The sequence below is a fragment of the Scyliorhinus canicula genome, chromosome 1 (genome assembly GCF_902713615.1).
Source record: "Scyliorhinus canicula chromosome 1, sScyCan1.1, whole genome shotgun sequence".
Lineage (NCBI taxonomy): Eukaryota > Metazoa > Chordata > Chondrichthyes > Carcharhiniformes > Scyliorhinidae > Scyliorhinus > Scyliorhinus canicula.
Genome location: NC_052146.1, coordinates 250,266,755 through 250,409,737, shown reverse-complemented (window position 1 = coordinate 250,409,737; position 142,983 = coordinate 250,266,755). Strand labels below are relative to the sequence as shown.

Sequence of the window (142,983 nt, the reverse complement as noted above, 5' to 3'; positions counted from 1 at the left end):
TCCAGAACAACTTCTCAATGGTGGACATCAACCTGATGCACACAGCACTGCTAGGCGAAGGTCTGCTCATTAGCAACAATACCACTGCAATCTGGTGCCCCACCTCAGTCAACTCTGACTCCACGGTTAAACAAGGATTCCCTACAATTTAACTCACCTACTCCAATCAGGATCAGCCAGGGACATAGTGCATGACATTTATCCCAAACAGAAAACAAATATGAAATATGCACTAGGATAAAATAAAGGATTACATGATGAGCAGAGCCAGAGCTTGTGAGAATGCATCTGCTCCTGCACTCACATCACATGACCCCCAGTTGATTTGTATTTTAACTCAATTATTCTACTATTCTTGGTTCCAAATCCCATACTTATGCGTAACAAACAATCTTCTGGAGAATTGCAGATTTCCACTACCCTTTTACTGAAGAAGTGCACTTGACATTACCACTGACTGGACTAGCTTTAATTTTAAGGTTACGACCTTGTTTGACTCCTTTGTTATGGGCCAGGGTTGAATGAAATGAAAATCGCTTATTGTCACAAGTAGGCTTCAAATGAAGTTACTGTGAAAAGCCCCTAGTCGCCACATTCCGGCGCCTGTTCGTGGAGGCTGGTACGGAAATTGAACCCGCTCTGTTGGCCTGCCTTGGTCTGCTTTAAAAGCCAGCTCTTTAGCCCTGTGCTAAACAAACCCCAAGAAAACTAGGGTTTAGAAAAAAAGGGTTTAGAAAACTCCAAAGTATATCATGGAGTTACCTGACATACAACTGTTTATCGATTTTGGTTCTGATGAGTACAAGAGTACAAGTTATTTAACAGCGGCCTTAAGCACTTTTAATCAAAAACAAGCTTTATTCTATGAATTTAATGAACATTTTTATAAACATATGCAGTAAGCATTTTTATCAACTACAAACATAAATAGCCCACACAGTTACAGTAATCTATGTATAACCCTTAATAAATTCCCCCTTTAACTATTCCAATTCAATAACAAAATCCCAAAAACCAGTACCCCCTTTTCACAGTAATTTCATTTGAAGCCTATTCGTGACAATAAGCGATTTTCATTTCATTTCATTTCATTTTTTCATATGAGTCCAGAATTTCTCAAGGGCAAAGTTGGCTAAAAATTACATCAAAAGCATACTGCCCAATCGGTGCGGGGGAAAATATTTACTTTATCCTCATCTCCTATCACCTTTCAGCCAAATGTGAAACCTTTCATTGTACTTGTACCTCTCCTCTTTTAGGGAATATGCTTTCACTGGTATTTTTCCAATTACCCACCATGCAGATTCACTGGGTGGAAGCGTCACATTTTGAGACTAAGTGCAGTAGTGGGAGACTCCACAGATGTCTGTCCCGCTGACTAGAATAGCAGGATCCCGCACCAGATGAATTTCTTGGAGGCTCATTAATTATGCACAAGCGAGTTCCCCTCTGATTCTGATTCAGCCAGCATCTGATTCATCAGCTTGCCCTAAGCTGACAGGGTCAAAAGTCCCAGTGCCATATTTAAATACCAGTCCAGCAGACTCATATAATTCTCCCCAGCCTACGGGTCTTCACCAGGCCATAGAGGATGGCAGCAACCCTGAGGAAAAAGGCTAGCACCCACAACAAACCTGTTATTTGATTCAACCAGGCTCCCACTGAGCCCACCGCCTGTGAGGCACCCATACCCCATTTGCACCTCAACCCGCCGTATCTGGAGTCTTCATCCATCCGCTGTGTGACGCCATGAACATGTACTGATCCGAGTACCCAATTATCATTTTCCAATTGAGGGACAATTTAGTGTGGCCAATCCACCTCACCTGCACATCTTTGGGTTGTGGGGGTGAAACCCACACGGATACATGGAGAATATGCAACCTCCACACATGAAAATCGCTTATTGTCACAAGTAGGCTTCAACGAAGTTACTGTGAAAAGCCCCTAGTCGCCACATTCCACCGCCTGTTCGGGGAGGCTGGTATGGGAATTGAACCATGCTGCTGGCCTGCCTTGGTCTGCTTTCAAAGCCAGCGATTTAGCCCTGTGCTAAACGGACAGTGAACTGGGGCCGGGATCGAATCCGGGTCTTCGGCGCCGTAGGCAGCAGTGCTAACCACTGCTCCACCGTGCTGACCACCAGCGTAATTTCACACTGGCATGACTCAAAGTTGAAAGGCCTGACGAGACATTAGTGGGCAACTGTGAGCATTCATTTTTTTTTAATAAACAATTTTATTGAGGCATTTTTGGTATATAAAACAATGACATTGTACAGTGCCGTACAAAAGGAAAAGCAAATAACACATAGTGCAAACCACCCCCTACTCTACACTACCCCCCCCCACGTCGTGGTCGTGTTTACTCTGCCCAGAGCTTCTGCCCAAATACCGTCCTCCATCTCCCCCCCGAGCTCCTCTTCCCACTTATGCTTCAGGTCATCAGTCTGTGTATCCTCTGCTCCCATTAGTTCTTTGTAAATATCTGAGACTCTACCCTCAACCACCTGTCCCCCAGAAACTACCCTCTCCTGCCTCCCCTTTGGCGGGAGACGTGGGAAGGACGGCACCAGTCTGCGCACGAAATCCCGCACCTGTAAGTATCTAACGTCATTCCCTCCCACCAGCCCAAACTTCTCCTTCAGTGCCCTCATATTCGGAAAGCTCCTTTCCAGGAACAGATCACCCACCCTCACGCCACAATCCCCGCCCTCCGCCACAGTCGATAGCCACCGTCCATGTTTCTCGGGGCAAATCGGTGATTGCCGCAGATTGGGGTCCACACCGATGCTCTCACTTCCCCTATATGCCTCCTCCACTGCCCCCAGATCCGCAAAGCCACCACCACTATAGGGCTGGTGGCAGTGGCGTGCAGAGGTCTGGTGATGCCCGGGGCAAATCTTGATTGTATGCCCCAAAGACTCAAGTATAAGGCTTAATATACTGAGAAATATTATGAGAAAGGAAAACATTTTGAATATATAAACACAGATGAAACATGAAATAAACGCTTTATTCGATTTTAATATAAATCAATCAAATTTATTAAGTTATTTTCCCCAAATGATACCTCCTGTCACAAAACACCTGAACTACTTCACTTTTTACATCAGCTGTGAGAAATTCTTTTTCAATGCTTATTAAAGCCAGGTTGGTCAGTCACTCCTGTGACATAGAAGACCTCAGGTATGTTTTTATTAATTTCAGTTTTGAAAATGACCTTTCACAGCTTGTGACTGAAAATGCGATTGTAAGCAGTAATCTGTATGAAGTACACAGCGTCGGAAAGACATCCCTCCCATACTGCAGTAAAGACTCCAGAGCATCTTTAGGATCAGGGGGAACTCTATTCCCTCCAGCTCGAAGGAGCATCACAAAATCAATAATTTTGTCATATAACTGAATTGCAACCACATCATTGTCATAATAATTTGCAAAGTCTGAACATTCCTTTTTTAATTTCTCTCTTTCTTGTTCATCTTCAATCTTCAATCACTACTGAATTTAAGTTCAGAAGAAAAGAAAATCGGTCACTGAGTCTTTGAAGACGGACACTGCGGTCTTCAATTTCAGTTTTTAATCTGTTCACAATCTCTACCTTTACTCTATTCATTTCTTCTTGTGCTGTCAGTCCACTATCTCTTGCTGACTCTCCAGGCATTATTCTTCTTCTCCTTGTTCGTGCAATTGGTATTCCCCAATTTTCACAATATTCATTGTCTAAATCTATTGCATTGTGGATAATTTCATCATTCTTCAAATTCAAGATATGAATAAGTCCTCACAGATCACAAGAAGCTTCATGGAACCCCATTTTCGGATCCTGCAAACGTTTTGAGACTTTCTCCACTGATGATAAAACTGAGTACCAAAAATTGAATAAAGCTATAAACGGGAACTGTTGAATAGAGTTCAGTAGCGATCCTGCATCAGATTTAGTTTCCTTTGAAAATTCTCCTTCCAGCAGGTGTTGAAGGCTTGCAATAACGTTGTCACACTCTTCATGGATTACTTGCACAGCATCATGGCTGGAACTCCATCTTGTGTCACACTGTCTTTTCACAGTCCGAGTGACAAATGATTTTAACACTTCCCAACGAGAAGTAGATGAAGAAAAAAAGTAAAGAGTTTTTCTAGAATGCCAAAAAATGTAACAACAACAGGTTGCACCTCACTTGCATGGACACAGGCCAAATTGAGGCTGTGGTTCTCGCAGTTCACAAACACAGCTTTTGGGTTAACTTCAAGAATTTTTTGTTGAACACCAGCAGCCATAACTGCTGCGTTATCATATGCTTGACCACGACAGTCATTCATGGAAATTTTGTCTTCTTCCAATTTTTCCTGAATTATATTTACCAGGCTGACTGCATCTTTCTTGTTGACTTGAAAAAATCCCAGAAATGTCTCCTTTATTTCTACTTTTCTGTTTTCATCAATATGAACGTAACGCAGAATTTCAGAAACCTGATCTTCATGGGCAATATCTGGAGTTGAATCCAGCATTATGCTAAAATATTTTGCGTCCTTAATTTCGGAAATTATATTTTTCTTGACAGTTTCACCAAGAAGATTGATTATTTCGTTTTGAATTCTGTTGGACAAGTAGGTGACACTTTTTGGTTTCTCTTTCCCTCTCTGCAAGTGTTTTGCTAAGGTGTCATCATATTTGGCCAAAAGTCTGATTGTTGCTAGAAAGTTTCCTGTATTTTCACTGACTGTCTCCCCTGGCTCTGATAACCCAGATATTCCTTCTCCTCGATGTCCACGATAGGCCAGATTCTGTTTTGCCAGAAAGGATATAACCTCGACAATCCGTTCAGTTATAGCTTTCCATCTTTTCTTTTCAGCAGACATTTGCTGTTGAAGTTCAGCATCTATCGTAGTTGAATGATGGAGTCGAACTACGAGGTTCAGGTATTCCCTCATGTGAGCTCTATGAGAAGGGCTTTTCTCATGGTCAAGTATTGTTGGATTTAATTTTCTCCAAGTGGAGAAACCGTCTTCCTTTCCAAAGTTTGACACAGACGACAAATGCTCCTTTGAAAACAAAAAGCAAACAAAACAGTAGCATGCTTTCCGATATGGAGAGTATAACAACCATTTTCTCTCCACAATTTCTCCGTTTGTGGAAACTTTATCAAACCACTGTTTGGAAAATGACCTCCCATCCTTCTCAGCAAATGGACCACTTTTATTCTGATATCTTTCAGGGCCATGTTGTAATATTGTCATCCTCAAATGATCTGGAATCGGTTTCTTCAAACAGCCAAAATCGCTTCTTTGCAAAAATATGCTAAAATCTTCTTTATTTTCTTCACGTGGATCATCATCCTGACAACGAGACTGAGGAGAGAGAGTATTATGTTCTGACCGAGCTGAATACGTATCAGAAAAATCCTTCTCTGCACCAACATCATCTTTTACTTCTCCAGGTTCTCCTACTTCTTCTTTACTTCTTTTTATCCATGCATCTAATGCCCCTCTTTGATGGGACTCTTCTTCGACTCTGGCCCTCTTTTTTTTCCTGTTCTGTGCTCCACTCGGTTGTACACGAAATACTCGTAACATTTCATTTTCTATCTCAAAAACCGTAAGACGCATGAGAAAATGGGAAGAAAATGGTAAACAATCGGTCAGTTGCAGACGGATAAACCATATTTCATTTCTTTGTTCCTTCGTATCAAATTATTTCACACTGATTCTCCACTGATAATTTTGTGCAATTTATATCATAGACTTGCAAATTAGTGGTATCTGTATTCGAATATTAGCATGTTAAGGAATAAATGTCTCCTATTCCGAGATTAAATGCCATAGCAGTCCTCTGATCATCCAGGCTTCACTCTTACTACATCCCACGTAAATATTTCATTAAATATCACCAAAAAACCTATTAAAAACGTAGTTGCACCTGTTCTAGAGCTATTCACTGCCCTGAGTAGGTAAAAGAACTAATCTAGATGCACAAAAAGCTGAAGAAAAGACGAGTTATGACTCGAGGAAACGCAGGAACGAACAGCCACGGAAGGGCCTGTTCTGTGCTGTACTATTCTATGTTCTATGTACTATGTCTGCTTGTTGCTTTTGATGGTTGCACCACGTACATCATGCGCATGCGTGTGGGGGGATGGAGAGAAGCACCATTTTCTCTAGACAGAAAGGGTACACCATGTTAAAGGAATAAAGGGCTAACAACTGCCTCTGCAGTGTGGTGAGCCTCCAAAAATTGATTTATCACCGCTGAAATTTAAAAATTACTATCTTATTTCCTTCTCTGGGGCAGAACGGTGGCCTAGTGATTAGCACAACCGCTTCACGGAACTGAGGTCCCAGGTTCGATCCCGGCTCTGGATCACTGTCCGTGTTTAGTTTGCACATTCTCCCCGTGTCTGCGTGGGTTTCGCCCCCACAACCCAAAAAATGTGCAGAGTAGGTGGATTAGCCACGCTAAATTGCCCCTTAATTGAAAAAAATAATTGGGTAATCTAAATTTAAAAAAAAAAATAATAATTTTTTTCCTTCTCTGATTGGATGCCCCCATCCAATGGATGCCCGGGGCCAATGCACCGTCGGCCCCCCCCTCTGCACGCCACTGGCTTCGGCATACTCGACCAGTTAATGGCCCCTGGACAAACCTCCAGATCGACTTTATAGGACCATTGCCCCCTTGTAGGAATGGCTATAAATACGTGCTGGTTGTAATTGATACCTTTACCAAATGGGTAGAGGCATTCCCCTCAAGAACGAATACAGCTAAGACAGCTGCAAAGATCCTGACCCACCACATCTTCACGAGATGGGGTTTACCCAGAAGTATAGATTCGGACCAGGGATCTCACTTCACAGGACGTGTCATGAGGAACGTCCTGACCATATTCGGCATCAAACAAAATTTTCACATTGCGTATCACCCACAGTCCAGCGGGATTGTAGAGCGCATGAATCGGACCCTAAAATCAACGCTTAGAAAAATGGTTCAAGAAAACAATTCTACATGGGATTCAGTACTCCCATTTGCACTAATGTTTATCCGAAACACGGTTTCAACATCAACAGGATTCACCCCACACACACTCATGACCGGACGCCCTATGTAAGGTACAGAATTCCTTTTAGGACTGGACATGACTAGCCCCGAAGTGACGGCCCTCACCCATGAGAAAGCTGTTAAAGACCTAGTTGAGACTGTGAGGTCTGCACAGATCGCAGCCGCAGTTCAACTAGGAAAACGACGCAGACAAAGCACAGCCTGCTTTAATAAGAACGTACACCCCACAGAATTCCAGGTTGGGCAACAGGTAATGCTATCTGTGTATAACCCCAGCAGTTTTTTGGCACCAAACTTTTCAGGCCCGTATTCAATTTCGGACAAAATTAGCCCCTCAGTTTACAGGATAAAATACCCCAATGGAAAGACAGCGTGGTTCCATATTAACCAACTGAAGGCATATGGAACACAGTCTAACCACGCACACCATGTCCTGCTAGAGGCAGCAGAACACCTCGCCCCGCCCACTAGAGACACGTTTCCACCATCCCCCTCACAGACCAGTTCATCATCGGACTCGCCCACAACTCCGCCCACTGACCACAACAGACCACGCCCCGAAACGCCCACAATCTGCCACAGCAGAGACAGCGATACTGACACTGACTTTGAGGACAGCCACAGCACACAACCCTACAGCCCACACTGTAGCAACTACGACCCCGACTCCAGTGACCCCATGGAAGTCACCTATATCAAATATGCAGACCCACCACCCGACCCCAACTACCCCGACAATGCCCATTTAAGTTTGGACCCAACACTTTGGCACAGGGACAATTCATACAGACATTTCCGCAACGATGAAAGTGACCCCCGGTCACATAACTCCAAAATTGCATGCCTGATCCACACAAGGGTGTGGGATCCGGAAGAGCAGGACGACACGGTGTCTGAATCCCGATACGGCAACCCCTTTGTGACCCTGTTCACAGAGGCAGAGAAAAAGTGAAGTGTCCAGATGATGTAAAATAGGAACCGCTTGAGGGAAGCGCTATCCTTTCTGATGGAACCTGCACGTATGTTTTGTTTGTTAGCTTATGTTTGTTTGCTTGTTGATATGTTAAGGGTTTGATTGCAGATCTTTTCAGCTGAAAAGATTGTGACCACCTTACATGCACACTAGTTTCTCCGCAGAAACCTTTGAGAACTTCAGTTGTATCCTCTGGTGAACCGACACGGTTCACGACTTGTTCCCTGTTTTTAGATGTTGGAGCATCTTGGCTCCTCCCTTGTTTTTTAGGTGCCCCTCTATTCGGCAGTGGAGAAACGGCACTGAGGACCCGCCCTGTCTGAGAACCCACTTTGGTCAGCCAAGCTCGGGTACGGCACAGCACGCCTTACCCGGGGATCCCATCCAAATCTTACCAGTAGCGGCTCATACGCAACCCATTCCACCTTTTTGTTTCAAAATTTGTTTCATTTTTCGTTAGGTAGCCCTTAGGCCGCCATCCCACATGCTATTTACATCCAGGAACATTCGGATGGTAAATTGGCAAAGCCTGCGAGACGGCTCGCAGGAGGAACGTTGTTATGTGTATTCTGCTCCTAAATTCGCTTTTGAAAAAAAAAAATGAGGGGAGTCACAGGGTGTGGCTTGGCCAGTCATTTAATGGGTCAATTGGAATGAGAGGACAGATACACTAACAAGTACGGATATTAAACTGTGTATTGACAGATACTGTGCTTGATCCCATAGCTTTTGAAGGACGAAAGAGGGTTCACGGCAAGGATCGGCCATACAGAGGACAAAGAGAATGAAGAGAAGACCATGATGGAAGCCTACCTATTACTGTTAAATGTTGTATTTGTATATGTGGAAGCAAGTCACGTTTCTCCCACAACCCCCACCGTCAATGTTTCCCTCACACCAACTTCCCCGTGCTCAGCTCTGATCAGCGAAGTTCAGACCTGGTGCACAAAATTTATGACATGGTATTCAATGTCGTACGTGATTGAATCACTGTTGGTGATTGCAATCCTCTGCATAATTGTACAGACCCTCAGGTTGAGGAAATGGAAAAGGAGAGCCTCCCGTTCCTGCCCCTCAACCGTGTACGGAGTTCGATCCCCTATTTTTCGGTTTCATCAATCCCCCTTGCCCCTTGATGAATAAAGCAATATGTTAATAAAGACACTAATGTATTATATTGTTCTGAACTCGACTGCCGAGTCAGAAAGTGATATGTAATGTGGTGTGAATGGATAAGGTTTTTAGACTGTAATAAAATGTTTAAAGTAAGATAAGGATAGTACTTGTGATAGGTAGAGGCTCCCGGTTATTGGTAATGCATGTCCCCTTTGACATAGCGCCAAGTAGAAATGCCAGATAAACTTTTTGCCATAGTTAAAGACAGCGTAGACGCCCAGGAACTTGCTAAGGTCAGGGAACACAAAGAGGGCACCCAAAGGCACTCGAAGAAACATGCATAGGTGATCCTTCACAATTTCTTGTGAGGATCACAAGGAGGGAATGTAGCCACCTAAGATGGACACTGGGCTACAAAATGGAGAACTGCTAAGGCTGCAGGGAAAAACAGTCTTAGCAAGCAGTTTGCAGGAGACTAATTAGCATTCTGCACGTACAGAAACCAGTTTTTGGCCAGGTGCAGAGTTTCAGCCAAAGGTGTAAATGGCAACAAGATCTACATAGTAATGAGGTGATCCAGATCCAGACCCCGCACAATGGAAACATTTAAGTATCAATAGATACTTTTGAGTAGACGCCCAGACAGAACGGCACCACTGTATCCAACACAAAGAACCATAGGGACAGCCCACCCATCGAGAAACGACCCTCAGATTGGGGGGTTTGGAAGATATCGATTGGGAAAGGCCCAATCGATACATGGCAGGTAAAAGGACCGCCCCGAGGGGGCACGGACTTCTAGGAACTATAAGAATAGACCCCGCACATGGTTCTGTCTGCTTTGGCTCCGGCTCTGACTGCTACTTTTGCTCCGGCTCTGCTTTGCTGCTACATCGCATCCTGACTCCAGTTCCATCACCAGCCGTTGAGCCATCAGCCATCGAACTGTAAGTGCCAATACAATGATCGCTACGTGATCCAGACCTTGCTAGATCCTGACAACTTTAAGTACCTGAGAGTTGCAGACCAAGAACGGGACAAAGGCCTTGTCCCCTGACCTTGCCTGTTCCTGTCTAGATAAGTATTTTAGTTGTTTAGTATTAGAAGTAAGTTAGTCTCTTTAGCGTATGCATGTGTATTTATTATATTTGTCATAATAAATATCAATCGTTTGGACTTACTAATCGGTGTACAGATTTATTACTTTGAACCTGACCTTGATATACTTGTGAGGTGTCTAAATACGGCACCTGGCGACTCCTGAGCATAATTACATACACAGAGCCATAGTAGTGTTAAGCACACGGCCTTTAAACGGAGGCGTGTTAATACACTCCAGTAAAACGAGCAACAGGGTTCTACAGTGGGCCAAGAACACAAGGAGCTGCTCATGGAACAACAGTGTCCTGCGCATCGACCAGGATCTGAGCCAGGAGGTGGCCAGAAGGAGGGCAGCCTACAGACAAATTAAAGAGATTCTGTTTAAAAAGGTCAAGTTTGGGCTACTTTTCCCGGCACAGCTTTGGGTCACATACCGGGAACAGCAACATTATTTTGACGGACCCGGAGGAAGCGATGGACTTTGCTAAGGGGCATGGACTGGTGCCGAACTGAGGACCCATGGACTCAAGTTAGAGTGTATTAAGGGATGTCTGCAGTTATTCACAGATTGCCCTTCGTATTAGTGATATCGTTCGGCATGCTCTTTTATTTAAAATTGGGGGTGTTCTTGTGTTTGTGTTTGCCTGTTTGAAAGTTTTAAAGTTAAAGCCAAAGTGATAGTTAAAGTTTAAGTTGCTGGGTGCTGGGGGGCTGTTCGGGTTTTCTTTGCTTTTTTTCTCTTCTGGGAATGTTGCTTTGTTCTTTGTTTGTTTTCTCTCTGTCTCGGTCCCAGAGCGATTGCTCGAACAGGGCTGTTCTAGGGAGGTGGTGTTGATCGGGGGGGGGGGGGTGACAATTGCATCACGCTGGAGTTGGCGAAAATGGTGGAGGATAATGCTTTGCATACGGAGGCTGGTGGGATGAAATGTGAGAACGAGGGGGACTCTATCCTTGTTCTGAAGTCCTGAAGAAGTGATGAGGGTAAGTTGGTCAGGGAGGTTAGGAGGGTTGGGTGGTCAGGGGGCTTGGGTACTGTCGAAGGTCCAGTTGTAGAGGGGACTCAGGTGGTGAGGGGTATGGGGTGGGTCAGGAGTCCAGTACCATAGTTACTCAGGAGTTAGAAGTGGTTTTAATTATTTTAACCTTTCCTGGGCAATTATTCTGCTGAGGGATTTTGAACCATCTGAGGTCTCTGATTTAAATCGGAATTTCAAATGATTCTCGTTGCAGGGCAATTGCCCATCAGAAGCTTAAACTTCCTGGGCAATTCCTGTGGCGCCCTTGCAAAGGGACTTCTTCAGGTCCCCCCAGTGTAACTTCTGGGATATCTGTGTGGCATAACCCTCCAGAGATCAAACGTTCTGGGCCAATATGTCTGATTCAATGTTCTAGTAAACTGCTGTTTTTCAAGCAGGTTACAGATCTGTTGAAAAACATGGGATATTTTTATATCCCAATTTCCCCTGAAGGTGACAGTTCCTTTCCAATTACCAACAATTTAGTCAATCTAAAAATCTCAATTCACACCATTTTCATTAATGTTAAAATGGTGATCTCTTGATTTCCTTGAGAAATTATCCAATCAGCAAAAGGAAATGTTTGTTTTCAAGAAACAATTAGGATGAAGGGGATCAAAGGAGATGGGGGAAAGTGGGATTCGGCGATTGAGTTGGATGATCAGCCATGATCATAATGAATGGTGGAGCGGGCTTGAAGGGCCGAATGGCCCTCCCCCGCCCTATTTTCGATGTTTCTATGACTTTAGAACATAGAACATAGAACAGTACAGCACAGAACAGGCCCTTCGGCCCTCAATGTTGTGCCGAGCCATGATCACCCTACTCAACCCCCCCCCCCTTAACCTTACTTTAATTAGGACACTACTGGCAATTTAGCATGGCCAATCCACCTAACCCGCACATCTTTGGACTGTGGGAGGAAACCGGAGCACCCGGAGGAAACCCACGCACACAGGGGGAGGACGTGCAGACTCCACACAGACAGTGACCCAGCCAGGAATCGAACCTGGGACCCTGGAGCATTTATGCTAACCACCATGCTACCCTGCTGCCCCTTTCTTGGGATTATCAACTGAATTTACAAATTATGTAAATCTGGTTACTGAGTTGCATTAGTATTTTATTGTTTCAGTTTCCGTACCTCACCCACAAATTTGACAAAATAAATTAGCTGTATACATTGGTCTAGCAGCGTACTTTGAGACACGGCAGGGGGAACACTTAAGTCCCGATATCGGCAATGTATGTGGCGGGGGGGAGGGGGCACTTTACTGTCACTTTCAGATTGGGCCGTCCTTTCTCCTTTCTCTGTGAAATCAGGCCAGCTGGCACGTTTAGACCCCGTACCTCAGTGCCGGTGCAAAACTTGCTTCCCTCCAAAAGATTTTTGAAGTGTGGGTGGATTGCGATCTGAACTGTGCCCAACCACCCAGCAAGAATTTAGAATTTTTTTGTTACACCTTTTATCGAGTGAATGCAATGCACTGGTTAGACCAGGAGCCTTGAACCTGTACAAGGTGGAGAATAAAGATGTAGGACTGGATTCTCCGCTCCAGATTTCTGTTTCACCCCACCGGCGAGATGCTCCATTACGCCGGACAGTCAATGGGGGCTGCCCCACGCCGTTGGGAAACAAAACGGAGCATCTCGCCGGCGGAGAATCCGGCCCATAGGCTTTAGCTGAGAGTGGAATGAAACAGAACACACTGAAAATACTCAGTTTGGCAGTATCTGTGGAGAGAGGAGGAGTTCATGTTTCAGGTCGATCACCACTAGTCAGGTCATAACCAAAAGGTCATCAATCTGAAACATCAAGGGCGGGATTCACCATCCGGCGACACCTGAATTGAAAAACGCGATTGGACGGAGAACCGCGCGCAAGTCAAAAATAGTGGCCAGCACAGAGTTCCCGACGGACTGCTATGCTCCAGTGCTTCAACAGCGACGTCAATGCATTCTACTCCGCACGTACAGTAAATGCTGCTGGAAAATATCATTAAAGGGTTGTGGTGGTATGAATGTGAGCACTGCCATTGGTGCAGAGCATTGGTTTCCCATTGGCTCTGGCTGGTCATGTGCCTCTCATCCGATTGGCTGGGACTAGTCATGTGACTGCTCACCAATTGGTCGAGAGGCAAGTGGACCCCACCTCCAAGGCGGGGTATAAGTACCTAGAGTTCCCGGCGGTCGGCCTTTCTCTGTAGTCGACCACCGGGCTAACAACTAGCTGATTAAAGCCACAGTTTGGATCTTCATCGTGTCTCGAGTCCAATTGATGGTACATCAATTTAATCTGCTAGAATTTTGGAATGGAGCTACGCATCACGCCTGACTGCCTCCGCACCAGTCCGCATGCCTCAAATGCGTCTGCAATCTTTAAACACTGGCAGGCGTGTTTTAATAGCTACCTGACACCTGCAGCCAGCAAGCCCTCCAAGGAGCAGAAACTCCACATCCTCCACTCGTGCGTGGGCACGGAGGTATATTCAATGATTGAGGACGAAAGTGATTATGATGCCGCCATGGAGATTCTCAAAGGACATTTTCTCCGGCCGGTCAACGAAGTATACGCACGGCATCTCCTGACGACTAGACAACAGTTCCCTGGTGAGTCACTCGACGTGTTTTACCAGGCCCTCACAGCTCTAGGGAGAATGTGCGCCTGTCTCCAGGTTTCGGCGACTGAGCACATGGAACTTTTAATCAGAGACGCTTATGTTGCCGGCATGCAATCCTCCTCTATCCGCCAACGATTGCTGGAGATTCCCTCAGCCTAGCTGAGGCACGGACCCTTGCAACCTCCCTGGAGGTTGCTGACCTGAACGCCCGCGCATACGCCCCCGGCCGTGCAGCAACCCCCTGGACTTCATGGCACGCGCCACCCCCGTCCTCCGTGGACCCCGACCCCCCCCAGGCCTGCGCTGCGGGTCGCTCCGACAAACTAGCGGGGCCCCGCTGCTATTTTTGTGGCCTCTCCAAGCACCCCCGCCCGCGCTGCCTGGCCCGCTCCGCTCTGTGTAAGAGCTGCGGGAAGAAGAGCCACTACGCGGTGGTCTGCTAGACCAAGTCGGTCGCTGCTGTTCCGCGCAGCGACCGCGGATCATCCCCCCGGGCCCCCCTAGGGCCCAGTGCCGCTCACCGACCTCTCCGGCCCGCCTCCCAGCCCCTGCAACGGCCCCAGGGATCTCCCGACCCTCGCTTCTGGCTGCCCCGACTGGCCTGCAGACGCCGCTGACACTGCCCCCAGCTGCCACGAGGTTCCCAAGGGCGCCGCCATCTTGGGCCCCAGACGCCATGTGCGGGCCATGGGCGCCACCACCTTGGGGCCTGGGCGTCGCCATCTTGGGACCCCGATTCCAGGTGCGGGTCCTGGGCGCCGCCATCTTGGACCAACACGGAAGGCCCTGCCAGCGATTACTCTGCCACCGAGGATGATCTGGAACTCTCGTCACGACTTGCTTCCATCACACTCGACCAGTCGCGACCACGCTCGCTCGCCAAGACTACGACAACGATCCAGCTCAACGGACACAAAACGAGATGCCTGCTGGACTCCGGAGAAAGTTTCGTCCACCCCGACACAGTAAGACGCTGCGCGCTCCCCATCCATCCAGTTAAGCATAAGATTAAATTGGCCTCGGGTTCGCACTCCGTCCAAATCACCAGGTGCTGCACAGCGGACCTCACGGTCCAGGGAAGGATTTTCAAAAACTTCAAACTCCTCATTCTCCCCCGTCTATGCGCTCCGGCACTCTTGGGCCTGGATTTCCAGTACAACCTGCAGAGCTCGACCTTCCAATTCGGCAGCCCTATTCCCCCCCCCCCTTACTGTTTGCAGCTTTGCTTCCCTCAAAGTGGAACCCCCTTCCTTGTTTGCTAATCTCACCCCAGATTGTAAACCTGTAGTCACTAGGAGCAGACGATACAGTGCCCAGGACCGGACCTTCATCGGGTCCGAGGTCCAGAGGCTCCTTAAGGAAGGAGTTATCGAGACCAGCAACAGTCCCTGGCGAGCCCAAGTGCTGGTAATTCGGACTGTGGAGAAAAACCGGATGGTCATTGATTACAGTCAGATCATCAACAGGTTTACGCAGCTGGACGTGTATCCTCTCCCCCGTATTTCCGACCTGGTTAACAGGATCGCAAAATACAAAGTCTTTTCCACGGTGGACCTTAAGTCCGCCTACCACCAGCTCCCCATCCGCGCGAGTGACTAAAAGTACACCGCGTTTGAGGCAGATGGGCGCCTCTACCACTTCCTCAGGGTTCCATTCGGTGTCACAAATGGAGTCTCGGTCTTCCAATGGGAGATGGACCAAATGGTCGACAAGCACGGTTTACGGGCCACCTTCCCGTATCTCGATAACGTCACCATCTGCGGCCATGACCAGCAGGACCACGACATCAACCTCCAAAAATTCCTCCGAACCGCAAAACTCCTTAATTTAACTTACAATAAGGATAAGTGCGTGTTTAGCACCGACCGTCTAGCCATCCTTGGCTACGGAATGCGTAACGGAGTGATAGGCCCCGATCCCGAATGCATGCACCCCCTGATGGAACTCCCTCTCCCCAACTCCCTCAAATCCCTCAAACGCTGCCTGGACTTCTTCTCATATTACGCCCAGTGGGTCCCCAACTACGCCGACAAAGCCCGCCCCCTCATCCTGTCCACCTCCTTTCCCCTGTCGATGGAGGCCCGCCAGGCCTTTAGCCGCATCAAAGCGGATATCGCAAAGGCCACGATGAATGCTATCGACGAGTCCCTCCCATTCCAGGTCGAGAGCGACGCGTCTGACGTAGCTCTGGCGGCCACCCTGAACCAAGCGGGCAGACCCGTGGCCTTCTTCTCACGAACCCTCCACGCTTCCGAAATCCGACATTCCTCGGTGGAAAAGGAGGCACAGGCCATAGTCGAAGCTGTGCGATACCGGAGGCACTATCTGGCCGGCAGGAGATTTACCCTCCTCACAGACCAATGGTCAGTAGCTTTCATGTTCGATAATGCACAGAGGGGCAAGATCAAGAACGACAAGACCTTGCGGTGGCGGATCGAGTTGTCCACGTACAACTACGATATCTTGTATCATCCTGGGAAGCTCAACGAGCCTCCTGATGCCCTATCCCGCGGTACCTGCGCCAGCGTGCAGATTGACCGCCTCCGCTCCCTCCACACGGTCCTCTGCCATCCAGGGGTCACCCGTTTTTACCATTTTATTAAGACCCGCAACCTGCCCTACTCTGTTGAGGAAGTCAGGACTGTCACCAGGGAATGCCACGTCTGCGCCGAGTGCAAACCGCACTTCTACCGCCCCGAACGAGCGCATTTGATCAAGGCATCCCGCCCCTTTGAACGTCTCAGTATAGACTACAAGGGTCCCCTCCCCTCCAACAACCGTAACACATATTTCTTGAGTGTTATCAACGAATACTCTCGCTTCCCTTTTGCCATTCCCTGTCCCGACATGACCACAACAACCGTCATAAAGGCCCTCCTATCCACCTTCTCCCTGTTCGGTTACCCCGCGTACATCCACAGCGACCGGGGGTCCTCCTTTATGAGTGACGAACTGCGTCAGTTCCTGCTCAGCAGGGGCATAGCCTCTAGCAGGACGATCAGTTATAACCCCCGGGGTAACGGTCAGGTCGAGCGGGAGAATGGCACCATTTGGAAGACCATCCTGCTGGCCCTACGGTCCAGAGATCTCCCTGTTCCCCGTTGGCAAGAGGTCATCCCCGATGCCCTGCATTCAATCCGGTCTCTCCTCTGTACTACCACTAATCAAACACTCCATGAACGTCTTCTCGTTTTCCCCAGGAAGTCGTCCTCAGGATCCCCTCTCCCGACCTGGCTGGCCACCCCCGGGCCCATCTTGCTCCGGAAGCATGTGCGGGTGCACAAGTCCAACCCGTTGGTTGAGCGAGTCCAGTTACTCAACGCCAACCCGCAGTATACGTACGTGGAGTATCCCGACGGTCGGCAGGATACGGTCTCCCTCCGGGACCTGGCACCCGCTGGCATGCGTCCTTCTCCCTCTACATCAACACCTCCCCCCCCAACCCCAATTCCCCCCAGCGCCCCCCGTGCCCCCACAACCCAGCGCACATGCCCCCTCTCCCCCGATTACAGCGTCTCCACCAACGGCCCGGGGTACGGAGGTACATCTACGACCGACGCTCCCGGAGGCAAGGACGACCATCGGCCCGACGTCACCGGCTCCACTGCAACGGTCCACCAGAACACCACGGGCACCCGACAGGCTGATCGTGTCCATCTGGTGCGACCATGGGACTTTTTTTTTGGACTTTGTTGTTATCCTGTTGCACCTTAAGTTAGGAGTAGTAGTATTGTTTTTTGCCACGCGCCAGTGGGCAGCCCACCTTTCTCGATTTTCGCTGCTCATACCACCAGTCCTCGGACCCCCCTTCCCCCCCCTCTTCCACTTACACACTCCCCCCCCACCTTCTTTCTCCACAAGGGGTGAATGTGGTGATATGAATGTGAGCACTGCCATTGGTGATGAGCATTGGTTTCCTATTGGCTCTGGCTGGTCATGTTTCTCTCGTCTGATTGGCTGGGACTAGTCATGTGACTGCTCACCAATTGGTCGAGAGGCAAGTAGACCCCACCTCCAAGGCGGGGTATAAGTACCCAGAGTTCCCGGCGGTCGGCCTTTCTCTGTAGTCGACCACCGGGCTAACAACTAGCTGATTAAAGCCACAGTTTGGATCTTCATCGTGTCTCGAGTCCAATTGATGGTACATCAAGGGTTAAAGGGCCCGACTCCACCTCCACTAGTTGGAATTACCAACAGCGAGTTTCACTTGTCGTTTTAAAAATCGGAAAACAGGCGCAGTGGGTGCTGAGGGAAACAGGATGTAGGACACATTTCCAGAGGCGCGACCATAGGCTGCTGGTCCTGCCGCTGGCATGGCTGGCTCGGGGGGGGTGCGTCTTACAAGGGTCGGGGGTTTGTAGCAGGGGTGGATAGGGGTGACCATGGGGATGGGCCATGGCGTCAGAGTGACCCTGGAAACCAGGGGGGTGTTCAGAACTGGGCCGCCATTGTAGCGGCCTACAAGGTAGTCATTAATGCCCCCCTTGGTGTTTGCCCGGGGTCAGGAGAGGGTGCGACCCGGGGTGGGCCGGCGCTGTTGGTTGGCTCACCTGTGGGAGAATGGACATGTGGTCAGTGGGAAAGATGGGTCAGTCAGTAAGGCGAGCAGTAGGTCATCTGGTTGGAGCCTGGTGGTTCCTCACCTCTGCGACATCCACCAGCCTCTGTATGGGTGACCGCCGTGTCCTCGGCCACATCGAACACCTCTAGGGCCCACTCCTCGAAGCAGCTGAGGATTCTCAAGTCTGGCACCCCGCCGCCAGTCTGGGCCCTCGCCCACTGTTTATGGGAGAACTTGACCTGAGGAGACATAGAGGGCATTGCTAGCCACACACATGGTACACATTTGTGGGTGGAGGGAGGGTTGAAGTGGTGGGTAGAGCATGGAGGGAGTTTCGGGGGCTCGCTGGGGGAGAGTATGCTCCTTTGGGGGTTGGGACATGTTGTCTACCCAATCGTGCTGGTCGTTGACCTTCTTCCGACACTGGAGGCCAGTCCTCCTGGTTACACTTCCCATGTTGACAGCTGCTGTCAACTCACCAAGGCAGCACTGGCTGCCTTGTGCCTAACCCTCCTGGATCCCCGGGGGAACAGGACATCCCTCCTGGCCATCACTGCATCCAGGAGCCTCCCCAGGTCAGCATCCCCGAATCTTGGGGCTGGTCTCTTCGGCACCATTGTTGCGAGCTGGCTGGGGTTTGCTGAGCAAGTGCAGCCTGATGCACTATCAATTACGACAAGACGAGAGTAGAGAGTAAATTAGGCTTTATTACGCAGAGATGAGAAGCCTCCCGCAGCTGCTGCTGAAATGGCTGCAGCTCGGAGAGCCCACACATTTATACTCCACCTACTGGGCGGAGCCAGCATGCAGGGATCTATCCCCGTACCTGTAGTACAGGAGCCTTACCGTAATACCCTTGTATGCGGTATATAATACAACAGTGGTGACTACCATATTCACCCCCTGTTAAAAAGAGTCCAGCGGGGTGGTGGAAACTATTTACATACAGGTTGTGAAAAAGTTTTTTGAAAGAGTACAAATTTAGACGGTCGGGTGCATTGATTCGCCGTTGCGAGCGCCACAGGTGTGTTGCTGATGCCGCCGTTGGTTCGGTCGTCGGTGACTCCGGGAGCGTGTCGACCTCATCTCAATCCACCGGTGGGACCAAGGGGAGGGTGGAACATCCTGGAGCAGGGGCTGTGGCAGGGTGCGCCGGGGGAAGGGAGGGTGGTGCCGGGGCAGGGACGGGGACGGGGGCGGGGCGGGGGGGGGGGGGGGGGGGGGGGGGGGGGGTTTGCGGGGACCCAGCTGGTGCCAGGTCCCGAAGCGAGACTGTGTCTTGGTGGCCGTCGGGGTATGCTACATAAGCGTACTGCAGTTCGCGTGGAGTAGCTGTACCCTCTCAACCAACAGGTCCACCTTGTGTAGCCGCACGTGCTAACGGAGGAGAACGGGTCCTGGAGCTGCCAGCCATGTTGGAAGCAAAACCCCGGAGGTGGACTTCCCAGGGAAGGCAAAGAGATGTTCTTGGGGGGGTTTCATTCATCGCGGTACACAGGAGCCGCCGAATGGAGTGAAGGGCGTCGGGGAGGACCTCCTGCCAGCAGGAGGCTGGGAGATATCTGGACCATAGGGCCAGCTGGATGGCCTTCCAGACCGTCCCATTCTCCCACTCCACCTGCCCGTTTCCCCGGGGTTGTAGCTGGTCGTCCTGCTCGAGGCAATGCCCTTGCTGAGCAGGAACTGACGCAGCTCATCGCTCATAAACAAGGATCCCCAGTCACTGTGGATGTAGGCGGGGAAACCGAACAGTGCGAAGATGGTGTTGTGGGCTTTGATGACAGTGGCAGACGTCATGTCGGGGCATAGCATGGCAAAGGGGAATCTTGAGTACTCGTCGAACACATTGAGGAAGTACGTGTTGCGGTCAGTGGAGGGGAGGGGCCGTTTGAAGTCCACGCTGAGGCGTTCAAAGGGGTGGGAGGCCTTCACCAGGCCCGCACGGTCCGGCCGGTAGAATTGCGGTTTACACTCCGCGCAGCCTGGCAGTCTTTGGTGACTGTCCATACTTCCTCGATGGAGTAGGGCAGATTGCGGGCCTTTTGAAGTGATAAAAGCTGGTGACCCCTGGGTGGCAGAGATCGTTGTGCAGGGTGTGGAGTCGATCCACTTGTGCGCTGGCACATGTATCGCGGGACAGGGCATCGGGGGGGCTTGTTGAGCTTACCGGGGTGATACAAAATCTCGTAATTGTAGGTGGAGAGCTCGATCCTCCACCTCAAGATTTTATCATTTTTGATCTTGCCCCGCTGTGTGTTCATCGATCATAGATCATAGAATTTACAGTGCAGAAGGAGGCCATTCGGCCCATCGAGTCTGCACCGGCTCCTGGAAAGAGCACCCTACCCAAGTTCAACACCTCCACCCTATCCCAATAACCCAGTCACCCTACCCAACACTAAAGGCAATTTTGGACACTAAGGGCAATTTATCATGGCCAATCCACCTAACCTGCACATCTTTGGACTTTGGGAGGAAACCGGAGCACCCGGAGGAAACCCACGCACACACGGGGAGGATGTGCAGACTCCGCACAGACAGTGACCCAAGCCGGAATCGAACCTGGGACCCTGGAGCTGTGAAGCCATTGTGCTATCCACAATGCTACCGTGTTGTTTTTTTTTTTAAATAATTTTTATTGGAATTTTTTACAGAAAATATAAAACATAACGACAAACAATGAAATGCAACAAAATAACCCATAATAACTGTAACACCCCCAGACCGTATCAACGCATGTATCACATTCCCCCCACCCCCCCCAACCCCAATGAACAACAAAAGAACTTAAAAATAAATTAAAATTAAATAAACAAACATAGTCATCGTCCCCCCCGATTTTCCCTCCCCCTTCCCCCCTTTTCCCTCCCCTTCCCCCTTTTCCCTCCCCTTCCCCCCTTTCCCTCCCCCTTCTCCCCTTTCCCCTCCCCCTCCCCCCATTTTCCCTCCCCCTTCCCCCCCTTCCCCTCCCCCTTCCCTCCCCCCTTTTCCCTCCCCTTCCCTCCCCCCTTTTCCCTCCCCCTCCCCCTTCCCTTCCCCCCCTTTTCCCTCCCCGTTCCCTTCCCCCCCTTTTCCCTCCCCCTTCCCTTCCCCCCTTTTCCCTCCCCTCCCCCTTCCCTCCCCCCCCTTTTCCCTCCCCCTTCCCTTCCCCCCCTTTTCCCTCCCCTTCCCTTCCCCCCTTTTCCCTCCCCTTCCCCCCCTTTTCCCTTCCCCCTTTTCCCTCCCCCTTCCCTTCCCCCCCTTTTCCCTCCCCTTCCCTTCCCCCCTTTCCCCTCCCCCTTCCCCCCCTTTTCCCTCCCCCTTCCCCCCCTTTTCCCTCCCCCTCTTTTCCCTCCCCCTTCCCCCCCTTTTCCCTCCCCCTCCCCCCCTTTTCCCTCCCCCTTCCCCCCCTTTTCCCTCCTCCCCTTTTCCCTCCCCCTTCCCCCCCTTTTCCCTCCCCCTTCCCCCCCCCCTTTTCCCTCCCCCTTCCCCCTTCCCCCCCCCTTTTCCCTCCCCCCCTTTTCCCTCCCCCCGTTTTCCTCCCTCTTCCCCCCCTCCCCCCCGGGTTGCTGCTGCTACTGTCCCAGTACCCTATCGTTGAGCCAGAAAGTCGAGTAAAGGTTGCCACCGCCTAAAGAACCCTTGTACCGACCCTCTCAGGGCGAATTTGACCTTCTCTAGCTTAATAAAACCCGCCATGTCATTGATCCAGGTCTCCGCGCTTGGGGGCCTCGCATCCTTCCATTGTAGCAAGATCCTTCGCCGGGCTACTAGGGACGCAAAGGCCAGCACACCGGCCTCTTTCGCCTCCTGCACTCCCGGCTCCACCCCAACCCCAAAAATCGCGAGTCCCCATCCTGGCTTGACCCTGGATCCCACCACCATCGACACCGTCCTCGCCACCCCCTTCCAGAACTCCTCCAGTGCCGGGCATGTCCAGAACATATGGGCATGGTTCGCTGGACTCCCCGAGCACCTGACACACCTGTCTTCACCCCCAAAGAACCTACTCATCCTCGTCCCAGTCATGTGGGCCTGGTGCAGCACCTTGAATTGGATGAGGCTAAGCCGCGCACACGAGGAGGAAGAATTAACCCTCTCCAGGGCATCACCCATGTCCCGTCTTCGATCTGTTCCCCCAGTTCCCCCTCCCACTTAGCTTTCAGCTCCTCTACTGACGCCTCCTCCGCCTCCTGCATAACCTTGTAGATATCAGATATCTTCCCCTCTCTGACCCAGACCCCCGAAAGCACCCTGTCACTCACCCCCCTTGCGGGAAGCGAAGGGAATCCCTCCACCTGCCGTCTAGCAAATCCCTTTACCTGCAGATACCTGAACATGTCCCGGGGGGAGCCCAAATTTCTCCTCCATCTCCCCCAGGCTCGCAAACCTCCCATCAATAAACAGGTCCCTCAGCTGTCTGATGCCCGCTCTGTGCCAACCCTGAAATCCCCCATCAATGTTCCCCAGGACGAACCTATGGTTCCCCCTTAACGGAGCCTCCATCGAGCCCCCCACTTCTCCCCTATGTCGCCTCCACTGCCCCCAAATCTTGAGGGTAGCCGCCACCACCGGACTCGTGGTATACCTCGTAGGAGGGAGCAGCCACGGCGCCGTTACCAGGGCCCCCAGACTTGTATCTCCACAGGACGCCTCTCCATCCGTTTCCATGCTGCCCCCTCCCCCTCCATTACCCACTTGCGCACCATCGACACATTGGCCGCCCAATAATACCCCGAGAGATTGGGTAACGCCAGCCCCCCCATCTCTACCCCACTCCAAGAAGACCCTCTTCACCCTCGGGGTCCCATGCGCCCTAACAAAGCTCATGATGCTGCTAGTCACCCTTCTAAAAAAGGCCCTAGGGATAAAGATGGGCAAACACTGAAAAAGGAACAAGAACCTCGGGAGAACCGTCATTTTGACGGACTGCACTCTACCCGCCAACGATAGCGGCACCATGTCCCACCTTTTAAATTCCTCCTCCATCTGCTCCACCAGCCTGGTAAAATTAAGCTTATGGAGAGTCCCCCAACTCCTCGCCACCTGCACCCCCAGGTATCTGAAACTCTTCACTGCCCTCTTAAATGGGAGTCTCCCAATTCCCTCCTGATCACCCGGATGTACTACAAATACCTCGCTCTTGCCTAAATTTAACTTATAGCCCGAGAAGCCCCCAAATTCCGCCAACAGCTCCATCACCCCCGGCATTCCCCCTTCTGGATCCGCCACATACAACAGCAGGTCGTCCACATACAGCGATACACGATGGTCCTCCCCACCCCGCACCAGACCCCTCCATCTCCCTGACTCCCTCAATGCCATAGCCAAAGGTTCAATCGCCAGTGCAAAGAGCAAGGGGGATAGGGGGCACCCCTGCCTGGTCCCACGGTAGAGCCTAAAGTACTCCGATCTCCTTCCATTGGTAACTACACTTGCCATCGGAGCCGCGTAGAGCAGCCTCACCCATTTGATGAATCCCTCCCCGAATCCGAACCGCTCCAGCACCTCCCACAGGTACCCCCACTCAACTCTATCAAACCCTTTATCCGCATCCAGTGCCACCACTATCTCCGCCTCCCCCTCCACTGCCGGCATCATGATAACATTTAGCAGTCTCCGCACATTCGTGTTGAGCTGCCGTCCCTTGACAAATCCTGTCTGATCCTCGTGTATCACCCCTGGCACACAGTCCTCTATCCTGGTGGCTAGGATCTTCGCCAGCAACTTAGCGTCAACATTGAGGAGCGAGATAGGCCTGTATGATCCACACTGCAAGGGGTCCTTATCCCGCTTCAGGATCAGAGAGATCAGTGCCCGCGACATCGTCGGGGGCAAAGCCCCCCCCCTCCCATGCCTCATTGAAGGCTCGCACCAACAGGGGGCCCACCAGATCCGCATACTTTTTATAAAATTCCACCGGGAACCCGTCCGGCCCCGGCGCCTTACCTGACTGCATTTGTCCAATCCCCCTGACTAGCTCCTCCAACTCTATCGGCGCCCCCAGCCCCTCTACCAGCTCCTCTTGAACCCTTGGGAAACATAGCCTGTTCCTTTCCCTCCTTTCCCTATGGGCCCGGATGGAGATCAGCTCCCCCCGGATCACTGCTTTCAGAGCCTCCCAGACCATCCCCACCCAGACCTCCCCCGTGTCGTTGGTATCAAGGTACCCCTCAATACTTCCCCGGACCCTCCTACACACCTCCTCATCAGCCAGCATCCCCACATCCAGGCGCCAGAGTGGGCGCTGGTCCCGCGCCTCCCCCATCTCCAGATCAACCCAGTGCGGAGCATGGTCTGAAATCGCTATGGCCGAATACTTGGCATCCTGCACATTCGGGATCAATCCCCTGCTCAGGACGAAAAAATCTATTCGGGAATAGACCCTATGGACATGTGAGAAAAAGGCATACTCCCGCGCTCTCGGCCTCCCAAACCTCCAGGGATCCACCCCTCCCATCTGGTCCATAAACCCCCTCAGCACTTTAGCCGCCGCCGGTCTCCTACCCGTCCTTGAACTGGACCGGTCCAGTGGGGGATCCAGCACTGTGTTAAAGTCTCCCCCCATGATCAGGCCCCCTGCCTCCAGGTCCAGAATGCGGCCCAACAAGCGCCTCATGAAGCCGGCATCATCCCAATTCGGGGCATATACATTAACCAGCACCACCTTCTCTCCCTGCAGCCTACCCTTCACCATAATATATCTGCCCTCCTTGTCCGACACCACCTCAGCCGCCTCGAACGCCACCCTCTTCCCCACCAGAATCACCACCCCCGGTTCTTCGCGTCCAATCCTGAGTGAAAAACCTGCCCCACCCACCCCTTCCTCAGACGAACCTGGTCCGCCACCTTCAAGTGGGTCTCCTGGAGCATAGCCACGTCCGCCTTCAGCCCCTTCAGATGAGAAAATACCCTAGTTCTCTTAACCGGCCCATTCAGCCCCCTCACGTTCCAGGTAATCAGCCGGATCAGAGGGCAACCCGCCCCTCTCCCCCGCCGGCTAGCCATAGCTTATCGACTGCTCGCCCCAGGCCAGCTCGCCCCGCCTGACCCGTTCCCCATGGCGATAACGCCTCTCCTCTACCCCCCCGGCCCCCCGGCCCACACCAGCTCCTTCCTGGCCATTCCAGCAGCAACCCGGTTCCCGCCACCCCCCCCCCCCCCCCACCCCCGCCTCTAAGCTGGCCCTTCCCCCGCCTGCATGCTTGCAGAGGCTTTTGTCTGCTGCTGCTTCAGCCCAATCTTGCACTGTTTCTGAGGGTCTGATAACCAAGAAACATACTATTCCTGGGGGAAAGTACTCCTCGAACATTCACCTACGCCTTTTCATCGAAATTCCAACCCATGCCGCTCAAAAAAGAGCTCTTTTCTGTAACCTTGGGCAGGAGCTGCCTCTGTGTGATCACTCACTCCATGGTGCACACCAGAAGTCCGCTGCTACCGTGTTGTTAAACATGAAGGCAACCGACCATTGGTCAGTGAGGAGAGTGCTAGTTTCTTGGTCGCCGCGAGGTCGAGGGTATCCCCTTCTCAGAGTCGCTGGCGGATGTAGGCCGACTCTATGCCTGTAACGAACGCGTCTCTAATTAGCAAGTCCGAATGTTCAGAGGCCGAAATGGCCTGGCAATCACAGTCTCTCACTAGGAGTTGCAGGGCACGCCAGAAATTCTCCAGACTCACCGGGGAGCCAGTCCTAGCGAATCACCTGGTGAGCTGTTATTTGGGGCGAGAAGCCCGTGAGGCTTCGTTAAGTGGACCAATTAACGTTGAATAGCATTGTCGTCCCCGCTGGGCCGAGCACCTGGATACTCGCGGCAATCCCCACTGGCTACAACACTTAGAAATCCGGAGAATTGTGACCTTGGTCTCTGAAACGGAGAATCCGCTCCCAAATCTTTGTCTTCCCATAGGTGCTGCCACACCGGAGTTTTTCTGATGTCCAGCATCAGCAGTTTTTTGTATTTATTAGTGCACTTGGATTACTAATGGGAACTGCCTTCTTGCAGCAAATAATAAAATAACGTGGAGAAGAAAAGTGAACAATAACGAGGCCTAAGGTTATTGTTGGGGCCTCACGGTAGCATGGTGGTTAGCATCAATGCTTCACAGCTCCAGGGTCCCAGGTTCGATTCCCGGCTGGGTCACTGTCTGTGTGGAGTCTGCACGTCCTCCCCGTGTGTGCGTGGGTTTCCTCCGGGTGCTCCGGTTTCCTCCCACAGTCCAAAGATGTGCAGGTTAGGTGGATTGGCCATGCTAAATTGCCCGTAGTGTAAGGTTAATGGGGGGTTACGGGTATACGGGTTACGTGGGTTTAAGTGGGGTGATCATTGTTCGGCACAACATCGAGGGCTGAAGGGCCTGTTCTGTGCTGTACTGTTCTATGTTCTATGTTAGCTGCTCACTTCAAGAAGGGCACTTCTTAAAATGCAGTACAGCACTGGAATAGTACCCTAAATCAATTCTTCATATAGGGCTTAGATTTATAACTACTTGACTCAAACAGATCTGTCAATTGTGCCAAGCAGGCAACTTCCAGTTGCTCACTTTATTCATAAGGGAATGGCTGCAACAAATACAGCACTCTAGTGTTTGGAGTTTAGGTTTAGAACTTGGTTGGGGGGGGGGGGGGGGGGGGGGGGCATGGAATCTGGTGATGTTTGAACTGATGAAGGATTACTCCAACATCTTTCGTTCAAAGTGACATATTGTCAAAACAAATTCCAAATGTTATTCTGAAGAATATACATGGGTAGAGTCCACAGACAGACCCCTCCCACCCGGTTTATTCACTCTTCCTAGTTCTTCCGTCGAGTAGAAGATATAGAAGTCCGAGAACACGCACTAACAGATTCAAAAACAGCTTCTTCCCTGCTGTTACCCAACTCCTGGATGACCCACTTCTGGACTGGACTGATCTCTCCACGCATCTTTACTTTAGTACTACACTCTGTATGTTTCACCAGATGTTTATGTCTACACATTGTCATCTATCGCATATCGTATGCTTTTTCATGTACGGAACGATCTGCCTGGACTGTACGCAGAACAATTGCTGAACCAAGTGTTTCACTGAACCATGCAATTTGATGTTGACGAGACATAGCATAGAGTACCCAATTATTTTTTTCCAATTAAGGGGCAATTTAGCATGGCCAATCCACCTACCCTGCACATCTTTGGATTGTGTGTGTGTGTGCGTGGTGGGGGGGGGGGGGGGGGGGAAAGAAGACCCATGCAGGCACAGGGAGAATGTGCAAACTCCTCAAGGACAGTGGCGCGGGGCTGTAATTGAACCCAGGTCCTCAGTGCCGTGAGGGTTCGATCCTGGTCCTAGGTGTGCATTCTTCCAGGTCTTCCAGTGTTTGCATGGGTTTCACCCCCACAACTCAATGTGCAGGTTAGGTGGGTTGGTCATGCTAAGCTGCCCTGTAATTGGAAAGAAAATTGGGTACTTTAAATTTTAAAAAAATTATTGAAAAATGCAGAGATTTGTTTTTAATGAGCTTTTGTTCAGCATGTTTACCTTTGATTCCAGTTTTGGGAGGGTTAAAGGAATAAAAAGCCACAGATCAAATATGAAAGGGGATAGTCAGAATATTCATAAATCTTTGAGTTGAATAAAAATCTACCTTCATAATTGCGCTATGAAATGTGGAAGCAGTTGGCTAATTACCCACCACCGAAATATTTGCTGTATTTTGGGGGGTGTCACTGGCATTATTGCCCATCCCTAATTGCCCTAGAGAAAGTGGCGGTGAGCTGTCTTGAACTGCTGCAGTCCTGATGGTGTTGGCACATACCAGAGTACTGTAAGGGAAGGAGTTGTAAGATTCTGACCCAGCAACAGTGAAGGAATGGCAAGAGCTCCAAATGAAAGTAGTATGTGGCTTAGAGGGCAACTTGCAGGCACTGGTGTTCACATGCTCGGCTGCTCTTCTTCTATAGAATTTACAGTGCAGAAGGCAGCCATTTGCCCCATCGAGTCTGCACCGGCCACTATGTTACCGTGCTGCCCTTCTCGGTGGTAAGGGGTCACAGGTTGAAGACTTGGTGAGTTGGAGTGCATCCTGTGGATAGGACACACTGCTGTTACTGTGCATTGTGCTGGAGGGAGGGAATGTTGAAGGTGGTGGATGGGGTATTTGTCCTGGATGGTGTTACATCTCGACTGTTCTTGTATCTGCACTCATCCAGACAAGTGACGAGCATTCTAGCACCTCCTTACTTGCGTCTTGTAGAAAGGCTTTAGGGAGCCAGGTGACAGGCTTTGGGGAGTCAGGTGAGTTACTCACAAGATAAAATCTGTCAGGACGATCTATGCAGATATGTATTTAAAATTACTTAATAGGAAACTAGGAACCCAATGGCGATGCAATCAACTCTAACAAATAATTTCCTGAGAAATATGCCGCGAATTAGAATTTGAAGTGTCTTTCCACAACATTAGCACCAAATAAAATCTCTCAAACATTCCGTCCTCCAGAGGCAAATTTAAAAAGTTGCAAATACATACATAAGAACATAAGAATTAGGAGCAGGAGTAGACCATCTGGCCCCTTGAGCCTGCTCCACCATTCAATGAGATCATGGCTGATCTTTTGTGGACTCAGCTCCACTTTCTGGCCCGAACACCATAACCCTTAATCCCTTTATTCTTTAAAAAACCATCTATCTTTATCTTAAATTTTTTTTATGAAGGAGCCTCAACTGCTTCACTGGGCAAGGAATTCCATAGATTCACAACCCTTTGGGTGAAGAAGTTCCTCCTAAACTCAGTCCTAAATCTACTTCCTCTTATTTTGAGGCTATGCCCCCTAGTTCTGCTTTCACCCGCCAGTGGAAACCTGCCCGCATCTATCCTATCTATTCCCTTCATAATTTTAAATGTTTCTATAAGATCCACCCCACATCCTTCTAAATTCCAATGAGTGCAGTCCCAGTCTACTCAACCTCTCCTCGTAATCCAACCCCCTCAACTCTGGGATTAACCCCACGAATCTCCTCTGCACACCCTCCAGCGCTAGTACATCCTTTCTCAGGTAAGGAGACCAAAACTGAACACAATACTCCAGGCGTGGCCTCACTAACACCTTATACAATTGCAGCATAACCTCCCTAGTCTTAAACTCCATCCCTCTAGCAATGAAGGACAAAACTCCATTTGCCTTCTTAATCACCTGTTGTACCTATAAACCAACTTTTTGCGACTCATGCACTAGCACACCCAGGTCTCTCTGCACCGCAGCATGTTTTAATATTTTATCATTTAAATAATAATCCCGTTTGCTGTTATTCCTACCAAAATGGATAACCGCACATTTGTCAACATTGTATTCCATTTGCCAGACCCTAGCCCATTAACTTAACCTATCCAAATCCTTGTGCAGACTTCCGGTATCCTCTGCACCTTTTGCTTTACAACTCATCTTAGTGTTTTTGGCAAACTTGGACACATTGCACTTGGTCCTCAACTCCAAATCATCAATGTAAATTGTGAACAATTGTGGGCCCAACACTGATCCCTGAGGGACACTGCTAGCTACTGATTACCAACCAGAGAAACACCCATTAATCACCACTCTTTGCTTTCTAGTAATTAAACAATCCTCTATCCATGCTATTACTTTACCCTCAATGCCATGCATCTTTATCTTATGAAGCAACCTTTTGTGTGGCACCTTGTCAAAAGCTTTCTGGAAATTCAGATATACCACATCCATTAGCTCCCGGTTATCTACCGCACTAGTAATGCCCTCAGAAAATTCCACTAAATTAATTAGGCACGACCTGCCCTTTATGAACCCATGCTGCGTCAGCCCAATGGGACAATTTCCATCCAGATGCCTCACTATTTCTTCCTTGATGATAATTCCAGCATCTTCCCTACTACTGAAGTTAAGCTAACTGACCTATAATTACCCACTTTCTGCCTACCTCATTTTTAAAACAGTGGTGTCACGTTTGCTAATTTCCAATATGCCGAGACCACCCCAGAGTCTAGTGAATTTTGGTAAATTATCACTAGTGCATTTGCAATTTCCCGAGCCACCTCTTTTAGCACTCTAGGATGCATTCCATCAGGGCCAGGAGACTGGTCTATCTTTAGCCCCATTAGCTTGCCCATCTCTACCTCCTTAGGTGATAACAATCATCTCAAGGTCCTCACCTGTCATAGCCTCATTTCCATAAGTCACTGGCATGTTATTTGTGTCTTCCACTGTGAAGACTGACCCAAAAAACTTGTTCAGTTCCTCAGCTATTTCCTCATCTCCCATTATTAAATCTCCCTTCTCATCCTCTAAAGAATCAATATTTACCTTAGCCACTTTTTTTTGTTTTATATATTTGTCGAAACTTTTACTATCTGTTTTTATATTCTGAGCAAGTTTGCTCTCATAATCTATCTTACACTTCTTTATAGCTTTTTTGGTAGCTTTCTGTTGCCCCCGAAAGATTTCCCAGTCCTCTAGTCTCCCACTAATCTTTGCCACTTTGAATGCTTTTTCCTTCAATGTGATACTCTCCCTTATTTCCTTAGATATCCATGGTCGATTTTCCCTCTTTCTACCGTCCTTCCTTTTTGTTGGTATAAACCTTTGCTGAGCACTGAAAAATCGCTTGGAAGGTTCTCCACTGTTCCACCATAAAGTCTTTGCTCCCAGTCTACCTTAGCTAGCTCTTCTGTCATCCCATTATAATCTCCTTTGTTTAAGCACAAAATACTAGTGTTTGATTTGACCGTCTCACCCTCCATCTGTATTGTAAATTCCACCATATTGTGATCGCTCTTTCCAAGAGGATCCCTAACTATGAGATCATTAATCAATCCTGTCTCATTACACAGGACCAGATCTCAGACCGCTTGTTCCCTCGTAGGTTCCATTACATACTGTACTAGAAAATTATCGTGGATACATTCTATAAACTCCTCAAGGCTGCTTTGACCGACCTGGTTAAACCAATCGACATGTAGATTAAAATCCCCCATCAAAACTGCTGTACCATTTCTATATGCATCCGTTATTTCTTTGTTTATTGCCTACCCCACCATAATGTTACTATTTGGTGGCCTATAGACTATGCCCATCAGTGACCTTTTCACCTTACTATTCCTGATTTCCACCCAAATGGATTCAACCTTATCCCCCCATAGCACCGATGTCATCCCTTACTATTGCCCGGATGTCTTCCTTTAATAACAGAGCTACACCACATCCCTTACCATCCACTCTGTCCTTCCGTATAGTTTGATACCCTTGGATATTTAACTCCCAGTCGTGACCATCCTTTAACCATGTTTCAGTAATGGCCACTAAATCAGTCATTCACAATGATTTGTGCCATCAACTCATTTACCTTATTTCGAATACTACGAGCATTCAGGTAAAGTACACGTATGTTGGCTTTTATACCTGTTTTGAATCTTTGTAAGTTATTTTTCCTCTTAACTTTTCTCCTAATTTTCAGTCATTGAACCCATATCTTCATGCAACAACCTGCCATGTCACGTTCCATTTATGTTTCATTTCCCGTTTTATTCCTTTTAGTATTACTGGGCCTATTCACTGAACTCCCCTCAGTCACTGTACCTTGTACTGTCGCCCTTTTTGATTTTTGACTATGGCTTCTTTGCCTTACACTTTCCCCCTTACTGTCTTTTGTTTCTGTCCGTTTTACTACCTTCAGACTTCTGATCGGTTCCCATCCCCCTGCCACATTAGTTTAAACACTCCCCAACCGCTCCAGCAAATAGTTCCCCCAGGACATCAGTTCCAGTCCTGCCCAGGTGTAACCCATCCAGTTTGTACAGGTCCCACCTCCCCCAGAACCGTTCCCAATGCCCCAGGAATCTGAAACCCTCCCCCTGACACCATCCCTTCAGCCATGTAGTCATCCTATATATCCTGTCATTTCTAGCACGTGGCACCAGTAGTAATCCTGAGATCACTACCTTTGAGGTCAGATTTCTTAATTTCCTTCCTAGCTCCCTGTATTCTGCTTTTAAGACCTCATCCCTTTTTTTAACCTATGTCGTTTGTACCTATGTGTACCATGACCACTGGCTGTTCACCCTCCCCGTCCAGAATGCCCTGCACCCACTCCGAGACATCCTTGACGCTAGCACCAGGGAGGCCACATACCATCCTGGGTTCTTGTTTGCGGCCTATAACTATTGCACTGTCACACATATCATCCCTCCCCCCTGCAGCAGAACCAACTGTAGTGCCACGAGTTTGGTAGTTGCTGTTTTCCCTAGAGGCCATTCTCCTCAACAATATCTAAAACGATTTATCTGTACTGCAGGGGATTGGCCACAGGAGATTCCTGCACTACCTGCCTCGCTCTCTTGCTCTGTCACACATTCCCTTCCTGCCTGCAGAGTGTGAGCCTGCGGTGTGACCACCTCTCTATACATGCTATCCACAATACTTTCCGACTCACGGATGCTCCACATGTCTCCAGCTGCTACTCCAGCTCTGAAACTCGAGCTTCCAGGAGCTGCAACTGGAGATACTTCCTTCACACATGCTGGCCCTGGGGACTGGAACTGTCCCCAGCCTGCCACATGGAGCAAGAGGAGTAGACCACGCCTTGGTGCTGCCCTGCCATGAATTATTCCTTTAAATTAAACTTTAGAAAGATGACATGTAGTCATCTCGAAAGGACGTAGATGGCCTTAGCCACCAGGGTCAAAATTGTGTAACGTTTACTGTAAACCAGACTGTGCTGGCTGAAAAACTGTCCTAGAAGTGCAATGGGCTGAAATCTTCCTTCTGTTAAGTATATTTATAAGGCTCACACATGGAAAAAGCCATGTCTGAGCAAGCTACAAGATGGTTACCCAACAGCAGCGGAACCAAAATAGTTTGAAACATTGTCTTGAACGTATCAGAAAATGCCATGTTAAAAAACAGAAAGCACAGCACAAGTTCTTAATTCTTTTTGAATAGCATCCACTCATATGTTATGTTGACGCAATTTGATCTTCCCATAATAAAGCAACTAACTATATTAAATGTTCTTGGGATAGCTGACTGAAGGTTTTTTTCCCAGGAAACTGAAAACTGTCACAAACTAACTAAAACCAAAAACTCTACTGTATTGGTGACCAATATCTTATGCCAGATACATTCCTTTGAACGAAAAACACCTTCAGATAAACAGTGATCAGTGATTTCAACTGCACAGGCCCCTTAAATCTTTGGAACAACGCACACTTCCGGTACAGGTATACGGCTTGCACTGAAAGTTATGGGGTGTTGCCGGGCTTAGAGAAAACACTAATTCATATCAACTTTAAAAGCTTTCCTCTGTTCAAGTTAAACTGTGCTCTCTATACAAATTTGATTGGAGACATGTATTTTATTTTTAAACTTTTTATTTTAAATATTTCATGAAAAACAAGAGGTAATACAGCATGTGTACAACAGGACATAATTACAATATAGCTTCCATGAAGCAAAACACTAAATATACAGTTGTTATACACATTGCTAAATGATTCAAATCTAATGTAGACAATAAATAAACTCTCCTTAACCAAGGTTCTAGGAAAGAACAGTAGTAGAAGAGCTACAAAGAAAAAAAGGGGTAAATTGATGGGTTAATCCTCCCCTTTCAAACAACTGCCCAACCACAATAAACTAAAGTATGCTTTTGGCACAGGTAATGCTCTACTGCCCATAGGTTCCTAATGCATTTAGAGTTACACAGAATGGTTATATCTGAAATGTCTTTCCATTTTATTGGTATTTAAGACACTAGCAATTTTCATAGGGTTTTGATCACCCCTGAAGATGGAACTTCAATGGTCTGAAAGATTTCAGATTCTCAGTTGAAATGTGTTATACTTCACAAGGCCATGGACCTCCTTAACGAACTGAATTGGAGGTGCTTGCTGAAGGGCAAATTTGTCCGTTTCACTACATTTGTTAAGTGTGTTGGAATATGTCATTCTGCTCAAGCAAAGTATTTCATTGTTGGGACCAGTTTTCTGGGATGCAGAGAACTTTACAAACTTTCTCTCTATTTAGAGAATGACAAATTAATCCAAATTTTTATTTTGCTTATAAATAAAGTAATAAAATCTTGGTCATCTTTTAACGATGGTTACTTTTTGATACTTCTTCAGTAGAAGTAAATAATGCACCCATTCAAACCACTAAGTCTTTATGCAATCGATATTTTAGATGGATTAAGCAATACAATTTCCTCTTGAAAGTTGAATAGGATGATTCACATGATTCATGGACTGCTCGGCACAAAGTTTCAATCCAAATCCAATAGAAAGCAAGACAACAGAAGTAACAAACAATTGTACTGGACCTCCAATCCTCAAGTTAATGTAGCGTTGACAGAAAGCTCCTACAAACTCATGAGAAATTATCAAAGTAAAAACTGATGTCCCCTCCAGTCCATGTGTAATCATTTCCAGGCTAGTTTAAAAAAAAATCTATCATCTAAAAATTACCAGTTTTTAACTGTCTTCAAAAAGACACACCAATGGTTTGGAATAATGGTGACTAACTTAAAAAAAAAATCAATGGCGATACTAAATATAGCAAGTGATTCTGGTTAGAATAAGAAAATGTTCAAGGGTACTCATGGATCCTCCTGCTTCAAATGTAACTCATGTTAAAAGAACCATGGTTGTGCCATATTATTACAGTACATAAAACAGCACAAAAACACAATTATTAAATTTGGCTGAACTTAAATAGCTTGCATTAAGGTTATGTATGTCAAAAAATGGGTTCAATAGCAAATAAGCACTGCAGGAAATGAGCAATTTGAAATGATAAATGAATTGTGCCTAACAGGTTATTTCGAAACTATATATTGGGATGTGACTGGCTTTCCTACCTTTATAGACAAGCAAATTGAGACACAATTGCATCTTGGCCTCCAATCAGTGCTGTTCAAACTACAAGCAGAGTGTACCAGTTGCAATTATCACCAAGCTACAATGCAGTAACAGCATGCTTGTACATTTTTGGAAATAGTTTCACTAGAAACTAGAGTGAATTGATCCTTTTCCAAAGGGGGACAAGAGGATTATAAAGCACTGAACGTACTACCTGGCTAATCAAATGGAAAAATATGAATCTTCTATAAATGTTTACTAGGTTACTTTCTTCCAAAGCTGTAATGGTTTTGCTAAACATACAAGATAAAGCACCAATTATTTTGATCTTGAAATTAAAATTCTGAAGCAACTTGTAGAACACATGTATAATCAATTTGAAATCAATCATCCAGTGTTTCAAGCATGATGTGTCATGACATAATTCAGACAAACGCAGAATACTTAAAGATAACATCTGGTACACAAAGAAACACAACATTGAACAACTTAGTTACGTAAACTAAATAAGGCATATTTGACTCATTTTAATTGCCCTCTTCTAGCCAACATATATACTGCAATGATGCAACAGTTCCAACCACAGTACTTTTGTTCAGTGGTCGACCAACTTGAGCAATGCATGTATTTTGCTTTTTGCACTACATTGATAATTATTGTTCCACAAGTCAAAAATAGTGGAATTTTATCATACAGATTTAAAAAGTTTGAAACTACAGTTTATAGTTTTAAGTTCTAAAGGCAAAATAAATCACTTAAAAAACACTTTGGTAAGTGATTTATGTTAGCTAAGTGATTATGTTAGCTAACTTACAAGTTCAACAGAATTCAGTATACTCTCAGAATTCAGATGTACAACTATAAAGAATGCAAGGTTTTGTGAAAAATAAATTCAACACTATTTATTTTAAAAGAGGCAACACTTTATAGAAGAACATTGATGGGAATAACTACTCAAGGATATAAATCTAGAAACTATGGTGAGTTATTTGTTACAACCTGCAGTAAGTTTGAGATGGTGTGGGATTTAAGTTAAAAAGCAGTAAATTTGCAACTTCAAAGCCACTCAATAGATTGGAATTATGATCACCCCAAGAACTATTATACTGGGCACTGGTGATTCAGCAAAATACTTTGGGAAACATGCACACTAAAGTTAGTTCATTTCACTGAGAATACTGTTATGGTCAATCAAAACTACATGCATCACTAATGAGAAAAACATCTTGTAGCGGACACCCTTGATGGTGAGAAATATTCATCTAAAGGGGAGCCTTATGGCTATGTTTTTCTCCCATTCATTATGGTATTTTGCTGGATTAATATCATCAAGCAGATATTTCAATTTCATGTTTCAAAAAAGGCTTTTAAACTTTGCTCATGTATCCATCACATGCCAAGTTACAAGATGTTAAGCTTTTGAAGTGCGTGGCTGCAACAAATTTGGTTTTGGTAGCAGTCTGGGCATTGCAAGCTGATTCCTTCTACTAGGGCATTTAAAAACACCTAATTCACTTGAACATTGTGTATAACAACCATTATTATATATATTATATATCATATATATAAAAAACATATACACATATATACACAATTCTATATTACAGTATTAACAGTTGTGAAAGCTCAATCTTTTCAATGCAGAGACTCAGAAAAGAACACTGCTTAACTCTTTTGAGCTGGAGAATGTGCGCGAGGGCACCAAATGACATATCAGTTAAGAAAGACAAATTAAAATATATTACCAAAAACCAGATTGCTAAACCATTTGACCATTCTTCTATTGTTCTATAAAGTGGAGCCCTTTTATGAATTTTTAATATATAAAATTAATTGGAATGTGACTAACAAATGAGGTTCAAATTGTCCTTTCAGCACAATTTTCTTCCCACACATTTTCTCGGCGCAGGACTCAAAGTCTAGTTTTCTACGAACGGAAGGAAAATAATGACATATTTCGGATCGAGGGGTAAGAAGAAAGAGGAAAAGTACCAGGTGTCAGATGGTTCTCCAATAGCACAGCTGAGATCAGGAAGTGTGGGTGTATTTAGACAATGGAAGAATCGGGAAACTATAACCATTAACTCATATCCCCTCTCTCACTGCATATCACCCCAGAAATCTTAGCTGCTTAATTTTCTGCATTAAAAATGTTCACTGCTACATTTTTCAGATTATCTCTCGAAATAAAAAAAGTACTAAATATTTGCAGATAGCATACTACAACATAAAACCGGGCCCAAACTCCTCAGTTTAAAACAACAATAATTGGTAGATGTGTGCAAGTAGAAATGTTCCTAAAACAATGTCTCCTGTTATGAGGAAAGCATGGGATTGTTCTTCTTAGAGCAGAGGGTTTAGGGGAGTATTTAGTAGGGACATTCAAACTTACAAGGGACTTTGATCGTACAAACCAGGAAAAACTATTTCCACTGGTGAGCGGTTGGTAGATTGTGGACATGGATTTACGGTAACTGGCAAAAAGCCCAGAATGAAATAATTATATCTGGAATACACTGCTTGAGCAGATGCATATTCAATCCTAGCTTTCAAAAGGGTAACTCTCAGTTATTCCCAGAGAGCCACAGGTGCTCAATGGACCAAATACTAATTAGAACACACTATATTAGTTAATAGAAGATTGATACAGTTGAGCGAACAAGCACTTGAGAAAACTATTTTTTGAGTAAGGGGAAGAAGAATGGTGACAACTCTAGTACATTCAGCAGCAATTAATTTGTGAATTTGTTGATTTGGGTAAAAACAAGTAATACTCAAATGGTAACTCAAATGTTTAGGGGCTGTTTAGCACACAGCTAAATCGCTGGCTTTGAAAGCAGACCAAGCAAGCCAGCAGCACGGTTCGATTCCTGTAACAGCCTCCCCGAATAGGTGCCGGAATGTGGCGACTAGGGGTTTTTCACAGTAACTTCATTTGAAGCCTACTTGTGACAATAAGCGATTTTCATTTTTTTTTTTCAAATTAGGACACAGGTAATTAATTTTCTTTACTAGCTGCTCTCAGCTTCCATTAAACAAAACTGATTAGGTTGCAGCAATGCTGTTTAGCATTCAGATTGTTACAAATTTAAACATTTGGAAATGAGTTTGATATTTTGCTTTGCAGGTCACAACTCTCAAAATTAGGTACAAGCATTTGCAGGCTCTTGTTCAGCAATTTTCACTTCAAATAGCAAGTGAACTATTGGCGAGATTTGAGTTACTTTTTTAAAAATCAACATTCTCACAAGTTTCCCCCAATCAACATATATATTTCTCAAGCTGAGAAAAATGAGATCTCTGACACAAATCAGATGTGGATAATAACTTATCTCTAATCACCAACGGGAAGGTGGCTTTCATATCTTATAATGCGACTTCTGAAAATGAATTAATCATATACGAACAATGGCCATTAGATTAAAACTACTCAAATCTACAAACATACAGGCATAATTTCAACTTAAGCCATCTGGCAGAAGAACGGATTGGATCAGCTTTGCACCAACTTCCAAAGCAGTCAAATCAGATGGGGTTTGAAACAAGTGGCCAAACCAATGCAGTCAGTTAGTTTGGTCAAAATAACCTCTGTGGTTGGGAAGCCAGTACTAAATAATTGAGTGTGTTCATTTGAATCTAATTTTTCAATAAAGTCAACTACTTCCTCAAGATGCGTGCCAGGTATTTTTAAAGGAAAAGTAATTTGCCTTCAACCATTTTTGTTACTTTCACCAAGGTGTTCAATCACAACTGCAAAATCATACCAAAAATGAATGTGATAAAATATAGATCAACTAAAGATATCTTAAGATGTATAAACTTGGAACCTTTGAAGTTATGAATGGAAAATATACTATATCTCAAACCAATGTGGTTTAGAATCCTAGTCCTGACAAAGCAATGTGCAGTCAAATCAGCATGGTGTCAACTCAATTGATAGCATTCTCGTAACGTTAATGCTGGATAATTGCCATGCATTTCTCTTGGATGACCATCTATATTCATCGGTCGGAGCAATAGGCCATTTGAGCCGGCACCGCCATTGAAGATCATAGATCTTCCTCCTACACTCCACCTTCGTGCACTATCCCCATATTCCTCAATTATGTATTGAATTTACTCAATTCCTGACCATCCACAACTCTCTAGAGTGATCATCCACAACCTCTTGAGTGAAGGCATCTCTCGTCATCCAAGTGCTGACTGGCCTTATTCTGAAACTGTGACCCTCAGTTCTAGATTCACCAGCCGAGGGAGACATTTTTATAATCTCTCCTGTCAAGTCCCAATTTTATGTTTCGATTAGATCACACTGTTTAAATTCTAGGAAATATAGGCCTATTCTACTCTCTCGACATAAGGCACTTCCCACATACAGAGTGGGAATTTCCAGCCATTCCTGCTGGCAGGATCTTCTGGAACCACCAATGGTAATCCCTTGCTGCCAGAGGATGTGAATAATGGAACGCAAGATCCCACTGCCAGCCAATGGTGGGCTGCAACTGCAACCATGAGGGCAGTAAGAAATTCTGCCCATGGACCATACTGAATATTAATAGCACTGTTTAGAACATCAGTCTGATTGAAGTTACCAAGATACCAGTGGATCTGACGGGAACAAAAAATACTTAGGGGGTTCCAGCAACCTCACTGGAGCCTCCTAAGTGCATATGGGTTCCTGTGATTGAAACATTTATTTTTTATAAATTTAGAGTACCCAATTATTTTTTCCAATTAAGGGGCAATTTAGCGTGGCCAATCCACCTATCCTGCACATCTTTTGGGTTGTGGGGATGAAACCCACACAGACATGGGGAGAATGTGCAAACTCCTCACGGACAGTGACCCAGAGCCAGGATTTGAACCCGGGTCCTCAGCGCCGTAGGCAGCAATGCTGACCACTGTGCCACCGTGCTGCCCTATCGAAACATTTATTAACCTCACTGACCATATTCGCAAATGAATACCAGCTTGGCAAGTAAGGGAATTAGAACCCCTGAAAGCACACACCATTAAAGAGAGAAAATGGCCAGATTCACCAATTTTCACTAGCTAGGACCAAACAGTTCACCAAGGTACATTTTAAAATGTGTGCTTTCAAGAGAGCAAGAAATAAATATATTTCCAGGGCAGTTTTGTAACATTGTAAAATGCATGGGCTGCGGATGTCGACGAGACCAGCATTTAATGCCCATCTCCAAATTTCTTCAAAGCAATAGAGTGGCTTGCTAGGCTTCTTAGGGGCAATTAGGACTTTCTTTTACAACATTCCAATAGCTTCATGGTCATGGTTACTGTTATTAGCTTTCTATTCTGGCTTTAATTAATTGATGGTAGCTTATGCTTTTCTGTTCCCAGATCTTGAGTCTACACAGCTAGATTGCTTGTCCAGTAATCTAACCACTATGCTACAATCTTTCATGGCAATGCACAGCATCTAGACACAGCATGATCAAGTAGGACCTACAAATGTGGTACAAATTCATTTAATAGCTTACAATCAACTATTAGGGAGCTTTAACGCCTCCCATGCATTTACTAAATAGTTGTTCAGAAGAAAATTCAGCTTAATGCAGTGACAAAAAATCTTTCAAAGGATTGGCTGAGGAAGACTTAGCAACTGAGCAGAGTTGTAATGGTTCCAAAATCCTAATACCCGAATTCTGCATTAATCTCCTGTGGTGAGAAATAAGCCGCATGCTTGGGTGCTCTTAAAAATAAATACTCCCAGGTCAGATTTGAAAAGGCAGAATTAGGCTCACAGCCACCTTAATTCTAACCGCACAAGAACATCCATCAGATTTTGTTTTGCCACTTTTTACAATCTGATTTCCAATTTATGCTAAATAGGCCTGATGCAAGACCTGGATTAATAAGACAATTTAGCTTTATTCCAATCTGCCAGAGTCATGATATTTTCATTCAGTTAGACTGGGTTTGATTGGAATACAGGTGATGAATGGACAATGCACTAATGTACATCAGCTATCCCCTGCAAGTGAGATTACAGAACTAATATTTAACGGACAATTTATTGCCACGAGGGCATAAATATAAATGGCTACTAAAATGTTTGTGTATGTGTCTAAAGTTAAATTTTTTCTCATTTCAACTGGAATTTTAACCAGGACTGTATATTTTTCCTAAAATGCATTCATCATGTGACATATTAGTATGAAGCAGCTTCAAAATACTTTTTAAAATTGGCTTAGACTGCATAAATCCAACATGCAGTTCATACTTCACAGTAAGGTCACCAACAGAGAAAAAAATGGATTGTCTTTTTAAGTGTACAATTCCACTCGCACCGATCTGCTCTCAGGAAAAAAAATAAACGTGAAAACACTCTGACACACATAGGTGCAATCATAAGCTGTACAGCACAATGGTGGACTGCAGACAGGACACTACAATTCTCTGCGTAACCAATTCCTGATTTCAGCCAAGCTATCTGGGGAAGAGCAGGAGAAAAAAAACCCACAACAAATCATTGTATGCAAAATAAAAATTTCATTGTGTATTAAAATCACTTGGAAGAAAATCTTACAATTATATACAGATATGTAAAACATAAACCAAAATAACTACAATGTCAACTTCCACAGTGACTGGTTTATAAATTGACAGCGTCACCTGGTAGCAATAAGAGAACTAGAAGTCTTTGCGAATGGGCAAAAACGTAGAATTGTTCAGGTTAGCACTGATGAGAAGAGGAAAGGGAAAAAATACCTTTGGTTCTACGTTGTCAATATATACAGTACCATCCAGCTTCTAGGGACTAATGATCTTGCATGAGTTTGATCATTTGCACCTTAACACAGTTCTTAGAATTCAATGCATCTAACACATTTGAAATCTGTTACATCTTCTCATATCAATATTAAAGGCACATCTATTTTGATGAACAGATATTTGTTCCCCCCACCCCTTGGGGGTTTACAGTACATAAACTGCACTGGACAACAAACTGTACACTTTTTAACTCTCTAGCTTCACATGAAGTTCAAGATAGAATATCATTTGTGAATCTTAAATCTACTGTATTCCTGTGAATTTAATAGATTTAAGTGCAAATCATTTCTGTCCACTAACATCCTTACATACATAGACATCTGTAGCATTTCATTACAGATCAAAAATTGTAACTCACTGCAGATATATCTATATATATATAAAACCTATCAAATCTGTGCAAGCTACTTGCTAAGCACATACAGTTTTGACTATTTAACAAGAATCAAGTGCATTTCCACTGAAATTGCTTTTACAATGTTACAATTGTGCAAGTCATTTATACACAATTTAACTAAAAAAAAAAATTAGCTTCTCTTTGAATGTTAAGAACGATAGAAAGTTTACTTTGTGGAGGATTCAATGCTCCTTCACTTTACAGAACACTGACCAGTTCCTGAAACTCATTCAACATGCTCAAGAGCAATAACTAACAAAAATCACAAGATCAATTTAAAAAAAGATGGGATCTTTGCCCCAGAATAATGTTGAAAATTCTGTGTGCTTACACCTGGAAAAATACTGAACACATTGAAAATGATATTCAGACAGCAAAAAGATATGCAGGAATGAAAATGATGTTCAGATTAGCAGGCTTTTTACACTTAAATGTAAACCTGATCCAGTTACTGGGATACAACAATGTAATGCTCTTGAAACCTGTTAAACTGAGTCGATTAAGAACTTCTAATAAATATTGGTCACCGTTAATAAATTATCACAGTTTTCTAACCATTGAACCCTTAGCAGCTGTTCATATTTTATTCAGTGCTATGTACTAGTTGTGCGTTGTACCACTGCTATCCATTCTCCCATAATATTCAGATTGAAGTTTCTGCTGGTGCGTGTAGTTCATTTTGTGAAGTCGAAACGTTTTCTAGTGAATCTCGAACGGCAAGCTAGAGAAAGAAAAATACCATGTAACTGGACAGTTGCCACTGTTGAGTTTTCATAAACAAGTTTTCATACTTTTAAATTTAAAGTGTTGGTTGCTATTTTATATGGCATTAGCTCCTGCACTTGACACATTTAAGTTGTGTACATTTAATTCTGATGGTCTTGTTCATCACTATTCTTCCATTTTTTCCATTGAGTATATGCTTCCATTTCCAGCTTTGCCTACAAAGTGCACAGAAATTCTGAGAAGTAGGCAATTTAGCTCTTCAAACCTGCTCCGCCATTCAATCAGATCAAGGCTGATTTCGTCCCGATTTCAAATCCACCTCAAATCCCTTTAATCTGTTTTCTAAAATCAGAAATATGTCTATATCTTTCTTGGAACGATTTCATGATTCAGACTCCACCACACTATGGTGCAGCAAGTTCACAACTTCACTACCCTATGCGAATAGTTCCTCCTCATCTCAGTTTATATCTGTGACTTCTCATTCTAGATTGCCCCACAGGGGAGGTACAGTTGGTCTACTTTATCAATTCCTTTTAGTATTTCTTGATCAGATCCCCTCTTATTCTTCTAAACCCGAGCAAGTACAAGCCTAAACTGTTTAATCTCTCCTCATAAATCAACACCTTCACCCCCGGAATCAATCTGGCGAACCTCCTCTGAACTGCCTCCAAGGCCATCACAGGGCCCGCACAGTCCAAAGATGTGCGGGTTAGGTGGATTGGCCATGCTAAATTGCCCGTAGTGTCCTAAAAAGTAAGGTTAAGGGGGAGGGGGGGGTTGTTGGGTTACGGGTATAGGGTGGATACGTGGGTTTGAGTAGGGTGATCATTGCTCGGCACAACATCGAGGGCCGAAGGGCCTGTTCTGTGCTGTACTGTTCTATATCCTTCCTCAAATAAGGAGACCAAAAGTGGATTCAATGCTCCAGATGTGATCTCACCAACAGCCTATACAATCGCATCAACACTGCTCTACTTTTATACTCCTTATTACCTGCCATTACCATACAGGTCTCTGTAATAAATTTTCAAAATCATTAGGGGTCTGGACAGTGGATAGGAAGAAACTGCTCCTACTGGTGAAAGGATTAAGAATTAAAGGACACAGATTTAATGTAAATAAATGTTGCCACAGTCTCAGAGGACCATAAGCTTCTCTCCTCTTTGAGACATGACTGGACGTGATTTAACTTGAGGGTCACCACACTTCAGATGAGGGGCAAGACTGAGAAGGCGGGGCCTTCATGAATAACATCAGGTGGTATGGAAATTGAACTTGCGCTGTTGCCACCATTCTACACCATGGACCAGCCAACCAACCCCTACTTAAAGTATTTTTCTTTTATACAGTGAATGCTTACGGTCTGGAATGCAGACTTGAGAATGTGGTGGATGTACCGTCAAGAGGAAATTAGACTGCTATCCGAAAAGGAAGAATGTGCAGGATTACAAGGAGCAGGCAGGAGACTGGCACTAAGTGAATTGCTCATTTGGATAGTTGGTGCAGATAGGATCGATCAAATGGCCTCCTTCTGCGCTGTAACATTTCTGTGAATTTTCTTTTCTAGCTACTGGCCTTGCAAGCACAAAGTAGGCTGTAATATTTCAGTTAATAAAATGCATTTTATTTCAAGCATATTCAAAAGTACAAAAAATATTTCAGTTAATTATTCTTATAACTTATATTTCAATTAAAATATTTTTCATTCCTAGTCTAGCAGCTGTGTACATGATGACCGCCATATTCTAGTTGCATGATTACAGCATTGGCCAGAATGGAACTGCATAGATAATTCCTCATCTAATCACTGCAGCATGTGGTTGTTTTTGCACACCGTATGTACGTAACAATGCTCCACTCTCAGCATTTTGCTGGATACATCATCCAGATCTCATCTGGAAACATTGCTGTAGGCCTTAAATACTTCTTTTTTGTAGTTCAAATTTTGTTTCCTGTAAAACAGTTTGCCATGTGCAAAGGCAGCAGCATTTCTTTAAAAAAAAAAGGTTCATGGAATGTGATGTCGCTGGCAAGGTCAACACTTAAAACCCTTTCCTAACTTGGAAGTGATGTTTTTGAGCTGCTTTCTGGAACCGTGCAGTCCATGTGGAAAAGGTACACTTGTAATGCTGTTAGGGTCGCAGTTCCAGGATTTTGATCCAATGACAGTGAAGTAGTGACAATAGATTTGCAAGTCAAGGTACCTGGTGTGAGACTTGGGAAGTTTACTGGGAACACCACCTCCAAATAAAACACAGGTCTAAATTTCAATGGCTGTATGCATATTAAATTAAGTAAAGAGAGGAAACTAGCCAATGGAAAATATTGAGTTAATCTCCGGTTTTGGGGGGGGGGGGGGGGGGGGGGGGGAGAGATAATTGGAGAGTGACTATCATGTATGGTGGCACGGAGGTTAGCACTGCTGCCTCACAGCAGTGACCCGGGTTAGATTCATACCTTGGCCGACTGTGCAGTTTGCACTTTCTCCCGGTGATGTGCAGGTTAGGTGGAACGGTCATGACAAAATTGCCCCTTAGTGTCCAGGGGTTTGTAGAATAGGTGGGGTTACAGGGATAGGCCGAGGTAGGGTGCTCTTTCAGAGGGCAGAGGGTAGGTACAGAACCAATGGACCAAATGGTCTCCTTCTGCACTATAGGGATTCTACGGTTCCATGAAAGGTTCTGTACTATCACTAGATATACAGATTAAAACAGCACACTCAAGATTAATAGGCAATATCAAAGTAATATTATTTAAAGACCGGACATTCCAATTAAAGATAATGAATACATTTTGCAAGCAAGTCAGCTTGGAAAACATTGAACAATTGGATGCAGAGGTGAACATGTGCTATTTTCAGTGAACCAATCCAAATCACCTGCCCAAGAGAGGATGTCCATTGAAAGCAAAATGACTTTACCAAATGGAAGTTGGACACATATGGCAGGTCCACTACTAAGATTCCCTGCTGCTATGATGCTTGAATTATTTAAATTGGAGGCTAAGACACCTACACTGTCAGCAGTGTTAATCAACCACGCATTGAACTTTGAGGGCTAGAGTTTTTTTGCAGGAATTTAAGGGATAGATTTTGAACGTTAGGTTGGAATCCCCGCCTAAGATTCTGGTTTGGTATTGCATGTGAATCCTGAGGTCTACTGGGTTCGGCTAATACGGCCTTGAATCAGTTTTTCACTTCAACAAATTTCCAGCATGGTTTGTTCAATGGAGATTAAGAGCAAGAAATTTCCTCAAATTCCCCTTCATTGTAATCCCCTTCCTCTATCATTGAACAGGGATCTTCATGGTCCGTGGGGATCAATTATTCGAGTTACTTAGCCAATCTATTGAGGTGGCTAACAAGTTAAGGACTACACAAGCACCATGGAAATTCCTCTGCAGTTTATATCTGTTAAGGGAATAATCCCAGATTCCATACGCTATTAAGAAGTGGAAGGCCACAGCGTATTCAGATTTCTGTTGGCATCCACTTTGTTCAAATTTATAGCTGGATGGCTATGCATTTTGGATGTGCTCTTTGCATGTCCAAGAATTAAGCTTGGACAGTTGTCAATTGGCTAGCCAGTTTGAAATTGACTTCATTGTGTATACTGAAGTTGTTTTTTTATATACAGTCAACAGCAGTGTTGGTCATATCTTGGAAAAGAATTGTCTCAGTAACAAAGATAGGGCTGAGCAGATAGCCCAATGTCAGTGGGCTAATTCAATTTCAAATCAGGAATTTGGAAAGTGACTATCATTTATGTCTGCATTTTGGCACAGAGGTTAACACTGCTGCCCCTCAGCACTGACCTGGGTTGAAATAGAAATTGAAAGAGAAACAAAAAGACAGAAAGGAAATTATTGACATTTTAAAATTACCTAAAACAAATCAAAATTTAAGAAAGGAGATGTCACCTTTAAAACTGTTTACTTTCTGGGCAAGAGTGAATGATCAGTCATTAATAATTATCACATCATCAAACCTGTACTTGTGCTGATTTATGGTAAGTTTACAGAATTTACAGTGCAGGAGGCCATTCGGCCCATCGAGTCTGCACCGGCTCTTGGAAAGAGCACCCTACCCAAGCCCACACCTCCACCCTCTCCCCATAACCCAGTAACCCCATCCAACACCAAGGGCAATTTTGGACACTAAGGGCAATTTAGCATGTCCAATTCACCTAACCTGCACATCTTTGGACTGTGGGAGGAAACCGGATCACCAGGAGGAAACCCACACACACATGGGGAGAATGTGCAGACTCCGCACAGACAGTGACCCAAGCCGGGAATCGAACCTGGGACCCTGGAGCTGTGAAGCAATTGTGCTAACCACAATGCTACCGTGCTGCACCAAATGAACAATTCTTGTTGAAATGTAGCAACATCCATGAAAATCACAAATGTAAGGTTCAATTTTTGCAAAGCTAATGACAAACAGTGCAAATCAGCCAGCAACTTGTGGTGATTCACAATTCAAGGATCACTTTTTTTATAGGTGGATGGTTGGAACCAAAACTCTTGGGACCTCGTCCATAAGATGTTTATCAAACAAATACTCCATTATCCTTTTCCACAAGTGAAACTGAATATTGATAAACCTACCTGTGCACCTGCAGCTACGTTTGCTTGTTGTCTTCTTAAGTCTGATTTTATGAAAACTGTAAAGAAAACAGAAATTATGAAACAATCTATTTTCTGTTATATGCACATTTTTATCAGCAATGGAACCTATGAAAGTGAACACTTTCAACCTTCTAAAAGAAGATTGGTTAGTTTACTTACATAGTCACTTAAACCATAACAGTTTATAACATTTGGTACAGCAAATTTTATTTCACATCTTTTTAAACCATGAAAATATAAAACTTTCAAAAATGCATAACTTAAAATGACGATTTTCATATAGTTTCCATCATACAAACTAATATGTTACAAAGCATTTCTGGTTATTAGAAGTAACATTAGAGAAGTATTATTGAAACACGTCTCATTTATATTCTTTAAACAGGAGTTGTTCTTGTTATGACAATTCCATTGTAATCAATTACATTTGCCTTAATATCTTTGTGGATGTTACACAATTGTGTCAATTTATCACAGAAACCAGCAAGGAACAAATAATTTGCAATCAGCTTCTGACAACCTTTCTTTTACAAAAAAAAAGTCGCTGACAAGAAATGTATTTTAATTTAATCGAATAGCAGCACCACACACGCAACAATAAGTATTGACTTTACAGTTTTGCAGAGTCCTTACCTCACACAGCTTCCAGACAGAACACTGGCTGAAATAAGACTAACCAATTTAGAAATAAAAATGTCCAGCATATATTAGAAGTCACCAATAGAAGGGAGTGATTGCAAGGCCATATCAAAGAATATGAAGGTGTATCAAAATAAAATTGTGCAACAGCTGCCACAAAAACACATGCTCAGTGCCACGGTGTGATTTAAAATTGCCTGAGATTGTTCGATTATTTTCCGCAAACTAGAGGTTCTCAAGTGTAAGTTTTGAATTATACAAGAAGTTTAAAACTTTACAAGTGCTTATTTCTATAGCTGTTACTATCATGCAGGTCAGTTCTATTTTTCACAATAACAGCCCAAGATGTGTGTTTGGAGCACGAGTTGCAAAGAATGAAGGGAGAATTGCTTGTGGAGTGTCCTCATAGTACTAACATTTGGTGCGACTACAATATAAGTATACTTCCTGCTGCTGAAATTGACCTCAACAGACACTGGCATTATCATCATCCATCACATGCAGCACCAGTTATTTTGATAGCTGCTTATGAGAGATACAAAACATTGCAGAGTGCTGGCTGAGAAGCTTCAAGTGTTACAAAGAATTGATTGGTGGATGACTTAAGAAGCCATGAGATTTATGTTGTAATTTATGAAAAATTCCAAATAAATTATTGCCTCAATCACTCCCAGCTATTCCTTCTTGTCCATTGTGTGGATTTAAAACTACATCCAATCTCAAGTACAGAATCTAATTAACCATATTATACCTGCATGACTGATGCGTAGTGTGTGTAGATTTGAGTTATGGCAGTTGTGCAGTGGCTCCGCTCTTTTTTCAAGTTTATGCTTTAAACTAAAGTTTAATCAAAGGATTATTTGTGCATGCAGTAAATGCTACCCACTAGATTTTATAGTTCTGTTAGAAGAATCTGTGACTTTGATATAACATATGCAGTTTTCCCAACTGCCCTCAGTAACTGTGTGCACATTTAACATGGAAAGGGATTTTAAAAAAGACATTTCACTTTTAAGCCATATCCCTACAGATTCATTACCTGTAACAACAACAGTTGCATACCATGTCTAGTGGCTGGAGGAAAAAAATTGTCACTTTTCCACATCAGAGGGTGGACAGACTAGAGTATGAACCTTCTGCTGGAGAAACAAAAAAATAAACTGACACTATCTTGTTTTGAAGTGTACAGAATAGTGTTCATAGCAGGTCAGATGATCAGGGTTCCTTTGTGCTAGTAGGTAAAGTTAGAGTTAGAAACTAATTTTTATCATCCCCAGCCAGCATCATGCACTCCTGCCAAGGTCAAGTATTGGTCAGATGCAGAGTAAAACTCCCTTTAAACTGCCCCAACAAGTGTCTTAACTGCAACCTCAGAACACCAGTGCGATTTTCCTCTTCAGCTTTTTTTTTTTTATAGCCTCAAGAGTCAGGTTGCTGACTGGTGCCAAATATACAGGCAGCCTCGTGCTGTGGAATTGTGTGCATACAGGATTCACATCATTTAAAGTCTTTAAAACCAAAATGAGGCTTTCATTCCATACATTCAGCGTTATTTCAACACATGTCCCAGAGGTGAGAGGACAGTGTTCCAATCCACAGCACCATCAAATCCCCATCAGAATTGTTTCTGGTTACACGATGGTTTCTGTTACTAGCAGCAGCATAACGCCGCCTTACCCTGTACACGATTTTCCATGGACAGTCACAATCTTGGTTCGTTCATGTAGACTGGTTATATTCCTTTCCTAAAACCTAAACAGACTAGCTTCACAATTGACTTGTTAATACAAACATGTCAGTAAACCAAACAAGAGCTGAGTGTGTCGCAATGTTTCAGAACACACAAGAGTTCACAGGATGTCAAACTGCAAGAAATGAAGGCTTAATAGTTTATGAATATCACAATGTCTCGGAAAAGGAGTTAAGTTTTGAAAAGTGCTCCACCTGTCTTTAGAATTTACATTATTCTGTCTCCCTTTCATTGAGCTTTCCATTCACATTTATCTATTAAGTGAACTTCTGCCCTTACCACAGCTTTTTTCTTACCGCCACTTGCATAGCCACCATGTTTTGCCACATGCCTTTATTTCAAGTGACAGAAGAGTGATCAGCATTTTAATATTCACGCACTGTATAGAGAAGAGATACTGGAAATCTGTTAGAAAGTTGCAATACAATCAAGAAGTTCTGTTGGCGTCAGTATACTTAGTTGAGTATTTGTGCACAACTTCAGTCTTGGGACAACTGGTAGCAGCCTCCCATAGGAGAGCAACTCATCATTATGGAATCTCAACTATTGCATAGGGCCTCTTGCTCCCACATCTTGTCTAAATTTCAAGAAAGGTGAGATGTAGGTTTATACACCCAGAACTGCATCTGGATAACCAGAAGAGCATGTTGGGTTGCAGGCCGTTTATATCGCTAAATGGAAGTTGGTCTCTTTCCAGTTTTGCCAAAAGTTCTTCAGTGATCTATTCCACTCGCATTTCAAGGAATATGGAGTGGCGTTTTCTAAACTTATTTTCTCCGAATTTCATTCTTCAGCCATGTACTTCAAGAACAGGATCTAACATTATTCTTCAAAAATAAAACTGTCCTTTCACAGTCTCGAGTTCCAACTACTGTTTGATCCCCCGTCTCAAAACTCTCTCACTATCCGCTACTGATAACTTGCATACAACTATCTAATTCACCTAGCTGATATTGATTTTGCATAAATGCTGTGAAAACCTACTGTAGTTTACTATATGTATTTACAGTACTCAACATACAATCAAAACTTAGTACCTGTAGTTTGTTGAACTGGCTATATACTTCCTGTGCTGGAGAGAGGAGCAGCTGGTAAAAGGAGCTCTGCGATTTATTAGGAAAAAAACTGGGTAAATTGGTTAAGAATATACAATATTTTGGGTGGAGAGTGTGCACAATGTTTACAGTTACAGTCAGTTGAATATTTTTATCAACAAACTTTGAAGGTACACAGATCTAAGTTTTGAGTTTGCAAAGTTCAAGATTAGCTGCAGCTTTTTCCCCCAGTGAGTAAAAGCCCAATGAATGCAGCAAGAATTTTCAAAATGAAGTTGCTGACAGACAATACTGGAACTTAAGAAATCCAAAAATAAAGGAAGCTGAATATGGAACCTCCATGGATACCAGAGAATCAAAAGTGGATGAAACACAGTAGATTCTCAAGGCATACCTATTGCTTAAAAAGGATGAACGTGACAGCTAAGAAACATTCTGGGTGCAGGAATCGTGTTATGATCAAATATTTTGTAAAAAAAATGTTAAATGACATCAGTTGAGTGAGGTCTACAAGTAAAATGACGAAAGAACTGTAAGTTACGCAGATATCTAGCAGGTAGAAACTACCAAATTCCTCAGTGAAAGTGTGAAAGAAAGTGCATGTTGCCTCATTGCAGAATCAATGAAAGCATGTCAGAGCAAAATGGTACAGATGATTTAATGGTCCATCAGTTAATTCTTGCCATTTTTAACAGGAAGTGTTGTATATAAAAGTGATGTGTATGAATATCAAGTGCAGGACATAATTTTCCAGGAGCAAAAGGGCCACAGGACATAATTTTCCAGGAGCAAAAGGGCCAAAGAAATATGGGTTGATGTTCCATTAAAGGGAGTAAAGTTGAACCAGAGATTTTGTAGCAGATGAGAAGAAAAAAAAGTTAGAAAGTATCAGAAACAAGAGAGAACAATGAGAGTTAATGTGAGTCACCCAGGGTACAAACAGGCAGGATACCTTAGTTCAGTGATTGTTTTTATGCCCTGAAGGGAGCTGACTTTGGGGGGAAAAAAAGAGAATGACCACACAACCAGATAAAGAAAATAAATGCTTTTCCAATTAACAAAAATAAATAATTGAAGTAGGTTAGATATGCAGCTAAAGGGGCAGCATGGTGGTTAGCATTGCTGCCTACGGTGCTGAGGACCCAGGTTCGAATCCCGGCCCTGGGTCACTGTCCGTGTGGAGTTTGCACATTCTCCCCGTGTCTGCGTGGGTTTCACCCCCACAACCCAAAGATGTGCAGGATAGGTAGATTGGCCACACTAAATTGCCCCTTAATTGGAAAAATAATTGGGTACTCTAAATTTATTTTTAAAAAAAAGATATGCAACTAATAAAAATGCATAAAATCACAGCTGCAAACAGAGGATTAGCAAGAGATGAAGCTACAATGATGGAATGTTTCTGAATGATAAAACCAGGCAGACAGCCAGTGTTACTGAGTGATGATAAAACAACTACAAGTATTACAGAATGAATGCAACAATCTATTGGCAAAACCAATAAAGGACAGAAGTTAAAAGCACAATAATCAAGTGATGAAAGATGTTCAGACGCTTCGGTAAATAAAACTCTTAAAATGGAAGAGTTAGGTACCCTCAGGCAATCTAGGGTTAACTGAATGGAAGGGGATGAACAATTTCATAGATACAGTTAAGTTACTTTTCTTGACATGGGGAGCAGTACTGCAGTACAATAGATGCAGATTCATCAATCCACCAGAAATGACTATAAATCTAGAAAGGAGTGAAACACTTGGGAATAAGTGTACTTGATATCCTAATTAAGTTGGGTACGAGTAGCGAACTTGGACTGAATTCCTCCATAATGGAGTAAATGGAAAAGTTAAAAAGAAAAGAAAGCCATTTCCTTGGAGGAAACCTGGAACCCGATATTGCAGTACTTGAATAAGGAGCATTAAAGAAAATGTGTTGTCAAGGGGCAAAAAACAACTAATGAAATAGAAACCATACTTCCACAAGAATGGAAATGAAAACTGGAGATAGCAGTTAGAAAAATGCAAAATAACCCAACGCAATTCGAAGAAATAAGTTGGTAGGTTCTTGTGCAAGGCTGGATAGACAGGTCAATTAATGACCTTAGTATTAATATTCATGTCAGTCTCCATTAAAAAAAACGAGATAAATTCCAGGTACAGTCAAATTGCTTAAAAAATCTCAAGTACGCATGATCAGAAAAAGACAAATGTTAAATTTTACTCCCTAGAACAATCAAAGATTAAGCCATAAGACACTAATATATCTACCACTGCATGAGCTCCATGCAGTGGCTAGATGGGGACTGAAACATGATGATTTTAATGGGGCATTAAAGAGTAATCAATATGGTTTTACAAGAAATAGGTTATGCCCCATAAATATGAAATTAGTTAAGGTTGCAATTAAATTAAGAAAGGGAAGGTCCAGTGATTATTTGAATCTTCAGGAAATATTGGATACAAGTTCCACATGGGAAGAGACTGACTTCATTTCTTGAAAATTAACACAAATTCACCAAGAGTAAGAGTGACGATTGTCAATGACAGAAAAAGGATGAATCTGAGAGACATTATGCAGTAGACTGTTTTGACTTCCCTGCTGTGCTATTTAAAATGATCGGGAAGTAGCCGAGACTTCAAATGATTTTAAATTTTGTTGACAATGCCAGGAAAATAGTCAAACAGCAGATTGAAAGCACATCAAGAAATCTAGGTTGTTTAAAGTGACCATGGAAGTAAAATCAGATGGACAAGCTAGAACCGGCAATACTTGGCTTGTGCGCAAAAGAAATGTGCATTATGAATTATGGAAAGGAATTTGGGTGGAGACTAACTTTTCACTGAAAAAATTCTGCTAATGCAAAGCTCTTACCACAGTTAGTCAAACTACCAATAGTAGCTCGAATAACTAAACTGAAATAAGGTTCTTTTGGTCCAGTGTAACTTACTGATGAGATCTCACTGGGAACATTGTACATAAATGACCCTGATGCACAGCAAGATGCTCATAGGGCAATGAAGATAACTGGGAGACTAAGTTGCAAAGAGAAAAATATTCCTGAACATGGACTATCATAAAAGTAAAAGGAAATTAGCAACCCTCGAAAGCTGACTAAGAGATTGAAAGAAAGCATCTTTCTCTCCTTTCTCCATACGTAGGTTTGCAGCAAAAGCAGTTAACTCTTTTAAAAAGTCAGATAAATATATTTAAAGAACCATTGTGAAGGTTCTAAGCACAGCAGAGACTAAGTGGAACTAGTCAGCATTGAGTAGTGCACATTGCATGATTGGAATGATCCAGAGATTTTGCTTCATTACCCTTCATGTGGGAGGCCATGAGTGGCTTGTGGAAAGATAAAAAGAGCAAGAACAGAGTGGGTCTGGGTAAAATTTCAGAGCTTTTTCTTCTTGGAGTTTATCAGTTGTTGGCTGCCTCCTTCTTAAGATTGATGGGGCTGAGTGGTCCTGAATAGGAAAGAACGTACAAGATCTGTGGAGGGAATGGCCTTTTGATGGGCTGAACAGCCTTTTTCTTGTTCCACAATACGTTTTATACGATTGATAGATTAAGGCGCTGCTTCCCTCAGACAAAAATGTATTACACAACAATTTTCAAATAGTAAAAGCTGTTAATTACCTGTAAGAATGATTCCCACAAAGATCCAAGAACACAGAAAGAGATTTCCTGCTAATGTGCCATAATTTGATTTCAACTTTCCTTGGGCCAACGTGAACACAATTCCAAATAGCTGCAATTACATAAAACTCAAAATTGAAATAACTGTCCAGGTTATTCCAGAAGGAATGAGCACTTCCACAATTCCCCGACAATACCTCACTTAAAGTGCTTATTAGAGGTGTACTAATGCTGGCAAATAACTCTATTGCAATTTACCAAAAAATGATTATTTCCTCAGGGTATCAGCATATACAACTTTAGCACGTATTGCCATACAACAACACAGAATAAGAACCAGAGGGGCAAGACTACGCTGTGCCCCTAATACCAAATGTATCATTCTAAATCCACGATTGCAACAACTTAATAATTAGTCTTACTTCACTTCAAACAACCAACAGAGATAGTCCCATTTAACATATTTAATTTTTAAAACAAGCATACACAAATGCGATTTGTCAATCTCTTGAAGTATAAAAGTAGCATTTGTTAGTAAGTACCAGATATGCTAAAGCCTGGAAAGTCTACTTTGACTGGTAATGGCATGCACGCTCTGGTGCCATAAATGTAGCACCCACCTAAAGGCAGCAGGAAGGCACAGGCTATTGCCTTAAATGTGAACTTTGTATTTACACCCAATACTGTGACGACTAGGAGATTTTCACAATATCTTCTTTGCAGAGTTAATGTAAGCTTACTTGTGACAATAATAAAGATTATATTATTTTACAATATTGCATCCTCATGCATGTAAACATTTACCAAGTCACACCTGGGGATTCTATCAGCAACTGCACAAATATAGTTCATAGCAGGAAAAAAATCCAGTTACATAGCATGTCAATTCCCTATGGTGTGCTGCATACTTAAACAATATAATTGCCAAATGCCACACAATGAGAACAATACAAGTGTGAAGTCCCATTCCATCAGGTTTTAATTAGATGCTAAAACTCTGGGGGGTGGGTGGGGGCACACTGCATGTGAGGGGAAGGGAAGAGCCTGACTGCGTGCGAAGGAGAGGGCAAAGCCCAACTGTGTGCAAGTGGATGCATACACACGGGAGACACACTCATTCAGACTCACCCCACAAACATCAACACACTCACACTGGGTGAGTGAGCATCCCGAGACTGAGTGTGAGCCGGGTATACAAACACTGACCCTTTAATGATCATGTTCATTTATTTTTTTAAAAATTAGGAATGTATTGCTTTTGTGCAATAATTTGTCTCTGTTCATAAATCAGGCTTTAAAAACAAAAATCATGTTTAATGTTGTGCCAAACCACATTGTTCTGCATTTGGCTGATTAATGTTTAGATCTGAGCCAAGATCTTTTTTCTAATTCATTGCTCAACAGCACCGAGTGGGGGGAAAAATTTGAAACTCAGGTTGGCCGAACCTGATTTAGCACAACATATTAATATGTCTCACAGTTAAGACAGAACAGAATATATTTAACATTGCATACCTGATGTTGCAGATCTGACATAATTGATTATAATATTTTATTAGTGTCACAAGTAGGCTTACATTAACACTGCAATTAAGTTACTGTGTACTACAATCACACTACAGCATTCAATATTAAAACACGCTAAAATGACTAGAAAGCAAGAATTATGTTGTTCATTTGCTTATTTACCAATTAATAAGGTACTTATTTTATCAAGATAATCAACTAACTTTAATGGCCCTCCTGTTCCAAACATAATGGTTGTTTTAGCCTCTTACCTGTGCAGATGCATTGAGAAGTCCAGATGATGTCCCCTCGGGTTCTGGATAGGTTATTTCTACACCAAATTCAAAGCCCAATGGAAGATAACCAGTCATGAAAAAACTGAAAATATAAAAATGTATTTAGTCACTTTGCACAGGGAACACAGCCAATAACCAAGTGTCAAACCATTTTTTGAATCCTTTGACGACTGTGAACTTTCAAATTGTCCAGTTTTAAAATCAGCTGTGAAATGTTGAGTAAATGCAAAACATTTTATTCATATACAAAAATAACTTTCAACTATTTTATAAAGATTCATAAATACTTATAATATTCTAATGGGCATGAATGGTTATAATTTGGATTCCAATATTTAGCAGATCTAGGATTTTTAGTGTAACAGAATTTTTAAAAATGTAGCCAAAAAGATAGATCTGGCACTTAAACATGGGAGTTATTTTTTAGATTTTATAAGTTCACTCCCAAGAGTTGCAAATGCACAATGTGTAGACCATCAGATAATTTAGTTAGTATAATAGGTGCATTTGCCATGTTAAGTTGATATAAAAGAAGCCCACAATAACTTGTAGACTAAAACTTTGACAATCCCATAGAAACCCCACTTGGAGCATAATCTATTTATGCGTCTTAGAATATAGTTGCATTAGTTAGAGTTTGCTTCAAATTAGAGAAAATAAATGTCCCAGACCAGCATGAACTACAATTTCTGCTGCGTATTCAAACAAACTGCCTTGTTTTGGGTTTATGTGGGGGAGTATTTACTGTAGTTAAACCTTGTTGCTTGCATTAATGTGCAAACAGTTCTCTAAATTGTGTTTGTACTGAACTTTTCCAATCCAATATGCAAGTAATATAAACAAAGCCATTTTCCTTTTCTCTAATTAATTTAATCTCAAATTCAAAATTTATCTTCCAACACTTAAAAAAATATCTAACTGCAGTGTAATACACATCCAAATTTGACTTGGGTATTTAAAGTGGACACCGACTATTCATTCCTCCCCACGCTTTATGCCTTCAGATTTTCCCATTTGTTCCCCAAATTATTAAGTCAATGATATTGACATGCAGGCATCAATAACTGAAATAGTATAGTCAAAATAACTTAATTTAGGACAAGAATTTAATAGCGGCCTTGGTTGGTTTTAAATCGCAAACCTAGTTAGACAGATAAAGAATAAGATTGGCATTAGAGGAAGGGGTGGGGAAGAGTTGCATATCATCCCTAAATTATCAGTTATACAATAAATATTTCCTGGTGCATATCCCTATCTTCTGCCTGAATTTACACGGTTATTTTCCCCTCATATTAGAAATCAGTGTTTGGGTCAGATCAATTTATTCTGGCTATCCTACACCTGAGGCAAGAATTAATCTGTTAAGGATTAATATTTGGATAACAAAGGAATACCAGTTGTCTGTAAAGTAGCCACAGAATTCAAACCCATGCAAGGAACCTCAATGCTGCTCTCAAAGTCCTGCAGAAAGCAAAACACATTTGCAGTAACCACCTTTCCATGAAGAGTTTAGTTTCTTGGGAAAGGACAACTCATGGATTTGACTCACTGCTGAAATGAAGTTTCTAAATACTAACATCTATATTACCTTGCTGAAACAACTAAATAACTACATTTATGTACCATTCAAATCTCTTATAGGTACAACTGTGATATGTGGAGCATAACTCAAGTTACCTCGGTGTCAGTACTTTTACTAGCATCCTCCACAAGAGTGCTCAAGTTCTATTAGAAAAAGTACTGATTATTTTTTTTAAAACTGTATACGAATATGCTATGTACCTCCTGATTCTGACAGACCTGCACTACAAGGAGCACAGGACAGTTGAACTGACAAAAATAAAGTGGCTTTAAAAAAAAAAGAGAAAAACATCCAAGTGATGTCTGACCCCTTCGATTTTTGGGCACGTACTGAAGTGAGCTTCCAGTGAATCGTCTTTTTCGCTTGTGTGGTTTATAGTCACCAAGACGACCAAACTGCACGCTTATTCAGCTCTTGTTCACCACTACAAATAGGGCACCACATGAAGGAAAAGGTTGGAAACTGATAGTTCATAATTTAACAGTGCAGTTAATTAATTGTACATCAAATGGTATTTTAGAGATGTCACATTAGAAATAATAGGTTACACTAATCGAGTGCAAACAAATCTATTCACTAATAGTCAGTGAAGTAAATTTAGTGATTATCAATCAAAAGCAACAAACAAAATACATTACTTCATCCTACAGTAGAGAGAACATCACAAAGAATTTAATTTGCTTTTGTAAGTAAACTGAAACTGGCAACGACATATACTATGTTCACAATTAACTTGTATTTTACATTCCAGAAGTGGACAGAAACAAATTTTCAACAGGTTAATAAAAACACTGTAAAAGGAATATTTTAATTTCTTACTTATTGCATGGTCCTGGAGCTTTAGCTAACAAACTCTTACAGACAACTGCAAGGGTAACTGCTCCAATGTACCCAGCTCTCAGTAAATGTGCGCTGTGGACACAATTCATTATACTTGGTATGCTCACCTCTGAATGAGAAAGTCAAACCTTCTCAAGAGTTCAAAGCTAGGGTAGGAATCTAATCACTCCATTCAGCTCTGAGAATTATTTTCTCAACCTGCATGGCATAGACTTTCCTTAATTAAGGTGGGGTGGCCACCTCTTCCCAAGCTTTTGTTAATAGTGCTCTTGAACCAGCTGTTCGGAGGTGTGCAGGTGACTTCCCTCCCTTGCTCTGGGGAAGTCCCTCCCTTAGACTAACTGGTTGAGATCAAGAACTCACCATACAAGGAATCGCGCGGTGAACCCATGTCCATTACTCTGTGGCGCAACATGTTAGTACACCACTGGGCCACCTACAAACATTTTAAAAAACATTATGTCCCTAACAGGTATTAAAGAACAGTAAAAAGCGGATACATTGTCACAAATAAACTTGATAAAGATTCCATTACAACTCAATGGAGGGTTCAATGGGCAAGCTCATTCCCACATAAAAGATACTTAATTTATTGAGTTTTATTGACTGACTGGTTCGGCTGTATAAATGAAATGAAAATAACTGCTAGCCGCTAATAATAATCCTGGAATGTCCCATTTTTCACCCTTAATGCAGCATTAAAGAAAATATGGATGTCCCATGTATTGTACAAAAACAAAATGTTATTTGAATGCAAATGAGGACAGCATGGTAGCAAAGGGCCGCACGGTAGCACAGTAGTTAGCACAGTTGCTTCACAGCTCCAGGGTCCCAGGTTCAATTCCTGGCTGGGTCACTGTCTGTGCGGAGTCTGCACGTCCTCCCCGTGTCTGCATGGGTTTCCTCCGGGTGCTCCGGTTTCCTCCCACGGTCCAAAGATGTGCAGGTTAGGTGGATTTGCCATGCTAAATTGCTCTTCGTGTCCAAAAAGGTTTGGTGGGGTTACTGGGCTAGAGTGGAAGTGTGGGGTTAAGTAGGATGCTCTTTCCAAGGGCCAGTGCAGATTCGATGGGCCGAATGGCCGTCTGCATCGTAAATTCTATGATCTATGAAATGGCGTGACTCAGTGTGACTGCTACAGCAGAGGCAACAATCATCAAAACGAAAGCCCACAGCAAAACTTTGGCCAGTTACACTGTTACATTTAAATTGGAGAGGGGGTCATAATTGGATTTACAAGTTATTTCTAACTGCAGTAAGTTTTGTTTATTAACAGATGCACTGATTAAAAATGGTTACAAAAGGTTCTAAATTATGGTTCCAAATTCTATTTTATTATCTAGGATGTCAATTAAGTTTCCTTTTTATTGACTGCAAGTCTTTTAAAGTCAGTCTGGAGATGCAGAGTATGAGCTGCTGTCAGTGCTGTCACTGCACTGAATTAGTAGTTCTATGAATTCTAATTCCAAGATATAGTTGCACCTTTCCAAAAATTGCCAATTCACAGCATTAAAAAAAATAAGCTGCAAAAGTCACCTAATTACCAGTATCTGCTCACTCAATACAATACATTTGGTGACAAATCATCAGTCTCCCCTGGTGACTCTACAAGTTTATTTAGTGAATAGCTCAAGAGATGCGGTTCCTGTGTTTTTATCTAATTTTACTCAATAGAGGGGCATAGCCAATAGAATGGACCTTACTCCAGTGGTGTGGAGGGGAAAGAAGACAAAATCTCAGTTTGACCCTTTCAGAAAATTTGAGCAGGTATCAAGTCAGAACAGGTAGGGCTGAAATCTGATACCCAATCAAGGGTTACACATAACCCATCTGAAACTAGACCCCATCAAAGAGTCAATGCCAATGGAGCAAGCAGAAAAGTTGGCAAGAAGAGGGTCACCAAAATGGCCTGGCAAATTTCCATATGATCAAATACTGTATCTTAAAAGATTTAAGTTAATCCTGCTGCAAATTTAACACGATCATTTGAAAAAAAAAAATGAAAATCGCTTTATTGTCACGAGTAGGCTTCAATGAAGTTACTGTGAAAAGCCCCTAGTCGCCACATTCCGGCGCCTGTCCGGGGAGGCTGGTACGGGAATCGAACCGTGCTGCTGGCCTGCTTTAAAAGCCAGCGATTTAGCTCAGTGAGCTAAACCAGCCCCTTCATTTAGCAAGTTAATCTAAAATCGATACAGCTTCAAACTATCAGTTTAAGTATCAGTTCAATATAACATTTCTGACAATTAACATTTTCATTGCGACAGTAGACGCAGTGACATTCTCAGTTTTCTGAACTTTTAGAGATAGACAAAACACACCAAGAACATTCCAGAGCCTATTGCATTGAAACAAAGAATGGTTTCTTACCCCAAGGAGCCTGCTGTGACAAAGATTACTTGGAGGTAACCAAGATTTAATGTGAAGGTGAAAACGAGCATCCCAATAAATGCGATAATGTAGACTGCAAGGGTGGTTTGCCTGCAAATGAGATAAATAATTTAAGACCGAATTCCCATACAACATTTATATCAGTACATTAGTTCTGGACAACTGGGGGAAAACATGCACATATTTAACAAATGAAGAAGCATATTTGCTAAGAACAAATTTCTAGATAAGTATTCAAAATTCTTCTGGGGAACACTGAAAGAGACACTGGCCCAGAATTTGCGGGAGCATGCCCTGCTAGTTTAGACTTTTCCCTTTACCTCCAGCTCAAAAGATGTGTTGCAGATTGAATTACAACTGGGTAGCTGGGCCCTTGGTGAATGACAGGACCAACAGTCTATTCTCCTCAACCAATAACATTTAAGGACAAAAACAGGAAATGACAGAAGAATGTAGGGTGATTTAGAGTAAATTAGATACAGAAAGAAATAGAGGGAAGAAATGATTAGATTGAACAGATAAAAGGGAAGATCCACTCCAATGCTCATACTGCCACAACTGGTCCACAGCAGACGCCATCTCCTTGGCCCTATTCTCATCCCTGGAGCTTCTCGACAACAAAGACTCCTGTTTAGTGACTACAGCTCCGCCTTTAACACCAAGCTCATATCAAAGCTCCAAACCCTAGGACTTGGCTCCTCAATCTGCAACTGGATCCTCGACTTTCTGACCCATGGACCACAATCAGCAAGGATAAACAACAACACCTCCTCCACAATAGTCCTCAATACGCCCTCCAAGGCTGCGTACTTAGCCCCGTACTATACTCCCTACACACACATTACTGAGTGGCAAAATTTGCTCCAACTCACTCTACAGGTTTGCTGACATCACTACCGTAGTGAGTCGGATCTCAAACAACGATGAATCAGAATACAAGTGGGAGATAGAGAACCTGGTGGAGTGGTGCGACAACAACAATCTCTCTCAACGCCATCAAAATTAAACAGCTGGTCATTGACTTCAGGAAGTACAGTATCGCACACACCCCTGTCTGCATCAATGAGCCCGAGGTGAAGATGGTTGACAGCTTCCTAGGTGTGCACATCGCCAATCTGTTCTGAATATACCCACATCAACACTACGACCAAGAAAGCACAACAGCGCCTATTTTTCCTCAGGAAACGAAGGAAATTCAGAATGCCCACAAACGACTCTTACACATTTTTATACATGTAGCACAGAAAGCATTCTATCTGACTACATCACAGCCTGGTATGGCAACTGCTCGGCCCAAGACCGCAAGAAACTCGAGAGTCGTGACACCGCACAGTCCATCACATGAACCCGCCTCCCATCCATCGACACTGTCTACACCCCCCCCGCTGCCTTGGGAAAGTGGGAAGCATAATCAGAGGCCCCTTCCACCCGGCCTATTCACTCTTCCCAACTTCTTCCATCGGGCAGGGGAGCAGGAGATACAAAAGTCTGAGAAATCGCACCAACAGATTCAAAAACAGCTTCTTCCCTGCTGTTACCAGACTCCTAAACGACCCTCTTGCAGAGTGTTGATCTCCTCACACATCTTCTCTACTGAGTAGTAGTACTACACTTATGTATGCTTCACCGATGCTTGTGTCTATGTATTTACAGTGTGTATTTTATGTTTGCCCTATGTATTTTCTCTGTCTGAACTGTAGGAAGGACAATACTTTTCACTGTACCTCGGTACATGCGACAATAACCAAACCAAATCCAAAGCAAGAGTTTTTTTTTAATTTGAAGAATAACTTTGCTACCTGCATGAATCGGTTTCCAGTTTTTAATAAATCCTTTTCTGTGCTAGTGGAGTTGAGGGACATTGCAGAAACATAAATCAAGTAATTAAAAGTATCCAAACACTTAGAAGTGCCAGCACTAACTCTCTATGGCGAACTTAATTGTTAATTGCTGTGCAAATGTATCCATTTCCTGAAACTCTGAGGTTGATGATGAATTGCCGTCCTTATCACAAATTACTGGACAATTTACATACTAAAATGGCATGCACCTTTAACTTAATTTCCCCAGCAAATTCTGGGCCATTGGTTCATGCCAATTTAGGTACATATAAGCAGACATATTTCTAATAGGGTTGATACATTGTTAAGTGTTTTTTAAAAATCATACCTTTCACTGAAATGCTAAACACAATTGGCTGAAGAGTTGTTTCATATCAGAACGTTTTCACTATTGCCCACTAATTGACGTCAGTGAGTAATAGTCTTCAATGACAGATGTTAGCAGACAATAGAACAGACACTGCTGCCCACTGTCACAAAGCACAGGCAAAAAGGGTTACAAAGTTCCCCATTTTGAAAAATAAATGTAAAGTCTAGATGTAATAAAAACACCAATTTTGGGCTACTGTAATAAATTTTAATTATTTTTTTGGTTAGAGAAGTGAACAAATGTGCAATAACTCCTTCAAACTCTGGCATACGGTCAACATTTTACCCCTACAGTTCTCCACTGGAGTCAAGAGTTACACTATTGCATACTGGTTCATGAGAAACTCTCAGTATCCTGGCCAACATTCTTCCTTCAACAAACCTAAGTGCAACTGACTACTCATCTTCTAGCGCACAGAATATATGTCCAACATTTATTATAGATGTTACAATGCAAAAAAGGCCAATGTAAATAATGTACAAAAAGTATTCCATAAGGCAAATGGAATATAGGCCTTTACTCATAGGGATTGTAAGGCACAGGTGTGGATGTGACGCTTCGGTTATACTGCAAGGTAAAGTGCAGATGTACCAAAATTACACCATGGTTTAAATCAGGGCTCCTCAAACTGTGGGTCATGGCCCCAGCAGGGTCACATGCTCAGATAGCATTGGCTGCCATGGAGCTTGGACTGAGCATTAACAACTGAAAGGCCTGAACAACAGGACTTCCGGTTGCGGTGATGCGGAGCTAAGCCACACGTTCGGTAGATCCCGCTTTTTTCAGTCTTTTGGGCTCTTTTAAGGGCCTGTAGCGGTGCTGGTTGGACTTTTGAGACCATGAGACCAGCGCCCGCTTTGGTGCTTGGAGGTGGGGCTGCTGGCGGATGAGGAGGTGGGGGGACGGTTCGAGGATGCATTGAGAGGGACCTGAAGGCCAATGACAATGGGGAGGTCCGAGTGGGGACGGTCTGGGAGGCGCTGAAAGCCTCCAGGCTGAGTTCGGCTTGTTGACCACCAGAAAGGCGGAAGCTCAGTGGAGGAAGGCACAGGGTGCGGTGTATGAATATGGGGAGAAGGCAAGCAGGATGCTGGCACACCAGATCCGTAAGTGGGATGCGGCTAGGGAGATTGGTGGAGTTAAGGATCGGGGGGGGGGAAATGTGGTGCGAAGGGGGGGTAGACATTAATGGGGTCTTCAGGGACTTTTATGAGAAACTGTATCGGTCCGAACCCCCGGCGGGGGGGGGGGGGGGGGGAAGGAGAGATGGGGCGCTTTTTGGACGGGCTGAGATTCCCGAAGGTGGAGGAGGGACAGGTGGAGGGATTGGGGGGCGCCGGTTGAGCTGGTCAAAGGGATAGGGAGCATGCAGTCGGGGAAGGCGCCGGGTCCGGATGGGTTCCCGGCTGAAATTTACAAGTAGTATGCAGACCTGTTGGGTAGGACTTTTAATGAGGCAAGGGAAGGGGGGGGGGCTTTGCCCCCGACGATGTGTCGGGCGCTGATCTCCCCGATTCTTAAGCGGGACAAGGATCCCCTGCAGTGTGGGTCATACAGGCCAATCTCACTTTTGAATGTGGACGCCAAGCTGTTGGCAAAGATCTTGGCCGTGAGGATAGAGGACTGTGTGCCGCAGGTTATCCATGAAGATGAAACAGGGTTTGTGAAGGGGAGGCAGCTGAACACCAACGTAAGGAGGCTCTTGAACGTTATAATGATGCCAGCAATTTTTGGGGTTGCAGTGGAGCCGGGAGTGGAGGAGGCGAAAGAGGCCGGTGTTCTGGCCTTTGCGTCCCTAGTAGCCCGGCGGAGGATTCTTCTTCAGTGGAAGAATGCGAGGCCCCCAAGCGTGGAGGCCTGGGTCAACGATATGGCAGGGTTTCTTAAACTAGAGAAGGTGAAATTTGCCCTAAGGGGATCAGTGCAGGGGTTTTTCAGGAGGTGGCAGCCATTTCTGGATTTCCTGGCTGAACGATAGGAAAATGCCAGCAGCAGCAAAATTTACTTTTTGTTGTTAATATTTTATGACAATTTTGAATAAAAATTATTTTTAAAAAAAGAAACAATTGAAAGGCCGCTTTAAATGCTTGGAATTTGTTTCCTAATTGTGGCCTTGGTATAATGAGCAAATCTTATTTCAAATTCCCAGTTTCTGCTGGCTTTGTTTCCATAAAGTTATCAAAGGATATTGGCCAACGGCAGGCAAACCAGGTTTAAGAGAATGAATGATAAGTACTATGGCAGAGGACCAATGGCTCATCATAAATTGTGGACATTCATGGGATGTGGTTGGTAAACACCTGAAAGCGGTTTCCTGCACAGAGCTCACTGTGCAAGTCCATACGAGCACAACAATTCAAGTAGCTTGCATTAGTCTCAGTTTTAACTAAATCCTAGTTCTGTTTTTGAAAAACCGAGCGAAAACATGTTCGGGTCCTGTTTCAGGCTTTGAAATACCAGTTAACAATTAGAATTGCAATGAATTGCCATTGTTCGTTCAGCCAATTATAATAAATGACTTGGGAATTTGGGCACAAAGATTCAGATTACTCCTAGAATTTACAATGCAAAAGTAGACCATTTGGCCCATCGAGTCTGCACCGGCCCTTGGAATGAGCACCCTACTTAAGCCCATGCCTCCACCCGATCCCCATCTAACCTTTTGGGAAATTTAGCATGGCAAATCCAACTAACTTGCACATCTTTGGACTGTGGGAGGAAACCGGAGCATCCGGACTAAACCCATGCAGACACGGGGAGAAAGTGCAAACTCTACACAGTCACCTGAGGTGGGAATTTGACCTGGGTACCTGGAGCTGTGAAGCAGCAGAGCTCTACAATAAACTATTAAGAATATGGCCAGGTGAAGTGGTTACTGGACTTGTACATCAATAAAGGATTTAATTTGAAATCCTCGGAAAAATCCAGATGATCTTCTTGCACATGCATGAAATTTAAATTTTGATACCGGTCGAGCTCCTGTTTTCTGTTGCAATTTTGCATTATTAATAATAATCGCTTGTCACAACTAGGCTTCAATGCCTCCCTCTCTTTAATTAGCTGATTCTTAGAATTTTAGGCATTGTGTTGTAGAATATTAGGATAACTGATTAAAGAATTAGTTAGTAAAATTCAGATAATTAATATATAATCAAATTGTTCAGCAGTTTATTCTAGAGATAACTAATTAACTTTATTATATGGATACCTAGAACAACCAAAATGTCACTTTGGGATTAAATCTAGCCAAAGACAAGAAGGGGCTGGATGGAGTCCAAAAATAGCTTTGCAAAGCAAAAAGTCTCGAGATTGAAGAACCACAGATTTCTATCCAGATTAGATGGGTCAGGTTTTTCAGCCATTAGTACGGAAGAAATGAGGGGGCAGAGAGAGGAGAGAGAAAGAGGAGAAAGACACAATTACAAAGAAATATATTTACATTCTAAAATACATGCAGATTCCCACAATACAAACAGAAAGTGGAATGTTATTTTCATAAAGTGTTTATACATTATAATCTCAATGAGCAGAAACCTAATAATTCAAGACCTCAAATACAGTGGTAAAATACTTGGGTTGCAAGCTACTGTTTAGTCAGTGTAGTAGTCATTCCTGCCACAATCCATAAACTATTTACAAGATAGGACTATTTTGTAGGCCTAACGGTACAATGCTTAAGCAAATCACACACAAATTGGCAGCAGCAAAAGCGTTTAAGTATAGTACTGAAAATCAAGAATGTGCACAAACATGCTGAGTCATTATCACATTTAATCTGACGTCGGAAGCTTGGAATAAACGTCTCCAATGCTGACAGAGCATTGTCAAATTTGGTTTCTTCACCTTTTACACCAACTGCAATGACTGCTGACAGAATTATACTCACTTGTATGTCTTTGTACGGTCCACCCAGAAACCAGCGATGATGGAACCTACCATCCCTGATACCACTAAAGTAAGTCCAATTCTCCCAGCATTCAATTCTTCTCCCTTGAAATGAAAACAGACTGAACTGAAATATTGTTCGCTGTTAGCATTTAAACTACAACTTTCCTGCAAACGTCTTAGGTCAGAGAGCATCTACGGCTGCTTCTACCAATTTGGCTGAAGAATCCATTATGAAGTGACTTTCTTTTATGAAAAGAAAGGAAAGTCAAAGTAGTTTGGCAGCTGTAACAATGTGTAGAAAACTGATACTATACACACAATTAATATAAATTAGCATGTGCCAAAATAAATGAAGGATGGAGAAGTAATATGAACGTGGAGCTCGAAATCACCATAAGGAATCAACAATGTGGAGATGTCGGCATTGGACTGGGGTAAGCACAGCAAGAAAGCTTACACCAGGTCAAAGTCCAACAGGTTTGTTTCAAATCACTAGCTTTCGGAGAACTGCTTCCTCAGGCGAATCTGAGGAAGGGCAGTGCTCCGAAAGCGAGTGATTTGAAACAAACCTGTTGGACTTTGACCTGGTGTTGCAAGACTTCTTACAATAAGGAATCAAGAGGAAGCTCAAGAACTAAATTCAGTGTTGACTCTTTGGTAAACTAATATGGTGGACAGAAACAGTCTATGAGAGAATGCAACTACATTAATAGAGTTAAATAAATGCATGTAGCAAAGGCGAGGGCTTAAATCCTAAAACACTACCTGCTTACGTTCAGTTCATACCCAATTTAATTAGTAACTGCCTGGAGAATTTTTTGTAGCTGCTTTTTTAAAAAACTAATATATATTTTTTCTGTATTAATAAAATTTAAACCAAAAATATTATACATGCCTACAAACATAACTTTTAAAAGTAATGAGCTTTCAGAAACTACTTTTTGTTAAGGAAAGCAGGCCACTGAATTTTGGTCCAAATAAACATGCATTTTGCCGATGGAGATCAAGCGTTTCACAAATAAATCACTTGCTTTATGGTCAATTGAAGGTAGCATTTCAAGAAAAATTAAGTTTTTTATATACTGGTTATCAACTCACCTCATAGTAAGTAATGATCATTTGATTTAATAGTGTTCCGACAGAATAATAGGACCCCGTCAGTATACCTAAAAAAAAATAACATATGTAATTCCTTAGCTGACAATAACAATCAATTCCTTAAAACTATGAATTTTATTCAGCGAACTTAATTTTAGTGTACTTCCATCTTTCTTGCTACTTCCTCAGATGGCATTGAAAAATATCTGGAAGTCTTCATCAAGCCTATGCTCAACATGTCCAATTAATGCATGCTGAGAATCAACACACACTGGATCACATAGCCAAAACAAACTACCAAACCCTTTGTAAAATTTAAACAAGTACGCCATTAACTAAACCACATCAACCAGCATATGAATTTTCTTTGTGTGCTAGTTATGCATCTCATTGCAGTACCTGGGTTAAATAACCCTAAACTTCCAGCTCTGCCACTGAAATTATCCTGTAAAATAACCTAAACATAGAGCTAGGACGGGGTCAGCTGCAACGCCATTCAGTTAAATGAGTTTGCCTATATTGCAAAGGCTTTCACAAGAATGGTGAGCTACCAGAGGACTGAAAACACCTATTGGACTCTACGGCAACCAGAGTAACCACCTCCAGGAAACCAGAGTGGTGGTGGTGGTGGGGGATATGCTCGGGATATTTTCAAAGTCAGGATAAACAAAAATAAATAAAACAGTGAATTTAAAAAAACGTAAAATCCTTTCACTTTTCAGCAAAATTGAAGCGTTTAATGGTAAGAAGTAATGCACCAGTGAATTGTTAACAGACTATGTTACAAAGCAAAACTTGAACACAAGACCATGCCCTCAGGCAAACACACTATCGGTTATGAAAGCAAAAGAAAAATTACACTAGTTAATTAGTGTTTTTCTAGAAGGCCATGTGACACCACAGTATTTCAGTACTTTTTCTGGAACAGTAGTTGGTAATTTATATATACTGCCAGTCATTTTTTTATGACAAGACCTGGATCAAGAAAATTAGAAAAACTTCAGAACGGACCACTGACAGTTATACAAAACATTCAACGAAGTAAAGGCTAACTATAACAAAAGAATCATAGAATTTACAGTGCAGGAGGCCATTCGGCCCATCGAATCTGCACCGGCTCCTGAAAAGATCACCCTACACAAACCCACACCCCCACCCTATCCCCATAACCTAGTAACCCCAACCCAACACTAAGGGCAATTTTGGACACGAAGGGCAATTTTAGCATGGCCAAACCACCTAACCTGCACATCTTTGGACTGTGGGAGGAAACCGGAGCACCCGGAGGAAACCCACGCACACACGGAGAGAACGTGCAGACTCCGCACAGACAGTGACCCAAGCCGGGAATCGAACCTGGGACCCTGGAGCTAGAACATAGAACAGTACAGCACAGAACAGGCCCTTCGGCCCTCAATGTTGTGCCGAGCCATGATCACCCTACTCAAACCCACGTATCCACCCTATACCCGTAACCCAACAACCCCCCCCTTAACCTTACTTTTATTAGGACACTACGGGCAATTTAGCATGGCCAATCCACCTAACCCGCACATCTTTGGACTGTGGGAGGAAACCGGAGCACCCGGAGGAAACCCACGCACACAGGGGGAGGACGTGCAGACTCCACACAGACAGTGACCCAACCGGGAATCGAACCTGGGACCCTGGAGCTGTGAAGCATTTATGCTAACCACCATGCTACCCAATTGTGCTGACCACAATGCTACCGTGCTGAAATGTCGAATAATCCAAACTAAAACACTAATTATAGAATTACTCACCATAACTTAGCAGTAGTAGCACAAATGGAACATTTCTGAACAAGTTTATAATTGATTGTTTGTAGGAATAATCATCAGGAGTATCCAAAAGCACTGCTTGGGATTGGCTTGGAGGAAGTGGAGGCTTTTCCTTGAATACTATTGGAAGAAATAAAGAAAATCAAGAAACAAAGCATAGTTCATTAAATTTCAGCTTACCAAAAACTAAAACCATGATTGTGTGTAGATAAGTGCGGCTTCAATTATCACCATGCGATATAGTGGGCGATAGAGGAACCGGGAGAGAAGTAAATTACGCAGCTAAACTAACCAGCTGTGTTGTAAATATACATTATGGAGGTCGGGGTGTTGTATCAATTCTAGAATGGTGAGTTTCTATTCTCTTGAAATATTAGCATTCATTTGTATTTCTTTACAAAATCTATTTGTACATCAAGGCAAGGCATTTTCAATTTCTACACGGATCTCCAGATTCTAGCTCGTGCATCAGCAGGTTCTAACATGGGAAAAAACAGTAGACACTTGACCCAGATACTATAATCCAAGAGCTACTGATAGTTATGAGATCACCAAGCAATCCCAAGGTTTATTTATAATTTAACATTAGTCATGTGAAACAATGCACTAAGTTTCATTTGAACATAGGATATCCAGAACACCTCCTCCAGGTATCATGCCCCAAGAGGACATTGGGAACTATGCATTTCCACTGAATTATTCCATAATTGTGCTTGATAAAGTACTGCAGAATTGCTGACCAGGAAATGCACCTGCTCTTACTACCTGCCACCAGGCATATTGGAAGGACATACCTATTAGCAACTGGTTTGGCTTTATGGCCATTCAGTCCTGCAGAGAGACTTGAACCTGTAACTTCTAATCAGATGCAGGGAAGTTACTCACTGCACCATAAGAGCTTCCTGAGTTTAGCTGCGCTGCAAATCATGGCTTTAATTTGGAGTAAATGGCCTTGAAATATTTTGTATCTCTTTGTAAACAAAGCACTATGTTCTGACGTTCTGGCATCACACCCATGTCTTGAACATCCACGGTTCACTTCTGCAGCAGCTTTGATACTTTACCAAACAATATCAGATGTGATTCTGATTGTAGTTTGTATCTTGACAACTGCCAAATCAATCTGATCAAGTTACTGGATACAAATTTAAATCAGTGTGGAATTACAGCAAGGAATTACATGAATTCAGAACGTTATTCCAAACAAACCCTCTTACAACTCATGCATTTAGCTGCTGACTTCCTATTCAGGAATAAATGTTTATTTTTCATGGTGTGAAAAAATTAGTGCTCCTACACCGTGGCACATTATTTTTTATATCAAGCCTGTGGATATGGGAATTCCTCAGCGTAGTGTCCTGGGCCCAATCATCTTCAGTTGCTTCATCAGATGCCTTCCTTCGATCAGGTCAGAAGTGGGGATGTTTGTAGATGACTGAACAATGTTCAGCACCAGTTGCAATTCCTCAGTCAATGAAGCAGTCCATGCCCAAATGCACCAAGACCCAGACAATAACCAGGTTCGGATTGACAAGTGGCATGTAACATTTGCACTACAGAAGCATCAGGCAATGACTCTCTCCAACAAGAAAGGATCTAACCATTACCCCGTGACATTCAATGGCATTACCGCCACTGAATCCGCCACTACCAATATCCTATGGTTACCACTGGCCAGATACTGAACTAAATTAGCCACATAAATACTGTGGCTCCAAGAAAGACTAGGAATCCTGCGGTAACTCACTGCCTGACTCCTCAGTGCCGGTCCATCATCTGAAAGGTACAAGTCAGAGCATGAAGGAATGATCTCCACTTGCCAGATCAGTGCAGCTCCAACAACGCTCGAAGTTCGACACCACCTAGAACACCTACTCCTTCCACAAACATTGACTCCCTCCACTACAGGTGAACAGTGGCAGCAGTGTGTACCATCAACAAGATGCACTGCAAGAACTCACCAAGGCCCCAAAGGCAGCACCTACCAAACCCATGATCACGACCATCTAGGTCATGGGCAGCAGATACCAAGGAACACTACCACCTGGAGATTCCTCTCCAAGTCACTCTGCATCCTGACTTGGAAATATTGCCGTTCCTAAATCCAGGAATACTCTCCGTAACAGCACTTCCCAACAGCAACTAGGGATGGGCAATAAATGCTGCTAGTCTAGCCAGCAACCCCAAACTCGTAAATGAAAAAAAAGCCTTCCGGTACCAGCCATCAATATAAACTGTCACTTGACTTCAAATTCTTAGAACAAAATAAACTTACCTGCTACAACCAAGATGAAGAGCACTGTGGCTACCGTTGCTGTTCCATAGAACATTACACTTATATTTTTTGCCATAAGGTTAATATCATCTTTAGTATTAGGCACCAAAATTGGAGGCAAAAGAAAACCAAAAGCCACACCAAGCTGTGAAACAAACAAATCAAACATAAAAATATAGCATCTATTGTACAGTTAGGAAGATTCAATAATGGTAATTTCAGTTCAAAAGTCTCCACTTCATTTTACTTAATTACATAGGCTCAAAGATGATTGGGGGGAGGGATTGCTGACCATGAGTGAGCTATCCACCCAACTACAGTATGCCCAAGTTTCTTTTACATCCAGTAATTAAACCTGCAGCCATAAGATTGATCTTGAATGAGTGCCCTGCAAATACATTCCATTGGAGGTTGGAGAGGGGGCAGTGAAGCACCTCGACATTATAGCCAGATTCAATTTTTGGAGTGCATGTCCTCACTTTATCCTCCGAGACCCGATTTATACTTCTGAAGGCACAATACAAGTTGAACATTTTAGTTTCTTAAACATGCTGCACATGAATGGGCTTGGCATTTCCTGAACATTCAGCTGGTTAATGCCCTTTTTGAATTTGGGTGCATTCAAATAAGATTGGGAGGATACTTGGGAGTACTTGACATTAGCAAAACAAGAAAAACATTAGACACATTTTCAGGTCTAATTTCCATGTTGCGCCCAAGGAAGAAACTCTAGATCATGTATGTCAAACTCAAGGCCCCCGGTGGAATTATCTTTGGCCCGCAAGATAATATCTAATTACTTTTTAAAAAAATTTAGATTAGCCAATTATTTTTTCCAATTAAGGGGCAATTTAGTGTGGCCAATCCACCTACTCTGCACATTTTTGGGTTGTGGGGGCGAAACCCACGCAGACACGGGGAGAACGTGCAAACTCCACACGGACAGTAACCCAGAGCCGGGATCGAACCTGGGACCTCAGCGCCATGAGGCGGTTGTGCTAACCACTAGGCCACCGTGCTGCCCTAATAATATCTAATTACTATTAAAGCTGGCCCCAGCAATTGAAGCGCCTATGGCGTATGATATGGCTGATGCCGAGTTTATTCAGGTATAGTGTGAATCACAAAGTGTTGGCCTGTGGAAAAATGTTTTCATTAGAAATTACTCTGGAAAAGCTCCAGATAAAGCAATAAGAAATAAATGCAACTAATTTTTTTATTTATTTAATATTTAATGTTGTTTTTATAGGCAATAACCTAAGCTTTATTAGTTCCAGGTTCAATAAGTTCATTTCAATAAGTTTTGCAAAAAAACATTGAACCAGTCCGGCCCTCGACTTGTCCCGATTTTTTAATTTTGGCCCACGGTGTATTTGAGTTTGACACCCCTGCTCTAGATTGTCGAATTTAGCTAGTTACGCTCAATGTTTGCCTCAAGATCGCATTTTGGTCAAAATACTAATATTTGCAAATAATTTGTAGTTTCCATTTAAACCTAAGACTGTCTAAATTGCTTGTGCATTCTCAAAATAATCTACTTGAAATTAGATGTGTCACCAAAAAGCATTAAAGGTGAATAAGTCAAAATGTAATTGTCATGCTATTTTGAATGAAGAAATACAAACAATGCAGAACGTGACCATGTGCACAAAATGCTACTTTGATGAGATTCCGCTTATATTTCAAGAACCGATCATCACACTGATAAACAGAAAAAAAAACATCTACTTCAAAATACAAAGATTCCAATCAATATTTTGATGAATTACAAAGTATCACTTCAAAAGGAGAATCAATTGCTCATTGGGGCAGCACGGTAGCATTGTGGATAGCACAATTGCTTCACAGCTCCAGGGTGCCAGGTTCGATTCCGGCTTGGGTCACTGTCTGTGTGGAGTCTGCACATCCTCCCCATGTCTGCGTGGGTTTCTTCCGGGTGCTCCGGTTTCCTCCCAAAGTCCAAAGATGTGCAGGTTAGGTGGATTGGCCATGATAAATTGCCCTTAGTGTCCAAAATTGCCCTTAGTGTTGGGTGGGGTTACTGGGTTGTGGGGATAGGGTGGAGGTGGCGACCTTGGGTGGGGTGCTCTTTCCTGGAGCCGGTGCAGACTCGATGGACCAAATGGCCTCCTTCTGCACTATAAATTCTATGAAATAAGAACTCCCAATTAGAAAAGCACAATAGTTGCATGCCAAGGATAACACAGCCCAAGGTCTGTATTTAAAGCATCTCTTCTCTAAACCTGTGGCCTTCGATCGCTTATTATTTCATGTCTTGGGTCTCCATTCACAGCCTGTCTAATCTGTGAAGACAGAGCTGATGTTCAGTATGGTTTCTTTTTTAGCAGTTAGGAATATTTTATTGGTGGGGATAATGCCAGCTTTTGGAACAAACCAGAACTGATGTATTATAAAATAAGTTTTTCTTCCTACAAATAGCCTAGCCACTGTTGGCAACTTCTTTGTACAAATATTAAAATCAGACACTTCATAACTGGGAACTTTAGCCTTGTTTGAAGTTTTTAATCATCAATTTTGGCACATGTCGCATAAAGAAAGCTAGTTTTGTTAGGTATCTTTCATTATTTGCCAGATCCGAGTAGCTGTATTTTCTATTGTTAAAAGAAACACACCGTTCAAACAAAATAAAGGTGGCGGATGCGCCTGTACAAAAATGCAAAAGCAGAAAAGGAAAACTTAAGTAAATGCCAAAATTGCTAGATAAAGGTTTCCTGCTCTTCCCATCCATTGAGAATGGAACAGGTGAACATTTTGCCTGAAGAAAATCAAAAAAAGGATCAAGCATTACTAAATGGTAGACACTTTATTTTTTGCACCAAAGTAAAAATGACCTTATGGAGGCAAAAGGCAAATAGATGGAAGTCTCAGCTAACAACCCTATCAATCTTCCTTTACGTTCGGGAGGATCTTAGCCAGCAGAGAAATCACCCTCCACTTCCCCTGGTGCCATCATGGTTAGAGGGATTGCTTGTTCCGGAGTCTTCAGCACCTCAGCTAGGATGCTGTTGTTGCCCATAACCTAATCCAATGCACTCCGCTGCTTCTTGTTATTAGGTGGTGTGAATATAATTGTCTGAAGACTGGCATCAATGATGGTGGGGAACCTCAAGAAGTGACCGAGATGGATTATCCTTTCAGCACTTTCCATAGAATCCCTACAGTGCAAAAGGAAGCCATTTGGCCAATCAAATCTGAAAGAACTCCTGACCCACTCACTCACCCTAACCCCCAATTTAGCAAGGCTAATCCACCTACCTGGCACATCTTTGGACTGTGGGAGAAAACCCACGCAGACAGGGAGAACATGAATTCCAGTTATCCAAGGTCTGAATCGAACCTGGGTTCCTGGCACTATAATTTGCCGCCCCCTTCTGGCCAAAGCAAGTGCTTCAACCTTGCTCTCTGCATTCAATATGGGCTCTGCCGTCATGGAATATTCCTCCTACCCTTCCACTATTCCCACACTTGCTCTATTCATGGTTTAGTTGCTGTGCACCACAATTGGGTATGGCAGAACTGCAGAGCTTTGTTCCAATGTCATTTAATCACTTAGCGATGACTCGAGCATGTTTAGCATGCATGTAGTCCTGTGCTGCAGCTTTACCAGGTTTCCATCTCAATTAAGTATGCCTGGTGCTGCTCCTCGCATGTTCTCCTCCACTGAACCAGGGTTTGCCCCTGGTTTGATGGCAATGGCAGGGTAAGGGATATGCTGAACCATAAGGAAACATTGTGGTGGAATTTAATTTTGCTGATTGCCCACAGGGTCTTAAAGCTGTCCAGTTGAGCTGATAGAAGTTATCGGAATCTTTCCCACGGCACAGTCATGGAACTATGCAACACAATGGAGGCGGTCCATAGTCTGAGGACAGGACTTAGCCTCCACAAAGACCTTGCAGTGATCACTCCGCCAATACTGGGCAGTCTCAACTGTGGCAGGTAAATTTGTACGGACGAAGACTGTCTGTTAGGTTTTCTAATCACTTGCCATTACACCATTTTGGCTGTGATGTCCTTCAATACTTGGTCAGCAATGGTGCTACCAAGCCACCCTTAATGACAGGACATTGAAACCTCTCATTGTGCCCTAATATATCCCTCAGAGCTTCGTCAAAGTGGTGTTTAAAATAGGGGGAAGGAGAAATTCAACTGCTGAGATAGTGCAGTAGGCAATTACCAACAAGGGGTTTGATTGGTCAACTTTTAAGCTGATCCAGTGAGACCTCATGGTGTCCAAAGTCAATGTTGAGTGCTTCCAGGACCAACCCGTCCTCACTGCATGCACTGTTTCGCCATCTCTGGTGGGACAGGCAGACCCAAGGATAGTGATGATGCCGTTTTGGACATTGGTTGAAACATTTCTTTTTTTATACCTGACTGTATCAAGCTGTCGCATGTCAAATCTATGGGACAGTTCTCTCAATTTTAGCACAAGCCCTCGGAGAGCGAGGGCTTTGCAGAGTTGACTGGGTTTGCTTGGTCATATTTGAATTAGAGGTCTTGTCTAGAGTTATAACAGCTGGTCCATGCAGCTTTATTCTAACTTTTGTTGCAGCAGCTTGGGACAACACAGGCCATTTCAGAGGACCATTCAGAGGTAGCAACATTGTTGGGTCAATTACATGTAGGCCATACCAGGTAAAGTCAAAGGAATGCAAGAGAATTTTATGGTAATTAGGTAGGTTCAGGGTCAACATGACTTATTCCAGATTTACTGGATTAGCTTGAATTTAAATTTCCCAGCTGCCAGTATAGGATTTGAACTCATCACTAGATCATTCATTCAGGCCTTTCGATTACTGGTCCAGTAACAAACAATATGGGTGCAAATCTACAGCAATTGTGGGGACCTGGTGACAAAAGGGGTTGAAGTTACGTTCCTGAATCTAATAGCCCACGCTTATTATCCTAATTTACAAATAAGGACAACCAATGGGGGAAAGACAGTGGAGGGCTACCACAGCATATTGCACCGAAGAATTTCCCTCTTCCAGAGGTTAAAAGAGAAAAATCAAGAAAATAGACCAAACAAAAAAAAGTTGGACTCCTCCACGCTCAAGATTGACTCAAGCAAACTACTCTTGAATGAAGATTTGGTGAAGATTGATGCCAGTGAGGAGGAAGTAAAAATGCAGTGTGATGCAGCATTTTAATCTACTCATGAAACTACATAAACAGTCTAAAGGTTGGTGATTCTAGTTGTCATATCAGGGAGAGGTTTATTGATCAGTCTCCATTTGGATTGAACATGAGAAATGGTATAAATGAAAGTGTTCAGAGCTCCATGTGGTGGTCAGTTCATTCTATTTTTAAGTAAATGATGTATGTCAGGTGTCAATGACTGAATAATCTATTACACCAGCTGTATCCAGAAACTGTAACCTTTGGATACAAAAGAATATCTCCCAGGCTTTCTAGATTTGCCTCAATCATAACATTCAGCCAACTTGGCTGGGTGCAAGTATGCCATTACTGTGTTCCTCACTATTTGGTTCTTTTGTATCTCAATAGTCATTGTTTCAGCTCCCAGTGGCAACTAACAATTTGTGTGTTAATTCCTGTAATGGACTGGGTGATTGTGGCAAAAATCAGGTATAAATCTGGCACAATCATTTACCATTCCCAGTAGGCTTCTTACCTCACTTGGGCTGCATGGAACATCGATCCAGGTGTGCCAATAAAGTATGTTGGTTAGCATTTTGGAATGTTGCTGTAGAAACTCCATTATTACGTTGTTCATAACGTCTGAAAAATATTTATATACCTGGATTTGGGAGCTAATTCTACAGTATTGTGAGGAGGTAAAGTTTCAAAAACTGTGGCTCCGAATAGTATCACGAGATGTATTATTCAACCAGAGCTGGCTGCCATCCAACGAACGATGTTGATGCTTGTTTGTTATAGGCACTCTTGTTGAGTAAGCTTGCACTTACTCCGGTGTCAATCACTCCTTCTTCAATCACCAGTGATCTGAATAGGTTACTTGACATATTCATCACCTATTTTGTATTAGGGTCTGTAAAGCTTGGCTCACTACCCTCTGGTTGCATTATTTCGTACATCGTCTTCTGAAGTCTTGGGTTCCATTGGTTTGTAGAACTGTTCCATGATTTGGAATGACAGAAATATGCAAAGCAATTTTGTTTATTGCACATTCTGCAGGGTTTACCTCTGGTAGGGCAGGATACTTGTTCTCTGAAAGAGTTATTACCATCAGAAACATTTGAAGATGCTATTTGTTTATGGGTGTTATTACAATACTGCATTTGTTCCATGCCTGAAGTTTGCAAATCAGATGTTTCCAATGTTCAATCTATGCCCATGGATGGTATCACGTAATTTTTCATGCAGCTGTTTATTTATGGAAGCTGAAACACATGTCTAGTGGCTCACTGTAGTTTCTGTCTAGCTGGTCTAAACATTCTATGTTTTTCTTCGGCACAAGGTTTGCTCATATCTGTGTCAGAGTTTGCCTCACCTATTTCTGCTACTCTTAACATTAAAAACAGAATGGCATACTTGTTATGTCTATGTCTGAATCAATCAGAAAATTCAATGTCTGAATCCATTTTCTCCTTCAGTCCAAGAGAACTGATCAACATCTGTATCAGCTGTAAAAATGATAGGAGATCCTCGTTGCCATTTCTTGTGATATTTTTAATTATTAAGTTCAGCATACTGCACAGAAATGTTCTGGAATTTTCCTTCCATAAAAAATTTTATTGTCAGATTTTAAGAGAAAATAGAAGACATGTTAAGCATACACAAATAGTAACAAAAATGGCTGTTCAAACAAAGTGGACACCAAATGTAGTGACATGTAAAACCCCCATAGATCAAAAAAAGCAAGAATGGAGGGGGTGAAAAAAGTCAAGAAATACAGCCCAAACTGATTGACAGATGCAGAATTAATCATTAAGAACATGAAATAGAGAGCATCATAGGGTGATAAAACTGCCTGAACAGAATGGGGTGGGGTTTTGCCAACCTAATTTAATAACCTCTCAAAATAACATCCACTAAATTGTCCGGTGATTGCAAAACGCGGATAGGAAATCTGGAAATATCAAAAAAGTGTGACCAAAAAAGAGCAGCAAATCAAGGATTATCACTCGTCTGACTCAAATAGTCAATCCTTCAAACAGATGAAAGCTCACTGACCAAACTGGTTCCAATAAAAGACCAGAGTTTCAGGAACTTGCGCTGAGAAAAATGACTTGCTCCATATGACCTGCCATTCTAAGCTGCCCAGGCAGGAGGGCGAGGACGCAGCTCCCAGCTGATCTACCTCCAGTGAACGATTTGTTTTTAAAAAGAAAAAGGGAACTTGTGCAACATTGCCTATGACCTCTGATTTCGTTGTTAAAAATCGTTAAACAATGGGTGCAAGATACCGATTACAAACTCAAACTGGATGTTAGTCAGGACACCATTTTCTTCTGCTGTGTTCTCTTAAGCTGCCATCTTCTTTGAAGACTTCCTCCTTTAATCACGTTGGTGATGAATTCCACTTAAAAAACGAATGTGTTCATGAAAGCGCGACTCGTCCCCCAGTTGGGAGGCGGGGGGAGTAAATGTACTCTTGGAAAAGCTGGCATCGTGGCTGGGAAGGGAAGGCAACTGGCAGATAACGGCTTGGAAAGCAAGATAAAGCCAAGTTCAAACATCTGCCTGCTGCTGTTATAAAAAAAACCCGCCCGAAGTTGCCAAACCGGTCATGTCTGTTGTTGAGGCGGGGATCGCCAATAATATTATCTTAGCGATTTGAAGAGGTGAAACTTAAAAAGGTGATCGCTCTCCAAACTGGCTCAGGTTACAAGACTGGGGTGGGGAAAGGGAGCGTTAGGGAGAGGAGGCGGCGGCGTGACCGGTTGCGCTGCGGGACTGGGGGGGGGGGGGGGGGGGGCGCGGCTTCTGGAACATTCTCCGAGCGAAACGCATCCCCACCCCGGGCGGAAACGTGTCAAATGGCGGCCGTCCCGCCAAAACCCACGGCGGGGTGGGGGGGATTTTCCGCAGTCCGGTGTCCGGGGGGGGGGGGGGGGGGGTTCCTCTTTCAAAAATAAACTAATCAGAGGGGCGACGGACATCCCCGCGAATCTGCAGTAAGCCCCTCACACTCTATGCTCCTTACCTGATTACCCAGGACGGCGGTAGCACACGCTGTAGATACCTCCTTAGGCCCGAACCATACTGATGCCACTCTAGAGGGCAGCCCAAGGATAAAAATCTGAGCGATGGAGCAGACCGTCTGGGCGAACATGGTCACCCCGAACAGGTCTTGCCTCACGCTGGCGATCTTAATCCAGGCTCCGATGCAGTTGAGGCCGGAGCCCAGCAGCGCCACGGTGCGCAAGCCCTTCTTGTCCAGCAGCCAGGCGGCGGGGATGATGAGGGGCACGTAGACGAGCATGTAGACCACCGAGAGCCAGTCGGCCTGCTCGTAGGAGATTTGGTAAAAATGGCAGAAGATGTTGGCGATGATGCTGTACTGGATCCACTGGAAGGCGTTCACCATGGAGTAGAGGCTGAACACGGTCAGGATGAGGAACCGCTTGCAGTAAACCTGCGTCTGGATCGGCTTCACATCGCCGGTCAGCATAACTTCCCTCTCCTCCGGGGGCCTAACACTTTTCACTGTCTTTCCATCTTGCATCCCGCTTTCGATATGGCCATTAATGCCGTTTACAACCACATCTTTACTACAAACAGTCTTTGTGCCAGTGTATCCTGTTCCAGCGGAATCCACCATTGTTGCCTTTTGCTTTATTTTTTCGCTGATATATAAAATATACTGTTTAATTTTGCTCAGGAAACTAAAACCTATTTCTATATGTAATAATTTTATATGTTTCTCAAAAAATGAAGCTGGCTTTGTCCAATTGAATTGCTCGTACAATCAGCTCCTGGAAGATGCTTCGCCACTGAATGAGCCCGACCTCGAGATGGAGCGCTTTTTGAGGTGGCCGATGGGCTCTGGGCGGGCGGGCGGGGCGATGGTTGGCGTCCGCGCGGGCCAATTGGACGCAGGGACGGAGAAGGGCGTACGCGATTGACGTGGCACCCAACCACTCGGGCGATGAGGCGCGGACGAGCCAATCCACGCGTCCGCGCTGTAGCCGGAGGCGGCCAATCGGGCGGGCCGATAGGGCGGGGCGGCGGGGTGACTGACGCGGCGGCTGGCCAATGGGGCGCCGGTCTTCGCGCCCAAGACCAACAAATGCGCAATCTTCGATAGAGAGAAATAATTTTTTGGAGACTATCAAAATATTAATGGCGGGGACCAACAAATCGGCCCGCTAATTGGGGAATTAAAATTCGGCGAAACTTCAGCTTAATTCGATCCGAAAAACATCAGCAGCCCATTGGAGCTCGTGCCCTGGCTTTGACTAAGCCAATTGCAAAATCTGCTGATGTGACATCATTGTTCCGCTATGGTTAATTTTTGCAAACAAAAACTTAAGAGGAGATATTCTGTCAGACTTTAAATGTCTCCTAAACAATTAGTGGCAGTAAGGCATCTACCGCGCAGCCACGTTTAAATATTTTGTCTCGAAGTCTTATTTTGTGACACTGACGACATCTGAAGCCAAATTCTGCAAATTTATTCACAAAATGGCTGTTGGCGTCATGTGATTTTTCTGTTCAAATCCCCTGACCCCAAGTGGCAAATATTAATATGTGCAACGTTTTGTTTGAGAGATATCGTTCAAGCAAAAATGTAATTCACTTGACCAAGTTATTTTCTTGCAATCGGACATGTAACACTATGTGCAGACCTGGAATCAGATGTGTGATAAACATTATAGTTTGTGGGATTCTCATGGTCACAGTCAGGCAGTTAGTGAAGACTCAGTTAGAAATTTTCTTTGCCATCTCTCCAATGGTGTGGAACTCGGTGTTTTTTTCTGGATAGATGAGCTAAAATAAGCCACTCTCGTTTGCATTTATTTCACGTCTCCTCTTGCCCTAAGCAAATAATAAAATAACACACCCCAGTACCACGTGCAAGACAATTCTGCAACAAGTAAGCATGAAGGAATAAAGAGTCATATATTCAAGTTTGATGATAACATTAAATAAGGTGGCATAGTAGGTAATGTTGGAAGCAGAAAGTTGCAAAGGAATATGGCCAGATTAAGTGAGCGTGCAAAACTCTGGCAGATGGAGTTTACTGGGGGAGTGGGAGGTTACTCACTTTGTACCAAAGGAAGCTACCCAGGAACTGGAGGAACAAAGATATTAGAGGTCCATGCACAGAAATCACTAAAATCTATAATGAGTAGTTAAATAATAATGTATCCAATCTGGAATGCAAAGAAGAGCATGTGATGCTTGTTAAGAGCACTGGCTGCACCACATTGGCTCAACACCGCAGTTCATGAAGAAGGATGTATTGGACATGGGTGCAGAGGGAGCACAATGGGTTGAAGGAAATGGAAAGACTGGGTGGAAGTGCAGCACGGATACTTGGACTGAAAGAGTTAAATTATGAGGACAGGTTGTATAAACTTGGCATGTACTCCCTTGAGTATAGAAGATTAAGAGATCATCTGAATGAAGTTTAAGGTGATTAAAGGATTTGATAGGGTAAATTGAAAATATTTCCTATGTTCTGAAAGTTCAGAACTCCAATTACAGCTGGATGAAGTTGGGAAGGTTTTCTTCACACAGGTGGTTGTGAAAATCTGGAACACTCTTGCTTAAAGCTGTCAAGCCTCGGTCAATTGGAAATATCAAAGCCAAGATAATTTTTTGTGAGGCAAGGATTTGGAGCAGTGTTGGATAAATGAAGTTCAGGTACCAGATCAATCAATATCTGATTGAATTGCAGAAGAATAGATTGAGGGGCTGAATGGTTCCCTTTTGTTCCTATGTCCTCCAATAGCCTAAGACATTACAATTAATGAAATTCAGTATTTGGTTCCATAAGAAACGAGAACAGAAATAGGCCACACAGCCCATCAACCCTGCCTTACTATTTAATATTTTTTAATATAATCTTTATTGTCTAAGTATGCTTACATTAACACTGCAATGAAGTTACTGTAAAAAGCCCCTAGTCACCACATTCTGGCGTCTGTTCGGGTACACAGGGAGAATTCAGAATGTCCAATTCACCGAACAGCACGTCTTTCGGGACTTGTGGGAGGAAACTCGGAGCACACGGCGGAATCCCACGCAGACACGGGGAGAATGTGCAGACTCCGCACAGACAGTGACCCAAGCTGGGAATCGAGCCTGGGGGATTGGTGCTGTGAAGCAACAGTGCTAACCACTGTTCTACCATGATAAGATCATAGCTCAATATTTATCTCAACTGCACATTGCTGCATTGTCCCATATCCCTTACAGTGCAAAAACCTATTGATCACTGTCTTACATATAATCAACTGAACATTCACAGCCCTCTTGAGGTGGGAATTCCAAAAATACACAATAAATAAAGAAATCCCTCCTTAACCTGGATATTTGTCCAGTCATGGAGTCTTCATGGTGAATCCAAAATAGCATTCAGACCCCTAATCCAGAGGCTCTGCCCTCATATCCAGCAGGAGCTATTTTCGCCAGGGAGAGGTGGGAGGGAAACGTGACTAACATGAGTAAAACCTACATGCAGGTTTGAGATTTTGCCAGAAAGGAGATGCAGAGATTCCCAGAGGAACTCCACATTGCTGGAGGAGGTGCTGACGACAAGGGGACTGGAGAAGGGGGTAGTGTCAACGGTGTAATGAGCTATTTTGGAAGAGGAAGGGATCAAAGCAAAGTGGGAGGAAGATTTGGGAGAGGTTATAGAGGAGGGGGTCTGGTATGAGGTGCTCAGGAGATTAAATGCCTCGTGGAGATTGGGGCTGATACAGCTGAAGATGGTACACAGAGCACACCTCATGAGGGCGAGAATGAGCCGATTCTTTGAAGGTGTAGAAGATGTGTGAGAGCGTGGCGGGGGGGACGCTAATCACGTTAATATCATTTGGTCCTGTCCAAAGCTAGAGGATTACTGGAAGGAGGTTTTTAGGGTAATCTCCAAGGTGGTGCATGTGAAACTAGACCCGAGTCCCTGGGAGGCCATATTCGGGGTGTCGGACCAGCCAGGGTTGGAAGCGGGTGCGGAGGCAGATATCGTAGCCTTCGCCTCGTTGATCGCCCGAAGGCGGATGTTGGGATGGAGAACAGCCTCTCCACCCTGTGCCCTGGCATGGCGGGTGGATCTGTTGGAATTCTTGACTCTTGAGAAGGTTAAGTTTGAACTGAGGGGTTCTACAAGTCATGGGCATTATTCATTATGCACTTTCAAGAACTGTATAACATCGAACATTAGTTGGGGGAGGATGGGTTGGGGGGGAGGGGGCTGTGTGTATTAAGGGTGACTATGGGTAATCCCTGATTCCTTTTTGTCATTTGTTTATGTAAACATTGCGGCTAATGTTTGGGGGTTAGTGGGAGGATGGGATCGTTGTTATTGATATGGGGATTGACATATTTGTTGCTGATTATTATTTATTGTTGGTGGGTGTAAATTTGGGAGAAAATGTGAAAAAGGAGGAGAATAAAATGTTTTTAAAAACATGAGGGAAACCAAATTCAACAGGGTCATTTGAATTCCGTGCTGAGTTCAAACATACCCCATTTTCGCTGCAGCTGGGGCTTTATCCTGCAGTGTGTAAATGACAAATTTTTAGAATACATGTAAATGCTCCTGAAAGCAGATATGTAGAACTATCGAGCTGTCAAGGTTTTGAATCTCCAGCCCTTTAAAAAATGCTTGTCTGCACCTCTTAAAGTTAAAGAAATTCTGCTTTAATAGCTGTTTACATAATCCTAAATGCTATCATTATATTAATGCTTTACTGCTTTCCACAATCTATCATCATCACACCATTGGGGCGGGGGGGAGGATGCTGTAAGTTCACAGTTTGATTGACAGTTCAAATAGATTATTAAAGAATTAGCTGTCTTTGATGGGGTGTTATGAATACAAATGTTTGTTTTATAAGGATTAAATACTTGAGGGGATTCAAATTAATTAAAGAATTAATTCACGAATCAGGGCTTTTTTATGTGGTGAAATCTGTCAAAGATATTTAGAACTATTTTATTTAATCTCAGCATGGCTCCTGAGGTCTGCACATGGTGGATACTGTATAAGTTGTTATAGGGGCTGTCAAGGGCCATGGAAATGGGTGAACATAGAACATACAGTGCAGAAGGAGGCCATTCGGCCCTCGAGTCTGCACTGACCCACTTAAGCCCTCACTTCCACCCTATCCCCGTAACCCAATCTCACCTTTTTGGTCACTAAGGGTAATTTATCATGGCCAATCCACCTAACCTGCATGTCTTTGGACTGTGGGAGGAAACCGGAACACCCGGAGGAAACCCACGCAGACACAGGCAGACTCCGCACAGACAATGACCCAGCGGGGAATCGAACCTGGGACCCTGGCGCTGTGAAACCACAGTGCTATCCACTTGTGCTACCCTGCTGCCCACTTGATGGTGGTGGTGGAATGAGTTGGCATGTATGGGCATGGGGATTGGGTAGGGGAGTTGAGGGGTTTGTGAGGGGTGAGGGTCTCCTGCTTAACAAAACAACTGAGATGAAGTTTCAGAAAATCAAGCTGGGCCTTTTAAACAGCCTGTCTTGGCACTCGGCAGCCCCTGCATCAGTCTCTGATTAGTATCTGGGGTGGTGTGCCTGATACCACCTCTGAGATTGTCGCCTCTGTGCACCTGTGCCAGATTAAACTCCTGAGTCGGGGGGGAAGGGAAAGGGAAAGCGACAGGGAGTAGGGAGTTAAATGGAAGGATAAGCAGCAGGTTAGCATGTGTGCAGGTGGGTTTAAGTTCAAGGCAGCCTAGGAATGAAGCAAAAAGGAAGGATAACTTAAGACATCTCATGATGTCCAATTTCTCTAATAATGTTAAGAAAGTCAGCATTAAGGCACTTAACCTGAATGCTCGTAGCATTCGTAACAAAGTTAATGAATTAACGGCACAAATCATCGCGAATGAATATGGCTTGATAGCCATTACGGAGACATGGTTGCAGGATGTTCACGACTGGGAGTTAAATATCCAGGGGTACCAGATGTTTCGGAGGGATAGACAGGTATGTAAGGGAGGTGGAGTAGCACTAATAATCAAGGACGACATCAGGGTGGCATTGAGGGATGATATAGGTTCTATGGAGAATGAGATTGAATCCATTTGGGTAGAAATTAGAAATTCTAAGAAGAAAAAGACACTGATAGGCGTAGTCTATAGGCCACCAAATAATAGCATCACACTGGGACGGGCAGTAAATGAAGAGATAATTAATGTGAAAAGGGTACAGCAGTTATCATGGGAGATTTTAATCTGCCATGATAACTGCTGTACCCTTTTCACATTAATTATATAGATTGGTCAAATCAGCTCGGTCAGGGTAGCCTTGAGGAGGAGTTCGTTAAATGTATCCGGGATAGTTTTCTGGAACAATATGTAATGGAACCAACGAGAGAGCAAGCTATCCTAGATCTGGTCCTGTGTAATGAGGAAGGAATAATTAATTACCTGATCGTTAGGGATCCTCTTGGGAGGAGTGATCACAGCATGGTTGAATTTAGTATACAGATGGAGACTGTGATGATAGAATCCAATACCAGGGTCCTATGCTTGAACAAAGGGGACTATGATAGAATGAGGAAGGACCTCGCTAAAGTAGACTGGAAACAAATATTTTATGGTAGGACAGTTGAGGAGCAGTGGAGTACTTTCAAAGCAATCTTTCATAGTGCTCAACAAAAGTATATTCCAGTGAGAAGGAAGAATTGTAAGAAAAGAGGTCATCTACCATGGGTGTCTAAGGAGATACATGAGGCTGTCAAATTGAAAGAGAAGGCTTACAAAGTGGCCAAGATCAGTGGGAAACTAGAAGATTGGGAAAACTTTAAAGGTCAGCAGAAATCCACGACAAGAGCCATAAAGAAAAGTAAGATAGAACACAAAAAAAAACTGGCACAGAAAAAAGGACAGATAGCAAAAGTTTTTATAATTATATAAAACTAAAAAGAGTGGCTAAAGTAAACATTGGTCCGTTAGAAGATGAGAGTGATCATTTAGTTATGGGATATAATGAAATGGCGGAGGCATTGAACAAATATTTTGTATCGGTCTTCACAGTGGAGGACACTAATAACATGCCAGCAATTGACCGAGGGAAGAAGGTAGGCGAGGACCTGGAAACCATTACTATCACGAAAGAGCAAGTGTTGGGCAAGCTAATGGAGCTCAGGATAGATAAGTCTCCTGGTCCTGATGGAATACATCCCAGGGTACTGAAAGAGGTGGTTGGAGTAATAGCAGATGCACTGGCGGTAATTTTCCAAAATTCGCTGAACACTGGGGCAGTCCCAGAGGATTGGAAAACAGCAAATGTGACGCCACTGTTTAAAAAGGGAAGTAGACAAAAGATGGGGAATTATAGACCGTTTAGCTTAACCTCTGTCGTGGGGAAGATGCTTGAGTCTATTATCAAGAAAGAGAAAGGAAGGCACCTCGATAGAAATTGTCCCATTGAACGGACGCAGCATGGATTCATGAAGGGCAGGTCATGCTTGACGAATCTCTTGAAATTCTATGAAGACATTTCGAGCAAGGTAGACAAAGGGGACCCAGTGGATGTGGTGTACCTAGATTTCCAAAAGGCCTTTGACAAGGTACCGCACAAGAGGCTGCTGCATAAGATAAGGATGCATGGTGTTAAGGGTAGAGTAGTAGCATGGATAGAGGATTGGTTGTCTAACAGGAAACAAAGAGTGGGAATAAATGAGTGCTATTCTGGCTGGCAATCAGTAATGAGTGGTGTGCCTCAGGGATCGGTGTTGGGACCACAATTATTTACAATTTATATAGACGATTTGGAGTTGGGAACTACGTGTAAGGTATCCAAGTTTGCAGATGACATGAAGGTGTGTGGCAGAGCAACGTGTACTGAGGACTGTAAAACCTTACAGAGGAACATTGACATATTGAGTGAGTGGGCAAAGGTCTGGCAGATGGAGTATAATGTCAATAAATATGAAGTCGTGCATTTTGGTAGGAGTAACAATAGAATGGATTATTACTTAAATTGTAAAAAGCTGCAGCATGCTGCTATGCAGAGGGACCTGGGTGTACTTGTGCATGAGTCACAGAAGGTTGGTCTGCAGGTGCAACAAGTAATTAGGAAGGCAAATGGAATTTTGTCCTTCGTTGCGAAGGGGATTGAGTTTAAAAGTAGAGAGGTAATGTTGCACAAGGTGCTGGTGAGGCCACACTGTGTGCAGTTTTGGTCTCCACACTTGAGAAAGGATGTGCTAGCACTAGAGGGGGTGCAGAGGAGGTTCACTAGGCTGATTCCGGAGTTGAGGGGTTTATCGTATGAGGAGAGGCTGAGTAGATTGGGATTATATTCACTGGAATTCAGAAGGTTGAGGGGGGATCTAATAGAAACATATAAAATTTTGGAGGGAATGGATAAGATAGAAGTAGAAAGGATGTTTCCACTGGTAGGTGAAAGTAGGACAAGAGGGCATAGCCTCAAGGTTAGGGGGAGTAGATTTAGGACTGAACCAAGGAGGAACTTCTTCACTCAGAGGGTGGTTAAAGTATGGAATTCCCTACCGAAAGGAGTAGTAGACGCTACTTCATTGAATATATTTAAAGATAGGGTAGATGTTTTATTTGAAAAATAAAGGAATTACGGGATATGGCGAAAATGAGGGTAAGTGGTTCTGAGACCACGAAAAGATCAGCCATGATCTTATAGAATGACGGAGCAGGCTCGAAGGGCCGGACGGTCTACTTCTGCTCCTAGTTCTTATGTGAAATCAAGGCCCACACTTAGTCCTAAATTTGTAATCCCTTTTGTGATTATTTCTGACGTTTGGAAACCAGAAAACACGACATGCCCCAACTGAACTTAGTGCATAGTAGGAGGATTATGTTTTATTTGATAATGGAATATAGGTATTGGCTAGGCCAACATTTATTACCCATCCCTAATTGCCCCAGAGAAAGTGTGGTGAGGTATCTTCTTGAACTGCTGAAACCCCTGTGGGTTGGAGCGAAAACAATGGGCAAGTGATAACTGAAAGTATTAACCATTTGCAGACTATGCAGAAAGCAGTAACAACAACTTGAAGGTTCTACAAAAACCATGGTAAAGGAAGGAGAAGCAGTTAAGGCAGCAGTATTTCATTAAAATTTCCTTCATATATACATCATGAGGAAACAGAGATGTGGCAGTATGTGTTTGTGTGAAACCACAAGACTTATGTGAGTTATTTTTGCTGCAGGCAGGCATAGCAGGTCTGGTTTTAATTTAGATAATGTTATGGAGAAAATATTAACTGTTGTGTGGACAGCTTTTATACCCCATTCATTTTATAGGGCTGTTTTGTGCAGTAAATGTGTACTGGAGGTACTGCTTGCAATCTTGCACTTATTTCCTGGTTTCTGTCACACAGTTCTCAGTAATGGAAATGCAAACAAGAAATAGAAAAATAAAAAAAACAGTAAGCTACTACATTTAACCCTTGGCTTACACTGAGTCAGGTAAACTCAAGTGGCATGGTGCACTACAATATGTCCTAATGGACCTACAATCAAGGTGATGGTGGTGCAACGGAGGAATTGACAGCCTGCTTCTGAAGCCTCAAATCCCCATTTGTAACTTCACCATTTCTCGGTTATGTGCCATCACAGCATCCTTTTGGCGACAATGTTGAATAAAACTCAGCAGATTCATCGGCCAACATCTGAGCACCTAGGGGGTGGAACACAGCTCCGGGGACATGTCCACGGCTGGAGAGTGGGTGAGTGCTACGGGGACGGGAATGCCTGGAGAGATGGGCCAACATTTCGGAGATTGGGCCACATTGTGGAAGAAAGTGACAGAGATGTCATACTGCTTGTGACCAAGGGTTTTTAACATGTCACAGGTGTCTAACAATGCCCCACTCTCTCGATGGTGCTGCCCCACTCTCCCCACGACACCCTCAGCCCGCCCCCACCCTGTGAGCAGGTAATGTCATCTCATCAAGATCAGCCTGGTACTGGATAACATCCCCCAGTGAGCGGACTTCTCCTGAGGCCCTCAGCCATGGCCATCACCGACCTTGGACACCTTCACTTATGCTGCCGACATCGTGCATCAGGCTCTCCACTGTTGTCACCACCTTAGCCGTGTTGGCCTCTGTGCCATGCATTGCACGGAACATCTCCTCTGCTCGTAGCTTCTGGGATTCCTCCAATTGGCTATGGGCCTGTTGGAGTGTCACTGACATCTCCCTCTGAATGTCCTGGCTGCACCCTAATGTCTCCATCAGCTCCAAGTAACCCTGTACCAGAGGCTCAGCAAAGGCTGGGATCCAACAGACTTCTGACTGCTGTCTTGCTTGGGCGTTCCTGCTGAGAAACATCAGCAGCTGCGTGGTGCTCACCACATTGTGCCCCAGAAGCCTGTCCACTAACGTTTCCAACCGAGGCGTGTGTATCTACGCTGGTGGAGGGTGGGGATGACAGTTGTGATGCTTTGAACATGGAATTCCCGTAGTCTCCTCCAAGGTGGTCTCATAGGAAGCTGGCGAGGGTGTCGCCCGGAATGGGCTGGTGCTGTCGGCTGGAGGACCTGCGGGAGAATGGACATGGAATGAACATGTGGTCAGTGGGAGAGATGGGTCAGTCAGGCTGGCAATAACAACTCACGTATAACAGGTTGTCTGGGTGGGATCCTCAGGTCTGTGGTTTTCGCCAACCTTTGCATTGGTGACCACTCTGTCCTCGGCCACTCCTGTCACCTCCAGGGCCCGCTCCTCAAAGATGGCGAGAATTTGCATGTCTGGTGCCCCTCCACCAGTCTTTAATAATAATAATCTTTATTGTCACAAGTAGGCTTACATCAACACTGCAATGAAGTTATAGGATGTCCTTATATGCTGATGACTTGCTGTTATATGTGTCGGAACCGAGTGTGTCAATAGGGGGAATATTGGAGCTGCTTCGAGTGTTTGGGTCTTTCTCGCGGTACAAACTAAATCTCGACAAGAGTGAGTATTTTGTGGTGTCTTGGCCGGGGGTGGGGGCAGGCATGGGGGAGGGGGGGCGCTGCCATTCCGTAGGGCAGGGACTCACCTATAGGTACCTGGGGGTGCAGGTTGCCCTGGAGTGGGGGGGGGGGGGCTCCGCAGGTATAACATTTCCAATTTGGTGGGGAGAGTGAAAGCTGAACTGGCAAGGTGGGATGGTCTCCCTCTGTCACTGGCGGATCTGGTACAGGCGGTTAAAGTGAATGTGTTGCCGCAATTTCTGTTTATTTTTCAATGCCTGTTGATTTTTCTGCCAAAGGCTTTTTTCAGAGAGATTGCGGGAAGGATTATTTTGTTCATATGGGGAGGGAAGGTGGCCAGAGTTAGAAAGGTGCTGCTACAGAGGGGAAGGCAGGCAGGGGATTTGGGTCTTCTGAAACTGATGTACAGTAGTCCCCCTTTATAACGCGGGTGTTGGGGTCCAAGACAGCCACCCGCGTTGCATCCGAGCCGCGGATATCCACGATGGGGGTTTTAAATTTATTTTAAAATCTATGCTAGCGCTTCCCCTTGTGAGTCTACGGGGGGCGGGGGGAGAGGTCAGACCCCCTTAGACTCACAATGGGAAGCGCTAGCATAGCTTTTTAAATAAATTTAAAACCCCCATCGTGGATCTAATTAAAACAGTGTCAATTTCAGCGGCCGGCTCACTTTGATCCGGAGAGGGAAGCTGCTCTCTCACTGAAACAATCAGCCGGCCGCTGAAATTGACACTGCCGGCTGCTCTCTCCCTCCAATCAGTACCCCAGCAGCCACAGCCTGTACCCCAGCAGCCACAGCCTGTACCCCAGCAGCCACAGTACCCCAGCAGCCACAGCCTGAACCCCAGCAGCCACAGCCTGTACCCCAGCAGCCACAGCCTGTACCCCAGCAGCCACAGTACCCCAGCAGCCACAGCCTGAAGCCCAGCAGCCACGGCCTGTACCCCAGGAGCCACAGCCTGTACCCCAGCAGCCACAGTTGAACCCCAGCTACAGAGGGGAGGGGCGATGTGAGACCATGCTGGTCTTGCAGAGGCCCATATGACCTCCTCCTGTGTTCTCTGCTCTCTCCCTCCAATCAGCCGGCAGTGTCAATTTCAGCGGCCGGCTCACTTTGATCCGGAGAGGGAAGCTGCTCTCTCACTGAAACAATCAGCCGGCCGCTGAAATTGACACTGCCGGCTGCTCTCTCCCTCCAATCAGAAACATTAAAACTTAAAAGTTGGATTGGAGGGAGAGAGCAGCCGGCAGTGTCAATTTCAGCGGCCGGCTGATTGTTTCAGTGAGAGAGCAGCTTCCCTCTCCGGATCAAAGTGAGCCGGCCGCTGAAATTGACACAACTGACAGTTGGGGTCCATAAGCCCCCCCGCGGTATATCGCGAACCGCGGTATTGCGGAGCGCGGTATAACGGGGGACTACTTTTACTACTGGGCGGCGAATGTGGAGACGGTGCGGAGCTGGGTCAGAGGGGTTGATTCCCAGTGGGTCAGAATGGAGGAGAGTTTGTGCAGGGGGTCGGGATTGAAAGCACTAGCAACAGTGCCGCTCCCGATGGCCCCGGGGGAAATACTCAGGGAGTCCGGTAATAATAGCTTCATTGAGAATTCGGAGGCAGGGTCAAGGGAAATGCCAATTCGGGGGAACAAGAGATTTCAGCCAGGGAAGTATGATGGAAATTTTCAGAAATGGGAGGAGAAGGGGATTAAGACACCAAAAGATTTGTTTGGGGTCGGTTTGCAGGATTGAAGGAGCTGGAATCGAAGTATGGGCTGGAGCAGGGGAAAATGTTTAGATATATGCAGTTTCGAGATTTTGCCAGAAAGGAGATACAGAGCTTCCTGGAGGAGTTGGCTTCCACATTGCTGGAGGAGGTGCTGACGACAGGGGGACTGGAGAAGGGGGTATTGTTGGCGGTCAATGGAGCTATTTTGGAAGAGGAGAACACACCACTGGAAGGGATTAAAGCAAAGTGGGATGAAGAGTTGGGAGAGGATATGGAGGAGGGGTTCTGGTGTGAGGTGTTCCGGAGAGTGAATGCCTCCACCTCGTGGGCGAGGCTGAGGCTGATACAGCTGAACGTGATATACAGAGCACACCTCACGAGAATGAGGATGAGCAGATTCTTTGAAGGAGTAGAAGATGAAAATGAAATGAAAATCGCTTATTGTCACGAGTAGGCTTCAATGAAGTTACTGTGAAAAGCCCCTAGTCGCCACATTCCGGCGCCTGTCTGTGGAGGCTGGTACGGGAATCGAACCGTGCTGCTGGCCTGCTTGGTCTGCTTTAAAAGCCAGTGATTTAGCCGAGTGAGCTAAACCAGCCTGTGTGAACGTTGCGGGGGGGGGGGGGGCACTAATCACGTTCATATGTTTTGGTCCTGTCCAAAGCTAGAGGATTACTGGAAGGAGGTTTTAAGGATAATTTCTAAAGTGGTTCACATGAAACTGGACCCGGGCCCCCAGGAGGCCATACTCGAGGTGTCGGACCAGCCAGAGTTGGAAATTGGTGCAGAGGCAGATGTTGCAGCCTCCGCCTCGTTGATCGCCCAAAGGCGGATCCTGGTGGGATGGAGAGCAGCCTCTCCACCCTGTGCCCTGGCGTGGCGGGGGGGGACTTTTTGGAATTCTTGACTCTTGAGAAGGTTAACTTTGAACTGGGTGAAGGATGGAGGGTTGCTACAATTCATGGGCATTATTCATTATGCGCTTTCAGGAACTGGATAACATCGAACATTAGTTGGGGCGGGTGGGTGGGAGGGTTGGGGGGAGGGGGGCTGTGTGTGTTAATGGTGACTATGGGTGATCCCTGATTCGTTTTTGTCATTTGTTTGTGTGAACATGCGGACTAATGTTTGGGGTTTGGTGGGAGGATGGGATCGTTGTTATTGATATGGGGATTGACATATTTGTTACTGATTATTGTTTATTGTTGGCGGGTGTAAATTTGGGAGAAAATGTGAAAAAGGAGAATAAAAAATATTTTTTAAAAAACATTGCAATGAAGTTACTGTGAAAAGCTGGGCCCTCTCCCAGCGATTGTGGGAGAGCTCTTCCTGCGGAGACACAGAGCGGGCATCATTTGTTGCACAAGTGGTTCACAGTGGTGAGGGGTGTGAAGGACGGATTGGTGGGGTTGTAGAGAGAGGGGGAGTGAAGGGAGGGTTGGAGGTCGCATGGAGGGTGGGGGCCGGTGGATTCTCACTTGGGGCTGGAAAGGTCTCGGGCGAGGGGGGGGCGCATTGGAGTCACACCCATACTGCCCGGTGTAAGTAGTTGAGCTTCTTACAACACTCGGTGCCAGTCCTCCTGGTCACGCTTCACGAGCTGACGGCCACTGCCACCTCATCCCTGGCCGCACTGGCCACCCTGTGGCTCACCCTCCGGGACCTACGACGGAACAGGTCATCCCTCCTGGCTTCCACCGCTTCCAGGAGCCTCCCCAGGTCTGCATCCCCCAATTTCAGCAGTGGTGGTCCGGGAGCCATTGAAGGCGGTGGTTAGAGGGGAGCTGATCTCGGGCCCACAGGGAGAAGGTAGACAGGGCAAAGATGGACCGACTGCTAAAGGGGATACTACAGGTCGACAGGAGGTATGCGGAGACCCCAGAAGCAGGGCTTTTAAGGGAACGCAGAGGCTATAGGCGGAGTTTGGCTTGTTAACCACAGGAATGGTGGTAGAGCAGCTGAGAAAGGCGAGGGAGGCGATCTATGAGCATGGAGAGAAAGCCAGCAGAATGCTTGCACAGCAGCTTAGAAAGAGGGAGGCAGCCAGGGAGATTGGGAAAGTAAAGGACGGGGACGGGAACCTGATTGGAGACTCAGCATGGGTGAATAAGGCATTCACAGAGTTTTATAGTAGGCTGTATGGGTCGGAACCCCCAGCTGGGCCGGAGGGGATGAGGCACTTCCTGGGGGGCTGAATGTCCCGAAGGTGGACTCCCCGTAGAAGGGCTGGGGGCCTCGATTGGGGTCAAAGAGATAGCGGAGGGGCTGAAGGCCATGCAGTCGAGTAAAGCCCCAGTGCCGGATGTGTACCCAGTGTAGTTCTATAAAAAGTTCTCTGGGATATTTGAGCCGCTGTTGATGAGGACAGTCAATGAAGCTAGGGAGTGTGGGGTGCTTTCCCCGACGATGTCACAGGCCACGATCTCGCTGATCCTGAAGCGGGAGAAGGACCCGGAGCTATGTGGGTCCTACAGGCCGATATCCTTATTGAATGTGGACGCCAAACTGCTGGCCAAAATTTTGTCCTCTAGGATTGAAGACTGTGTTCCGGACGTGATTGGGGAGGACCAGACGGGCTTCGTTAAGGGAAGGCAGTTGGTGGTCAATGTAAGGTTGCTAAATACGATCTTGATGCCCCCAGGAGGCAGGGAGGTGGAGGTCGTGGTCGCAATGGACGCAGAGAAGTCTTTTGATCGAGTGGAATGGGAATATCTGTGGGAGGTACTGGGACGGTTTGGATTTGGGCGGGGCTTTATTGACTGGGTCAGGTTGCTGTATCAGGCTCCTGTGGCGAGCGTACAGATGAATAGGATAACATTGGACTATTTTAGGCTACATTGGGGGATGAGACAGGGATTCCACCTCTCCCCAACGTTGTTCGTGTTAGCTATAGAGCCGTTGGCAATTGCACTAAGAGTCTCAAGGAACTGGAAGGGGCTGATCCGGGGGGGGGGGGGGGGGGAGTGGAACACAGAGTCTCGCTTTACGCAGACGACCTGCTCCTGTGTGTTTCGGACCCAGCAGAGGGGATGGAAGAAATCATGAGGATCCTGGAGGAATTTGGCCGGTTTTCGGGGTACAAACTAAATACGGGGAAAAGTGAGATGTTTGCGATCCAGGCAAGGGGACAGGAGAGGCGACTCGGGGAACTGCCGTTTAAAGTGGCAGTGGGAAGCTTTAGGTATCTAGGCATCCAAGTGGCGCGGGAATGGGAATGGGAATGATTGCACAAACTTAATGTGGCCCGACTAGTAGATCAAATGAAGGATGATTTCCGAAGGTGGGATGCAAGAAGCAGGCTTTTTGCACTATGTTTATAGACTCATGTACATTGTTTATTTTGTCGTTGTTGTAAAACCAAAAATACCTCAATAAAATATTTATTTAAAAAAAAGTTCTGCATCCCCGAATCTTGGGGCCGGTCTTTTTGGTGCCATGGCCATGAGGTAAATGGGGCTGGTTGTGCAACTGCTGTTTAAGTACTGCCTGACCTTGTTAGTGTGGGGCTGGCGAGCTTGGTGCTGGCGAATCAGCGAGCGTTCATTTGCAGCGAGAAGCCCGTGGAGCCTCATTAAGTGGACCAATTAGCTTTGAACAGCCTCGTCAGGCCGATCGCTGAGAAGCTCACGGCAGTTCTCACTCGCTATCACATCTTTCGGAGAATCACGCCCCCAATTCTCCCAGCAGAGCTGAATGGCACCCCGGGAGCGATTCCCAATCCTTAGCAAATTTATGCATGGCGAGGTCCTGCTGTCGGCCCGCCAGCTTGAGCGGGCGGCCTGATAGCGAGGTCCCGAGGCTGCCCCACCCCCCGCCGCAGCACAATTCAGCCCCCCTAGGATTTCCTAGGTTCCCCGCCCCAGTGACTCCCTAAGTAAAGAGATCCCCCAGAGAACTCTAAATAAATAGATGACCCCCAGAGACCTCCTAAATCAGGAGGCCCCTACAGAGACCCTCTGAATAAGGATACCACCCTAAAGACCCCCTAAATAAAGAGATCCCCCCAGAAGAGAGACCCCTGTCTGGCAGCTGAAGTGCAGTCCAGACAGAGGCAGTGAAAAACAAATCACTGCTTTAGCAGTCACCTGGGCAATACATCTGCTCGCTCAGACCAGGGCGGGTGAGGAAGCAGCACTGTGAATCCCTGGAAAGAGAAAACCAGTCAGCTGTGTTTAAACTCCCTTAGATCTTTGATCTGCAAGCCATTCATTCATTTCTCTTTGTAATTCATTTTACGAGGCTGTGATTGACAGCTTCCACACTGCCCAGCTGTCAGCATTGTTCCATTTAGCCCATTAAGTGGATGCAAATGGATCTTAATGACCCAATTGCATCCTCCCGCTGGTGCAGACCATGAACCCTGATTCTGCTGCCAGCAGGGGGGGGGGGGGGGGGGGGGGGGGGGGGGGGGCAGAGCATCGGAAACCATTCTTGTTTTGTTTTCATCACGGTACTCTACTACCGGCGGCGCGAGATGGAGAATTTCGCCCAGTCTTACATCAGTAGTTGCAACATGGCCGATGAAAGATGACTGACTTTCAGAAGGCCCAGCTGTATCATCTTGACATAGGCAGCAGCAGTCCAGGATGGCTGATGGGCAACAATAGGGGCGTATTGGGGGTGGGGGGAGCTCAAATACTGTCATCCTGAGAGAGAATAGCAGCTGCAAAGAGCCACTGCTGGTTTCCTGGAGTGTGATAGCAGCAGTTTGAACCTGCATGAACCTCTAGAATTCAGCTTTTCTGACAATATAATCAGGCTGTACCAGCCTTTAACAGATGTAGGCTGGCTGTACGTAGTGCAGGCTAGCTTTAACTGGTGCAAAAGTCTCAGAACCCTGGGCCCCACGTTGAGCCACTCAGTGTGCTTAAGACTGGACTGCGCACAACTATGATTTGAATTAACAGGCACCAATTGTTTGCTGCTGCCTGAATTGCTATCAATAGGTGCAGGGATACCCTCAATTCAAGCAGCAGCATATTTATCCTGGTACCATTTTCTAGCCTAATCCAAATTTCCCCCATTAATATTTCAACTTACATGAAGAATTTACTTGGCCGTATTAGTACTCGTAGAGTGGTAAGTCAATATGAAGAGATACAAGAAACATGCTTTGCTTCGAATAATGCAGACATGTGTACTGATCAATGGAATTAGTCGGAAAATTACAGGAATGTGTGATTCATCCTCTGAAATTTTCCGTGTGGGAAGATGACAATGACATATTGAAATAACACACAATAAATGATCCGCCTCCATTTGTAGCAATTATTATTCTTTGAATGACAGTGAGAAACCCCACCATGGAATCTTTCCTTGTCAACAATATTTGATCGACCAATTTTTCTGATATATTGTTTTCTGATATATAGATCTTAAAATCTTAATTTTAAGATTCCTAAAAGTAATTTATGGACAAAATAGTGGGGTTAATTTTGACTGTTCTTGACAGGTAGGAAACAAATGGTTGTGACTCTGTTATCCTGATTTACACCTGGCCTGATTTCATTTTTTATTGAAATGTGTAAAATAGATGGTCAATATGCTGCCTGGCTTCAACAATTAAAGACTGACTCCAGTTTCCTATTAAAGTTAATCATTTACTGTACTAGCGATTTTTATTTTGATCAACCTGGGTAGCTCATGTGGTGAAAATTATCACCAAGTTGCTGAGACATCTATATGTAGAATTTCTGTTTAACTTATGCAGTATGCATATAGAGCGTGATCCAACGGCCACACTGCGCCCGAAAAGCAGCTCGCTGCAGCGCAGCATGGCTGATGAAAGCCGGGAAACCCTGCTCCCGGGATCTACCTGGCTCGCCATGCCTTGCAAGATCCAACGCAATCTCACAAGATGTTGCGATGTAATTCACGCCCATTGTGGGCAGGATCACTTTTTGGCAAATCTGAATATTCGAGCAAGGTATCTAGCCTTATACTAATGTGCAAATTCCCGAGTATCTGAGGCCTTGGGATTCATCCTCTTCATCTCAGAGATCTCGGGCGACCAGATGGAATGACATTTGTGGGGGTCTCCCAGGGGATCGGAGGACCCCGCTGCATGCCCTTTGGGCAGGGTGGTGACCTAGTAGTGCCAACCTAGCACCTTGGCAGTGGCACCTGGGTGCCAGCCTGGTGGTACCCAGGTGGCACTGCCAGCTGGCAGGGGCACTGACAGGATACCATGTTGGCACTGCCGAGGTGCCAATCTGGCATTTTTGTGCATGTGCGATCAGGGTGGGGGTGTCCAGCGTGGGTGTTGGGGAGTGGGGGACCCTCCATAGTGCGTTCGGGCTGGTGGGGAGGTCGCGGATCGTTTCAGGGACCTCGCTACACTAGGGAGGTCCGGCAAGCCCCTGTACAAAACCGGGTATGCGCAGTTTAGCCGCTCATTCCCCATTCAGGCCCCTTATCCAATGTGAATTGTACTGTGAGGGCCCGGAAACATGAGGCTAAACGCGCTGGCGAGGGGACTTTGTTCCCTTTTGGGAGAATTACGCCCATATTATCTCATTTACTTTTATGTAATTCCAAAGAGTCTACATAAGACATAGCAGCAGGAGTAGTTAATGCATCCCTCAGAGTCTGCTCTGACATTCAAAAAGATCATAGCTGATCTTCAACCTCAATTCCATTCTACTACCCAATCCCTATATACCTTGATTCAAAAAAGCTATCTATATCTGCCTTGAATATACACAATAATTGAGCATCTGCAGCCCTCTGGAGTAGAGAATTTCAAAGATTCATGACCTACTGAGTGAAGACGTTCTTTCTCATCGCAGCCTTAAATGGTCAATCCTTTATCCTAAGACTATAACCCCTAGCCCTAGACTATTTAGTGGAATTTTTTGAGGACATTACATTGACATTAATGGGGAGCCAATGGATGTGGTATATCTGGATTCACAGAAAGCCCTTGACAAGGTGCCACACAAAAGGTTGCTGCATAAGATAAAGATGCATGGAATTCAGGGTAAAGTAGCAGCATGGATAGAGGATTTGTTAATTAATAGAAAGAAATAGTGGGAATTAATGGATGTTTGTCTGGTTGGTGATCAGTAGCTAGTGGTGTCCCTCAGGGATCAGTGTTGGGCCCACAATTGTTCACAATTTACATCGATGATTTGGAGTTGGGGACCAAGTGCAATGTGTCCAAGTTTTCAGAAAACACTAAGATGAGTTGTAAAGCAAAAGGTGCAGAGGATACCGGAAGACTGCAGAGGGATTTGGATAGGTTAAGTTAATGGGCTAGGGTCTGGCAGATGGAATACAATGTTGACAAATGTGAGGTTATCCATTTTGGTAGGAATAACAGCAAACGGGATTATTATTTAAATGATAAAATATTAAAACATGCTGCTGTGCAGAGAGACCTGGGTGTGCTTGTGCATGAGTCGCAAAAAGTTGGTTTACAGGTGCAACAGGTGATGAAGAAAGCGAATGGAATTTTGTCCTTAATTGCTAGAGGGATGGAGTTTAAGACTAGGGAGGTTATGTTGCAATTGTATAAGGTGTTAGTGAGGCCACACCTAGAGTATTGTGTTCAGTTTTGGCCTCCTTACCTGAGAAATGACGTACTAGCGCTGGAGGGTGTGCAGAGGAGATTCACTAGGTTAATCCCAGAGCTGAAAGGGTTGGATTACGAGGAGAGGTTGAGTAGACTGGGATTGTACTCGTTGGAATTTAGAAGGATGAGGGGGGATCTTATAGAAACATATAAAATTATGAAGGGAATAGATAGGATAGATGCGGGCAGGTTGTTTCCACTGGCTGGTGAAAGCCGAACTAGGGGACATAGCCTCAAAATAAGGGGATGTAGATTTAGGACTGAGTTTAGGAGGAACTTCTTCACCCAAAGGGTTGTGAATCTATGGAATTCCTTGCCCAGTGAAGCAGTTGAGGCTCCTTCATTAAATGTTTTTAAGATAAGGATAGATAGTTTTTTGAAAAATAAAGGGATTGAGGGTAATGGTATTCGGGCCGGAAAGTGGAGCCGAGTCCACAAAAGATCAGCCATGATCTCATTGAATGGCAGAGCAGGCTCGAGGGGCCATATGGCCTACTCCTGCTCCTAGTTCTTATGTTCTTAATTCTTATGTTCTATACAGCCAGAGAAAACAGCCTTTCGATATCTGCTTTTTCAAGCCTCCAGAATTTTACATATTTCAACGCATCACCTTTCATCCTTCTAAACTGCAGATAGTGTAGGCTGAATTTATTCAACCTGTCATCATATGACAATCAATTTAGTGAACTTTCATTGCACCACCTCCAAGGCAAGAATATCCTTCTTTACATAAGGAGTCAAAAACTGCGCATGGTTCTGCAGGTCTCACTGAACGCCTGTGCAATTGTAGCAAGACTTCTTTATTCTTCTACTCCCATCTTCTTAAATATAGGTCAACATGCCATTTACCTTCTTCATGCATTGCATAAATTTATTAGAATTATAGAAGGAAAAAAATAACAACCTTCTCCATTCATTATCAAATAACTCAGCTGAGTTATTTATTCATTCTTTCACAGGATGTGGGCATCACTGTCAAGGCCAGCATTTATTCCCCAGGATATTGACCCATCGATATTAAAGGAACGGTCATATAGCTCCATTGATCAGGATGGTGTCTGGCTTGGAGGAGAACTTGCAGGAGCTGGTGTTCCCATGCTTCCGTTACACTTGTCCTTCTAGGTGGTAGAGGTCACAGATTTGGAAAGTGCTGTCAAAGAAACACTGATGAGCTGCTGCAGTGCTTCTTGTAGGTGTCACTGCTGCCACTGTGCGTCAATGGCAGAGGGAGGGAATGTTGAAGGTGATGGTTGGGATGCCTATCAAGTGGGCTGACCGTAGATGATGTCAAGCTTCTTGAGTGCTGTTGGAGCTGTCACTCATTCAGGCAAGTGGAGAGTAATCTATCACACTCCTGATTTGTGCCTTGTAGATGGTGGACAGATTCGGGGTGTCTCGCCACAGAATTCCCAGCGTCTGATCTACTCGCACACTCACAATATTTATATGGCTGCTCCAGCTGATTCTGTTTAATGGTAACCTCCAGGATTTTGATAGTGGGGGTTTCATGATGCTAATGTCATTGAATGTCAAGGGGCGATGATTAGGTTCTCTCTTGCTGGAGATAATCATTGCTTGGTTCTTGCATGGTACGAATGTAACTTACCAGGTCTTGATCCAAGCCTGAATATTCAGATGTAGATACATATGTCCATTGATTGCTTCAGTATCTGAGGAGTTGTGAATGGTGCTGAACATCATGCAATCATCAGCAGACATCCCCACTTCTGCCCGTGTGACGGAGAGAAGATCATTGATGAAGCAGCTGAAAATGATTGGACCGAGGAGACTACCCTGAGGAACTCCTGCAGTTAAACAGAATTTTCTTTTAACAAATCTGTGCTTGCTTTCATTTAATAACCCAAATTTTCTGAGGAAATGTCACCACCTGAAACGTTAACTCTTTTTTCTCTCCACAGATGCTGCCAGACCTGCTGTGTATTTCCAGCATTTTCTGTTTTCATTTCACATTTCAAGTCTCCACAGTACTTTGCCTTTGGAAGGTGTGGCTGGAGTTTGTCCACGCGGTCAACAGCAGGAGCCTGGTGCCATGCTCATGAATTCAATGCTGAAAAGAGTTTATGACCTAAGCACGGCAAGAAAGATGAGTATAATGCCTAGTTCACCTACATCCCAATGTGGTAATCACACTACCTTCGCACTCTGCTTCCTAAGACCCACTCCATCACAAGTCCACTTGGCAGCAGGGTCCTGGAAAGGGAAGTGCATGCAGGGCCAAACACCACGGCGCAGGGCCCCGGGGGGTCCACATTCAGTGTTGTGAACAGAGTTTCTTGTTATCCAGATTGAGCAGCCAGAGAGCAGACCTAAAAACCTGTCAGCCTGATAGTTCCAATTCTTTCAAGGCGGTCTGTCAAGTCCATTTTGCTGAGTTGCTGCACTGCCGTCTCCAGCCTTCAGGCAGCCTTGTGGTTCCAATTTTACTTTAAACCTGCTAGAAAGCCACAAAACTGCCAGAAGGTTGGAAGCAGTTGCTATTCCCAGCTGTTGTTAGGAAAGTGTTTGTCGTAATTATTCTAGAGAAAAATTGGATGCTGTGATTGGGGAAGGAGGGGGGAGGCAATGCTTTGGCGCGGGATTGCCCGGTGTGAGAGGTGTGGGGATGAGGAGGAGTGGGGAGTTGGGAGGATGTGGGGGGTGGTGAGTGAGAGGATGGGGGCATGGGGTTTGAGACGATAGTGGGGGTGAAGGATTGGTGAGAGGAGATGTATGAGTGGGGTGGTCGGGGTTGAGAAGATCACTTTTAACATTTAGTTCCGCAAAATTAAATACTGCACTGTTCCCCAAAATGCTCTGTTGAATTTATTTATTTTAAAGTGACAATTTTGTTTTACAATTAAGAGGTAATTTAGTGTGGCCAATCCACCTACCATGCACATCTTTGGGTTGTGGGGGTGCGATCCACATAGACACAAGGAGAATGTACAAACTCCACACGGACAGTGGTCCGGGGCCGGGATCAAATCCAGGTCCTCAGCATGGTGAGGCAGCAGTGTTAACCACTCTGTCACCGTGCTGCCCTTGCTCTTTCGAATTTAAACCAACATGTAAATAGCAAACTAAATTTTCTTTATGTCCTCAAGTAGGTCGGCATAAATCAGATGATGTTGGTGTGCCAAAATGTTGAGTATCGTGAGCCTCATCAAAATAAATGTTAAAACTTAAATACTGGGTGTGATGCAAAACAGGATGTTGCTTCACTATCATCCATTTTATCAGTTCTGTAAAGTCTTGGAATTAAACCCCTATTTGTTACCAGGAGATTGTTTAAAAAATGTTTCTCTCTCATTGGTTCACCCAGACAGGCTGGTAATTCACAGTGTACAGCACAATTTGTATGACAGCTTCTGGGGGAAGGGGAAACAATCCAATTCTTCAGTTAAGGTCGCAATGAATTTTTGTACCACGTATCATTCTCCTCTAAAAAATTTAGATCAGCAATTCAATTTACATTTTTCTTGTGCTGCTGGAACTCGTCTGACAAATCCTGAGCATAAGGTCAATAACGTAAAAAGGGCAGGTTCCATTCATGGACTATTGTGGGTTGGCTCCAGAGAAGTCAGAATGATAAGGTTGTATTAGCTACAGAGTTGAATTGTTTTCTAAATGTATTAATTTCCTAATATCAATTGATTTCTCTGTGATTAAGTATCCTTACAGGGTCAGCAATGAGCCTCCAATTTCGCCATTGCTACAGACACACTGGGATGGATTCTCCGTCCCTCTGCGGCAGATATCTGGTTCAGCATGCCGGTGGGATTCTCCATTTCATCAGCTGGTCAATGGGGTTTCCCATTGTGGGGCAGCCCCACGCCGTCGGGAAACCCCCGGGCTGCCGGCAAAACGGAGAATCCCGACGGCGGAGAATCCAGCTCTCTGTCTAATGATCGAAAGACAAAATCTACATTTAGACAGCACCTTTCACAATCTCCCAAGTCGCTCAGTATTTCTGTGTTGAAGTCACTGGTATAATGTAGGCAATGTTATCAAATGACAGGGAAGGCAAGAGAGGTCGAATGGCTTACTCCTGCTCTTAATATGGATGTTTAGATGTCATTCTGGATAGATGAGATGATCTGGGCTAGATGGCTCTTGCAATCAATAATTAACTTGTGAATAGAGGATGGAATCATTGCTGGATTTCAGTTTATATTGTTGCTAATCGATGTTTATTGTGAGCAGGCTTTGTGGGGTGAAATTACCAGGACAGAAATGTGTAATAGGCTCATAATGAGTCAGTAATCTGTTTTATTTTGTACATGATTCTCAAGAGTCTTTTCCACTGACTTCAAATATCCCACTTCAGCTTGTGCTTTTAATGACATTTGAGGTATTGAAATATTGGGCCCAATTTTCCCACCACGTCGTGCTTGACTGCGCGACGGGTGAATCGCGGGAGAGCCCCAAACATATAAGAAAATGAGGGGACTTGATAGGGTGGATGCCGAGAGAATGTCTCCCCTTGTGGGGAAGTCTGAAACTAGGGCACACATTTTAAAATTGGGGGTCTCCCATTTAAGACTGAGATGAGGAGAATTTGTTTTTCAGAGGGTCGTTAGTCTTTGGATTGCTCTTCCCCAGAGAGCAGTGAAGGCTGGATCATTGAATATATTCGAGGCTGAGTTAGATAGATTTTTGATCAATAGTGGAGTCAGGGTTATTGGGGCTGACAGGTAAGTGGAGTTGAGGCCAGAGTGAGATCAACCATGATATTATTGAATGGGGGAACAGGGGCGAGGGGCTTAATGGCCTACTCCTGCTCCCAACTCATATATTCTTGTGATTTGAACAATGTATTCTTGGTCAATTATGCTATCTTATGTTTCAGTAAGATCACCTCTTATTCTTCAAAACTCCATTGGATACAGGCCCAATCTGCTCAACCTTTCTCATAAGCTAACTCCTTCATCCAAGGAATCAGTCGAGTGAACCTTTGCTGAACTGCTTCTAATGCAATTATATCCTTTCTTAAGTTAGGAAACCAAGACTGTACACAGTACTCTTGATGCAGTCTCACCAAGGCCCTGCACAGCTGTTGCAAAGCTTTCCTACCTTCTCTTACATCTTGTAACTGTGCATTAATGTTTAGGTATCCATGTGCACTAACCATAAAACTTTGCTCTTCCACAGTTCCTAGCCTCTCAATATTGCGTAAATAGTTCAAGTTTTCTTTCTCTCATCCAAAGTGGATGATCTCACATTTCCCCAAATCTAATTACATCTGTCGGAGCTCTAACCAGTTCTATATAAAGGTTCAGCACAGCTTTGTTGCCTTTTGACTCAATACCTCTATTTATGAAACTCATTGATAATTACTCTCTTGGGAAACACCACTGTCTATCATCCTCCTACCTAAAAAACAATATATTTATGATGACATTTGTTTCTGTCCTTCAATCAGCTTTTTATCCAAACTGACACTGACCTTCCTATTCTATGATCTTCAGTTTTGTTAACCAACTTTTTATGTGGTATTTAGCCAAATGCTTTCTTAAAATCGATGTGGATGACATCTGTCACATCCATCACCCTTCATCAACCTTTTCTGTTACTTCATCAAAAATTCCATTCAAATAGTCAAGTACGATCTGCCTTTTACAAATCTGTGCTGGCTCTTCTTAATGAACTCAAACTTCTCCAAGCACCTGTTGGTTTTATCCCCTGATTATTATTTTTCAAACCTTACCTACAACTGCTGGTCAACTTGCCAGCCTGTAAATTCTAGGACTGTCCTTGCACCCTTTCTTGAATAAGAGTGTCGCGCTTGGCACTCTCCGATTCTCTGGCACCTTGCCATCCGCATCCCCTCCTCCAGTCGCATCCTCCACCCCCGATATATCGAGAGAAGATTGGAAGATTATAGCAGGCCCTTCCAGGGCCATTTCCTTTAGCAACCTGGGATGCAAGCCATCAGACCAGATGACATATTCAGTCCAAGCACTCCACTTCATTATGCCCATCAATCTTTATCTCATCTGCTACTTCGACGATCTCTACTTCTACCTATGTTTCATCAGCATCTTCTTCCTTTGTAAATGTGCTCTCCCCCTCAAGGACCTCCCCTCTTTCCAATACTATAATGTCTTCTCTAATCCTTACTGCAACCCACCTCCCTTATATTCTACCTTATATGAACACTTTGGGCGGGATTCTCCAATCCCGCGGCAGAGTATCCACGCCGTCGTAAACGCCGTCGCGTTTTACAACGGCATGAATGGGCCACTCCCATGACTAATTCTGGCCCCTCCAGGGGGCCAGCACGGTGCTGGAGCGGTTTGCGCCGCTCCAGCTGCAGATCCCGGCGCGAACTGTGTGCTGCGGGATCTGCACATGCGCAGTTGCGCCGCCACCAATGAGGACATGCTCAGTGGCGTTGGCGCCAATGCACGCATGCGCGGTGGCCTCCTTCAGCATGCTGGCCCCGACACAACATGGCGCAGGACTACAGAGGCCGGCGCGTAGGAAAGGAGGCCCCCAGCCACAGAGGCCGACCCGCTGATTGGTGGCCCCGATCGCGGGCCAGGCCACATCAGAGGCCCCCCCCCGGAGTGGAACCCCTTCTCCCTCGCAAAGGCCACCACCCGACCCTTACACGCTGAGGTCCCGCTGGCCCAGAGCAGGTTAGAATGGCGGCGGCAGGACTTGGCTCTTTTCTGACGGCCGCCCAGCCCATCCCGGGCCGAGAATCCTGGACCGAGAATCGGCAAGCCGGCCGCATAGAGCGGCCCGTGACCGGCGCCGCGCCAACCACACCGGCGCCAATAGCGCTGATTCTCCGCTCTGCGGAGAATCTCATGCCGCGTCGGGGTGGCGTGGCCCGTTTGCGGGGATTCTCCGGCCCAGCCCAGGGCTAGGAAAATCCTGCCTAACGTATCCTTGAATATTAAGTCCGTACCATTTTATAAGCCATGCTCTGTTATTCCCATTACATCATATTCACCACACTTCGTCCATATATATATTAATGCATTCTAAACCATTCTTTCTATTATTCCTTGTGCTTATTCTTCGTCTGTTCCAATCTAATATGGCTTTCTTTTGTATTGTCCAACTTTCTCACTTGGTGCTCTTCATTCCTCTTTTGTACTTCTGTACGCTGGTCCCATTCCTTTGCCAATTCAGCTTAAGCCCTCCATAATCATCCTAGTGAACCTGCTCTTGAGAACATTGGCTGCCGTCTTGTTTCGGTGCAACCGATCCTTTCTGGATCGGTGCAACTGATCCCTTTTTAATAGGTGCTTCCTGTCCCAGAACTGATCCCGGTGTCTCCTGAATCTGAAGCCCTCTCTCCAACACCATGCCTCAAACCACACACACATCCTCACCATCTTCCCATTTTCACTCTCATTAGTGCATGGCACAGGGAGTAATCCTTGGCCATCTCCCTCTGAGGCCCTACTTTTTATACTTCCCACCTAACTCCTGAAAATAGAACCTCCCTTCTCCAAGTTGTTGTTAACTTTCCCCTGCAGAATATTTAAACTGTCTCCATGATGTCCTCTACCATGGCACTAGTGAGGCAAACCCCCCTTGCAGGACACATCAAGATATTTACAGAAATGCTTATCTGCCCTCCTAACTTTGGAATCCCTGAAAATCACTGCATTTTAACTGTTTTCTGTTCCATCCTGTGAAGTCCCTTGCCCATTGGTGCCATGGTCATGCTTTCACTCCTAGCAGTCTCCAGTTCCATGTATTGTTTGAGAGTGACCCATACCTCGAAGGTTCCTGTACTTTCACTTCGTACAATTTCAGATGGCCACCCCGTCTACCACCCTGAACTCTTACTACCTGTAAGGTGACCACCTCCTGAAACGTAAGATCAAGCAAGCTGTCATCCTTACTAATGTTTCACAGTGACTCCAGCTAACCCTCAAGTTCAGAAACCTCAGAGAAATGCTCAAGTAATTGGAGACAACTCATGTATATCAGCAAAAACACAGAAGGGCTTAGAAGTTCCCATCGGGAACAGGGATATGAGGAACAGGTCTCAACTGCCCATCCGTGATTTTAAAAAAAATCTGTAACCCCTTTTGAAATCTAGTTAGTACGTAGTTTAAACAACTAATAATAAATTAATGCCTCTGTAGCTGCTCTGTGCTAATATTCTCATTATTAATTAATTTACTGTTCTACTTATTCCAATTAAGTTTTGCAAGGGCTCCTTGATTTCACACTTGGTCAAATGCTTCCTTAACATCAAGGGCGATCACTCTCAGTCAAACTCTTGAGTTCAGCTCTTTTGTCTAAGTTTGAACCCAGCCTTAAATGAGGGCTACAGCCGAGCAGCCGGGTGGAACCCGAACTGAGCAGTGGTGCGCTGGTTATTACCGAATAAATGCCAATTGATGACACTGTCAATACCGTCCATCACTTAGCTGATGATTGAGAGGAGACTGCTGGGGTGGTTATTGGCCGGATTGGATTTTGCTTCCATGCAGCACAGTTTAAAATCTAATATTAACTCCAATCCATCTTAACTTAATCCCTGTGCTATTTCAGATCCACTGAAATATGTATGGTCAGGTCAGGTTTAACTGTCTTCACCTTGCATTTAAATGTTTGTTGATGCAGAAACACCGGACACTGGAGTGCTAAGACAAACAGCACTACATTTTTGCAACAATTCCATTCTTGTTGCATTTCAAAATAGGTCAGGGAGTGTATTATAAGAAATTGTAGTTACAATTGCTGTAGCTTCTGAAGTTAGTGTCACAGTAACAGCAGTCCTTTCATTAAAGGATTAGGCAAGAATTTAACAAAATGGATCTCTCAATAGCTGATAATAGAATCAGAGCTGTTGTAGCTGTACGAAACTGTTCAGTTTTTTGCATTTTAGCTATAAGATTAGTGGCAAGGAAAAGCCTTATGCCACACCACTGTACTGCTCTACCAGTGTCAAGTGTGTCACTGAACACTGCCGGTCCCAGAATAAGGATGCATGTAGGCGTGTCCCCTGCTTACCTTGGAAGGCTTTGACTCACTGCCATTCTACGGTCAAACAGCCCAACTGCTGAAGTTATACCAAGATCCCAAATTTGGACAATGAATGCCCAGGCAGTGGGTGCATTATTTAGTGTAGCGGTGTTACCTAAAGGGAGGGCTCCCACCGCAACCCCCCCCCCCCCCCCCCCCCCGACAAAACTGGAAGTCCCACGGAAACCAATATCTCTTGATCCTGACAAGCGGAGACCAGGTGCCATGGACATGAGGAGAGGCAAGAGGGTAAGTATGGTACCCTTTCCACACTTACCGCCAGGGTTCTGAGGGTCTCCTTCAGGAGAGGTGGGGATCCGGGGGCTAGGGCTGGGCTGGAGGGGCTGATGTTGTGCCTGTTCCGGGATGAAGTTGTGTGGCAGGTCTTCCCTCTGCAGCTTTGGAAATCATTAAACTGTCTGCCAGCATATCAAGTTATAATTAAACATCTTCTGCCTGTAGCCTTGAAATGAAATGTAGCTTTGATGTCTTTCCCAGCATGTCAAGTTCAAAGATCTGTCAGACAATGGTGAAAGTCTTCCCTTTGATGTGTTGGAAACCGTTGAAATCTCTCCCAGCATGTGAATATGAATGATCTGTAGGATGAAAGTGAAATTCTTCCATTTGATGTCTTGGAAACATTTGAAGTTTTTTTTCCAGTAAATATCATCCCCCTTTAACTTTTTCAAGACTCTGGGCATGTTAAAAAGATTAAAAGTTTTGAATCGCACCTTGGTCTTTCTAGGAAGCTTTTCAGAACAAAGAAACAGCCCCTTAAAAAAAACTGTGGTTAGAAAGAGCTCTTGTTCAAAAGAGTGAATGGACCATGAAGAGTTATAAAATCAAAGCTAATCGCTCCTTTGAAATGGCCTGGATCTGCCAATCAAGAGACTTGCACTAGGTAATGGACCATGAATTTGAATATAAACACTGCAGTTGAAAGCTTTTACACACACCAGTTTTCCCACTGGCTGAAGCACGTAGATTTGAGTCAGGAGAATCTCAGCCATTACAGTAGACAGCATCAGGCATACCTAAATATCAGACAGTAACCAGGTGAAGCGACAATAGAGGACTACATGAATGCTTAAATGTGGAAACAGCATGTGGACAGAACTAAACAGTCCCACAACCAATGGATATAATCAATGATCTGCAGTCCTGCCACATCCTGAATGGTTTGAACAGTTTAACAACTCACCATAGGAGAAGGCTCCAAAAACATCTCCACCCTCAATGATAACATAGTCCAGCAAGTCAGGGCAAAATCCTGGAGCTTACTCCCTAACAACACTATGGATATACCTACAGCAGATGGGCTGCAGCTATTCATGAAGGTTGCTCATCACCACCTTCTCCAGGGAATGTAGGGATAGGCAATAAATTCTGGTTTTGTCAGTGATGCTCACATCCCAAGAAAGAATAAACAATTCCAGGGTGTCTTCATTGGTGCTGTTCTGTTCTCTTTCTTTCTCCTGGGGCTCTTGTGTGTGGTTGTCTTAAAGCAGGAACTCAGAGGGTGAAGATTGGCGTGAGGGATTGGAGGGTGGGGTGTGAAGCATAGTCACATCGTCAACAACTTTCTTATTATTCCAGATAGCTGGATGTTGCCGATATGTTGTGACTTCAGAATCACAGAATAATACAGCACAGAACATTGAGTCTGCACCAAGGCATGAAAAATGCCTGACCTGCCTCCATAATCTAATTTGCCAGCACTTGGCCCATAGCCTTGAATGTTACGATGCGCTGAGTGCACATCCAGGTATGTTTTAAGGAATGTGAGGCAACCCGCCTCTACCACCCTTCCAGGCAGTGCATCCCAGACTGTCACCACCCTTTGGATAAAAAAGTTTTTCCTCAAATCCTCTCTAAACCTCCTGCCCCTGGCCTTGAACTTGTGTTCCCTCGTGACTGACCCCTCAACTAAGGGGAACGTCTGCTCCCTATCCACCCTGTCCATGCCCCTCATAATCTTGTACACCTCAGCTCGCCCCTCCTTCATCTCTGCTCCAGCGAAAACAACCCAAGCCTATCCAACCTCTCTTTATAACTGAAATATTCCACACCAGGCAACATCCTGACAAATTGCCGCTGCACCCCCTCCAGTGCAATCACATAGTTCCTATAAGGTGGCAACCACAATTGCACACAGTACTCCAGCTGTGGCCTCCCCAAAGTTCTATACAACTTCAACATGACCTCCTTGCTTTTGTAATTTATGCCTCGATTGATAAAGGCAAGTGTCCCATATGACTTTTTCACCACCCTATTAACCTGCCCTCAGGGATCTGCCTTCAGAGATCTATGGACAAACACACCAAGGTTCCTTTTCTGCTCTGAACTTCCCAGTATCATGCCATTCATTGAATACTTCCTTGTCACATTACTCCCTCCAAAGTGTAGCACCTCACACTATTCAAAGTTAAATTCAACCAGCCACCTTTCTGCCCATTTGAATATTCTGACTATATTGTCCTGTAACCCAAGACACTCAACCTCTCCAGTCCTCTGAGGCCAGATAGGAATTAAACATTTGGGTCAGAGTCCCTGCAATCTCCTCCCTTGCTTCCTACAGCAGCCTGGGACACAATTCATCTGGACCTGGAGATCTGTCCACTTTTGAACCTGCCAACACCTCCAATACCTTGACACTCCCTTTGACAATTTTCTCAAGAACCTCACAGTCTCTCTCCCTGAGTTCTATATCTCATTCTCTTGGGTGAAGACAGATGTGAAATATTCATTTAACACCCTACCAATGTCTTCTGGCTCAAGCCACCAATTTCCCTTTGGTCCATAATGGGCCCTACTCTTTCCCTGGTTAGTCACTTCCCATTGATATATTTATAGAATATCTTGGGATTTTCCCTACTTTTAGCAGCCAGAGCTTTCTCATATCCCTTCTTTGCTCTCCCAATGGCTTTCTTAAACTCCATCTTGCACTTTCTGTACTTCACTAATCCTCCATTGATTTGCTAACCTTATAGTTGTTCAATGCCTCTCTTTTCCTTCTCATTGTATCCTGAATGTCTCTGGTCATCCATGGTTCTCTGGATTTATTAGGCCTTCCAATTACCCTAAAGGGAACATGTTGGACTTTAACATTTGTCCACTGAATCGCGCCCAGAATATCAGCGCTTTTGTAACACTGTGTTTGACAGATGTGCCTTTCATAATGACATAAGAACTTCTGAAGTAGGAACAGGAGTAGGCCATTAAGCTCTTTGAGCTTGCTGCACCATTCAAGAAGGCCCTAGGCAATATTTTACCTCCAACTCCATCTTTCTGTACTATCATTTTCTCCCATTATGTCCTTAATTCCCAAAAATCTCTCGCCCTCTTGTCTTGAATAACTCAACAGCTAAGTATCCACAGATTTCTGGAGCAGGGAATTCCAAAGAATCACATACCTTGGAAGAAATTCCTCTTTATCTCAGGCTTAAATGGCCAATACATTTACTCTGAAACTGTCACGCTGTGTTCTAGATTCCCCAGCCAGTGGAAGCATGTTTTCAGCATCTACTCAAGCCCCTTGAGAATTTTATGTTTCAACTTGATCACTTCTCATATTTCTAAATTCTAGTGAATACAAGCCTAATCTGCTTAATCTCGCCACATTGGACAAATCGATCATCCCAGAAAACAATCAGGTGAGCCTACGTTGAGCAAGTATGTCTTTCTTTAGGTGTGGAAGGCTAAACCTGTACACAGTATTCCATCATCATAGCTGAATAGCTGGTGGTATCTAGAGGCAGTCAGAGGTGGGAATGAGGCTGGCTGCAGTGACGGGTGTGTAATAGTGAGGTGAAGTATCTGGGTGTTTTTGACGTGAGTTCTGAGTGTCGGGGTGTGCTGTTGGGTGAGTGACAGAGGTGTGGTGCACTGAGCAGTGTGAAAGGCTAGTGTTAGGAGATGTCACCTGAAGGTGCATTCACTGACATTGATCTTCGGCGGCATGAGGTTATTAAACCCAATGTGACACTGCTGCCAGGTCCTCTGGCCAAGACTTCTGGAGTTGACCTCCTTGTGGAGCAGACTCGATGGGCCAAATGGCCTAATTCTGCTCCTATGTCTTATGGTCTTATGGATGCTTGACTAAAATCCAAGATATTATCATGTACTTGAGTTCACTTGAGTTGAGTAGTATACACATGAGAGAGAAAGTCCCCAGTCCATAGGTTGTCATTGTAGCCCACATCTTTGGAGCATTCACTATACAAAAGTGGTATGATATACAGTTGTGATTACCCATCTGGAGTGTTCCAGATGTCAGCTACTAGGGTATGTAATGGGTATGTGAGAGGGAGGCAGGGCCATTGATATGGGCCAGTCCTGTACTTCTGGTGACTTGCTCAAAAAATAAATTGGTAAAGACCAGCTTAATCTCTTGGTGAAACCTAAAGTGTGGAAGTTAATTGTGTCATTCTGGTGTCTGCACAGCAGGATATTTTGAAAAGCTGTAATAAAAAGATGTTAATATGTAACATTAACATTCTGTTGTAAAGTATGTGTTTGGCATGCTCCACAGCTTCTGGTTATGCTGCTCTACTTTTGATTGTTTGGTTAGCTCAGTGGAACATTTGACTTTCCCTTCTTGTGAATTTGGTTTCTGAGTGCAGGTGCTGCAACTTGCAATCTGTTCATACCTGTCCTGATTGAAGCCACATACAAACATTGTGTACCTATCTCATCTTGATGATTGCAGCGTGGCCCAAGGGGCTTTTGCACTGCCTTCTTGTGAAGAAGCACCATAATGTGGGGAGTCACAGATTTGAATCTATTACTCAATGTCACCACCTATTAACTCCAATCACCCCCGATAAGTACTTTTAAAATCTACAGTATGCACGGTAAAACAGGTTGTTAAAATGTAACTCATAGTCCTATGGTACATCATAAAGAAATTAAAATTAATTAATCCAGAACGAGTGTAAAAACTGTTTTACTATCCTATAAAACTGTTTACGTTGGGTAATAATTTTAGATTTATTTCAATGATATGCTTGTGAAATGTAGTAAAGAAGTATCACGCAATAAAATAATCTAATTTAAACACGTTAAAAATAAGAGAGAATAAACAACCAATCCAATGGAAAAGTTTTCTCCCCCTCCATATATACTTCCTACTTTTATTCTTTTTATTTAATTACTATTATGCAGGCCAAAGAGGGCACCTTAACACTGAGTCTCCCTCTTAATCAACGATCTGCCTCACCAATACCCATCTCCACTGGTGGGGTGAGAAAGGTCCAAAACTGCCAGCTCAATCGAAGGCCCACTCGCCATCTTTAGTAGAAAGGCAAATTCAGAGGCAGCTAGTTGAAGAGTCCGCCTTCCAGGAAATTTCAGCCTCACTGTCATCAAGTGAAGGTTTGGGATCCCCAAATCATAAATTATATTCTCCATATTGAACATTGAATTTACTTCATGTCAGGCAAATCTAAGACTACTTCGGTATCTATGGGGGCAATTCTCCAGCCTCGTTACGTTCTCGCTCAAACAAAACGAGGCTGGTGAATAGCAAGAGAGACTGAAAACGAGAACCGCGCCAGGCGCCAAAGTTTGTGATGCAACCGGCCCGCCATCCGGTAGGCGAAATATGGACGTTGCGTAGTGTGGTGAGAAACTAATTATCACCACTTAATCTCTTTTTCCATACAATTAATGGGAGCCACCCCTTCTCAAAGGGCCTCCCGTCATTCATCACCGTGGCAGATGGGCTTCTATGGGGAGCCGAGGAGGCGAGTAGCCATCTTTGCTCACAGGCAAAAGCCCAGGGGTGCGGGTCTTGCCATCCCAGTGTTTGGCGGGGGTAGGGGGACCTTCGGCTGGAGGAGGGGGGAAGAGAGACAGCCCTGGTTGGGGAGGGCTGCCATGGGAGAGGGGAGGTGTGGGGAGGGTAACTGCGGGGCAACTGCCAACGGCACCATTATGCCATCCCCTGGATCGTGTTACCTGTTCCGGGGCAACCCTTGTCCCTGGCCATCTGGCCCACCGACAAGTCAGCCCCCACCGGCTGCCAAGGCCTCTGGATGTGTGGCTGAAGGCCATTGCTAATAGGGAATTGCCAATTGTGGCTGTGTGCACTTCACAAAACCCAAGTGGATTCCCATGGGTGGGCGGGCCATGCAGCATGTGGGAGTCATTGCCTTGAATCCCAATCAGACCGTGATGCCTGAAACTCTGCAGGAGGCAACACCACACATGCTGCAGCCAAAACCTGAACATCCAGGGGATGGGAGACAGTTCCGGGGTCATGTCCAGGGCCAGAGACTGGATGAGTGCCACGGGGAGGAAACCAGCACCCGGTCCAGCTGAGGTTGACCCAGGGTACAGGGTCTGGGGTCCAGTGAGGGGGGCCCGCTGCGGCTAGGAGTGCGTGGGAAGGGCTTCCAGATGGAGGGGGGGATCAATGGGGGAGTGGAGGGTCCCAGGGTTGGAGCAACCGCTGTTTGCCAAGTCTAACACCCTCTCCCAATGCCTTACAGATATTGAACGTTATGGCAGGGATGTTGGACGCAGAACTTGCCCCAGTGATACTGCTGCTAGGTCGGGCGGCCAGACGCCGTAAACAGCGGCAGCAGCAGCATCAGCAGATGTTCGAAGCGATGACCCATGTGCCGGACTCCACCCCACACCCTGAGGACCCGGACGTTTATCAAGCCTGAGAGGGAATCAGAAGGGGAGCCCCGCGACGGCCAAGGGTGTACAGGCGTCGCTGGTCATTCAAGCAGATGACGGGCAGCATGCGCCGCAGGAGGTTCCACCTCACTGTGCCATGTCCTCGCAGACTTGGCGCCAGATGGAGGAGGAGGACACCGACTCCTGGTAGCCGTCAAGGTCACCGCAGCCCTGAACCTTTATGCCTTGGGATCATTCCAGGGCTCGAGTGGGGACCTGTGTAGTATCTCGCAGGCCACAGCCCACAGGTCCATCTGATAGGTTATGGATGCCCTGTATTCCCGGGCAGAAAAACTACATCATTTTTGACATGGGCCAAGCCCAGCAAGATGCCCGGACAGCAGGTCTCTCCACCATTACCAGGATGCCAAAGTTTCAGGGGTAATAGATGCTACACATGTCGTCCTGGCTCGCCGGGCCATCTGGGGGTGCCGAAAGGGATCCCACTCCCTCAACATACAGCTCATGTGTGGCCATCAGATGAAGATAATGCACATGTGTGCATGCTTCCTGGGGAATGTCTATGACAGCTGCATCCTGAGGCAGGGGGTCATTGTGGCTTCTTCGAAGAGCACCCCAGGATGGGCGGCTAGCTGAGGACCTGGCTCATGACGCCAGTACGGAGGCCGGAGATCGAAGCAGAGACCCGGTTGAATGAGGCCCATGCAACCACCGGGCTGTCATTGAGCGGTGCATCGGACTCCTCAAGATATGGCTCTGATGCCTCGACCACTTTGGTGGTGCACTCCAGTATACCGCCTGGAGGGTCGCCCGCTTTGTGGTGTTCTGCTGTGTCCTCCACAACCTGACACATCAGCGGGGTGACAAGCTGGAGGTTCGTGATGAGGAACATGTGACCACCTCCGAGGAGGAAGGTGACGAGGGCGAGGAGGATAAGGACAATGAGGTGGCTCTGGGCTAGCAGGGGCTGGAGGATGAGACAGGGAAGGAACATGAGGACCAGACGGCGGCTGTAAGAATGGCGAGAGTCTGGCAGGCCCGAGGGCCAGGGAGGTCCTCATACACGTACGATTCACTTAGAACGTGTCCTGATCTGTAACCCTCCACTCCCATATCCCACCCTCCCCGGGTATGTACCACATCACTCCAGGGTGCTGGGTCTGTGCCAGCATTCTCAGCGGGTCACTGTCGAGGGCGGGGGGTTGATGATAACCTGCAGAGAGCTGAGCGCCAGTGTTCCTCAATCTATGCCATAGTCTGACCCCTGCCTGTCTGCTGAGTGCTCGCTCGCACCCATCACCTGCATGCGGTGTGCCAGGGGAGGGGTAGGGAGGGGAGCGCCTGGAGAGATGGGCCAAGGGTTCAGAGGTTGGCCCGCATTGCGGAGGAAAGTGGAAAAGGCATCGTACTGGTTGTGCTCAAGAGTATTTTACAATTCCCCACTCTCCTGAAGGTGCCGCTTCCCTCCTCCCACCCCTCCTCCTCACTCCCTACCTACCCCCCACCCCTGGTGGCCTCAGTGATAATCAATGTGCTTTGCCTTTCCTGCTCAACCACTATGTCCTGGTATTACCCCAGGATACACATCTGAGGTGGAGCTACGTACCTCAACCTGTGGCCTTTGATGCCCCTGACGGGCGTCCTCTGGGGGTTCTGGGGCCAGAAGGCCCTGGCTCACCTATCAACGGCACGTGCACAGCCGTGCCACCCTATCCAGTGTTCTGGTTGCGAGTTATGGCCTCATCTGATAGGTGGAACTCGGGGGAGCTGATGGTTGGCACCCAGCGCCCACTCCTCTCGATCAGTGCCCATAGGGCCCTGGGGTTCATCTTCGGATGGAGGGGCAGCTGGTTCGAGTCCTGGCTGCACCGGCATCATCTGGCTCTGCCAGCCCTGATGGTTCCCCATGATCTGCATCATTATGTTGAAGCCCTTAGTGATGCTCCTCAGTGATTAGGACATGTTCTGCAGTGTCTCAGCAATGCGCACCTGTGACTGGAACAAGCTCCGCAGCGCCTCAGCCATGCCCATCTGAGACTGGGACATATCCCACAGACCCTTGTCGAGGTCAGGCTGGTACTGGGTGACAGCACCCAACGAGGCGGACATTCTGTCGAGACACTCCACCATGACCATCACTGACTGAGCAACACCTTGGACACCCCCACTAATGGTGCCGACGTAGTGGTGGTGGTGGGGAGGAGTGGCGGTGTGGGGGAGACATTGGTGTTTACTCACTCATGATGCTCAGTATAGGTCATTGACCTCCTTCCTGCACTGGGGGCCAGTACTCCTGGTCACTCCCTGAGCTCACTGAAATGAAATGTAAATCGCTTATTGTCACGAGTAGGCTTCAATAAAGTTACTGTGAAAAGCCCCTAGTCGCCACATTCCTGCGCCTGTCCGGGGAGGCTGGTACGGGAATCGATCCGTGCTGCTGGCCTGCTTGGTCTGCTTTAAAAGCCAGTGATTTAGCCTGGTGAGCTAAAACTGCCACCGCCACCTCGTCCCAGGAGGCACTGGCTGCCCTATGGTTTACCCTCCTGGACCCTCTGGGGAACAGGACATCCCTCCTGGCCTCCACAGCATCTCGTAGCCTCCCCAGGTCAGCGTTCCCGAATCTTGGGGCTGGTCTCCTCGATGCCACTGTTGGGAGCTGGCTGGGATTGACTAAGCAAGTGCAGGTTAAGTGCTGCTCGACCTTGTTTGCGGGGAGGCTGGCGAGCACGCTGCGGCGATTCAGCTGGTGAGCCTTCATTTGCGGCGAGAAGCCCGTGAGACCTCGTTATGTGGACGAATTAATGTTGAATAGCGTTGTTGGCCTCGCTGTGCCAAGTGCCGGGAAGCTTGTGGCAATTCGCGCTCGCTACAACACTTAGAAATCTTTCCGTAGAATCATGCCCAAAGTCATCTGTGAATTGAGAATATTTTCACATATGGCCTTTTCGGGAATGAAGATTGAATAAATTCTCCAAAGATTAAGAAATGAGCATATTCACATAATTTATATACATTTTCTAAAAATGCTTTAAAGTTTTTTGGAAAATAATAAAAGTGCATAAAATACATCATCGTTTGCCTCAGGCTGAATAGCTTTCATCTCTCTTCATAAATATTTAGCCACAATATTGAAAATTCCAATGCAGTTTAATTTGTACTTTGGTCTTGCAGCTTTTAGTTAAGTGACTGAATTTAATAAAGTCTTTGAAATGCTAATTCAGCTAAATAGGACAGTGGGCTTGAACATAGACATGGATTTTACAGATTGAGTCTTTTAAACACAATTGTTTGTTAAAAGAGGTACAAAGTACCCATGAGCAGCTTCTCTCGACGGGTACAGAATGATACAGAATCATAGAGTCATTGAATGGTTACACCACAGGAGGATACTATTCGGCCTGTCCTGTCTGTGCTGGTTTCCTGAAGGAGCAGTTCATCTAATGCCACTCCCCTTCCTTCTCCCTGCAGCCATGCACGTTCTTCCTTTTCATATAATAATGAAAAACATACTTTCAGGCCGTGCTTTCCAGATCCCAGCCAGTCACTGCATGAAAATGTTTCTCCTATGTTGCGATTGCTTCTTTTGCCTTAAATCTTGATCCTTCTATCAATGGTAACAGTTTTACCCTACCTACTCTGTCCAGACCCCCTGCAGGATTTTGAATGCCTCAATCAAATCTCCTCTGAACTTATTATCTCCAAAAAGGAGTGCCAGCCTCTCCAATCTATCTATGTAACTGAAGTTCCACATCCCTGGAACCGTTCTTGCAAATCTTTTCTGCACTCTCTCCAATGTCTTCTCATCCTTTCGAAGGTGTGGCGCCCAGAACTGGACGCAATACTCCAGTTGAGACCAAACCAGTGTTTTATACAGGTTTAACTTCCTTGCAGGTTTAGGGATTTGTTCGTGGAGGGTAGGTTTGCTGAGTTGGAGGAGAAGTTTCAACTCCTGAGAGGGAATTCTTTGCAGGTGCGTAACTTTGTTTGTCAGGTGCTTGCTTCATTTTAAGGGATGCCAATGCCTTCGCTTATGGATAAGGTGTCTCTTGATGAGATCGGGGCTAGGGGAAGGGAAGATAACAGGAGTACATGGACAGATGGTGGCGATGAAGAAGGCTACACTGGAGGAAGAAAAGGGGAGATGGGAGGAGGAGTTAGGTTTGATTTTGGATGGGGGTGTTTGGAGCGAAGCTGTACATAGGGTTAACTACACTCCTCGTATGTAAGGTTATGTTTAATGCAGTTGTGCATAGGGTGCACTTGACCAGTGCATGTATGAGTCTGTTCTTCCTGGGTGACAGGCGAACCACTCGCACATGTTTTAGTTGTGTTCTAAGCTGGTTAAGTTTTGGGTTTCCTTCTTTGAAACAATATTGGAGATGTTCCCAATGCCAGGTTTGCAGGAGGAGAGGAAGGCTGATGTTTTGGCCTTCACCTCTCTAATAGCCTGGAGGTGAGCTTTTCTCAGATGTGGGCACCAGCACTATCTAAGGCGCCATCATGGCTGGGGGATTTGTCAGAATTCTGCATTTGGAGATTGGAAGAGGGGTTCTACTCGAGGTGGATGCCATTAGAACATACATACAGAACATACAGTGCCGAAGGAGGACATTCAGCCCATCGCGTCTGCACCAACCCACTTAAGCCCTTACTTCCACCCTATCCCCGTAACCCAATAACCCCTCCTAATCTTTTTTAGTCACTGAGGACAATTTAGCATGGCCAATTCACCTAACCTGCACGTCTTTGGACTGTGGGAGGAAACCGGAGCACCCGGAGGAAACTCACGCAGACCCGGGGAGAACGTGCAGACTCTGCACAGACAGTGACCCAGCAGGGAATCGAACCTGGGGCCCTGGCGCTGTGAAGCCACAGTGCTAATCACGTGTGCTACCCTGCTGCCCACTTTGATTAGCTTCCTTAAGGAGCTGGTTGCAATCAGCAATTTGGGAGTGGGAGGCAGTTTCGGGGGGTTGAGCGGCTAGGGTAGAGAGGGTTCTGGGTTAGGTGGGGTTGTGGTGGCGGAATATTTTTATTAAAAGTTGCATAAATGTGCCCGACTATTCTGTATGTTCACAGAGACATTAGTCCAGTTCCATGGATGACTGTTAGGCCTCCTAGCCATCACCTTCCGCCCACCCAACTTTACCCCTCTATAACCTCTCATATCTTCTATGCTCCCTCTATACCCTATATCCATTTCCCCATGCTCCCTCGTTCCCTCTTTTTAGCTCCCATGTTTCCTCCATACACTACACCTATCATAATCTCCCATGCCCTCTCCATAGCATTCACTGTGGACACCACCCATTCAAACTACACTTAGGAGCTCATAAAACTGTCACTAAAACACAGCCATTGGAACTCAGCTAAGCATTCCTAACAGGATTCTATTGAACAACTAAATAACCAACCCTCCAAAGCCCAATACAGCCATGCTTTTGAAGCTGCCTGAACAGATGACTATCCATCTGTTCCTTTCTTCAAAGACTCAGCAGATAGGCTGTTAATTAAAGAAGTCAAGCATCAGTTCATTTATTGCAAAGGCTCAACAGAAGTTTGGACTTTAAATCAATGTAAAAATATAAGCATACTCCAGGTGACACATTAAAATCGGAATCTCAATACTTTTGAATACAGAAGAGCACTTTACCTGGATGGAACCCCAGGGTTCCACGGAACCCGGTTTTAGAAACCCTGACAATAGCCAATGCCAGTCAATTTAATGGTCACTTACCTTTGAAGGACAGAGATCTCTGATCAATATACAGCACGCAGAAAGTACTTATAAAACACCATTACATCATTACGTTTGAAGTTCGCAAGACCGTTTAAACGTACCTGTCAAATAGTTCCTTAATCCATAGCAGGCTGCCCCCCAAGGTTCAAATGCTGACTGACCTGACCTAACACAGGCTCCAGAAGCCAGCCCATTTCATGAAGATACCAATCTCAGATAAATTAAAAATTAAGCAGACGCTTAGAAGGCTGAACCTGACATCCTTCTGTGTGAGTGTTGGTTCACCACATGCCACTAAATCGAGCCACAATCAAAATGGTGACCACCAGGAACTGGGTGGGAAATTTGAATTGATGTTTCCCCTCCTCTATTTTAGCTCCCAGCCAAGGGATTGCCCAGCATCGGGATGGCAAAATTTGACCCTTTGTCTTTCAACTCATTGTGTATCCTGTGCTCTTAAACAAAGTGACAGTTCACTGAAATAAGCTATTCTTCTGAATGTTTCCTTTTTAAAGAAAATTCCAATTAAGAGGCAGTTTAGCGTGACCAATCCACCTACTCTGCACATCTTCGGGTTGTGGGGTGCGATCCATACAGACACGGGGAGAATGTGCAAACAGTGACCTGGTGATGCGACCATCAATTCACACGAGACGGAGAATTAAAGTGAACAGTGGTTTTAATCAGCTAGAATCGTGCCTGCCTGCGACTGCTCTGTACTGAGAGCCACCTGCAGGGCAACAAATCTATATACCTCCCCCGAGGGGCGAAGCCAGGGGCGGAGCCCACAAGGGCACCAACATAGTACAATGTAATGTAATGTAATACAATGGTGAACGGTTGCCGTAATACATTCACTACACTTGGGGCCAGGATCGAACCCAGGTCGTTGGTGCCATGAGGCAGCAGTGCTAACCACTGTGCCACCGTGCTACCCAGGTCTTGGTGGCATGAGGCAGCAGTGGTAACCACTGCATCACCGTGCCGCCCCTTGTGAATGTTTTCTGGTGAGTGCAAGATAAGAACTTCAACAGCATGTCTCTTTTTTCAGCACAACTTAAGTTCTGTACTACCAACCAACTACTGTGACCATCTACCTACAGCCTCCTACATTGACATGTAGGAAAAGGATCATATAACCCCAAACGTGACTAGTGTTTTGAATTACAATTTTAACAAAAATGGACAGATTCCATATAAATTCAATCCCCAGAAGACTGGTAACAAAAATCCCAGTATACTATTTAATGAAAACACAATTTTACTTTTTCAGTCATCATAAATCATGGGCGCTTTGATTAAATCCATTGCGCATTACCTGTTATATAACAGCATATCCATGGATTCACCATGAGTAATGGGGGTATATACTGAGATTTGGGTCTCCAACTTTCCATGGTCCCCCTGTAGCCTCCAGGAAATGAAGATTAATCCCTTAGACACTGCTCCAAGCAACTCAAGAAAGAAAATAATACAATGTTAAAAAAATAATTATGCATTTTTTCAATTTCTTTGAATATGTCAGTTTATTAGTTGAGTTGGATATAAGGAGAAAACTGTTTAATTGAGTGGGGCAGCTGAAGATGGAAGGTCATGTGATGAAATCTTGAAGAATATATTAAACCAGAGTTGATAAACCCTTGCTAGGATACATTAAAAACAAGTATTGTATTCTAGGGCAGCATAGTGGCACACTGGTTAGCACTGCTGATTCACAGCGGCGAGGACCCCAGTTCGGTCCTGGCCCTGGGTCACTGTCCATGTGGAGTTTGTTTGCACACGTGTCTGCGTGGGTCTCACCCATACAACACAAAAAATGTGCAGGGTAGGTGGGTTGGCCACGCAAGATTGGGTACTCTAATTTTTAAAAAACGATTACTAGTGTATTCTGCAATGAGACTATAAACATTATTTGTATAAAAGCAAAGGAAAACAAAGCATGACTTTTTAAGTTGATAAATCTTGACAGAAAAGTATATACAACAGCTTGTCATTCATAAAAAGTAACAATAGTGCGATATGTTATACATAACTGACCCTGCTGTTTCCATTAGTCTCCATCACAGAACCTACCCGGCTTGGGTCACTGTCTGTGCGGAGTCTGCACGTTCTCCCCGTGTGTGCGTGGGTTTCCTCCGGGTGCTCCAGTTTCCTTCCACAATCCAAAGATGTGCTGGTTAGGTGGATTGGCCATGATAAATTGTCCTTAGTTTCCAAAAAGAATAGGTGGGGTTACTGGGTTGCGGGGATAGGGTGGAGGAATGGGCTTGGGTAGGATGCTCTTTCCAAGGGCCGGTGCAGACTCGATGGGCCGAATGGGCTCCTTCTGCACTGTAATTTTATGATTTTATGAAACCAAAAACACCTCTCGTTCTGACTGTCATTCTGGGAGGCCTCTTTCCCTTCTCAGGCCTTGGGCTTTGCTGTTTCTAGTTTCCAAATTAACAAGAAACCCAAATCATTCCATCCTTTGTTCAACTCAGGCCTTTTGTTCTGATCCATTGCCAGCAATTTTCAGCTGTCCAACTATTCTCCTTCCCAGCATGTGTAACATTTCACACTTAACTCCTCCACTCTTCACCACGTGCTCTATTTCTTACCTGGCCACTCCACCTCACTTCATGACCCAGACTATTCACGGGCAATACTATGAGATTTACTAGCATACAAAATGTTTAGTGTTTATGTCCATATAATTTACTAATACAGGGTGATTTTAAAGCAGGGTTCTTGCTGCTCTGATTAGACAATAACCTCAAAAGCTATCTCAAATACATATTCTAAGTGCCAATCAAAAAATGTTAGTAAATTCCATTTGTGTTTCACCTGGAAACTATAGACTGTGTAGTTTACCATTGGATGAGTTATTCTTTAAAATGTTCTGCAGCAACTTTATCACATAAACTGAACCAATTTTTACATTTTGGCCATGGCAGGAAGATGATTCATTAATAGAATCATATTTGTTTATCTATAAATTATCCTCTTACTTTCTCATTTGAGGGTTAGAGAAATGAAACTCACAGTGAAACCACACAGCGTCCAAGAAGCCACGCAATAGAAAATCTGAAGGCAAAAGATAATAAATGTTTCAAATAAGAAGGGAACCAAGTAGTAGGATATACCAGATCATTGTTTGTTATGAAAATGCAACATTTTTGGATGCATAAATTATTGCAAAAGTGAATAATAATCTGTAATTTTTTTAACCAAACTTTCTCACTTCCTCTCCTAGAGGTAGAAACACATTCTGGGGTATTACCAGGTTCACTCAAATCTCTGCTTTTACATAAAATGCTCAAGGTCATGTTGAGGAAAATTGAATCAGGTAGACCGCAGCGAGTTAAGAAGGAAACTCACCACCACTTCCTCTGCGGCAATTAGAGATGGGCCCTAATTGCTGGCCTTGCTTGCGAGGCTCACGTCCCGTGAGAGAATAAAAAAGAAACAGTATTTTACATTCCAAATTTAAACACAACTGAGTAATAAGTCAAATCTAACATCAGAAACGGATGGTACATGTTGATGCTGCACGGGAGTGGTTGAAATCCAAGATTTGCAATAGGGCGAAGGGATTCCTCACAGAGAGATAAATAATTAAAAACCTATCAGGTAAGTTCATCCAAGGCACAATTTACTGGAGGGAAAGCATCCTGAAGTGGAGAGATATGAAGGCATATTTAGAGAGCAGGTATGGGAATTTTAAAGCAAAATATTTTGCAATAAAATTGAAAAATATCCTTTGTGAGGATACCAAAAATTAAATGTACAAAAATATGTTTCCAAAAATATTTTAATTCCTTTGTAGAATTAGTGTAACTTTTGATAAAGAGTGACTTGCAATAGTTACTTTCTTTGCTGTATAAGAATATCAACTCTATGTGAAATCATTATTATTTCCATATCTCAAAACACTCAAAGGTCGAGCAATTTGGCTTTGAAGCTGGAGGCCCTCCAAATGGAGTGTGCAGTGTTCCTGGCTGCTTTCTGTGCAGCCCACACAATGCCTCCTGCTGGAAAGATCCCTCACATGGGCATGCCTTGGGTGCACTGGGGCTTCCAAACCAGCCAGATTGTGACATCAAATAACTTCTGGCTGGTCAATGCAGCTATTCCCAATATGGACCTGGCAGATCCACTCAGCACATTCACTTGTCACTCACTAAAGAACATGCATTCAGCTGCTAGAATACAACAATAATACTTAAGGTCAGGTCTCTGGATGGAGGGAGATGGTGCTAAGGCTACAGAATGGGTAGATCTGTGTGGAGGGAAGGTGAAGTGGAAGAGACAGGGAGGAGACATCTGGGCTGCTTTCACTCCGGATGGTCTGCCCATAAGCGCTTACGCAGACTCTTAAGACGGTATCCCTTTGCCACCATTCCACTATACCCCACCTTCCCATGCATCTGCAACATCCCATTTCAGCATTCTCTTACAATAAAAACCACCAACAAAATGCTCTGTCATCTTTGCCAAACAACATATCCAATCATATAAGCAAAAGTAAACTAGCCATCCTTGTGTCCCCTTGCGTGCCCATCTTGTGGATGCCCTTGCCTGCCCTAGTGATTCAAAACAGTGATTGCAGCATGCAATATGGAATGCTGCTGAATTTCGCTAGCCTTCCGGGGCATCTTTGAGCAGCTTTGAGCCAGCTTTGCATTGCACCACTTCAGAGGCAGTATTTTGGGCTGGCTGGCTGTTGGACAATAGCAAATGCACTGACAGAGCAGCAGGAGCATGAATGCTGTCATCCTGAGAGAAAACAGCAGGTTCATGCTCCATGATGCCACTGGAACTCAACCTTGTCCCACAAGAGACAGAGAAGAATGGCAGTGATTGTGTTGCACAATGTTTGGGTAATGCACCTACCACAGCTGAGTAGGTGCAAGCAGCAGGAGTGGGGCATGAGGCAGATAGCATTGGAATTGTGTTTGGGTGAGGTGGAATATCTGGATGTGAGGTATAAGTCCTCCATGTCAACCAGGGAGCGCTGATGTGTGAGTGATTTGTCAAAGGTACATTGAGCAGCACGAGGGGTCAATGGTGAGATGGATAGGAGATACCCTTCGAAGATACATTCATTGACTTTGACCACTCAGGTGAAATCAGGGAACTGCTCACATTACTGCTGCCAAGTCCTCCTAGCCAGACTAGCTATTTGCCTTCCTGGCTATCTGCTCCCAGTCTCTTCTAAGGGTTTTCCTTATGGAATTTCTGGCCCTCCTGTGGGAACATCAGCTCTCTTCTTCAGAATAGGTCACATGACCGCCTTCGTTTTATCCTAAATTAAAGACACAGTGCCAAAACCTAATCATATAGGCCTCATATTTGTAACAGAGGGAATCCCCTGTATGATGAAGACTTGGCAGCTATGGCCACACTTTCATTTTACAATTTCATTACTTTTCAGAGGGCACCACCATCCTGAGGTGTTCTCCTGGTTTCCTGCCTGCTTCAGCTTGCCCATCTCCCTCGATTGGGCTGCTGACAGGATATAATTTCAGAGCTTCCTGAGAGTCCTGTTGGTTTCCAGGTCTGCTTGCTATCCTTAATTTGGAGGTGGCTTCTTAATTGGCTGCCTCTGGGAAGATCTCATTCAGGCAGCTGGTACCATTGTACAGAGTACAGAATGTACTCAAACAGCCCCTTCTTGCAGAACAAAACATTGACTGTTAGATGTGTTTCCTTGATTTTGCAATGCTTATTGAACAAGCCTGAGTGTGCTAACAGCTACATTAACAATCAATGGAAGATAATCAGATAAGTTTGTAAAATGGCTCATTTATGAATGCCAGAAGCGATGTACAGTTATACACAGGGACCTGCAAACAAAAGGATTTTGCTCATGCCTTGCATCTTTTCGAAATTATTTGGGAGTTTGGACAGCCTGTAGTTCCCCGTTGTCCCGGGCCCCAGGTTGTTTCACTTGGAAGAAGGCGAAATATGTAGACAATAACAGGGGCATCTGTGCTGACTATGGGTAGACTGTTAATCTATATGTTTTACAGGGACGTGTTATGAATGTAAGGTTTTTCTTAAATGCTATACTTTAAACTTTCTACCTGGATACAAGGCACAGATGAATCATGTTGCCATAGAGATTGGATCTGAGCGGGGAACAGTCCATAGCAAGCAATTGTATTATCAGCTCACAGGGTTTTCTAAGAGATCACCTGACCTGACAGACTAGGCTAGTATGCAAGGATCTGAAAGAGAAAAAGAGAGAGATAGAGAGGCAGCCAATCTCTATTGTTCATTGTTCACCATGCAGAATATGGATGGGAGCTCACTCTCAAATTGAAAAACTTATAAGAATCTAAACAAGGCTGGATGATTTGCCTAGCTTTGGGCTGAATCTCCAGGGTAACCCTCACCATGAAAGTCAATTTTAAGATTGGACATTACCCAGCTAGTAAAGGAAAAATGTAGCAAACCATTGGGAGCTGAGAATAGCTTTGCACTATTTCCTGAAGATGTGCCCACTTAAAGAATAGAGTAAAGTATAAGCATCAAGAGGAATTTTTAGTTGTTTGAAGAGTTGAATGGGGGATCTTTTCTGTAGTTTAGAGGATAAATTGTCAACTGAACAGTGTTTAGACATTGTTACATTTAGTTTGTCACAGGAAAAATGTTAAAAATTGAAATCTTGTCATGTGATACTTCTAGTTGATCACTGGAAAATCAAAAATCATTGAGAGAATCCCTCTGCCAGTGAATGGTGTGCCACTGAGAAACACGCGGCTGGGGGACCGATGAATCCTGCCCCAAGTTTGAAAAAGCAACAAGTCCCACCCATGGTTACTTTTTAAAAATTTGTTCTTGGGATGCGGGCCAGCATTTGTTGCCCATCCCTAATTGCCTTTGAACTGACTGGGTCGGCCATTTCAGAGGGGGGGGGGCAGTTAAGAATCAACTGCATCGCTGTGTGGGTATGAGTCACATGTAGGCTAGACCAGGTAAGGAACAAGAGTGAACCAGATCAGATGGGTTTTTACATCAATTGGCAATCGTTACATGGGAATTATCATACTTTTAATTCCAGATTTTTATTGAATTCAAATTTCACCATCTGCCATGGTGGGATTTGAACCTAGAACCCCGGAGCATTACCCTAGGTTGCTGGATTATTAGTCTAGTGACAATACCACTAAGCCACCGCCACCACCTCCAACTCCACCTCCACCTCCACCTCCCCCCTCATAGGTGATAGCAACCTGGGGACATATCTTTTAAAATTGCGATAACTTAAATGTATGTGTTTTAAAAACTATGTACAACATGCCATTCTCTGAGAAAATTATGTCAACAGAACTGATTGTGCTTGGAGTGCTTATCAAACAAGTTAAAGCTGTTAAGTCCAAGACAAACTCTGCTGTGAAGGACATTGCATTAATCTCCATGCTTACAACAAAATGATAACCGACTATCATTCGGAACAGCTTCGATTAGTGGCTTCCTGGCAGGGCTGGGTGCTGTGTAGGCAAGATTCAAACCCCAGGATCAGCAGGGGTTCAAACCCTCTGGACTGACTAGAGACTGGGGTCACAGGGGGAGTGAATTTCTTTAGACCGGCAGACACTCGTCACCTACAGCACTCTCACAGCCAATGGCACTGGCCTTGAAAATAACATAACATATAAGTCATTGCAATTTACAAAAGATATAAAGTCAGTCCCCAGATTTTGAATCACCCTGTAGCCATGGTTTGATTGCTCTCATGACCACTGTTCTTTCTGATCCATAGGGTTTGAGTATCCGTCTCGAACCACACTGGGATGCAAATGCCAATGGACTAGCAGAGACTGGGGTCACAGGGGATTCAAACCCCAGTGGACTGGCAGACATTGGGGCCACAGGCAGAATCAAACCTTGGAGATGGGAAAGACAGTTGAGAGGGATTCTCAAACCCAATGCAGCCAAAGGAACAGTGGTCATGAGGGGAATCAAACCCCAGCCACAAGGCATTGGCCTCATATCTTTTATAAATTGTAATGATTTACATGTGTACAAAAGTGCCATGACTGTGGGAGTGCTGCAGATGGTACAGCTTGTCCTTGTCGTGCTTAGCAGGGAGATTCAAACTCCGTCACGGAACACTTACAATCTAGTCATCAGGCTGTGACCAGTGTATCATGTGCTGGGCTGTTAAGTATACTGAGATTCAGTAAGACTTGGTAAATTGAAGGTTGATTGCAGTTTGTAATTTATGAGTGTCCAACATTTCAGAATGCCTCTGACACCTTTTATAATGCAGATTATTTGAGAATTGTCATGAAGTGTCCATTTTTTGCAGGTGTCTGCCATTTGGGTGTGTCTTTTTAAACAGGCCTCATTGTATAATAAAAATTTGTATTTTCCTGGACCTAAAGGTCCAAAAGGTGACTGATTCACTCGTCTCGCACACTTGTGAAAAACCATTTTAAAATGTTAGGTTTGCATTTCCTAACATTTTTGAAAACAAAAAAGATACGCTCATATGAATCCTTCACAAACCTAAAGTACAGAATTTAGGACAAAGATAGGCTGTAAAATAAATAAATAAATTAGAAGGACATGCAAACTAGCTCAGCAGTTCCTGTAACATATCAAGGAATGGAAACTGATTAGTAGGATTAACTGCACTAAACTAATTTTAGTAATACCATTGCCAGTACAATATAATCTTCATTATTCCTTGGTTGAGGTTCGCCAGATACATTAGGATAGCTCTATCATAAAATAGTCAAAATCATGGGCGGAATTCTCTGAAAATGGTGCTATGTCCCCACGCCCGCGGGAAAATGGGCACAAATCACTCTGGACTTTCCTGGAGAAAATCCAGAGTGATGTTCCGTTATGCAGGGGGCTAGCAGGGCTCTGGAGTGCTCTCACAGCTCCGGCTGCCGATATGGGGCCCTGCACTTCCGGCCGTGGGTCCACGCAACATGGCGGACCCACACTGCGGGCCGGCCACGCCAATATAGGCCCCCCCCTCCTGAAATCACGTGCGCCCGCCGATCGGTGGCCCCTGATTGTGAGCTTGGCCGTCCTTGAGGACCCCCGGTGATGGTTCCCCCCCCGCCCCCTCCCCATCAGGGCGACCATGGACTGAGTCCGCAGCCACCACACCGAGCTCTCGCCAGGTTGAACCATGAATGAACCACGCCGGCGGGAACTCGGCCAGTTGTCGGCGAAGAATCACCGCGGGGGCCTCTTTCAATGGCCCCGACTGGCACCGCATCGACTGCACGCAATTGGCAGCGGTCCCCGGAGAATTACGGGAGCGGCGTCGGACCTGATCGCAGGTCTGATGCCCATTCTCCGCCCCTTCGCTGAGCGGGAGAATCCCGGCACACATCTTTTCCTAATAATTTCTTCAATGGCTCAATGAATAAATGACGAGATACTGAAATGTGAGGCTGATTGTAATGTGTGAACGTGCTGGGAGCTAGGGTTCCAATAACATGATGGCAAAGTGGCTAGCACTGCTGCACCACAATGCCCGGGATCCTGTTCAATAATGGCCTTGGGTGACTGTGTGGATTTCCTCCGGGTGCTCTGGTTTCCTTCCACAATCCAAAGATGTGTAGGTTAGGTGGATTGGCCATGCTAAATGGCCCATTAGTGTCCAAAGATGTGCAGGTTAGGTGGGGTTACGGGGATCGGGCGGGGGAATGGTCCTGGGTGGAGTGCACTTTTGTAGGGTCGGTGCAGACTTGAAGGGCTGAATGTCCTCCTTCTGCATAGTAGGGATTCTATGGATTCTATAAATAGCATGTGTGAAACCTGGTAACATGTTAAATGTCTCTGACCTCATCTTGTAGCCAAAATATTTACATGGCTGGTCTAGTTCAGTTTCTGGTCAATGGTAGTCCACAGGATGATGATAGTGGAGGATTCAGGAATGGTAATGCCATTGAATGATAAGGAGCGATGGTTAGATTCTCTTTTGTTGGAGATGGTCATTGCCTGACATTTGTGTAGCACTAATATTACTTGCCGCTAATCAGCCCAAACCTGAATATTGTCTAGATCTTTCTGCATTGGGACATGGACTGCTTCAGTATCTTATGAGTCACGAACATTGTGCAGTCATCTGCGAACATCCCCACTTCTGACCTTATGATAGAGGGAAGATCATTGATAAATTGATAAAATTGATAAAGATGGTTGGGCCCAGGACACAACCCTGAGAAAATTCCGCTTGTTAGCACTGATGGTGACCCCTTCCATCCTTATAATGATGATCAAAAGCAGAATGGTGGGGCGCCCATGGGACGCACGTTGGTGGCGCTGGACAAGATGGCGGTGCCCATGGGCCGCACGTTGGTGGCGCTGGACAAGATGGCGATGCCCATGGGCCGCACGTGGACTGAGGGGGAGGAGATGGCGGCGCCCACTGGCCGCACGTAGCCCCGGGAGGAGAAGATGGCGGTGTCCATTGTGCGTTTGGCAGGGGGGAGGAGGCTATAGTGGCGACTGCGCGTGCCTGGCACACTGCTGCAAAGTGGCCCTTTTTGCTAAAAGACTTGCAAGTGGCGGTGCGGGCTGGGCAGCGTTGGTGGAGGTGCTTCTGTTGGCCGCAGAAATGGCAGCGGGGACCCTCAGGGTGCACGGACTGGCATGCGGCACAGGTGTATTGGCTAGGCAGGGTCCCAGCTGGAGGGGTCCTTTGCGGGGTCCAGGAGGGATAGGAGGGGTGGGCTGTGCGGCGAGGGGGGTAGGCCTGAACATTATGGGATGCGATCGTCATGGAGAGCGCTAACGGTTTTGTCTCCGCTAGGTCAAGCGTGGCCCCTTCCAGCAGTCATCGGATGGAGTCCGACCCAATCCCCGTTACGAATGCATCGCGCATGAGGAGATTAGAATGTTCGGTGGCCGTAACGGCCTGACAGTCACAGTCCCGGACTAGTGAGATTAGGGCCCGCCAGAAGTCTTCGATGGACTCACCAGGGAGTTGAGAGCGAGTGGCGAGTACGTGCCTGGCGAAGAACGTGTTAGCTTTCTGCGTGTAGTTCTCTTTTAGAAGTGCCATGGCTTCCGTGTAATTCGTGGTGTCCTGGATTAACGGGAACACGCTTGAGCTCAACCTGGAATACAAGACCTGTATCTTCTGATCCTCCATCGGTGTGGGGGTCGCTGCGTTGATGTAAGCCTCGAAGCAAGCTAGCCAGTGATTAAAGTCTTTTCTGGCGTCGGGCGAGTGCGGATCCAACTGCAGGCGATCTGGTTTGAGTCTGATATCCATCTTGTTGAAAATCTGACTGCAATAAATTGATGCACGATCAATTGCACAAAGACTCAGATTGGTACAACTGTGGCTTTATTACAGTCAGATGCGTGGCCTCCTACTGCAGCTGGCGAAATGGCAGATCAGTGGAGGACACGCATATTTATACAGCTCCTCGTGGGCAGAGCCAGCCGGCAGGGGCTACCGGCGAACCTGTAGTACAGGTCCTACCTTACATCCCCTAATACAGGTATACACAATGGTTCACCACAGGGTAGTAATTTGCCAGGTTGGTCTTGTCCTCCATTTTGTATGCAGGATATACCTGGCACTTTTCTACATTGTCGGGTAGAAGCCAGTGTACTGGCAAGTTCTGAAGCACAAGTCTTCACACCTCTGGCTTGAAAATTGTCAGGGCCCATAGCCTTTTCAGTATCCAATGTCTTCTGCCATTTCTTGATACCACCTGGAGTGAATTGAATTGACTGAAGACTGGCAACTGTGATGCTGGGGACCTCCAGAAGAGTCCGAGGTGTATCACCCATTCAGCATTCTGTCTGAAGATTGTTGTAAACACTGCAGCCGTATCTTTTTCACTGATGCATTGGGCTCTCCCATCATTGAGGATGGGGATATTTTTGAAGCCTCCTCCTCCAGTCAGTTGTTTTATTGTCCACCACCATTCACGACTGGATGTGACAGAACTTAGATCTTATGCATTGGTTGTAGAATCGCTTAGCTGTCTGTTAGGTTGTGAGGGTTGACACCTCATTTTTTGGAATGCCTGGTGCTACTGCTGACATGCCCTCCTGCACTCTTCGTTGAGCCAGGGTTGATCCACTGACTTGCTGGTAATGGTAGAGTGGTGGATATGCCGGGACATGAGGTTACAATTGTGGTTGTATTCAATTCTGCTGCTGAAAACTCACAGTGTCTTATCAATGCCCAGTCTTGAATTACTAAAACGGTTTGAAATCTATTGCATTTAGCACAGTGATAGTGTCACATAACATGATGGCGGTTAATGTGAAGACAGGACTTTGTCCCCACAAGGACTGTACATTGGTCACTTCTACCAACACCGTCATGGGCAAATGAAGTTGCGGCATGCAGATGGGTATCCTGGTACATGAATCACAAAATGTTAGCATGCAGGTACAGCAGGTGATTAGAAAGACAAATGGAATGGTGTCATTTATTGTAAGGGGGATGTAATATAAAGTAGGGAAGTTTTGCTACAGTAATACTGGCTATCTGTGAAACCACACCTGGAATACTGTGTATAGTTTTGGTCTCCCTATTTAAGAATGGATATGAATGCATTAGAAGCAGTTCAGAGAAGGTTAACTTGACTGAATGGTGGGATTTGGGGTAGGGCAGCGATGGTTACCTTATGAAGAAAGGTTGCCTGAATCCATTAGAGTTTACATGAATGAGAGGTGAACCTATTGAAACATATAAGACCCTGAGGGGAGTTGACAGGGTGGATGTGGAAAGGATGTTTCCCCTTGTGGATGAGACTAGATTTAGGGGATCTAGTTTAAAAATAAGGGGTCTCCATTTAAGATGAGAATTTTTATTCGCTCAAAGTGTGTGTCTGTGGAATTCCGTCCCCCCAGAGCGTGGTAGAGGCAAGGCCATTGAATATTTTTAGGCCAGAGGTAACTGGACTCTTGACTAACAAGGGAGTCAAATATTATCAGGGGTAGGCAGGAATGTGGACTTGAGACCACAAACAGATCAGGCATAATCATATTGAAAAGTGAAGCAGGCCCGAGGGGCCGAATGGCCTACTCTTGCTCTTAATTTGTACATGCATCTGTATGTTAATTTGTCTTTCCCTTCTATTTTTCTTTCCTCTTCCTGAAAGTTGCACCCATGATTCCATGGGTATCACAGGCTCTCCAGTACCATATTAAAGTGGATATTACTCATCGGAATCACGAGATAATGAACGATGACAGGGCATTCAACCATGTTTTGCAGTTAAGCCTTATCATAACTGTACATACAATGTCAATTACGAATGACTGGATTGTAATCAGTGGCAGTTGTTTCTTTCCTCCTGGGTCCAGAACATTGAGGCCAATTATGATGCTCCACTGCCGCCATTGCTGAGACCAGCTGAGTCAGCAGAGATCAGAAATGAATCCTGGGACCTTTCTGATCAGTGCTGCTTATTATCACACAACATGACACGTTTCCCACTGCATGGGGGTGTCCTAACTGTGGCCTCTAGTGCAACGTGTGTTTTTGTTGCTATTTTTTTAGTAGAGAAGTTACATAAAGCATCTCCTTTCTGTGGTTTCCAGACATAGGATTATAAAGTACTTCTATGATGCCATGACGTTTGAGGAAATCAGTTGTCTATCTTCCTGTAGAATAGAAATGAACATATCCTGCAACCGGTTCTTTGGTCAATTACCTTAAATCAGTATCCCCCATCTACCCACACTTCGGCTGCTGGAAAGAGATTCTCCTCTTGGATTCAATCCAAATACTTAACTATTTTGATCACCTCACCTTTATTAGACCTCACCTTAATCTTCCCTGCTGTAGGGAACAGTGCAGGTCTCTCCAGTACCTCCATGGGCAGAATTTAATAAGAAGAGCACAGCTGCTCACGGCGGAACAAGAAATGAGTGCCACTTCCCCTTTTGTGTTGGGAGCCACCACATATCACAATAGCAGTTTAATTTGTAAGTGTGTGCGACTGACATGTGCAATCACTCAGTGGGGAAATGGCTCTCAGCAGCCTGCTTCCTCATCAGCTGTTGAAGAAATATTGAGAGCACAATTATACCACAGGTGCTAAAACTGTGATACTATGCACATGTGCACAGGTATCGTTATATCTTTTGTTCACTTGACTATTGTGTGCATTATGTGCATCTGCTGTAATGCCCTCTTATGGAGGCATATTGTACTATTGTTCTTTATGTTTGGCAATGGAATGAAGGGGACTGAGGGACATCTCACCTGTATAGACAACAATGTGGCAGTGTGTTAGTGGTCAGACCTTATTGGATGGTAATGCGTCTGTGTTTCTTGTATTTTCAAGGCAATGTGGCATGGCTGCAAGTGAAGCATCTACAGACTTGTGCATAAATGACTTGCCAAAGAGATTGATTGAGGACACTAACAAATGGAAAAGTGATGTGCCGCTCGTGCAATCATCACCTGGTGGACGAGGAGCAGAAAGAATACTCGTGATAGCTTCATTGACTTGAGCGCCATTGCAAAACTGGTAACCTTTGAAGGAGTCATTGGTGAGAACAGTTCGTTCCTTGTGATCTTCTAGGAGTAGAGAATGTGTGTAGTCAGGTAGTTCAGGATGGAAGCTTGCAGAGGTAGGCGCATAACTGGAGCAGGAAAAGGCTTGCAGGCTGAGCCAGTGATGCCCATACCCCAGGAAAAGAATACAAAATGTCCCAAATATAATAACCTTGTAAGTCTCATAATGGTAACACCCTACCAATGATTAGATTGACATTGAATAACCAAATTCCATTGATAATTAAATGCCTGTGACCCCTTATCCCACACATCTGTAAAAGGGTAAATATTTATGATTGTTGACTGTTCCCTACCAGTTAAGAGAACTCTGTGGTCAACTTAGCTTTATAGATAATTGATTTGAATGCAATAAATAGACAATGTGAACAAAGAAACCTGTTTTAAATCATTTGGATATTGTTTTGATTGATTAGTGGATAAATCCACTGATCAATGTGTACAAAGGCTTTCAGATCTTGATGTTCCTACATTTTGAAGATAGCAGTTATGAATTGGCTCCAATATTGACTAATATTAAAAAAAAATACATTTAGAGTATCCAATTCATTTTTTCCAATTAAGGGGCAATTTAGCGAAGCCAATCCACCTAGCCTGCACATCTTTGGGTTGTGGGGGTGAAACCCACGCAAACACGGGAAAAATGCAAACTCCACACGGACAGTGAGCCAGAGCCGGAATTGAACCTGAGACCTGGGTGCCGTGACGCTGCAATGCTAACCACTGCGCCACTGTGCTGTCCCAACCAATATCTTGTGAGAATCAATGAACACCAGCTACTTACCAGACCAGTGGGGACAAGCCACATTTGTGGTGTACTTAAAAAACGGGGATAAAAGTCGGTCAGAAAACTACAGCCCAGTAACTCTCACCAGCATCATTTGGAAATTGCTTGAACACATTATTCATTCTCTTATTCCGAAGCACTTTGAAGCTCACAATGTCCTGGCAGATAATCAGCATGGTTTTTGGCTCAAAAGATTAACCAAATCACAGCTTTTACAGACTGTTGATGACCTAGCTTCAAGTCTCAAAAGAAATGAAACAATTCACATGGCAATGGTAGATTGCTCAAAGGCCTTTGACAAAGATTCTTATGAAAAGCTCATGTCCAAACTTTGAAACCAGGGGACATTATTAAATTGGACCTGGCACTTTGTTAGCAACCCAAGACAAAGAGTGGTATGTGATGCAGTATCATTCTCTCCTCAAGATGTCCTCTCTGGAGTGCCCCAGGGAAGCTGTGTTGAGGCCTTTGTGTTGTATGTTGGTTGTAATTGGCTAAGGAATAATTGCTGAAACATAGATATGTCTGAACAATAACTGGCTTGTAGAATGAACATAACCATATACGGATATACAAACTAGAGTAACTCAGTCTAAGCCATGAGCAGTCTCCCTCTTGATTCTTAGTTATGTGTTCCTACATCATCACGTGAATGGTAATGTTTCTTCAGCCCCACACATTAACCGTTTCAACCCTGAACGCCCTATTACCGCACCTCAGCCCAAGCCTTTGTTGAAATATATTTTACATTTATATTTACATCCACCCCATCTCCCCTAAATCTCTAACTTCATAGATTCAGGCAGTCTGGAGGAGTCGCAACTCTGCCTGATCGTGTTCTTGTCAGGCTTGGAAGATCAGTATTGTTCCTTTGGGCTTCTTTGTTTTGACTTGGTTGGTCTTTGGTAAGAATTGAAGCATCTGGTACACTGTCAGTTTGTGACGCAATATCTGGCTCTTCCAACTGTGCAATGGATGGTTCTCTTATCTGGATCTAGACTTGATCCTCTTTTTCCTCTTGTTGCAGTTATACCTCTGTTGATCCAATGTTTTGCTCTCAGAATTGGATTGTGCGGGTTTATCCCTCTCTTTGCATTTGATATCATATTATCATTGAATCCCTGCAGAAGGATGCCATTCGACCCATCGAGTTTGCACCAACCCTGGACCCGGAGCCGGGATTGAACCGGGTCCTCAGAGCCGTAGGCAGCAGTGCTAACCACTGCACCACCGTGCCGCCCTATGATCCCTATCCTTTTCTATTGAGTTGAATCTGATTTCTTTTGCCAGTTTTGTTTGTCTTTCTTTACTTCTGCAGTGATGACTCCTTGTAGCCTCTTGTTCATGAATGGGGGTAATCCTGGACTGCTGCCTCTGGAAATAAGTGTTTGGGAAGGACAGGAAGATGTGAGGAATAGACTTGATCAATGTCATGACACCGCAAAGCATGAGAACAAGGTGCTGTCCAGAAGAACACTTCACATTGAGAGTGAGGCATTACTGATGTCAGAATTGAGCTGAGAACGGACACACACTGTAGTGAAATGGATGTACACAATATCGAACAGAGGTACAGGACAGCGATAAGTAGCAGGAGGGATCATAGTGTTACACCTGATGGACTAAAACACATTTCAGCATAAAGAAGAGATATACATGAGAGGAGATGTGAAACAGGGACTATTCTATTTACAGTAGTGAGAATATGTACATGTGGTGAACACCTGTGCCACCATTGTGCTCCAAATATTTCTTTCTCTTCCGAATTATGTCTTGTTGCATCCCCACCATCCACAGTGGAGGTGGAGGCAGCCAGTAGATTGCTGCACGGGATATGAGCCCAGATGAAGACGTGACGATGCGTGAGAAAGAGTGAAAGGTGTCGTCCATCCAACTAGTAGTGTGTGAGACCTTGTGGGGTGTCACCTTGCTAATGTCTGATGGGCTTGTGAGTATGTGAGTTGAGAATGATGAGCAGGTTGACTTACCTTGGCAGACCAGATGAGATCATTTATCTTCTTTCTGCACTGGATGGTTGACCTCTTCTGTGCAGGGATGGTGCTCACCGCCCTGGCCGCTGACTTCCAAACCACAGTTGAGTGATTTGTGGACCTCCTCCGGCCACCATAGAAGTAGAGCATCTCCAGGCGTCGCGCCATGACAACCAGCGTTGCTTCACTGAATTTGAGGGCAGAATGTTTCTTGGCTTTGGGGGCCATCTCTCGCCTGGAGCAATCTTGGGATGCAGACGTTGTTGTGCACTGCTGTAGTTTAAATATGGCAGCCGGAGGGATGATCTGCTGAGGTCACAGCAGGGAGTTTAATCAGAGGCCACCGGCCCACAGTACAACGTGTTTACGGCTGATGCGTATTTAATGAGCTGGGAAGGTGGCAATAGGACACGAACCCTGCCATCCCGCCAACAGGAAAAACGTTTTATCAGCCCACCACCGCACGTATTGCACGGAGGGAAAATTCTCACCTGAAGTATAACTCTGGGCACGATTCTCCGGCCTCGTTATGCTCTTGGATGAGTCACTCAAGTGAAACGAGGCCGTTGAATAGCGGGACAGACCAAAAGCGAGAACCAAGGAACAGGTGCCCAACAGTTTGCGATGCAACCGGCAAACTCTCATAGGCGAAATCGGGATTTTGCGGTAGTGTGGCAAGAAACCAAACCAATTGTCACCAATTAAGCCCTATTTCCATGCAATTAACAATCTGCCACACCACACCGGTCACCGAGGTGGCAAGGATCCTGATGTCTGACACATCACTGCCAGTCTGGACAGTTTTTTTCTGAGGAGACACAGAGGAGGCATTGTTAGCCACACGTGTAGTTCACAGTGGTGGGAAGGGGGGGGGGGGGGGGTGTGTGAAGTAGGGTTTGGGGGGATTGAGGGGGGAGGGGGTAGACACTCCTGTGGGGGGAGGGTTAAGGCCTTGGGGGGGGGGATGTTAGCAGGGGATGGGGGGTGAGTGGGTGGAGCGTTGGTGCCTACTCACTTGTGCTGCCCAGTGTAGGTCATTGACCTTCTTCCTGCACTGGAGACCAGTCCTCCTGGTCACACTCCCTGAGCTCACTGCCACCGCCACCTCATCCCAGAAGGCATTGGCTGCCCCACGGCTGACTGTCCTAGACTCTCGGAGGGACAGGACATCCCTCCTGGCCTCCACAGCGTTTTGCAGCCTCCCCATGTCAGCGTTTCCAAATCTTGGGGCTGGTCTCCTCGGCCCCATTGTTGAGAGCTGGCTGGGGGTGGTGAGCAAGTGCCTCTTAAGTGCTTCCCAACCTTATTAGCGGGGAGGCTGGCGAGCACAGTGCCGGAGAGTCAGCTGGTACGCCTTCATTTGCGGCAAGAAGCCTGTGAGGTCTCGTTGAGTGGACCAATTAACGTTTAATAACATTGCCAACTCAGCGCCGGGAAGCTCGCGGCAATTCTTGCTCGGTATAACACTTAGAAAACATTCTGGATAATCGCCCCCTCTGTCTAAGCCATGAGCATTCTCCCTCTTCACTTTTGATCATGTGTGTCCTGCATCATCAAGGAGGCAGTACTACTCCTCCAATCACACACATTAACCCTTTCAACCCTCAGAGAGTAGTAAGGGCATGGAATGCCCTGCCTGCAACAGTAGTGGACTCGCCAACACTAAACACATTCAAATGGTCATTGGATAGGCATATGGACGATAAGGGAATAGTGTAGATGGACTTTAGAAGGGTTTCACAGGACGGTGCAACATCATGGGCCGAAGGGCCTGTACTGCGCTGTAATGTTCTATGTTCAACACCCTAATACTACAGGAACAGGAGGAATTTGTCAGGGCTAGAAGGCTGGGAACAGACGAAGCCTGTGTGGAATATAAGGAAAGTAGGAAGGAACTTAAGCAACGAGTCAGGAGGGTTAAATGGGGTTAGGAAAAGCCATTGGTAAACAGGGTTAAGGAAAACCCCAAGGCTTTTTACAAGTACGTAAAAAGCAAGAGGGTAGCCAGGGAAAGGGTTGGCCCACTGAAGGACAGGGGAGGGAATCTATGTGTGGAGCCAGAGGAAATGGGCAAGGTACTAAATGAATACTTTGCATCAGTATTCACCAAAGAGAAGGAATTGGTGGATATTGAGTCTGGAGAAGGGTGTGTTGATAGCCTGGGTCACATTGAGATCCAAAAAGACGAGGTGTTGGGTGTCTTGGAAAATATTAAGGTGGATAAGTCCCCAGGGCCTGATGGGATCTACCTCAGAATACTGAAGGAGGCAAGAGAGGAAATTGCTGAGGCCTTAACAGAAATCTTTGGAACATCACTGTCTTCAGGTGATGTCCCAGAGGACTGGAGAATAGCCAATGTTGTTCCTTTGTTTAAGAAGGGTAGCAAGGATAATCCAGGGAACTACAAGCCGGTGAGCCTTACTTCAGTGGTAGGGAAATTACTGGAGAGAGTCCTTCGAGACAGGATCTACTCCCATTTGGAAGCAAGTGGACATATTAGCAAGAGGCAGCATAGTTTTGTGAAGGGGAGGTCATGTCTCACTAACTTGATAGAGTTTTTCGAGGAGGTCACAAAGATGATTGATGCAGGTAGGACAGTGGATGTTGTCTATATGAACTTCAGTAAGGCCTTTGACAAGGTCCCTCATGGCAGACTGGTACAAAAGGCGAAGTCACACGGATCAGAGGTGAGCTGGCAAGATGGATACAGAACTGGCTAGGCCATAGAAGGTAGAGAGTAGCAATGGAAGGGCGCTTTTCTAATTGGAGGGCTGTGACTAGTGGTGTTCCGCAGGGATCAGTGCTGGGACCTTTGCTGTTCGTAGTATATATAAATGATTTGGAGGAAAATGTAACTGGTCTGATTAGTAAGTTTGCGGACGTCACAAAGGTTGGTGGAATTGCGGATAGTGACGAGGACTGTCAGATTATACAGCAGGATTTGGATTGTTTGGAGACTTGGGCGGAGAGATGGCAGATGGAGTTTAATCGGGACAAGTGTGAGGTAATGCATTTTGGAAGGTCTAATACAGGTAGGGAATATACAGTGAATGGTAGAACCCTCAAGAGTATTGACAGTCAGAGAGATTTTGGTATTCAGGTCCAC

General features: G+C 44.9%; 1 protein-coding gene across 12 annotated transcripts; it reads right to left on the bottom strand.

Moving 5' to 3' along the window:
* Positions 1–33,781: 33,781 nt before the first annotated feature.
* On the bottom strand, positions 33,782–81,760 carry flvcr1 (FLVCR heme transporter 1). 12 transcript variants are annotated; one of them, XR_005462288.1, is made up of 12 exons: positions 80,953–81,760; positions 72,798–72,942; positions 70,505–70,642; positions 68,721–68,788; positions 67,621–67,724; positions 61,503–61,613; positions 56,687–56,792; positions 54,909–55,020; positions 51,258–51,323; positions 49,222–49,307; positions 47,811–47,866; positions 33,782–43,194 (listed from the first exon to the last, which is right to left on the bottom strand). XR_005462288.1 is itself a non-coding variant. In XM_038811205.1 (10 exons), the coding sequence occupies exons 1-10, from the start codon at positions 81,568–81,570 to the stop codon at positions 43,117–43,119; spliced, it is 1,536 nt and encodes a 511-aa protein (XP_038667133.1). In that variant the 5' UTR covers positions 81,571–81,760; the 3' UTR covers positions 33,782–43,116. The 12 variants fall into 12 exon arrangements, 2 of the variants coding, with proteins under 2 accessions (XP_038667133.1, XP_038667187.1); XR_005462285.1 differs by having other exon boundaries at positions 41,775–43,194; positions 49,510–51,323; XR_005462286.1 differs by having other exon boundaries at positions 41,775–43,194; positions 49,533–51,323.
* Positions 81,761–142,983: the final 61,223 nt, after the last annotated feature.

Bases quoted from the DNA above. Each gene is read 5' to 3' on its own strand.
- flvcr1 (XM_038811205.1), bottom strand. From the start codon at position 81,570: ATGGTGGATTCCGCTGGAACAGGATACACTGGCACAAAGACTGTTTGT. The intron at 56,793-61,502 runs GTAAGAAACCAT...TTATATTTTCAG, and splicing joins GTCACAGCAGGCTCCTTGGG to TTTTTTCATGACTGGTTATC. The intron at 47,867-54,908 runs GTAATTAACAGC...TTTTCTTTACAG, and splicing joins TGTGGGAATCATTCTTACAG to TTTTCATAAAATCAGACTTA.